The sequence below is a fragment of the Neoarius graeffei genome, chromosome 22 (genome assembly GCF_027579695.1).
Source record: "Neoarius graeffei isolate fNeoGra1 chromosome 22, fNeoGra1.pri, whole genome shotgun sequence".
NCBI lineage: Eukaryota > Metazoa > Chordata > Actinopteri > Siluriformes > Ariidae > Neoarius > Neoarius graeffei.
Window position 1 is genome coordinate 24,397,755 of NC_083590.1, and position 111,427 is coordinate 24,509,181.

A 111,427-nucleotide genomic window follows, 5' to 3' on the forward strand; every position below is an offset into this window, starting at 1 on the left:
GTACACCCTGGACACAGACAACCATTCACACTCACATTCACACCTACGGTCAATTTAGAGTCACCAGTTAACCTAACCTGCATGTCTTTGGACTGTGGGGGAAACCGGAGCACCCGGAGGAAACCCACGTGGACACGGGGAGAACATGCAAACTCCGCACAGAAAGGCCCTCGCCGGCCACGGGGCTCGAACCCAGGACCTTCTTGCTGTGAGGCGACAGCGCTAACCACTACACCACCGTGTTCTTCTTCATCCACCTTAATTATTAATTGAATATGCAAACAATCATAATGAAACCACGAATATGCAAATTAGCCCGTGACGTCATATTTAGATTTTTTTTTTTTTTGAGCATGCTTTAGGTACTTTCATCTGAAAAAAAAATCCTATTGTCCTGTCGCTTTTCACCTCTAAGATAAAAAAAAAATAACTTTTAAATGAATATCTATCAATAGTTTCAGAATGAATTTGATCTGGTTGCTATGTAAATGATCGAACAGGGTGTGTTGTTGCCAAGAGGAAGCGGAAGTGCGGGGACTAAAGTAGGTACAAATCTCAAATACCCTAGTGCTCCCTATACAGGCGCACTATGTAGGGTGTATAAATAATAACCAACACGCCTTGCTGAGTGCACTTCGTGTGGAATAGAGAGTCTGTTGAGAGTGTAGCTGTATATTTATTCTCTGATCAGATTAAGGCTGGTTTTGCGTTTTATATGTTGTTTTTTTTTAACCTGGTTTAAGGAAAAACAAGTTGTTAGAAGAGTTTAGTGTGTTAGGAGATCTCAAGTCGAAGCCAGAGGGAATCTGATGGTGCAGTGGTTTGTTGCTTTAGTGCTGTGGCCTGTGTGTGAGTGAAACAATGAAGGACAGAAGGCTGCTTTATTAGGGACACATGAGTGCAGATCAGGATTTACACACAGTTTATTCATCTGGGATGCTGTTCAGTCCCAGGATCATCCCTGTGTAGGGTGTAGTGGCTGCTGTCTATCTGCTCTAGCTCTCCATCCGGTTGCACTGGAACCTCTCTCCTTCTGTATTTATTCATCTTGATATTGTGATGGATTTCCCCTTCGATCTGAACTCCCTGTTCCTGGAGAGGATCTCAGTCCTGGATTACAATCTTTGTGCTGCTCGGAAACGTCATGGAAGGTATCAATACTTTATTATTATTATTTCTTCCTGCAAATACTAAACATCCATCAGTCTTTACAAGGTGTGGCTAAAGAGCTGTTTTTTTCATGCACTCAAAGTGAACCCTATTGTTGTTTTCCACAATGGAGTCTTTTGATTTTAATCCACTATTAAACCCCATTTCCCTTCCTCTAATTATTCATCTCATCTCATCTCATCTCATTATCTCTAGCCGCTTTATCCTGTTCTACAGGGTCGCAGGCAAGCTGGAGCCGAGGCGGGGTACACCCTGGACAAGTCGCCAGGTCATCACAGGGCTGACACATAGACACAGACACCCATTCACACTCACACTCACACCTACGGTCAATTTAGAGTCACCAGTTAACCTAACCTGCATGTCTTTGGACTGTGGGGGAAACCGGAGCACCCGGAGGAAACCCACGGGGAGAACATGCAAACTCTGCACAGAAAGGCCCTCGCCGGCCACGGGGCTCGAACCCGGACCTTCTTGCGAAGCGCTACACCACCGTGCCGCCCTATAATAATAATAATGTATTTTGACATACACAAGGAATTGTTGGTGTCTCTCTAGTGATACGGAAAAGGAGGGGAGAGAGAGAAGAATGAATATAGTATATATGTAGGGTGTAGTGGTTAGCGCTGTCGCCTCACAGCAAGAAGGTCCTGGGTTCAAGCTCAGTGGCCGGCGAGGGCCTTTCTGTGTGGCGTTTGCATGTTCTCTCGGTGGGTTTCCTCCGGGTGCTCCAGTTTCCCCCACAGTCCAAAGACATGCAGGTTAGGTTAACTGGTGACTCTAAATTGAGCGTAGGTGTGAATGTGAGTGTGAATGGTTGTCTGTGTCTATGTGCAGCCCTGCGATGACCTGGCGACTTGTCCAGGGTGTACCCCGCCTTTCACCCGTAGTCAGCTGGGATAGGCTCCAGCTTGCCTGTGACCCTGTAGAACAGGATAAAGCGGCTAGAGGTAATGGATGTTTAATGTATATGTAATGGACAATATGGACATGACACAATTTTAATAAATATGCAATCTACAATAACTATTATATACAATACCTATATTGTATACGATATGTCTAAAATATGTGTATTATACAATATCTAGCTATAATTAATATATAATAAACATCAATAATATACAATATACTACTAGTATGACTACTACTACTACTACTACTAATAATAATGTATATTGACACACACAAGAAATTTAGTTCCAGTAGTTGGTGTCTCTCTAGTGATACAGAAAAGGAGGAGAGAGAGAGAAGAATTAATATGTTTATATGTGAGTTATGGATATGTAATATAAGAAAAATGTATATGTGTATATGTAATGTACAATATGGACATGGCACAATATAAATAAATATGCAATCTACAATAACTATTATATACAATATTCATAATATACCTATATTATATACAATGTCTAAAATATGTGTATTATACAATATCTAGCTATAATTTGTGTGTGTATTGATATATAAACATCAATAATATACAATATACTACTAGTACTACTACTATTAATAATAAAAATATAAATAAATAATGTTTATTTTCAGTAAACACTTTATTCTGGTCAGGGCTGTCATGGATCTAAAGCCTATTCCAGGAACACTGGGTGTGGAGCCAAGGCACATCCTGGATGCTTCACCAGTCCATTAGAGGGCAACACACACACACACACACTCTCTCTCTCTCTCTCTCTCTCTCTCTCTCTCTCTCTCTCGAGCACTCACGCAATCACTCACTCACTGGGGTCAGTTTAGCATCCTCAATTCAGTATGATTCTGGGAGCTGGGATGAATCTGGAGAACCCAAAGGAAACCTTTTCAGTGTGACTGTGTTTATGAATGGACACTCACTGGCCAATTTAATAGGAACTTGTTGTTCATTCTGATTCCTGTTCTTGGCTGCAGGAGTGGAATCCAATGTGGTCTTCTGCTGTTGCATGCTGAGATGCTTTTCTGCTCACCACAGTTGTAAAGAGTTGCTATATCGTTCCTGGCCAAAAAGCTCGAACCAATCTGCCCATTTTCCTCCGACCTCTCTTATCAACAAGGCGTTTGTTTCCACCCGTAGAACTGTCACTTAATGTTTTTTGTTTTTCACACCATTCTGTTGTGTATGAAAGCCCCAGGAGATCAGCAGTTTCTGAAATACTCAAACCAGTCCATCTGGCTCAAACCAACACCCATGCCACAGTGAAAGAAAGTCACACTGTGAGATCACAATTTTTCCCCATTCTGATGTTTGAACATTGTGAACATTAATGAACTGAAGTTCTTGATTTGTATCTGCATGATCTGATGCACTGTGCTGCTGTCAAAGGATCGGCTGATTAGAGAACCGCATCAACCAGCAGGTGGATGGGGGTTCTTAGTAAAGTGGCCGGTGAATGTATGTGTACAAGAAGCTGACGTTTTTTTCCATGTGATGAAGATTCCAGTGGGATGAGTCATTGTGCTATTCGTTGTGTGACTGGGACGGGACAGGGAAAAAAAGTCAATGGGAGCAGGTGGGAAGGAATATGCAGTTTGAAAATGGATAAACACTATTTTGTTTATTGATATTAAATAAGAAACAAAACAGGAACGGAGTGGGACAGGAGTCATGTTTTCTATCCCGTCCACGGTTCATCTAAGTGCAGCTCTCTTCAGCTTACACCCATGAAGCCTGTTGATTATAGTTCCTCTTGTATGACAAAAACAGAAAATTATATGCATGGAATAAATGTTTAACGCAAGTAAAAGATCATATTTACATCTTCTAGTCCAAGGTTCCTCGATAATTTGGCCCTTGTGGAAAACTAATGTCATGCACGTCAATCCGTCCAGTTTTAAACACTTGCACACCCACCAAAACTGAAAAATAAACATCTTGGCATGCACACACCTTTTTACAGCGGATATAAAAAGTGAACACACGCTGTTAAAATGAAAGTTTTTTTTCTGATGTAAAAAAAAATGAGACCACGATAAATAATTTCAAAACTTTTCCCACCTTTATGTGACCTATAACCTGTACAATTCAATTGAAAAACAAACAAATCTGTTCGGGGGAAAAACATAAAAAATAAAAAATGTACTGTACAATAAGCTGGTTGCATAAGTGTGCGCACCCTTAAACTAATACTTTGTTGAAGCAGCTTTTGATTTAATTACAGCATTCAGTCTTTTTGGGTCGGAGTCTATCAGCCTGCCACGTCTAGATTTGGCAATATTTGCCCACTCTTCCTTGCAAAAGCGCTCCAAATCTGTCAGATTGCGAGGGCGTCTCTTGTGCACAGCCCTCTTCAGGTCACCCCACAGATTTTCAATTGGGTTTAGGTCTGGGCTCTGGCTGGGACGTTCCAAAACTTTTTTGGGGTCATTGTTGTGCTGAAAGATGAAATTCCTCTTCATCTTCAGCTTTCTAGCAGACACCTGAAGGTTTTGGGCCAAAATTGACTGGTATTTAGAACTGTTCATAATTCCCTCCACCTTGACTAAAGCCCCTGTTCCAGCTGAAGAAAAACAACCCCAAAACATGATGCTGCCGCCACCATGCTTCACCGTGGGTTTGGGGTTCTTTTGGTGATGCGCAGTGTTGTTTTTGTGCCAAACATACCTTTTGGAATTGTGGCCAAAAAGTTCAACCTTGGTTTCATCAGACCAGAACACATTTTCCCACATGCTTTTGGGAGAGTTGATGATGTATTTTTTATTTTTATTTTTCAAAATTTAGCCGGGCCTGGATGTTTTTCTTTGACCCTACCTCATAGTCCAGACATATGGCGAATACGGGAGATTGTTGTTCCATGTAGTACACAACCAGTACTTGGCAGAAATCACTGCAGCTCCTTCAGTGTTGCTGTAGGCCTCTTGGCAGCCTCCCTGACCAGTTTGCGTCTTGTCTTTTCATCAATTTTGGAGGGACGTCCAGTTCTCGGTAACATCACTGTTGTCCCATATTCTCTCCACTTCTTGATGCCGGTCTTCACTGTGCTCCATGGTGTATCTAATGCCGTGGAAATGTTTGTGTACCCTTCTCCTGACTGATACCTTTCAACAATGAGATCCCGTTGATGCTTTGTAAGCTCTCTGTGAACCCTGGCGTTTGCTGGAGGATGCAACGGAGTAAATGTCTGAACTTTATTTGGGGTTAATCAGAGTCGTTTTAATTGATGGCAGGTGTGAACCCAAAAAGACTGAATGCTGTAATTAAATCAAAAGGTGCTTCAGCAAAGTATTAGTTTAAGGGTGTGCACACTTATGCAACCAGCTTCTTGTACCTTTTTTATTTTTTATGTTTTTCCCCCGAACAGATTTGTTTGTTTTTCAATTGAATTGTACAGGTTATCGGTCACATTAAAGGTGGGAAAAGTTTTGAAATTATTTATCGTGGTCTTAGGTTTTTCTGATGGGAAAAAAAAATCATTTTAACGGGGTGTGTACACTTTTTATATCCACTGTATATCTGATTCAAACGGAAACATTTTTATTAACTGTGCCTCTACTTGCAAAACAAACAAACAAACAAACAAACAATGACGAACAGCACTACAGAGGAAAAGGACCAAGTATTCTGAGGAAAAGAGAGCTGTGTCAGTTTTTCCCCAACGGCGTGACACATGTCTGAATACCAAGAGTAGCAGTAGTGCTGATTGTTAAACAGTGCAAACATCTGCAAAACTTCTGAACAGCTTTCCAGATAAACAACCATCAGCAGGTTCGATGAACCTGTAGAACAGGATAAAGCGGCTAGAGGTGACGAGATGAGTTTCAGTTACTACAATTATTATTGGTTAATTAATCAAAAGGAAGAGCCACCTCTCCCTTTGATCTTATCGTCTGATGACGTGGCTTGTTACCTGAGATGGAATTTTTTTAGCACGATCAGCAATTTGATAAAAACCCGGACGTTATCATCGCAGGTAAGCATGGTGGAAAGATCACGGACATGTTTTTACTGATCAAATTCACCGATATTTCATGATCTCCTCGTCAAAACCTACTTTGTTTCTTACTCTTTCATTTGACAGCCGCCATTTTGTATCTAAACGCGCGTTTGAGAAGTCACGTGCATGAGGTGTCGATAATAGTGATCACTTTCACTGGTGTCCACCGTTATCGACACCCTGTGGGATTAAGGGACACTTACAACTGTTATGGATCGATCTTTGTGTAACATTGTTGAAGTAGATGAAGTGCTTTAAAAATGCTGTGATTTATAATAATAATAATAAATTTTGTTCTGATTAGAATTAGAGCGGAATTACATTCCGAGCATCTAAACAATTACATGCTTGAAATATTCAGATTTTTTGATTCCATTCAGAAAATATATTTTATTGCAGTTTGTTGTAAATATCGACCACATATTACAATATCAGGAGACATTTTATATTTTGGTTCGAGGAATGACCTGCGACCTTTGACCCTGTTGACATTTATTGGTAAACTACAAAACTAGAAATTAATACAAACAACAACAACAAATGATTAACAAAATGTGATCTACGAAAATACTTAGAAAGTGGAACAAAAAGATTTTCTAACGCAGGTTAAACATTTTCAGTTCATTTGTTTACAAACATTAGAATTACTTCCTCATTTACGTAAACACCGACATCGATATATTTATATAAAAGATATTTTGTACTAAAAAAAGTCTATGTAAAACAAATTTTAAATACAAGCTATGTTTTGTTAATACTGCATACTGATTATTTATTTTTTTAATAAATAATCATCTGGGTGTCGATAACTGTGGACAAAGGTGTCAATAATTGTGGAACGGTGTCACATGATCTGATACGCTAAGTAATCGGGAATCAATTGCAGTGTTTCCCACAGACCAGGTAGCAATTTGTGGTGCTCCACTGTGCCGATGAGGGAATCGTGCGCAGTGGTGTCGTGGCGGTCGGTGGTGTCGGTCATTGGGGTGTATGCAAAGTGTTTACAGCGGGCGGTGTTCAAACACACAGTATTTTTCTTCAGAGTCGCCTGCTGGGACTATTTTAAAGCTACAAGAAGCATTTGAGATTATTCAGTTCAATCTAAATTCTTTTAAGTTCTTTAAGAGAAGACAGCTAAAACAATTTTTCCCAGAACCCTGCCTGGTTTCATTCCTTGACCCAACTTTACATTACAGGGCAGGCCATTAATTTGCTGGGCTTGATGTTGGTGGAAAACCTGTCTTTTAAATTTATGCAAATTACTCACCAAAATTGAAGTTAAAGTTTAGTTTTTACTAGAGATGCACCGATTGCAATTTTTTGGGCCGATTCCGATTTTCCATGGAGTGTGACCTGCCGATACCGATTTTGGCTGATTCCGATTTCATTTTTTCAAACCACTTCACAGCACACACAAAGACTATTTTCTTTTTATCTTTTCTTTAATAGAACATTCTGCCAGATTTTCAGTAATAAATTCAGTATATAATTCAGTAATAAAAACACCTCAAAGGTTGAAAACAAACAAAAAGACATTGTTCTTTGTAAAATCTTTCTTCATGTTTGGTATTAACATACCTAATTCCTGAAATAGGAAATTCACACAAACATTTTTTCTTTTCCCATCCAATATCTGGCACAAAAACAACTTCCCCCTCATATATTATTTGCCTACTGCTATGGAACACACTTTCATAAGCCTATTTAGATCTGAAAACTTATGCCTTATAGAACAACCCATTTCTTCATTCAGTATCAAAATACAAAAATAATTTCCAGTCATACTTATACCACAGCCATTCTATCATCTTTGTCAAATGTGTATTTGTAGAGTAATTTCCAATGGAATCAAGTGCAACCAAGGTTGTAAAAAACAAAGACATTTTTCTCTCTGTCTTTGTACAAATCTAACTAGATGTTTGGTAATAGGCTAACGTATTAATTCCTGTAATGGGAAATTCACACAACCATAAACATTTTCTTCTTTTCACATCCAATATCTGGCACACACAAAAAAAATTCACTATATTTGGATATCCAAACATCAATAGCTTTGGATAAGCTGGATATCCAAATATAGTGAATTTTTTTTTGTTAACGGCGTGTGTGCCGGAGCTCGTTAGGCGTGCAGGACTGGCACCGTTCTGCGCAAGCGCAACACAATCGCACTAGAAAGCATGTTCAAGCTGCCAGTGTAGCTGCAGCCTTTTTAGTTGCGAATTACGAGTATTTCCACTTTCATCTCTATGTGATACACAAGTTTTGATCGGCAGAAAATCGGCATATTTTAATTTTGACCGGCCGGTCGCTGGTACTGGCCGATCACGTGAAAATCGGCCGATTCCGATCGGCAGCCGGTCAATCGGTGCATCTCTGGTTTTGACCTTAGTTTTTTGCCTTTTTGGTGGCAATCTTTCAATCATTCTTTAGTTGACATTCAAGGAATAAATTGCAAAAAACAAACTGGAGGTTTTTATTTTAAATATTGAACTCAACACTTACCTCAACCAATACTAAAATGAAATAAATAGTATAATGTAACAAAATAATAATAAAATAAAAAATATCATAATTAGATGTAAGAAACCACTTAAGGTAACACCAAGGCAACTAACAATAATGAAAAAGCATTACCCTAATTGGTGCAAAGCCTGCATGCTCTATCAGAGAATTTAATTCTGCGTGGCTTCCTGAAAAAAAAAAACTCCAGTGCCCTATCGTAAGGGAAGTGATTGCTGAAGCGGGATAAACGGGATAATGCAATAAGGCCGGTTCCTCGCGTCAAGCTGCTACTGTATGCATCAAAACTGGTTTATAGCCTGACTCAGGGATGTCTGTTTCCTGTAAGCCAAGAAGGCTATGATAAAGCTCATCACGAGCACGACGTAGGCTACCTTTTAAAATAAGCGGTCGGAAGGCTAATCGGGAAGGCTGCGTTATTTTTAATTAGCGCAACGGATTTTTTTTTTCCCAAAATCGCGAGTCTGATTGTGTGGCGCTAGGAATCCATTGTGTGGCGCTGCACCACACAATGGTCTATGTATGGGAAACCCTGAATTGATTTTTTTTTTTTCCCAGTGGAAGTTTGAGTAATTATTCATGCACAATTTATGTATTGAAAGTCTTTTCTACTTTTGCAACGGCCAAAAGATCGTTAAGGTGTCGATAATTGTAGCCGCCGCTCTACTACTCATCTCATCTCATTATCTGTAGCCGCTTTATCCTGTTCTACAGGGTTGCAGGCAAGCTGGAGCCTATCCCAGCTGACTACGGGCGAAAGGCGGGGTACACCCTGGACAAGTCGCCAGGTCATCACAGGGCTGACACATAGACACAGACAACCATTCACACTCACATTCACACCTACGCTCAATTTAGAGTCACCAGTTAACCTAACCTGCATGTCTTTGGACTGTGGGGGAAACCGGAGCACCCGGAGGAAACCCACACGGACACGGGGAGAACATGCAAACTCCACACAGAAAGGCCCTCGCCGGCCACGGGGCTCGAACCCGGACCTTCTTGCTGTGAGGCGACAGTGCTAACCACTACACCACCGTGCCGCCCCGCTCTACTACTACTTCTACTAATAATAATTTTTATACAGTATGTCCTTTAAATTTGACGAGAGATCTTTCTTAACTTTGTGTGCTCATTATTGTATCAATTGAGTTTCTAGGAATCATTTAAGACGGTCATTTTCATGTATTTGACACATCATGGGACCGACAGAGTCACTTTTATACCAGCCTCCTCTCACCCTGATCAAACACCTTCAAAGTCTTAAATGAACATTCTCCCTAAATATAACCGTCAGTTTACTTTCGTCTCCAGAATAAATATTCCATAAGTATACTTGTATACTGTGATCTAGTATTGATTTATTCTGATTTATTCTGCTGATATGTTTTTGTATTTCAGACCTGAAGCCCAGAATCAGACTGTCACTGTTATTGATGAGTTAGGGAAAGCCTCAGCCAAGGTGATTAATATCTTTTAGACACTTTGAGTTTTTCTTTATTCCCCCCCCCCCCCCCCCCCCCCCATGGTTACCTACAGTGGATATAAAATGTTTACACACCCTGTGAAAATGATCGTTTTTTTCTGATGTAAAAAAACGAGACCACGATAAATAATTTCAGAACTTTTCCCACCTTTTATGTGACCTATAACCTGTACAATTCAATTGAAAAACAAACAAATCTGTTAGGTGGAAAAACATAAAAAAATAAAAAATGTACTGTACAATAAGCTGGTTGCATAAGTGTGCACACCCTTAAACTAATACTTTGTTGAAGCACCTTTTGATTTAATTACAGCATTCAGTCTTTTTGGGTCGGAGTCTATCAGCCTGCCACATCGAGACTTGGCAATATTTGCCCACTCTTCCTTGCAAAAGCGATCCAAATCTGTCAGATTGCGAGGGCGTCTCTTGTGCACAGCCCTCTTCAGGTCACCCCACAGATTTTCAATTGGATTTAGGTCTGGGCTCTGGCTGGGACGTTCCAAAACTCGTTTGAGGTCATTGTTGTGCTGAAAGATGAAATTCCTCTTCATCTTCATCTTTCTAGCAGACACCTGAAGGTTTTGGGCCAAAATTGACTGGTATTTAGAACTGTTCATAATTCCCTCCACCTTGACTAAAGCCCCTGCTCCAGCTGAAGAAAAACAACCCCAAAACATGATGCTGCCGCCACCATGCTTCACCGTGGGTTTGGGGTTCTTTTGGTGATGCGCAGTGTTGCTTTTGCACCAAACATACCTTATGGAATTGTGGCCAAAAAGTTCAACCTTGGTTTCATCAGACCAGAACACATTTTCCCACATGCTTTTGGGAGAGTTGATGTATTTTTTTTTTTTCAAAATTTACCTGGGCCTGGATGTTTTTCTTTGACCCTACCTCATAGTCCAGACATATGGAGAATACGGGAGATTGTTGTCACATGTAGTACACAACCAGTACTTACCAGAAATCCCTGCAGCTCCTTCAGTGTTGCTGTGGGCCTCTTGGCAGCCTCCCTGACTGGTTTTCGTCTTGTCTTTTCATCAATTTTGGAGGGACGTCCAATTCTCAGTAATGTCACTGTTGTCCCATATTTTCTCCACTTCTTGATGACGGTCTTCACTGTGCTCCATGGTATATCTAATGCCGTGGAAATATTTTTGTCCCCTTCTCCTGACTGATACCTTTCAACAATGAGATCCCGTTGATGCTTTGTAAGCTCTCTGTGAACCCTGGCGTTTGCTGGAGGATGCACCTGAGTAAATGTCTGAACTTTATTTGGGGTTAATCAGAGTCGTTTTAATTGATGGCAGGTGTGAACCCAAAAAGACTGAATGCTGTAATTAAATCAAAAGGTGCTTCAGCAAAGTATTAGTTTAAGGGTGTGCACACTTGTGCAACCAGCTTCTTGTACCTTTTTTATGTTTTTCCCCGAACAGATTTTGTTTTTCAATTGAATTGTACAGGTTATAGGTCACATTAAAGGTGGGAAAAGTTTTGAAATTATTTATCGTGGTCTCATTTTTTTTTTGCATCAGAAAAACCTATCATTTTAACAGGGTGTGTAGACTTTTTATATCCACTGTATAAAGTGCTCTCGTCTGTAAACCTTATAATATTTTCTCCTTTAGGCTCAGAAGCTGCCTGCGCCAATAACAAGTGCAGCAAAGCTTCAGGTCAACAGACATTACCTCTACCTACTGAAGGACGGAGAGCGGAACGGGTAACCTGCGTGTTTTACCTTTTTCTTTCCCATGTCCACATATACTGCAGTTCAGAAGACACGAGGTTTAAAATAAATTGAAAAAAAAGTCCAAATTGAACATGCTGAATTAAATTGAATGTATTTGTAAATGCAATAAGAAGTCTTTAGACGTTTTTTCTTTTCGGTGTTCACTTCTTGGCTGTCAGTAACACCTGTCTCTGTCTCACTTTGTGTCTCTGTCTGTCTTAAACAGAGGTCGTGGAGTTGCAGTAGGATACCTGAAGGTCGGATACAAGAAGCTCTTTCTGCTTGTAGGTGTTTTCCTTTTTCTGTGTTTGAATACATATATTTATAGATACTGTGCAAAGTTCTAGACATTTTTAATAGAGATTGTCTTACATGTCTTACTATTTTATGTTTAATGCATTCGCCTGTCAGTAGAAAATAAGAAATGTTAAAGAGAAATGCTTGTATTTTGTTAAATGATGGAGCATATTTCAGTTATTCCACGAAACCTAGTCGTACATGAGCTGATAGCTGACGAGGCGCGTAGCACCGAGTCGGCTATAAGCCATGTACGACAAGATTGAGTGGAATAATGGTTTTATTCTATCCACATTCACTGGATTTTGAGAAACGGAGCATTTTTTATTTTTATTTTTTGCAAATTCGATAAATAGAAACTTTATACAAAACGCCTGACAAAATAATTTCTGCTTAGAATGTAAACAAACCGGCGAAATGACAGGAACAATTTGTGAAAAATGCTATAATAATAATAATTTCTTGAAAAATAAAAAAGATACGTTATTACCATCAAATACTTTTATTCCATATTTTGTTGCTTTTTTTTAAATTTATTTTTTTGGGGTTTCTTCTTCTTCAGGGCTTTTTTAGCCTACTTAAAGGTGCATTACTGCAACCAACAGGGCTGGAGTGTGGAACAGGTGATATTGGTGGGGGATGCTATATATTATTTTAGCTATTTATGTTTTTTTTTTAAATACTTGAAAGCAATTTTTATGGTTTTGTTTTTGAGTAGAGTTTTTATTTCATCCTCGGTTGGTTCAGCAACATGCACCGCCATTTTGTTTTTCTCTACTCGTGGTATATGAGCTGATATCCTAGTAGTAGAGTAGCCAATCAGAGCGCGCGATTGCTCATATCCAGTGAATGTGGATAGAATAATAAGGAAGATATCGTGTCTCTACACTGAGTGCAGAATTATTAGGCAAGTGAGTATTTTGACCACAACATCCTTTTAATGCATGTTGTCCCACTCCAAGCTGTTTAGGCTTGAAAGCCTACTACCAATTAAGTATATCAGGTGCTGTGCATCTGTGTAATGAGAGGGGGTGTGGTCTAATGACATCAACACCCTATATCAGGTGTGCATAATTATTAGGCAACCTCTTTTCCTCTGGCAAAATGGGTCAGAAGAGAGATCTGACAGACTTTGAAAAGTATAAAATTGTGAGATGTCTTGCAGACGGATGCAGCACTCTTGAAATTGCGAAGATGTTGAAACGTGATCACCGAACAATCAAGCGTTTCATTGCAAATAGTCAACAGGGTCGAAAGAAGCGTGTGGGGAAAAAAAAGGCGCAAAATAACTGCACATGATCTGCGGAAAATCAAGCGTGAAGCTAACAAGCAGCCATTAGCATCCAGTTCTGCCATATTCCAGAGTTGCAACATTCCTGGAGTGTCAAAGAGTACAAGGTGTGCAATACTGAGGGACATGGCCAAGGTAAGGAAGGCTGAAAAACGACCACCACTGAGTAAGGCACACAAGATAAAACGTCAAGACTGGGCCAAGAAATATCTTAAGACTGATTTTTCTAAGGTGCTGTGGTCTGATGAGATGAGAGTGACTCTTGATGGACCAGATGGATGGGCCTGTGGCTGGATCAGTAATGGGCACAGAGCTCCACTCCGACTCGGACGCCAGCAAGGTGGAGGTGGAGTACTGCTATGGGCTGGGGTCATCAAAGACGAGCTTGTTGGACCTTTTTGAGTTGAGGATGGACTCAAACTCAACTCCCAGACCTACTGCCAGTTCCTGGAAGAAACCTTCAAGCAGTGGTATAGGAAAAAGTCAGCATCTTTCAAGAAGAACATGATTTTCATGCAGGATAACGCTCCATCTCATGCGTCCAAATACTCCACTGCGTGGCTAGCCAGTAAAGGTCTGAAAGGTGAAAAAAATAATGACATGGCCCCCTTGTTCACCTGACCTAAACCCCATAGAGAACCTGTGGTCCATTATAAAACATGAGGTCTACAAAGAGGGAAAACAGTACACCTCTCTGAACAGCGTCTGGGAGGCCGTGGTTGCTGCTGCACACAATGTTGGCCGTGAACAGATAAAGAAATTGACAGAATCTATGGATGGAAGGCTTTTGAGTGTCCTCATGAAGAAGGGTGGCTATATTGGTCACTGATTTGTTTTTGTTTTGTGTTTGAATGTCAGATATGTTTATTTGCAAATCTGGAGTTGTCATATCAGTGTACCTGGTGAAAATAAATAAGTGAAATGGCTACACATTTGGTTTTTATTAAGTTGCCTAATAATTCTGCACAGTGAAAGTTACCTGAACACATACATATTCTCCTAAAATGGCCAAAACTAAAAACACCCCACTCTAACTTCCATACATATTCAGCTTTGATATTTATGAGTCTTTTTGTTTGATTGAGAACATAGTTGTTGTTCAATAATAAAACTAATCCTCAAAAATACAACTTACCTAATAATTCTGCACTCCGTGTATAAAACATCAATAAAGGCTGTCTGGGATTTTACCTGCAGAGCCAGAACAACATCTCAAAGATGGATATCAGCAATTTCCTTAAAAACTGCATAATTGTACTTAAGTATGAAATTTGTGGCATTTTAAACACCGAAGCAAATTATGATCCGATTTAAATTCATTGTTAATTTCACTGCTCTTTATACATCTTTTTTTTTTTACATCCTTAACTAATGCACTAAATAATTTCAGTTATCTTAAACGATCTATGAAGCTCAGTCTTTATACACCATCAGTAAGGTTTAAGTAACGTTCACTTGTTTTAATTAAACAAATATCTTCAGTTAAGGCGGCACGGTGGTGTAGTCATAGATTTAGCGCTCTCGCCTTACAGCAAGAAGGTCCGGGTTCGAGCCCCGTGGCCGGCGAGGGCCTTTCTGTGCGGAGTTTGCATGTTCTCCCCGTGTCCACGTGGGTTTCCTCCGGGTGCTCCGGTTTCCCCCACAGTCCAAAGACATGCAGGTTAGGTTAACTGGTGACTCTAAATTGAGCGTAGGTGTGAATGTGAGTGTGAATGGTTGTCTGTGTCTATGTGTCAGCCCTGTGATGACCTGGTGACTTGTCCAGGGTGTACCCCGCCTTTCACCCGTAGTCAGCTGGGATAGGCTCCAGCTTGCCTGCGACCCTGTAGAACAGGATAAAGCGGCTACAGATAATGAGATGAGATGAAACTGGCAAAATTCAGAACTGAGGCAATTTCCAGTTCGTCCACCTGGAGACCAAAGTTCAATAAATTATCAACATCAGTTGTGTAATTTAAGTCTAACTTAACTTTTGCTCATTTCTATGATCTAATTTTAGTTTTGGACAAAATAAATATTCATCATTGAAGATGTAGTTTATCGTTTAACCATATGTTAATTAATACATGTGTTAATTTACTACTTAACATGTTTTTTAAACATGTTTGTCAAGGAAACCTTAATGGAAAGTATTACCTTTTTTAAATCATTATAAGTGCTTGAAGTATTTCTTTCGGATGTGCCTAAGACTTTTGCACAGTATGTGTATGAGATGGGATACAAATCTGAAACGCACGTCCACATTTCACTCAGGACATTACTGTACATTTTACATGAAATGTTTTACAGTGTACCGTGACATACAGGACAATTCTTACGTTATTATGTACGCTTATTATACATGCTGTATGTGTATCGTATATCGGTGAAAGGATGTGACCTTCATCCTCTTTTGCACTCCTGTATTATCTTTTAGGACCAGCGGGGGACACATGTGGAGACCGAGCCCCTGTGTGTGCTGGATTTTTATGTGACTGAGAACTTGCAGAGACACGGATACGGGCTGGAGCTGTTCCAATTCATGCTGGAAGTCAGTCCTGTGTATTACAAATACACAAAATATAGTAATGACTATCTGGTAACGCAGTAGTGTGGTATTACCTAGTTATACGGTTGTATCACAGGGATTCTCTGATGTTTTCCAGCCATGGAGCCCTGTTTTAAATTCCTAAATATTATATCGATAGAAACCAATAGCTCCAGGTTTGGACCGACATGTTTTTGTAACTGAGGCTTGGATAAAATGCATTTAATTTGAATGACCAATCAAAAAGCCATGATCAAATGCTTAGAGAAGCAGTTTTGGGGACCAAAAGGTTGCTAGTTTGAGTCCCTGGACCAGCAGGAATGGCTGAAGTGCCCTTGAGCATGGTACCTAACTTCCAACTGCTCTGGCAAGAGTGGCGGCGTACCTTGTGTCTGATTAGCCAAAGAAAAGCTGATGTGACCATCAGTTCGGGTGGTGCCCGACTGAAACGAAACACCCCACCCGAACCAATCAAAAAGGCAAATAACTGCACTCACCGGCCACTTTAACAGGAACTTGTTCTTGATTCTAAGATTCCTGTTCTTGGCTGCAGGACTGGAACTCAATGTGTTGTTCTGCTGCTGTAGCTGAGATGCTTTTCTGCTCACCACGGTTGTAAAGAGTTGCTACGAGTTACTATATCCTTCCTGGCAGCTCGAACCAATCTGGGCCAAGTTTCTCAAAAGCATCATAGCACAAAGATCATCGTTAAATGGTAGTGCGAGCAGTACAATGAACTCTCTCTCTCCTAGTTCCACCCACAGAACTGTCGCTCACTCACTCAGTGTTTTTTGTTTCTCGCACCATTCTGTGTAAACTCTAGAGATTGTTGTGTGTGAAAACCCCAGGAGATCAGCAGTTTCTGAAATACTCAAACCAGCAGTCCATCTGGCTCAAACCAACACGCAGTGAAAGAAAGTCACACTTTGAGATCACAATTTTTCCCCATTCTGATGGTTGAACATTGTGAACATTAATTGAAGCTCTTGATTTGTCGCTGCACGATTTGATGCACTGTGCTGCTGTTAAGGGATCGGCTGATTAGAGAGCGGCATCAAACAGCGGGTCGGTGTATGGGTGTTCCTAATAAAGTGGCCGGTGAATGTGTAAGCCCTTAATAGTAAGCATAATAACTTCGATAACAATGAGTTGTGGTTTTCCACCACTGTAACATAATTTAAAAAACAAAAAACAAAACCCGATCCTCTGACTAAGCTTCATGGACCCTACTTTGAGAACAATGTCTATATTCAAAAGTCAAAGAGTCCCAGATACGTTTTTGTACGCACGTTGGGGAGTGCCTGTTAGAGAGCACACTCTGTCTAGGCTGTCGGTAGGGTGGCCAGTTCCTTTCCTCGCCGCCTTTAACTTCCCCAGTGTTTCCACCAGGTCCCCATTCACTGCTGGGTGGACATGAGGCGAGCCCCAGATCACCGTCCGAGGCGAGGCTCGAACCGGGGACCGTTCGCTTGGCGGTCAAGCGCTCTAACCACTTGGCTACCTCGATGAACAATATACCATCGCTGTCCAATTTATTAGGAACACCAGAGGCGTAAAAACATGCAGAGTTAGGTCAAGAGCTACAGTTCACATCATACTGCAGAATGTGACCTGAGTGAATTTATTGGTGCGAGACGGTTTGAGTATTTCAGAAACTGATGATCTCCTGGGTTTTTCCTCTCACAGCAGTGTCTCTGGTTTATACAGGATGGTGCAAAAAAAAAAAATCCATTGAGTGGCAGTTCTGTCGGCAAAAACACCTCGTTCAACGTGCGGACTGGTTTGACTTAACTCAAATAGGCACTCTTTACAAACGGGGTGAGCAGAAAAGCATCTCAGAACACACAACCTACTGAACCTTGTAATGGACGGTCTTCTACAACTGCACAAGACCATGTCAGGTTCGTCCTGTCATTCAAGAACTCGATTCTGGAGCTACAGGATCAATAAAAGTGGACAGATGAAGACTGGGAAAAAGACCAAGCAACGTTTTTCTAGTTTGCAGCTGTCCAGTTTCTTCTGCTACCTGATTGGCTGATTAGATAATTGCATGAGCGAGCAGATGTTTCTAATAAAGTGGACGGTCAGTGTATATGAAGATGGACGTTGAACATGCTCCTGATGGCTTGGCACTTTTTTTTTCTAGTTGCTGATGATACAAGTTAAACCCAGCACATAATGTTTTCTATTGGACATCATTGTAATATTGTCTCATGCATCATTTTTGATCAAAGCAGCAGGTTTTCAAAATGGGTTTAGAAATGAACCTACATGGAAAAAAGTAATTCATAGAGCAAAATATTTCAGTTAAGTGCAGAATATTCAGGGGCGTAGCTAGGATTTTTCAAAGGTGGAGGTCACACACTGACTGGCAGCCTGAGTACATACGGTACAGTGGCATGCAAAAGTTTGGGCACCCTTACTGAAAATGTCTGTTACTGTGAATAGTTCAGTGAGCAGAAGATGAACTGATCACCAAAAGGCATAAAGGTAAAGACGAGACATTTCTTTTCAGCGTTTTCTGCAAGATTTGTGTATTATTTTTGTTTTGTACAACTGGAGAGTGAAAAAAGAAAAGGAACACCATGCGAAAGTTTGAGCACCCCAATACATTTGAGTTCTCAGGTAACTTTTACCAAGGTTCCAGACCTTAATTAGCTTATTGAGCTGTGGCTTGTTCAAATTCTTCGTTAGGAAAGGTCAGATGATGCAGATTTCAAAGCTGTATAAATTCTCTGACTCCTCAAACTTGTCCCGAAAATCAACAGCCATGGGCTCCTCTAAGCAACTCCCTCGCATTCTGAATAATAAAATAATTGATGCTCACAAAGCAGGAGAAGGCTACAAGAACGTAGCAAAGTGTTTTCAGGTAGCTGTTTCCTCAGATTGTAATGTTATTAAGAAATGGCAGTTAACAGAAACAGTGGAGATCAAGGTGAGGTCTGGAAGATGAAGAAAACTTTCTGAAAGAACTGCTCGTTGGATTGCTAGAAAGGCAAATAAAAACCCTGTTTGACTGCAAAAGACCTTCAGAAAGATTTAGCAGACCCTGGAGTGGTGGTGCACTGTTCTACTATGCAGCGACACCTGAACAAATATGACCTTCATGGGAGAGTCATCAGAAGAAAACCGTTCCTGCGTCCTAGCCACAAAATTCAGCGTCTGAAGTTTGCAAATGAACATCTAAATAAGCCTGACGCATTTTGGAAACAAGTCCTGTGGACTGATGAAATCAGAATAGAACTTTTTGGCCACAATGTGCAAAGGTATGTTTGGAGAAAAAAGGGTGCCAAATTCCAGGAAAAGAACACGTCTCCAACTCTGAAGCATGGGTGTGGATCGATCATGCTTTGGGGTTGTGTTGCAGCCAGTGGCACAGGGCACATTTCATTGGTCGAGGGAAGCATGGATTCGAATAAATACCAGCAAATTCTGGAAGCAAACATCGTGTGTAAAAAAAAAAAAAGTTGAAGTTAAAAAGAGGATAGGTCCTACAATAAGACGATGATCCAAAACACACCTCAAAATCTACAACGGAATACCTCCAGAGGCCCAAGCTGAAGGTTTTGCCCTGGCCCTCACAGTCCCCTGACCTAAACATTATTGAAAATCTGTGCGTAGATCTCAAAAGAGCAGTGCATGCAAGACAGCCCAAGAAACTTGTAGAACTGGAAGCCTTTTGCAAGGACGAATGTGTGAAAATCCCCCAGGTAAGAACTGAAAGATTATTAGCTGCCTACAAAAAGTGTTTACAAGCTGTGATACTTGCCAAAGGGGGTGTTACTAAGTACTAACCATGCAGGGTGCCCAAACTTTTGCTTTGGACCCTTTTCCTTTTTTATCATTTTAGAAAATGTAAAAGATGAAAATAAAAAATTGTTTTTGCTTAAAATATAAAGGGAATGAGTCGTCTTTAACTTTATGCCTTTTGGAGATCATTTCATCTTCAACTTGCTTAACTGTTCACAGTAACAGCAATTTTGACCAGGGGTGCCCAAACTTTTGCATACCACTATACCCGCAGGTTTGTAAATGGAAAAAATACATTGGAGAAAATAATGCAGTCTTTGCATCATTCTTTCATCTCATGTTGCGAGCTGTCGAGATGTCGGACAATGATTAGGCCAAATCAGCTTTATCCGGCAGTGTATGGATAGCAGCTCGACATCTTACCCTCGTCAGCCGATTCAGATCTCTCTATTCTTGTTGTCTTACTGCTCATCGGCCAAAATGTTTCTAAGTAAAAGGCGTCGTGGATGACGAATGGCAAAGATGTCAATGATGTTGTCAATGTCGATCGCTCTGCCATAGTGTTTATTCATCATCGCCAGTCCTGACTATGAAAAATATGTAACAAAAAATAATTACCATTGCTAGTTTTAGGCAGCTTAGAAACCGGCTTTCATTATTGCTGTTTCTTCCACGTTTTCTTGATGTTCTAGAAACAGCAGAGGTGGACAGTAATGAAGTACATTTACTTGAGTTCTGTACTTAAGTACACTTTGAGTATCTGTACTTTACTTGAGTATTATTTTTGGAAACTTATGACTTTAACTTCACTACATTTGAAAGGCAAATATCGTACTTTTCACTCCACTACATTTCTATCAAGGTTCTCGTTACTCGTTACTATGAAGCAGCTTTGAAAGTGGATGTTTTTTTTCTTTTTTCTAAAACGTGATGGTTTTTTCGCAGGTGATACTGAGACAGCCGGTCAGTAATCACTAGGGTCACGTCACGCCCATAGACTGGATAAAATCAAGTTCAATTATTTCTCAGCAGCGTTATTTAACACGATCAGTTGATGGAAGGAGGCGGTTCTTCTGGGGAATGCACGCACTCATGGCTTTACCTTGAACCCATGTTTCAGTTTTCTGAAAAGAATAAAGATTCGTTTCGTTTTAAATGTTTGCTTTGTTTGCCTAAAACGAACCACATCACGGCCTACAAAAACTCGCCGTCCAACCTGCGGAAGCATATTGATCTATATAAACATTTTATTCCAAGAGAAAGCTTGTAATGAAGTTGTCTGTGCTTTTAGAGCTAGCGATAACATTGCAATAGCTATGCAGTCTGGTTCGTCAAATGACTTTCTATGGATTTGTCCACCAAGTTGCCATCGTCTTGTCCACGGCTAACGTTAGCACATCGCTAGTTAACTTGGACACAGTTAGCATGTAAAAACAGAGTTACGCTAACATGAATAACGTTAACTTATCTGAAGTCCTTTCAGAAATATGTTTTAGCATAATCTTGCCAAATAAACAGAATGTAGAAATCTTTCTTTTCTAGTAGCGTTAGCTACCCAATATGATTTTGAGTTTGAAAAGAGTTTGTTAGCATGTCAGGTGGAGTTTCACTGACTAGCGAGCTTAACGTTAAACCACCATGATGGCACAGCATGCGTTCATTTTGTGAATTCACATTTCTGTCTTTGGTAACGGCATTAGGTTTTGTAAGCGTTGTGGCAATAATACAACGATGCGTTGACAGAAAATGTACTTTTAATACTTAAGTATTTTTAAACGCTAGTAATTCAGTACTTTAACTTAAGTAAAAATTTGACTGGACAACTTTCACTTGTATCGGAGTAACATTTGACCAGCGGGATCTGTACTTTGACTTAAGTAATAAAGTTGGGTGCTTTGTCCACCTCTGAGAAACGGCACACTAAAACTTCGTTCCGAATCCACAAACTACAGCTTTGATGGAAAAAAAAACATATACAGTGGTGCTTGAAAGTTTGTGAACCCTTTAGAATTTTCTATATTTCTGCATAAATATGACCTAAAACATCATCAGATTTTCACACAAGTCCTAAAAGTAGATAAAGAGAACCCAGTTAAACAAATGAGATAAAAATATTATACTTGGTCATTTATTTAGTGAGGAAAATGATCCAATATTACATATCTATGAGTGGCAAAAGTATGTGAACCTTTGCTTTCAGTATCTGGCGTGACCCCCTTGTGCAGCAATAATTGCAACTAAATGTTTCCAGTAACTGTTGATCAGTCCTGCACACCGGCTTGGAGGAATTTTAGCCCGTTCCTCCGTACAGAACAGCTTCAACTCTGGGATGTTGGTGGGTTTCCTCACATAAACTGCTCGCTTCAGGTCCTTCCACAACATTTTGATTGGATTAAGGTCAGGACTTTGACTTGGCCATTCCAGAACATTAACTTTTATTCTTCTTTAACCATTCTTTTGTAGAATGACTTGTGTCCTTAGCGTCATTGTCTTGGTGTATGACCCACCTTCTCTTGAGATTCAGTTCATGGACAGATGTCCTGACATTTTCCTTTAGAACTCGCTGGTATAATTCAGAATTCATTGTTCCATCAATGATGGCAAGCCGTCCTGGCCCAGATGCAGCAAAACAGGCCCAAACCATGATACTACCACCACCATGTTTCACAGGTGGGATAAGGTTCTTATGTTGGAATGCAGTGGTTTCCTTTCTCCAAACAAAACGCTTCTCATTTAAACCAAAATTCTGTTTTGGTCTCATCCATCCACAGAACAGTTTTCCAATAGCCTTCTGGCTTGTCCACATGATCTTTAGCAAACTGCAGACGAGCAGCAATGTTCTTTTTGGAGAGCAGTGGCTTTCTCCTTGCAAGCCTGCCATGCACACCATTGTTGTTCAGCGTTCTCCTGATGGTGGACTCATGAACATTAACATTAGCCAATGTGAGAGAGGCCTTCGGTTGCTTAGAAGTTACCCTCCTTTGTGACCTCGCCGACTATTACACGCCTTACTCTTGGAGTGATCGTTGTTGGTTGACCACTCCTGGGGAGGGTAACAATGGTCTTGAATTTCCTCCATTTGTACACAGTCTGTCTGACTATGGATTGGTGGAGTCCAAACTCTTTAGAGATGGTTTTGTAACCTTTTCCAGCCTGATGAGCATCAACAACGCTTTTTCTGAGGTCCTCAGAAATCTCCTTTGTTCGTGCCATGATACACTTCCACAAACGTGTTGTGAAGATCAGACTTTGATAGATCCCTGTTCTTTAAATAAAACAGGGTGCCCACTCACACCTGATTGTCATCCCATTGATTGAAAACACCTGACTCGAATTTCACCTTCAAATTAACTGCTAATCCTAGACGTTCACATACTTTTGCCACTCACAGATATGTAATATTGGATCATTTTCCTCAATAAATAAATGACCAAGTATAATATTTTTGTTTCATTTGTTTAACTGGGTTCTCTTTATCTATTTTTAGGACTTGTGTGAAAATCTGATGATGTTTTAGGTCATATTTATGCAGAAATATAGAAAATTCTAAAGGGTTCACAAACTTTCAAGCACCACTGTATAATAAATTGCTGCACGTCAAAAGGAGGAGGAAAAATTCGCTTGTTTTGACATGGCGAATTATTAACACAAGAGGAAATACTTGTAATTCGCAACTTAAAAGTCTGCAGCTACACAATCAGCTTGACCATGCTTTCTAGTGCGATCGTGTTGCGCTTGCGCAGAACTGGGTTTTCGCGCCCAAACCACAGGAAGTCCATATAAGGTTATAGAAACCTTAATGAGGCTGAGGTGACAATCTAGTTTAAAAAAAAAAGTTAGAAAAATTACAGTGGGCGCTTTGCTAATATTCTTATGCGGCTATTGAAAAAATGTATGGTCCGACAAAGGGGGGGTCACGGGCACCCCAGGACCCCCCAGCTACGCCCCTGATGTTAAGCTTGCTAATGTATTTCTACTTAACAAGCGTATTGTTGTAACACGGACATGATATCAATACATCAGTACGTAAAAGCTCTAAAAGGCCATAATCCTTTTTTAGAGTGTATAATATGTAAAGCTCTGTTTGTTTATTTATTTATCACTCTCGTTTTCACTGGTTTCTTGCTTTTTTTTTTTTTTTTGTCTACCAGCACAAGAAGGTGGAGCCTGAACAGATGGCTTATGACAGACCTTCCTCAAAATTCCTGGCCTTTCTAGAGAAACACTTTGAACTTAAACACAGTGTACCTCAGGTATGATCTGACCTGTATTATCTTACCACCACAACACCTGTTATTTGAGATTTGTGGCCTTTACAAATGATCACCAAACAAACTCATTGCCCTCTTCTGAATCCTTCAAACCCTGTGACAGAGCTGGGGGAAAACAAAAACAGGAAGTGAATAAATAGAAAAAGAAAGCAAGTAAAAATATTAGCGAGACAAGCTGGCCTCCTCCCACTCCCATAAACAAAGGCATATCCATCTATCCATGTTGGGTTTGGTTCGAAGCTGAAAAGGCTGTCATGCTACTTAAATTTAAGACTTGTGCCTGGAGTTTGTGATAAGACGAGTCGAACCTGAGGTGGCAGTCAGGAGGACGGGAAAGTACGATCACTTTTTGCTGTTTATCCCCTCTTCAGGCTGATTTTCTAATGTTCTCAGTATATATTCATAAATTTATTAGAGGAGCATTTATACATGTACAATATTCATGATTATTATACATACAAGACACTTCGTCGATGGAATAAAAACGTGTGTTCTATTCCCTTCTAGCGGGTTTCATTCATTTGGTTTGATAGCATGCAATATTGTTAGCATATCGCTTATCCTACGTGTATTACGTCACTCTACCCAATGGAGAATGAGCGTTGAATATGGTTTACGATATTGCATGGTTGTCAAGACAACATGACGTCACATGTCTGAGACGTAAAACTTCCACGCTAGCGAGCGAATGGGACAATTTGTAAACAAACATGGCCGCCAGGTTTGCTTTGTTAAGTACAGAAGATTTTGAGAGAGTTTTGAAAGAGAAAGACGCGTTAAAGACCCGAAAGGAATGTGTATGTATAATAATAATAATGGCGGCACGGTGGTGTAGTGGTTAGCGCTGTCGCCTCACAGCAAGAAGGTCCAGGTTCGAGCCCCGTGGCCGGCAAGGGCCTTTCTGTGTGGGGTTTGGATGTTCTCCGCGTGGGTTTCCTCCGGGTGCTCCGGTTTCCCCCACAGTCCAAAGACATGCAGGTTAGGTTAACTGGTGACTCTAAATTGACCGTAGGTGTGAATGTGAGTGTGAATGGTTGTCTATGTCTACAACCCCGATTCCAAAAAAGTTGGGACAAAGTACAAATTGTAAATAAAAACGGAATGCAATGATGTGGAAGTTTCAAAATTCCATATTTTATTCAGAATAGAACATAGATGACATATCAGATGTTTAAACTGAGAAAATGTATCATTTAAAGAGAAAAATTAGGTGATTTTTAAATTTCATGACAACACCACATCTCAAAAAAGTTGGGACGAGGCCATGTTTACCACTGTGAGACATCCCCATTTCTCTTTACAACAGTCTGTAAATGTCTGGGGACTGAGGAGACAAGTTGCTCAAGTTTAGGGATAGGAATGTTAACCCATTCTTGTCTAATGTAGGATTCTAGTTGCTCAACTGTCTTAGGTCTTTTTTGTCGTATCTTCCGTTTTATGATGCGCCAAATGTTTTCTATGGGTGAAAGATCTGGACTGCAGGCTGGCCAGTTCAGTACCCGGACCCTTCTTCTACGCAGCCATGATGCTGTAATTGATGCAGTATGTGGTTTGGCATTGTCATGTTGGAAAATGCAAGGTCTTCCCTGAAAGAGACGTCGTCTGGATGGGAGCATATGTTGCTCTAGAACCTGGATATACCTTTCAGCATTGATGGTGTCTTTCCAGATGTGTAAGCTGCCCATGCCACACGCACTAATGCAACCCCATACCATCAGAGATGCAGGCTTCTGAACTGAGCGCTGATAACAACTTGGGTCATCCTTCTCCTCTTTAGTCCGAATGACACGGCGTCCCTGATTTCCATAAAGAACTTCAAATTTTGATTCGTCTGACCACAGAACAGTTTTCCACTTTGCCACAGTCCATTTTAAATGAGCCTTGGCCCAGAGAAGACGTCTGCGCTTCTGGATCATGTTTAGATACGGCTTCTTCTTTGAACTATAGAGTTTTAGCTGGCAACGGCGGATGGCACGGTGAATTGTGTTCACAGATAATGTTCTCTGGAAATATTCCTGAGCCCATTTTGTGATTTCCAATACAGAAGCATGCCTGTATGTGATGCAGTGCCGTCTAAGGGCCCGAAGATCACGGGCACCCAGTATGGTTTTCCGGCCTTGACCCTTACGCACAGAGATTCTTCCAGATTCTCTGAATCTTTTGATGATATTATGCACTGTAGATGATGATATGTTCAAACTCTTTGCAATTTTACACTGTCGAACTCCTTTCTGATATTGCTCCACTATTTGTCGGCGCAGAATTGGGGGGATTGGTGATCCTCTTCCCATCTTTACTTCTGAGAGCCGCTGCCACTCCAAGATGCTCTTTTTATACCCAGTCATGTTAATGACCTATTGCCAATTGACCTAATGAGTTGCAATTTGGTCCTCCAGCTGTTCCTTTTTTGTACCTTTAACTTTTCCAGCCTCTTATTGCCCCTGTCCCAACTTTTTTGAGATGTGTTGCTGTCATGAAATTTCAAATGAGCCAATATTTGGCATGAAATTTCAAAATGTCTCACTTTCAACATTTGATATGTTGTCTATGTTCTATTAGTTTTTGAGATTTTGTAAATTATTGCATTCTGTTTTTATTTACAATTTGTACTTTTGTCCCAACTTTTTTGGAATCGGGGTTGTATGTGTCAGCCCTGTGATGACCTAGTGACTTGTCCAGGGTGTACCCCGCCTTTCGTCCGTAGTCAGCTGGGATAGGCTCCAGCTTGCCTGCGACCCTGTAGAACAGGATAAAGCGGCTAGAGATCATGAGATGAGATAATAATAATAATAATAATAATAATAATGTTGGCTGGCTTTTTTCGTGGTATATCAGATATATTCCATTCAGCTACTCGTCTTTGACTCTTTCGATATCATGCTAGCTGAATGGAATATATCTGATATACCACTCAACGCCAGACAATATTATTTAAATATACAGTTAGTTTGGAAAAATGTTCCTATCCTATGAAAGCTTAAAAATGTACTTAAAAGGAGACTAACTAATGTGAATTGGTGATGCGGTTTGATATACAGATTATGCTGTGAGCTTTAAATTGGTTCACACACATTACGTGAAAAGGTTTATTTTTAAAAAAATAAGACGAAAGAAATGTCAGTTCTGGTGGTGTACAAGTACAAATGCTGTGCAACACTTCAGAGTCTCATCTCTCAAGCTACAATGTACTGTATAGACACTATACAACCAAAAGTATATGGACACCTGATTGACCATCACATCCGTATGTCCTTATTGAACAGCTCGTTTCAGATTCTGTCCCTTTTCACTGTTATAATAACTGCCACTTTTCTGGATTTTGGAGTGTGGTTGTAGGGATTTGTGATCATTCAGCATTAGTGAGATCAGGCACTGATGTTGGGTGAGGAGTAATGTCTGGGGTGTAGTCCAGTTCATCCCAATGGTGTTAAATGGGATTGAGTTCAGTCAGGGCTCTGTGCAGGACACTCGCGTTCTTCCACTCCAACCTTAACACACCATGTCTTCATGGAGCGCGCTTTGTGCACAGGAGCATTGTCATGCTGGAGCAGCATGTTTAGTTCTAGGGAAGGAAAATTTCAAAGTTCGAGCGTAAAAAGAAATTCTAGACAAGTTTGTGCTTCAACTTTGTGACAACAGTTTGCGGAAGAACCACACATGGGTGAGATGGTCAGGTGTCCACATACTTTTGGGCTTATAGCGTATATAGTGTTGCTGCTTGTCGTAATCGGCTTATTTTAGATTTTCTTACAGTACACGGCTTACACAAATATTTACACACAACCTGACTAAAATCTTGAGAGATGATGATGATGATGATACATGTCTGTTCTTTTGTCTCATTTTGTTCCTGCATCAGGTGAACAACTTTGTGGTGTTTGAGGGCTTCTTCAGGAACAGATCAGGTAAGATCTCCGTCATGTGAATGTCTGGGGTGATGTGAGGTTGGGAATGTGTGTCGAATATGTATCCCTTTCGATTTCTATTTATTCATTTGACATTTAAATTTATCCAAAGTTTTCATTCTGGCTATGAGATGATATTTTACCTTTCAGTCGTTCAGTGACTGGACAGAGAAATTGGTTTAGTGGTTATGTGCAAGCTGACAGATAGTTAAATGTCTTTTTTAATTTGCGCTAGCAGCATTGGTGCAAATTGTTACTCTCACTCAGGATCTTTCTACTTTATTCTTTTTCTTCTTATTATTAAGATATATTTCAGATATATTCCATTCAGCTACTCGTCTTCGACTCGTTCGATATCGTGCTAGCTGAATGGGATATATCTGATATACCACTGAACACCAGACAATATTATTTAAACATACAGTTAGTTTGGAAAAATGTTCGTACAGTATCCTATGAAAGCTTCGAAATTTACTTAAAAGGAGACTAACTAATGTGAATTGGTTCTCCTAACATTTTTAGGACGCTATTTCTCCCCCAGTTTTCAGCCAATCATCACCAAATTTCACATGAAGAATACCTCTGGGCTGAATTATATTGCTATGACTTTTGGTGCTGATCTGGATCACTGATCCAGAATGATCCATTAAAAACAGCCTTTTTTCCTCACGAAGAGTCATTCTCCATCTCTTACCATTCCGGATCTATAGGGTACGGTGACCAGACGTCCCAGTCTGTAAGAGCTAGCGCAAATTACTGTGACTTTAGTCACAGTCTCTATCTAGTTGTTGTTGTTACTATTATCATCGTAATGTTTTTTAGGACGCTATTTCTCCCTCAGTTTTCAACCAATCATCACCAAATTTCACATGAAGAATACCTCTGGACTGAAGTACGTTGTTATGACTTTTGGTGCTGATCTGGATCACTGATCCAGAGTGATCTGTGAAAAACAGGATTTTTTCAATCACTTAATTCTATCAATTTTCATGATTTTTTTTCAATCGGTTTTTTAAATTCTGTTCAGGGTGGCAGGGCACAACTTTTCCTCACTAAGGCCACACCAATTTAATTAGTTGGTTCTCAGATTTTTTAAGGAAAAATATGAAGCGAGCGCGCGAAATAAAAAAAAAAAAAAAAATGCTCTCATGGTAAAATTAGTGGTGGAAATAGATGGCTTTCCTAATAGAGAAACAAAACAAAGACAATACATTATTGTTACACATTTTCATATGGCTCTTTTAATAGCTTATCTTATTTCCACCCATATGCATTAAGGGCTAGCTCTGGCTGCACGTCTTTTATCAGGCAAACCAGTAAACAGATAGGCTAAATAAACGATTGAATTACAGTCAATTGAGCATCTACAATGCACAGAAAAAAAGACTTGACCAGGAGTCGGCTACTTCTGATGGCTAAATGCTTTGAATGATTTTTTTTGTTTGCCCCTCACATCAATCACTGAAATATATAAATAAAACCCACCTCCACGGAGTTGTAGTCCAAGTTGGCACATCGCAGGGTAACAAGCTCACGGCATCTTGAGTACAACTGTGCAAAGTTTTCCCCCTCTTGAATTTCGACACACCTGTCAAAGATTTTACGCTTCTGTTCGCTGAATATCCTAACAATCACAAACGCAGGCTTTGCAGGATTCCCCTCCACAGGCATGTTTCTTCCACAAGCCTTTATCTAAAGTGAAAGGGGCGATTTGATTGGTTTTTGACGTCACGTGACCTCAACCTGCAGTCGATCTTAATTTTATTTTATTTTTTCATTTTGCATTTTCTTCAAGCGGCGATTCCAAGAACCAACTAATCGAATTGGTGTGGCCTAAGCGTCATTCTCTATCTCTTACCATTCTAGATCTATAGGGTACAGTGACCAGACGTCCCGGTCTGTAAGAGAGAGCGCAAATCACTGTGACTTTAGTCACAGTCTCTATCTAGTTATTATTATCGTAATGTTTTTTTAGGATGCTATTTCTCCCCCAGTTTTCAACTGATCATCAAATTTCACATGAAGAATACCTCTGGGCTGAATTATATTGCTATGACTTTTGGTGTTGATTTGGATCACTGATCCAGAATGATCCATTAAAAACAGCCTTTTTTCCTCATGAAGCATCATTCTCTATCTCTTACCATTCCAGATCTATAGGTTACAGTGACCAGACGTCCCGGTCTGTAAGAGCTAGCGCAAATTACTGTGACTTTAGTCACAGTCTTTATCTAGTTATCATTTATTATTATTATCGTAAAAAAAATTTTAGGACACTATTGCCCCTTTTCCACCAAAGCAGTTCCAGGGCTGGTTTGGGGCCAGTGCTTAGTTTGGAACCGGGTTTTCTGTTTCCACTGACAAAGAACTGGCTCTGGGGCCAGAAAAAACGGTTCCAGGCTAGCACCAACTCTCTGCTGGGCCAGAGGAAAGAACCGCTTACGTCAGCGGGGGGGCGGAGTTGTTAAGACCAACAACAATAACAAGACTGTGAAAGATCGCCATTTTTAAGCGACGAGAAGCAGCAACTGTACAAACGCGAAGTCATCCATTATTATTGTTGTTGCTGCTGCTGCTTCTTCCTCGTTTTTGCTTTGATATTCGCGCCAAGGTTTATGCAAACGTAGCGACGTAACTGACGTATACAGCGACGTAATGACGTGGTTTCCCTTAGCACCGCGAGCTATGGAAAAGCAAACTGGTTCTCAGCTAGCTCGCAAGTTGAATGAGTTGTGAACCAGCACCAGCACTGGCCCCGAACCAGCCCTGGAACTGATTTGGTGGAAAAGGGGTATATTTCTCCCTCAGTTTTCAACCAATCATCACCAAATTTCACCTGAAAAATACCTCTTGACTTAATTAAGTTGCTATGACTTTTGGTGCTGATCTGGATCACTGATCCAGAATGATCCATTAAAAACAGCCTTTTTTCCTCACTAAGCGTCATTCTCTATCTCTTACCATTCCGGATCTTTTGGGTACGGTGACCAGACGTCCCGGTCTGTAAGAGCTAGCGCAAATTACTGTGATTTTAGTCACAGTCTCTATCTAGTTGTTGTTGTTATTATTATTATTATTATTATTATTATCGTAACTTTTTTAGGACGCTATTTCTCCCTCAGATTTCAACCAATCATCACCAAATTTCACATGAAGAATACCTCTGGGCTGAATTATGTTGCTATGACTTTTGGTGCAGGGCGGCACGGTGGTGTAGTGGTTAGCGCTGTCGCCTCACAGCAAGAAGGTCCGGGTTCGAGCCCCGCGGCCGGCGAGGGCCTTTCTGTGCGGAGTTTGCATGTTCTCCCCGTGTCCGTGTGGGTTTCCTCCGGGTGCTCCGGTTTCCCCCACAGTCCAAAGACATGCAGGTTAGGTTAACTGGTGACTCTAAATTGAGCGTAGGTGTGAATGTGAGTGTGAATGGTTGTCTGTGTCTATGTGTTAGCCCTGTGATGACCTGGCGACTTGTCCAGGGTGTACCCCGCCTTTCGCCCGTAGTCAGCTGGGATAGGCTCCGGCTTGCCTGCGACCCTGTAGAACAGGATAAAGCGGCTACAGATAATGAGATGAGATGAGATTTTTGGTGCTGATCTGGATCACTGATCCACAGTGACCCATGAAAAATAGGATTTTTTTTCCAATCACTTATAACTCTGTCAATTTTCATGATTTTTTTTCAATCAGTTTTTTAAATTCTGTTCTGGGCGGCAGGACGCAACTTTTCCTCACTAAGCGCCATTCTGTATCTCTTACCGTTTTGGATCTATAGGGTACGATGACCAGACATCCCGGTTTGTAATAGCTAGCACAAATTACTGTGACTTTAGTCACAGTCTCTATCTAGTTTTTAAAATTATTTTGAATGTGTAGCTTCTCGAAAGAAGCTCGCTTAGCATTAGTGGTGCTTTAAAACGCTGGAGTTTAGCTCAGGTGTATCTTGCTGATCTCCTGGAACACTATAACCCAGACATGTGGACTCGAGTCATGTGACTTGGACTCGAGTCAGACTTGAGTCACCACTTTGATGACTTGAAACTTGAAATCCCGAGATGAGGAATGACTTGCAACTCGACTCGGACTTGCACGCTGTTGACTCGAGACTTGACTTGGACTTGACAGTTTTAGCTTGCAATGACTTGGCGTATCAGGTATAAATATTCCCCCCCCCCTCGATTTTGAATCCAAGTACACTCGTTATTATTTGAATGCGGTGTAGCTCCTTGTCCTAGGCTACGGCAGCTCAATCCACTAACACTAGGTGTCACTCAAGCACTTCAACTGGTTCAAATGAAAAACCAAACGGTGATGGGCAACGAGGACGCTGAATGATGGACGGATAAAACATGATTCCCCGCGTAATTTCCTTTGGATTTAAAGAATACTCCAATACAGATGGCAAACGCATTGCTACGTGCAGAACATGTGGAGCCACAATTTCGGACAGCCAGTCAACCACATCAAACTTCACTCGTCACCTGAGGCTGCATAAGGAAAAGTAAGTAACAAAGCTAGGCTACAGCTAGCAAGAATCTGTACAGGCTAGTTGGTGGCTAGAAGTGGAATGTGTTAATGTATTAACGCTGTCAAGGATTTGTTTTGCTGAATATAAAATAGTGAAGTAGATTTTTTTATTGGATTGCTTTTGTGTTCAGTCTAGTGTTAGATTATGTGGACTAGGCTACCAGTTAACACACATTGGGAAGGCATAGCCAGAAGGTGGTGATTTGGTCAGAGCAGAGAACGTTTACAAGATTGTTATAAAGGCTCTGGTCAGAACGACACAGACTTATGATAAGAACCGGACAGCAAAGGATAAAACGTGAATCAAATAAACAGTTACCCAGGCTGCAAACTAAGTATGTAAAACAGAAGTTCGCTCTTTGCAATGGGAAAGTCAGTGCTTGTCATGAAAGGCATTTAAACCACTGAGACGAGATGACTAGCAATGCAAGTTAAACCAGGCGTTTAACTGTTTGCTACGTACTGCACCAAGTCGTGGACGCTGTGCGATGTGTTATTAGTGCTGGGATTACGTGTCATCAGAGACGTTCAATTCTATTCTCTTCCTCTCTCTGGTGTCATGAAGGCAATGTGAATAATGGGCCATTTGGGCTATGTAAAATGTAAGCTCAGCTGACGTTTTATAGCGCAGTACATCCCGACAAATTGGAGTGTAGCCTACTCCGACGCGAAGCATTATCCCACAGTCTTACCCAAACGACAGGGCACACAATGCCTCTACATAGCGTGGCTTTACCAGTGCATTTATTAGTCTCTGGCGAGAAACCAAATTCGCCAAAAGCACGCAACTTGGATCTGGAGGATTCCGCTGAACATTCTGAAATTCACAACAACTGTTTATTCTACTTTATTATACGGCTCTCTAGAATGTTGCCAGGGCTTCATTCTCACATTCTGGCCAGAGGCCTAGAGGACTCTGATTCTGGCTACATCATCACAACGTTCTGTGTTTACTGAGGCTACCGGTATTTTAGTGAGTGTTTAGTGAATGCATTGTGGTCTAGCTAAACTGCTTAAGGGAACATCCTGGCTGGCTTGTATTAAACATTATACTGTGTATAAACAAATATGTTCAGATTAAATGAACTCAGACTTTGATATTGAAAATGATAAAAACATGTTAATGTCTACATGATTAAAAACAGAAAACAAGTAGGCCTACTAATTTTACATTATTTTTTCTTGTTTAGATTTGCAGAATATCTGAAGAACAAAATCATCCCAAGTGAGACAGAGCAGCCGTCCATTTCTGGATTCCTTACTGCAAAAGATACACAGTACAATGCTACCCACCCACAACAAAAAGCCATCACAAATTCAGTACTAACAGATTTGGTCATTGGATGCAACATCCCTCTCTCAGTAGTGGAGAACAGATATTTCCGGAATTTTTTGTCAGTTAGTTGGTCTCTCTCACACACACAAACGTACTCAAGTCACGTTGTATTGTGTTAAAGGCATGTCATGTTGTATGTTGGGACAGTGCCTAACTTCAGAAGGAAAACCATTCTTTGATTCTAAAAGTACACAGATCATCTGTTAGCTTGGACTTTGAGTTTCATGTCTTAAAATGCACATGAAAAGCATTTTTATGTGAAAAATGACATGAATGAAATGAAAAGAAAATGATTTTTGTTACACAGTACCAGTACTAGTTTTGTTTAGAATTTTGTTTTAATTTCTCACTAATTTTCCAATAAAAAATTTAAGGAAATGGTCATACTTTCACTCATTCTCACACCCTTAGCCTCAGATGTACACTGACTCACTCAAACTAAACTCACTGAAAATTTAGGATGCTTTACTAACGTTAACTAACTAATCATTGTCTCCTCTGAGATTCTTTGATTGTCTTGGGGCACAAGCTCTAAAACATTTTAAAATGGGAAAGAATGGGTGTACTGTAGTTACTTGTGCTGACTCTATGAATCATTGACATTACATTTAGCAGACATTTTTATCCAAGGTGACTGGAAAAGGAGGACATACACTGCAGTGTGGAGAGGTAATACATTTGTGATCAAAAATGTGTTGATTGCTTGTAGAATAAATGGTGACTTGTTAGGGACTTGGAAAAAAATGAGACTTGGACTTGGACTCGACTTGGCTTGGGTAGGACTTGGACTTGGACTTGACTTGGTCAAAAGTGCCTTGACTTGTGACTTGACTCGGACTTGAGTGGTAGGACTTGAGACTTACTTGTGACTTGCACATTAGTGACTTTGTCCCACCTCTGCTATAACCCCTCACAAGCACTTCACTTAGCTGCACATGTGCATCCTGAGGAGGAATCGCAGCTTAGCCAATGGCAAATATTTTTCTTGCAGCACCTCTAAATTTTGGAATAGTGTTCCAGGGAAAAGTTGGAGTGCTGTAAGGCTCTATTGGTGTTTTTGAATCTGATTCAAACATACTGTACTTTTTTATATCCAAAGTTTGTTTGTATGTGGGAATCATATTAAGTCAATAAAAACCTTTACGTGAAAGATGTGGCTGAAAGAATCCAACACATATGAAGTCAGCATTTCATCAGATCCAATATTAAGCCAGTCCAAATGCTGAAGCAGATCTTATCAAAACCAGAAGGCTGAATTTCAAAAGAGAAAAACGCAGGCATCGTGTACCGGATTCCTTGTAAAGATTGTAATGCTAAGTATATTGGTGAGACTGGACGTTCACTTGATACAAGAATAAAAGAACATAAGGCAAATGTTAGTTTGGCTAAATGTGAGACCTCCGCTTTAGCTGACCACGGCAACAGCCTGGGCCATGATGTCATGTGGGTTACAGCAGTGTACTCATTTCTGAAGACCATTGGTTAAAGAGAAAAATTGCTAATGCATGGATGATCACTTGTGATAGCAATGCACTAACCAACAGAGACTGTGGCAGAAAAATACCTGAAAGTTTTCTGCCTTTAATTAAAAAGATATATAATTTACAGCATGTGAGCTTTATGTAAGGTTTTTAGTTTATCTCGTAGCATTTTTTTAATTTATGTCCTTTTTTCTTCTCAAGTCAAGTCAACTTTATTGTCAAATATGCTATACATGCTTGGCATACAGCACAGATGAAATTTCAGTCCTCTCTGACCCACGGTGCAAACAGGCAATGCAATAAATAAAAATAGAATAATTGAAAAAACAAACAGGGCGGCACGGTGGTGTAGTGGTTAGCGCTGTCGCCTCACAGCAAGAAGGTCCTGGGTTCGAGCCCTGGGGCCGGTGAGGGCCTTTCTGTGCGGAGTTTGCATGTTCTCCCTGTGTCCGCGTGGGTTTCCTCCGGGTGCTCCGGTTTCCCCCACAGTCCAAAGACATGCAGGTTAGGTTAACTGGTGACTCTAAATTGAGCGTAGGTGTGAATGTGAGTGTGAATGGTTGTCTGTGTCTGTGTCAGCCCTGTGATGACCTGGCGACTTGTCCAGGGTGTACCCCGCCTTTCGCCCGTAGTCAGCTGGGATAGGCTCCAGCTTGCCTGCGACCCTGTAGAACAGGATAAAGCGGCTACAGATAATGAGATGAGAAAAAACAAACAATATAAAGAGTATAAATACTTTAGAGAGGAACTAGACATAGACTAAACACTCAAACAATATAACAGTATAAACACTAGATAAGAACTAGACATAGACTAAACACTCAGACAATATAAACAGTATAAACACTCTAGATAAGAACTAGACAAAGACTAAACACTCAAACAGACAATATAAACAGTATAAACACTCTTGTTTCAATGTTTCTTGTAAATTATTTTATCTTACATGCACATGACCCATCATAACGCACATGACAGTTTAGTAGTTGTTGTTGTTGTTGTTGTTATTTTCAATTAAACTAGTTTGTTGACATTTGGAAATCAGAGGTGGACAAAGTACCCAACTTCATTACTTGAGTCAAAGTACAGATCCCACTGGTCAAATGTTACTCCGATACAAGTGAAAGTTCTCCAGTCAAATTTTTTACTTATGTTAAGCCTCGGTCACAACCGGCTGTACGTGCTCCTACGGCTGGTCTACGTGCAAGAAACGCACGGAGGGCGCGCGTGAAACGCACGGAGGGCATGCGTGATGTGCTGATTTTTGAGCCGTAGACTGGCCGCAGACCGGCCGCAGAGGTTCTTTGTCATGTCAAACAAACTCTACGGGCGCTTACATTTTTTTTCAGGTTGCAAGACAAACTTACAGCCAACGTACGTCTTTCTCCATGAACAAAAAAAAACGCAGCGATTTGGGAAACGCCAAAAATCGCACGGCCAAAAATTGTACGTCCGGTTGTGACCTAGGCTTTAAAGTACTGAAGTACTTGCTTTTAAAAATACTTAAGTAGTAAAAGTACATTTTCTATCAACGTATCGTTGTATTATTGCCACAACGCTTACAAAACCTAACGCCGTTACCAAAGACAGAAATGTGAATTCACAAAATGAACGCATGCTGTGCCATCATGGTGGTTTAACGTTAAGGTAGCTAGTCAGTGAAGCTCCACCTGACATCCTCGCAAACTCTTTTCAAACTCGAACTCGTATTAGGTAGCTAACGCTACTAGAAAAGAAAGATTTCTACATTCTGTTTATTTGGCAAGATTATGCTAAAACATATTTCTGAAAGGACTTCAGATAAGTTAACGTTATTCATATTAGCATAACTCCGTTTTTACATGCTAACTAACAGTGTCCAAGTTAACTAGCTATGTGTTAACGTTAGCCGTGGACAAGGCGATGGCAACTTGGCGGGCAAATCCATAGAAAGTCATTTGACTAACCAGACTGCATAGCTATTGCAACGTTATCGCTAGCTCTAAAAGCACAGACAACTTCATTACAAGCTTTCTCTTGGAATAAAACGTTTATATACCTCAATATACTTCCGCAGGTTGGACGGCGAGTTTTTGTAGGCCGTGATGTGGTTCGTTTTCGACAAACAAAGCAAACATTTAAAACAAAATGAATCTTTAATCCTTTTAGAAAACTGAAACATGGGTTCATGGGTCATGAGTGCGTGCATTCTCCAGAAGAACGGCCTCCTTCCGTCCTGCTATCAACTGATCGTGTTAAATAACGCTGCTGAGAAATAACTGAACTTGATTTTATCCAGTCTATGGACGTGACGTGACCCTAGTGATTACTGATCAGCTGTCTCAGTGTCACCTGCGAAAAAACCATCACGTTTTAGAAAAAAGAAAAAACATCCGCTTTCAAAGCTGCTTCATAGTAACGAGGAGCTTGATAGAAATGTAGTGGAGTGAAAAGTACGATATTTGCCTTTCAAATGTAGTGAAGTTAAAGTCATAAGTTTCCAAAAAAAATACTCAAGTAAAGTACAGATACTCAAAAAGTGTACTTAAGTACAGAACTCAAGTAAATGTACTTCATTACTGTCCACCTCTGTTGTAAATACACTTTGCATTCTGTCCCTGATGATAGACCGTAGGTCCGAAAGCTCGGAATAAAACTTCATAAATTTATATGGAAGATCTGTTTTTATTGACTTAACATACTGTACTTGTTTAACAAGGCATATTCATTCATATTCTTTTTTTTATGTTTTTTATTTGATTTCTTGTGATTTTCATTAAATCAGACATATTGTAGATTCCTATTCTTAATCATTAATACTTGGAGATCTTTTTTTTAAATAGAAAAAGTCCAAGAAAAATTATTATGAGGAGGGGGATTATTATATTTCCCATTCAGTTTATTAATAGTTACGCTAACTGTTTGGTTTTTTTTTTCTTTTATGGACCATCACGTCACATTTGTGACATTTAAAAGTAATCCTTCTCACTACCTGTTTCTGCCTTTTTTTTATTTTCTGTAAACGCTCGTGTTATCGTAGCGCCTCCTCAGATCCAGACCAGCAGGTTCATGATGCTGTAACTGACAGTTATTTTTAGTAATGGAAATATGCGTAACAGTTGGAGATTAGTCACCAGTTGGACCACTAATGCTGACATCATTGCTGTGCCAAGGCACCTTCCTATTCCAGAGTCAGAAAACTCGCTCAACTTGTGGTCTGACATTTACAGGTCACTTGTGGGTGGCTGTACGTACTTGAGTGGGGCTGGGAATGGGAAGAATGACTCAGGCATGTGGTATTCAGATTGAATTTCGGATTGGCAGAACCTGCGTTTGATTTTTTTATTTATTTATTTTTCCACACAAAGGAAACATTGCCCCTGAACAAGCCTGTACATGCGACAGCTTGTTATGTGACACGCAAAGTAGGATACAACCGTGTCCTATTGAGTGTACTTCGACAACTAATATCTTCGAAAGTGACAATATTTTAAATAAATGTGTTTATTTAATTGATCTAATGTCATGAGGTTATCAAGGGGAACTGTTCTCATGTTCTCATGATGGCTCCCGTTTTGTTTCGTCAAACTTCTAGGCGCTCCTTCCTCCCCTGTGACGGATCAGGGGATGTACGGCTTTTTGTAAGAACGCTCACTTTCTACTCTCCCCCATTCCCTTTCACCCAGCAGCAGCAGCAGCCTTTTCCCTGTTCGATCATTGCAAAACCTGATCACACCTGAGGCGTCTCGGTGTGAAAGCTGTCCCACTTCACCCATGCTTCTGTGCCTTGTTTTTTTTTTTTTTTTATTGCACTATATTGCATTGCATTGCAAAGAGTTAGACTCTTAGTGTGATATCAGGCTTGCTCAGTGTTTTCTCTACCTTTTGAAACAGCTTCTACACCTCTGCTTGTGCTAATGCAGTCCGTCCCTGAGGAAACATCCTCAACCCATAGCCAAAACACCTCCAGCTTCCCAACAATGGCATAAAAAATATGCTTATTGTGTGCATATATACATATATTCAATGGCTTGCGTAACTTATATAAGCACACATGAATATAGAGTATGTACAAGTATGTAAATATTAACGAAGAGTGTTGTGTAGCTTTCGTGTTCTAGATATAGGCACAGCTGTCATGCCATTTGTAACAGGATTGTTGTTTTTGTAGCCCCCCAGTTGAGAAAAGCTCCTCCAAAAAAGCCAGAGGGAGAGATCAAACCATATTCGCTAATGGAGAGAGAGGGTGAGTACAATATAAAACATGCTGATGTGGTGAAGTCTGACTCATTTATTGCAATCATTCATTCATATTCAATATGTGCGCTGTCTTGCTGAAGGTCATTAATTTGCTTATATTACATATAAATTTCTATTTTATGACTTCTATGTTATTGAGTCGGTACAAAAACATTTTAGAGTCCGTTTCATTTTCCAGCACAAAATTAAATGTTACAGAAAAAAAAGCCCCTCCTAGAACTGCCACCTTATTGTGGTGGAGGGGTTTATGTGCTTGAATGATCCTAGGAGCTATGTTGTCGGGGGCATGACACCCCTGTTAGGGTCTCCCAAGGCAGACAGGTCCTAGGTGACAGGCCAGACTAAGAACAGTTCATCAAAACCCCTTATGGATAACAATCGATCAAGGACTGTGACGTCGCCCGGTATGGCGCAGTCGGGGCCCCACCCTGGAGCTAGGCCCGGGGTTGGGGCTCGTATGCGAGCGCTTGGTGGCTGGGTCTTTGCCCACGGGACCCAGCCGGGCTCAGCCCGAAGCGGTGACGTGAGCCCGACCTCCTGTGGATTTACCACCCACAGAGGTAGCCGTAGGGGACTGGTGCAGCGTGGATTGGGCGGCAGTCGAAGGCAGGGGCCTCGACGACCTGATCCCTGATCACAGCAGCTAGCTGTTGGGACATGGAATGTCACTTCGCTGGGGGGGAAAGAGCCTGAGCTTGTGCGGGAGGTTGAGAGGTACCGGCTAGAGATAGTTGGGCTCACCTCCACGCACAGCTTGGGCTCCGGAACCCAGCTCCTCGAGAGGGGCTGGACTCTCCATTTCTCTGGAGTCGCCCATGGTGAACGGTGGCGGGCTGGTGTGGGCTTACTTATAGCTCCCCAGTTCAGCTGCCATGTGTTGGAGTTTACCCCAGTGAATGAGAGGGTCGCCTCTCTGCGCCTTCGGATCGGGGAGAGGGCTCTTGCTGTTGTTTGTGCCTATGGGCCGAATAGCAGTATAGAGTATCCGGCCTTCTTGGAGTCCCTGGGGGGGTACTGAGAGGTGCTCAGACTGGACCAGGCACCAGGACACCTTAGGTCGGAGGTCGATGATCGACTTTGTTGTCGTTTCACTGGATCTCTGGCCCTATGTCTTGGACACTCTGGTGAAGAGAGGGGCTGAGCTGTCAACTGATCACCACCGGGTGGTGAGTTGGATCCGCTGGCAGAGGAGGAAGCCGGACAGACCTAGCAGGCCCAAACATATGGTGAGGGTCTGCTGGGAACATCTGGCCGAGCACTCTGTCGGGGAGGTCTTTAACTCCCACCTCCGGGAGAGCTTCTCCCAGCTTCCGAGGGAGGCGGGGGACATTGAGTCTGAGTGGACCATGTTCTCTGCCTCCATTGTCGACATGGCTGTTCGGAGCTGTGGCCGCAAGGTCTCCGGTGCCTGTCATGGCGGCAATCCCCGAACCCGGTGGTGGACACCGGAAGTAAGGGATGCTGTCAAGCTGAAGAAGGAGTCCTATTGGGCCATGTTGGCCTCCGGGACTCCTGAGGCAGCTGACGGGTATCGGCAGGCCAGGTGTGCCGCAGCTCGGGCAGTTGCGGAGGCAAAAACTTGGAACTGGGAGGAGTTTGGTGAGGCCATGGAGGAGGACTATCAGTTGGCCTCGAAGAAATTCTGGCAAACCGTCTGGCGCCTCAGGAGGGGGAAGCAGTACTCTGCCAACACTGTTTACAGTGTGGGTGGGGAGCTGTTGACCTCGACTGGGAACATTGCCGGGCGGTGGAAGGAATACTTCGAGGATCTCCTCAATCCCACCATCATGTCTTCCATTGAGGAAGTGGAGGCTGATGACTCAGAGGTGGACTCGTCCATTACCCAAGCCGAAGTCACTGAGGTGGTTAGCAAGCTCCTCGGTGGCAAGGCACTGGGGGTGGATGAGATCCACCCCGAGTATCTCAAGTCTCTGGATGTTGTGGGGCTGTCTTGGCTGACACGCCTCTGCAACATCGCGTGGCGGTTGGGGACAGTGCCTCTGGAGTGGCAGACTGGGGTGGTGGTCCCCCTTTTTATGAAAGGGGACCGGAGAATGTGCTCCAATTATAGGGGAATCACACTTTCACACTTCTCAGCCTCCCAGGGAAGGTTTACTCCAGGGTACTGGAGAGGAGAATTCGGCCAATAGTCGAACCTCAGATCCAGGAGGAACAATGCGGTTTTCGTCCTGGTCGTGGAACACTGGACTAGAGGTCTGCGCGGGACAGAATTTTCAGTCCCGCTCCCGCCCGCTCCCGCAAAGAATTGATTTTCAGTCCCGCTCCCGCCCACGCCTGCCATATTTTGTCCCGCTCCCGCCCGCAAATCCCGCATGATGCAGACGTTTGCGTTACTTCTCACGAAAGTTCTTGTCATTGGCTTGGGGAATTAAACATGCTGAGCTTACCTGAGCTCTCCACTGACCGATCCTTCACCTAGCGCACGTAGCGAGGGTGCGCGTTGCCAGGCGACATGCGCAGCTGAGGCTTTACAGAGATACCCAACACACCTACCAAAATCTACAGTGGATATTAAGAATATTGTACATTGCACATAGCTTATGTCACTCCTCACATTTACATTCTAGGAAATACAAGTAGGCCTATAAGAAATTAATATAATTTAAAGACACAGTGTGATGGTGCCCTGCCCCCTACTTTGAGTGGATTTGAGCATAAATATCTACAGCTCACATTCAGGGGTGCGTTTCAAGCAATGTACCTCTTTTTAAAGCAGCACTTACTTCTGAAGCACTGTGAGCTTCACTAGAGGAGCTCTGCTCTTCTGCCATGATCAGAGATCTCAAACACGGAAGAGCAGAAAGGAATCGGAAACGTACGCGAGATTAGACCACATCCGCAAATTTAGGCATCTTAAAATGTTTTTATTAATGCCAAATAAAATATCCAGCACAAATTATATATGATAGACATAATAATTTATAAATTTTATTTTAAACACGTTTTTAGTTAGCGGGACTGCAGCTTATCACCTCTCCCGCCCGCTCCCGCATCGTGCACTCCCCCTCCCGCCCGCGCCCACAATGAGCTTTCAAAATTTGTCCCGCGCTGCACTGCTTTGCGTCGGGTCCCACAGGACTCCCGCGGGAGTGCAGGGCTCTACACTGGACCAGCTCTATACCCTTCATAGGGTGCTCGAGGGTTCATGGGAGTTTGCCCAACCAGTCAACATGTGCTTTGTGGATCCAGAGAAGGCATTCGACCGTGTCTCTTGTGGTATTCTGTGGGAGGTGCTTTGGGAGTATGGGGTTTGGGGCCCTTTGCTAAGGGCTGTCCGGTCCCTGTACGAACGGAGCAGGAGTCTGGTTCGCATTGCCGGCAGTAAGTCAGACCTGTTCCCAGTGCATGTTGGACTCCGGCAGGGCTGCCCTTTGTCGCCGGTTCTGTTCATAATCTTTATGGACAAAATTTCTAGGTGCAGCCAGGGGCCGGAAGGAATCCTGTTTGGGAACCACAGGATTTCATCTCTGCTTTTTGTAGATGTCCTGTTGTCCTGTTGGCTTCTTCAAACCAGGACCTTCAGCATGCACTGGGGCAGTTTGCAGTCGAGTGTGAAGCAGCTGGGATGAGAATCAGCAGCTCCAAGTCCAGGGCCATGGTTCTTGACCGGAAAAGGGTGGCTTGCCCTCTCCAGGTTGGTGGAGAAGTCCTGCCTCAAGTGGAGGAGTTTAAGTATCTCGGGATCTTGTTCACGAGTGAGGGAAGAATAGAGCATGAGATCGACAGGCGGATCGGTGCGGCCTCCGCAGTGATGCGGTCACTTTACCGGTCCGTCATGGTGAAGAAGGAGCTGAGCCAAAAGGCGAAGCTCTCGATTTACCGGTCAATCTACGTTCCGACTCTCACCTATGGTCATGAGCTTTGGGTAATGACCGAAAGAACAAGATCGCGGATACAAGCGGCCGAAATGAGTTTCCTTCGCAGGGTGGCTGGGGGCTCCCTTAGAGTTGGGGTGAGAAGCACAGTCACTCGGGAGGAGCTCGGAGTAGAGCCGCTGCTCCTCCACATCGAGAGGAATCAGCTGAGGTGGCTCGGGCATCTCTTTCGGATGCCTCCTGGACGTCTCCTTGGGGAGGTGTTCCAGGCATGTCCCCCCGGGAGGAGGCCCCGGGGAAGACCCAGAACACGCTGGAGGGACTATGTCTCTCGGCTGGCCTGGGAACACCTCAGTGTTCTTCCCAAGGAGCTGGCCGAGGTGTCTGGGGAAAGGGAAGTTTGGGCTTCCATGCTCAGACTGCTGCCTCCGCGACCCGGCCCCGGATAAGCGGAAGAAGACGAGACGAGAAAAAAAAAGTTTGTATCTGAGCAGCGCATTATCTAAGAGAGCACTTTTCAAATTAAAAATGAAAACATAATGAAGGCTGCTGGGTTTTGGTGCAAAATGAAGACGCGAGTGTGAAGAACTGTGGCTGGTTCTGGAAGATGCTCAGTAAAACCTACAGCTCATTTCATAATAAACCTGCACTCATTGGACCTGACACTACTATTTTTTTTTTCCAAGCAAAGGGTCGTCTAACACCAAATATTGACTTTGTTTCATTTATTATGGCTTACTGCTTACTGTTTATAGTGTTTTTTTTAAAAATGTTGAAACATTTCATTTCATTATATTTTAAGCCATTTTTGGTCTACACATGTGTCTAAGGGGTCGCAGGCGAGCTGGAGCCTATCCCAGCTGACTACAGGCGAAAGGCGGGGTACACCCTGGACAAGTCGCCAGATCATCGCAGGGCTGACACATAGACACAGACAACCATTCACACTCACATTCACACCTACGGTCAATTTAGAGTCACCAGTTAACCTAACCTGCATGTCTTTGGACTGTGGGGGAAACCGGAGCACCCGGAGGAAACCCACGCGGACTCGGGGAGAACATGCAAACTCCACACAGAAAGGCCCTCGCCGGCCACGGGGCTCGAACCCGGACCTTCTTGCTGTGAGGCAACGGTGCGAACCACTACACCACCTTCAGTAAACTTCAATTAAAAGAAAAAATACTTTAATACAAGTCATGTGACGAATTTCAGATTGGACAAGATGTTATTTATCTATTCTAAATATGGATAGTATTTTTATAAAAAAACAAAAAACCTTTTACCCAAATACATGTACAACCTGTGGGTCATTCCAGATTTCAGAGAACACTTCACGCCTCTGAGATAAACCTTTTTGTTATTTTCCACAAAAGAAATCTTTACTGAATCACTTTTGAACAGTAATGCAAATTATGACAAACTTTCACCAACAGCAATGTTTGATGTACATTTTAGACCCAATTTATCCATAAAACATTCACTAAACCATTCCCACCCCTCCCCCCACATTACTGGCTGCCTTCAACTCCTGATTCATCCATTCAACTTGAATAAACAGGAAGTGATTCAGTCTAACAATCTGGTTTTTTTGGAGCTGATTCTATTAACTGTGATAAAATCAATTGCATAAAAAGTCGATTTTCTGTATTATGTGAAATTTCAGTCATAAAAAAAGAAAAAAATATATATATACAGTGGTGCTTGAAAGTTTGTGAACCCTTTAGAATTTTCTATATTTCTGCATAAATATGACCTAAAACATCATCAGATTTTCACACAAGTCCTAAAAGTAGATAAAGAGAACCCAGTTAAACAAATGAGACAAAAATGTTATACTTGGTCATTTATTTATTAAAGAAAATGATCCAATATTATATATCTGAGTGGCAAAAGTATGTGAACCTCTAGGATTAGCAGTTAATTTTGAGGTGAAATTAGAGTCAGGTGTTTTCAATCAATGGGATGACAATCAGGTGTGAGTGGGCACCCTGTTTTATTTAAAGAACAGGGATCTATCAAAGTCTGATCTTCACAACACATGTTTGTGGAAATGTATCATGGCACGAACAAAGGAGATTTCCGAGGACCTCAGAAAAAGCATTGTTGATGCTCATCAGGCTGGAAAAGGTTACAAAACCATCTCTAAAGAGTTTGGACTCCCCCAATCCACAGTCAGACAGATTGTGTACAAATGGAGGAAATTCAAGACCATTGTTACCCTCCCCAGGAGTGGTCGACCAACAAAGATCACTCCAAGAGCAAGGCGTGTAATAGTTGGCGAGGTCACAAAGGACCCCAGGGTAACTTCTAAGCAACTGAAGGCCTCTCTCACATTGGCTAATGTTAATGTTCATGAGTCCACCATCAGGAGAACACTGAACAACAATGGTGTGCATGGCAGGGTTGCAAGGAGAAAGCCACCGCTCTCCAAAAAGAACATTGCTGCTCATCTGCAGTTTGCTAAAGATCACATGGACAAGCCAGAAGGCTATTGGAAAAATGTTTTGTGGACGGATGAGACCAACATAGAACTTCTTGGTTTAAATGAGAAGCGTTATGTTTGGAGAAAGGGGCGGCACGGTGGTGGAGTGGTTAGTGCTGTTGCCTCACAGCAAGAAGGTCCGGGTTCGAGCCCCGTGGCCGGCGAGGGCCTTTCTGTGCGGAGTTTTCATGTTCTCCCCGTGTCCACGTGGGTTTCCTCCGGGTGCTCCGGTTTCCCCCACAGTCCAAAGATATGCAGGTTAGGTTAACTGACTGTAGGTGTGAATGTGAGTGTGAATGGTTGTCTGTGTCTATGTGTCAGCCCTGTGATGACCTGGCGACTTGTCCAGGGTGTACCCCGCCTTTCGCCCTGGGACAGGCTCCAGCTTGCCTGCGACCCTGTAGAACAGGATAAAGCGGCTAGAGATAATGAGATGAGATGTTTGGACAAAAGGAAAACAGTGCATTCCAGCATAAGAACCTTTATCCTATCTGTGAAACATGGTGGTGGTAGTATCATGGTTTGGGCCTGTTTTGCTGCATCTGGGCTAGGATGGCTTGCCATCATTGATGGAACAATTAATTCTGAATTATACCAGCGAATTCTAAAGGAAAATGTCAATCTGTGGTTGGTTGAAGAGAGCAACTGGACTTGCTTAATGATTCTTGAAAACGTTTCGCCTCTCCTCCGAAAGGCATCCTCAGTTCTGTCTGACTACTAGGGAGTATCCAGTATTTATTCTCTCATGGATCATCATAGAATCTGAATCAGAATGCTGATGGCTGCATTGTGGGTGGCTGATAAGATGTCATAGACACCCACCTCTGTTCAATGATGGTCGTTCCAGGTTGACAAAAATGAACGATCCACTCTGGCTAAGATGTCTGCCAGTTTTCTGAAAGTCCTCTCATACTCCCGCACCAGTCGAAGGGATCTCATCCCAAAGTGCGTAGAAACATATCTGTGAAGAAACTCAGTCGTCTAGGTACATAGTAATCTGTGGTTGGTTGAAGAGAGCAACTGGACTTGCTTGACGATTCTTGAAAATGTTTCACCTCTCCTCCGAAAGGCATCCTCAGTATGAGAGGAGTATGAGAGGACTTCCAGAAAACTGGCAGATATCTTAGCCAGAGTGGATCATTCATTTTTGTCAACCTGGAACGACCATCATTGAACAGAGGTGAGTGTCTATGACATTTTATCAGCCGCCCACAATGCAGCCATCAGCATTCTGATTCGGATTCTATGATGATCCATGAGAGAATAAATACTGGATACTCCCTAGTAGTCAGACAGAACTGAGGATGCCTTTAGGATGAGAGGCGAAACGTTTTCAAGAATCGTCAAGCAAGTCCAGTTGCTCTCTTCAACCAACCACAGATTACTATGTACCTGGACGACTGAGTTTCTTCACAGAAAAGGAAAATGTCAGGTCATCTGTCCATGAACTGAATCTCAAGAGAAGGTGGGTCATGTAGCAAGACAACGACCCTAAGCACACAAGTTGTTCTACCAAAGAATGGTTAAAGAAGAATAAAGTTAATGTTTTGGAATGGCCAAGTCAAAGTCCTGACCTTAATCCAATCGAAATGTTGTGGAAGGACCTGAAGCGAACAGTTCATGTGAGGAAACCCACCAACATCCCAGAGTTGAAGCTGTTCTGTACGGAGGAATGGGCTAAAATTCCTCCAAGCCGGTGTGCAGGACTGATCAACAGTTACCGCAAACGTTTAGTTGCAGTTATTGCTGCACAAGGGGGTCACACCAGATACTGAAAGCAAAGGTTCACATACTTTTGCCTCTCACAGATATGTAATATTGGATCATTTTCCTCAATAAATAAATGACCAAGTACAACCCCAATTCCAAAAAAGTTGGGACAAAGTACAAATTGTAAATAAAAACGGAATGCAATGATGAAGTTTCAAAATTCCATATTTTATTCAGAATAGAACATAGATGACATATCAAATGTTTAAACTGAGAAAATGCGTCATTTGAAGAGAAAAATTAGGTGATTTTTAAATTTCATGACAACACCACATCTCAAAGTTGGGACAAGGCCATGTTTACCACTGTGAGACATCCCCTTTTCTCTTTACAACAGTCTGTAAACGTCTGGGGACTGAGGAGACAAGTTGCTCAAGTTTAGGGATAGGAATGTTAACCCATTCTTGTCTAATGTAGGATTCTAGTTGCTCAACTGTCTTAGGTCTTTTTTGTCGTATCTTCCGTTTTATGATGCGCCAAATGTTTTCTATGGGTGAAAGATCTGGACTGCAGGCTGGCCAGTTCAGTACCCGGACCCTCCTTCTACGCAGCCATGATGCTGTAATTGATGCAGTATGTGGTTTGGCATTGTCATGTTGGAAAATGCAAGGTCTTCCCTGTAAGAGACGTCGTCTGGATGGGCTTCTGGATCATGTTTAGATACGGCTTCTTTGAACTATAGAGTTTTAGCTGGCAACGGCAGATGGCACGGTGAATTGTGTTCACAGATAATGTTCTCTGGAAATATTCCTGAGCCCATTTTGTGATTTCCAATACAGAAGCATGCCTGTATGTGATGCAGTGCCGTCTAAGGGCCCGAAGATCACGGGCAACCAGTATGGTTTTCTGGCCTTGACCCTTACGCACAGAGATTCTTCCAGATTCTCTGAATCTTTTGATGATATTATGCACTGTAGATGATGATAAGTTCAAACTCTTTGCAATTTTACACTGTCGAACTCCTTTCTGATATTGCTCCGCTATTTGTCGGTGCAGAATTAGGGGGATTGGTGATCCTCTTCCCATCTTTACTTCTGAGAGCCGCTGCCACTCCAAGATGCTCTTTTTATACCTAGTCATGTTAATGACCTATTGCCAATTGACCTAATGAGTTGCAATTTGGTCCTCCAGCTGTTCCTTTTTTGTACCTTTAACTTTTCCAGCCTCTTATTGCCCCTGTCCCAACTTTTTTGAGATGTGTTGCTGTCATGAAATTTCAAATGAGCCAATATTTGGCATGAAATTTCAAAATGTCTCACTTTCGACATTTGATATGTTGTCTATGTTCTATTGTGAATACAATATCAGTTTTTGAGATTTGTAAATTATTGCGTTCCGTTTTTATTTACAATTTGTACTTTGTCCCAACTTTTTTGGAATCGGGGTTGTATAATACTTTTGTCTCATTTGTTTAACTGGGTTCTCTTTATCTACTTTTAGGACTTGTGTGAAAATCTGATGTTTTAGGTCATATTTATACAGAAATATAGAAAATTCTAAAGGGTTCACAAACTTTCAAGCACCACTGTATATATTTTATCCGTCCCAATGTTCTTGTTAACTCTTTTTTTTTTAATAAAACCATATAAAATCCACAAAGCCTTTTTATAATACGCATGACACCTGTACTGATTATCACTTCCTCTGGTGGGAAACTTCAGAAAGGCAATGAGGCGTGTTGCGTTTCTTCTCTCATTAATTTGAACAAAATGTTGAGGATTTTGCACCAACAGGAGATTAATTATTCGTCAAATCTGTTATTGTGATATCGGAGTGAATCTCTGAGTCATTTAAAAAACAAAATGATAATATGATTGAAATCCATAAAATTCTGTTTTGATACATGCCATGTGCTTGCTAGTTTGAGGTTCGCATGAGGAGTTAAGACACAAAATGGGAGGAAATGTCAACTCTGTTGTCGTCGGTTCTGTCGATGGATTGCCCAGTTTAACGATAACGGAGTTGACGCCAACGCTTGAAATGTACCTGCAATTACAGAACGGGCCCTGTACGGACTTGTTCTCCCTCCTACGTGTCCTACGGCTGTGAGAAGAATGTCATCTATAGAGATATTAATGTGGTGCCTGAAATGATTTGATCTTTTTCTCTCTCCTTTCCCAAAGCTGTGAGAGAGGAGCAGAAGGCCCTCCCATGGCCGTTCATCCGCTCCACGGCCGTTCCTCAATCTCCTCCTCTGGCGGCATCCTCCCCGTTCTCTCGCTCCCTGAGCGTGGGCTCGTCCCCCAGCCACACTCCTCGTCCTCAACTTCACATTCCTCCACACCTGGCCGACAACTACAGGACAAAACGCACCAGGTACGCGCTGCTCCTGTTCACCTTTGACCAGTCATAGCAGTCTTCGGATTGATTACTGTATTTGGTGACATGTAGAGTACCTGAACACTAGTTATGAGTTTACATACAGGCATTTAGCTGAGTGAAAACAAATCTATGGGACAGTTTGAGCCTGTGTGGTGGACAGTAAGGACATTTAGTAATCAGAATCGGTTGTTAAAAAGTTTCCCTTCATTACAAAACCACTGTATCACCAAGATGGCCACTTACGTACAGCACACGAGTATGAAATAGAGACCGGATATGCAGTATTTGTTTGAACTCCCCATTTGCAGCAAGAGGTTATTTTCTTTTGAACTATATTCACGATCATTTTGTTAACTGAATACCTAGCTAGCATACTGACTAGCTGCCTTGCCGCTTAGCTCGACGAATAAAGCATTGAAGTTACATCAGTCCAATTCAGGACGATGATCAAGATTAAAACACACGTCCATTCATTTATACTTACTACTACTATGAGATATGCATACATAATGAATACGTAAAACACTTCAGGATGTGATGTTTCAGGAAAATAATCAGTGACCGGGTGTTGCGATTATGATGAAATGGATTACTAATTACTGTTACCACCCTGGTATTGATTATTTCCGATTAACAGCATATCCTCATCTCATCTCATTATCTGTAGCCGCTTTATCCTGTTCTACAGGGTCGCAGGCAAGCTGGAGCCTATCCCAGCTGACTACGGGTGAAAGGCGGGGTACACCCTGGACAAGTCGCCAGGTCATCACAGGGCTGATACATAGACACAGACAACCATTCACACTCACATTCACACCTACGCTCAATTTAGAGTCACCAGTTAACCTAACCTGCACGTCTTTGGACTGTGGGTTTCCTCCGGGTGCTCCGGTTTCCCCCACAGCACATCCTGAAGTGTTTAATTTCTCTTATACCACAGCAACATGGCAACGATTTTTAATTTATTAACGAATGACGTTCTACGTTCAATAAGTCAATAAAACAAGTGATTTCCTGTTCTCAGTTGCATCATAATAGCGATAAACAGTCTGTCCATCACCAGCCTCTCTTTTTACTTGCTTGAAATGAATAAGGCAAAAATACAGCTTGCCTTTTTACCAAGAAAAGGGAAAGAGCAAAATTCTGAAGACTTTACTGTGGCGGAAAACATAATGACCGTTATCAAATGCTGACACTGGAGACTCCTTCCAGAAATAATAAAAAATAAACATCTCCTTATTTTGTTTATTATTAGCCTTAGATTACTGAGATTATAATTAAAACAATAACAAGTGTATTAAAGGTAGACTGCCTTTCAGATTTTTCAAGTGTTGGTCATAAAAAGAATTTTCCCTGACACCCAGTTATTTTTGTTTAGTGGCCCGAAGGCGACTGAATTCGAACCACAGACTTCCAATTTTGTTAGTTTATTAAAAATGGAACAATTAATGAATTTAGGGCCACATGGCCCTAAATTCTCCGCTATTTTTTCCTACTTCACCATGACCCAATTCAAGATACTTGCGTCATGCATCACAAAGTGGGCTTTCCCCGTTCGCGCTAGGCATTTTGGAATATAAATTTGAAACAGGAGAGAAAAATGGAGGACGCGAATGAAACGTGAAAGACCAACTACAGTAATGGAAAGCGAGAAGAAAAGCTGTTATGTTATATATGAAGGAAAGGAAACGCAGGACCAAACTAATAAATATCGGCGGTCAGCAAGCACCTCGGTGTGATCAGCTGTTCGTTTAGCGACAGAATGATGGAACTGTCAGTGCACGCTCAAAGGTAAACCTGTAGATGGCAGTAATGCAACACTGTGGATGCCAGCTGCTGTAAAACCCAAAAGAAAGAAGAAGAAAGTAAACCCGTGCACACGGACTTCCTCTGTCTGCTTGACTGCACGAAGCGAGCAATTTCATGCACATTATTTGCTCAGGAATCCCCTCAAATTAAATAACTTCCCAGCCACAGAATGACCCGGGTTTTTTCGATATTGCAGGAATAAACGCATCACAATGACCACATTTTAGAGGGAACTAAATTTCACAGATTTTATGAAATCGAAAGTCCATATAGCTTTAATATAAACATGTAACTTGCCAGGCAGCGTGGTGGTGTAGTGGTTAGCACTGTTGCCTCACAGCAAGAAGGTTCTGGGTTCAAGCCCAGTGGCTGATGGGGTTTGCATGTTCTCCCCATGTCTGCGTAGGTTTCCCCCACAGTCCAAAGACATGCAGGTTAGGTTAACTGGTGACTCTAAATTGACCGTAGGTGTGAATGTGAGTGTGAATGGTTGTCTGTGTCTATGTGTCAGCCCTGTGATGACCTGGCGACTTGTCCAGGGTGTACCCCGCCTTTCGCCCGTAGTCAGCTGGGATAGGCTCCAGCTTGCCTGCGACCCTGCACAGGATAAATGGTTACGGATAATGGATGGATGTAACTTGCCTTGTACTTGAACCTACCCTTAGAACTGCTGTTATAAAAAATAAATCACCAGTCAGATTTGAGACTCGAGCAGTCATCTTCAACTTTCGGCTGCTCCCGTTAGGGGTCGCTCCAGCAGATCTGTTCCGCATATTTGATTTGGCAGAGATTTTTACACCAGATGCTCTTCCTGACGCAACCCTCCCCAATCTGTTTGGGCTTGGTACTAGCACTAAGCATGCACTGGCTTATACAACCCCAGTGGCTGGGTATTTTACCTGATCTGCATGTCTTTGAACTGTGGGAGGAAACCCATGCAGACTCCACACAGGAAGGCCCCTGTGGGCCGTGAGGTTCAAACCCGGAACCTTCTTGCTGTGAGGTGACCGTGCTAACCACTACACCACCGTATCACCCATACGTGAACCAATTTTAAACCCCTTTAAAACTCTTTTTTTTTTTTTGCATATGGAGAGTTAGTGTTTGCCAGTTTGAGTGAAACTACCCTTTTAGTATTTGTTTCAGGGAAACAATCAGCTGAAACCTCTCCTATTTTTCTCACGTCTTGAGCAGTGCTGTGGTATAAATATAGACGGAGTAGTTATTTACATAAAACTAAACTGGAACGTAGCAATTGGAAATGAAACGGAAATGACTTGAGAGTGCAAAGTCCCTGCTCCTGAAATTTACAGTCTTGTTGACTCATCGTTCATTTAAAGGTCACTTAACAACCTTCCACGGAGCTGTTAAAGTATTAGCATCGCCCTCAAGACAGCAAGTGTTGCAGTAAAATCAGTGTTGGAACGCAGCCCATGACTGATTTCACTCAAGAGCAGATGGAATTTCTTCTCATTAGTGTTTCATTGCTTACAGAACTTCTTGGTTCTTCCAGCGAATCATTTTCTACTTACTTGCTAAACAGCTTCTGTTCCCTTCTCTCTCTCTCTCTCTCTTTTTCATCCCTGCTTTACTCGTGACATTCTCATTTTGTGCATGATTCCCTCCTCCAACCTCGCCCTGTCCCTGTTGCACACAACCGAATCTTTTCTTCTCCAATGCAATCGATTTCCATCTTACACAATGCTACATCTCTACATTTTTGCCACATCTCTCCAGTTCTCTAAATAGATCTCAGCTCGGCTTCCATTGACCTTGAAACTTTTACGAGCTTGAACATGGCTACGTTTTATCCTTTTAGCGATTCGTTGTTTGGCTGTAGGATTTGCTTCATTTGAGGATGTGGAATTTGCTGAAATTGGTCTTTTAGGGATGTGAAAGAGCGAACACTGGGTTTTTTTTTTTCATAATATGGCAACGAACGAGAAAAGGAAGTTACTTGTAACTTGGAATAGATAGGTTTTTGAAATGTCCCTCTATTTGCTTCATCAAGAAGCAAACCTGTTAGTCATAACAGAAGTGTAAAATCCCCCTGAAACTGAGGTTTGTGTCGAGTAAATCTGTCCTGATACTGTGGCTACTTCACTTTGACCTGAAATAAACAGTTCAACAAAAATGTCAGGTTTTTTTAATTATTTTTATTAATTGTATCCGCGAACTGAGTTATCGAGCCCGTGATGACAAAAAAAAAAAAAAAACGACTGGAAGAAGTGAAAAGTACTTTAGGCGGGGTTAAGTTAAGTTGAACATTACACAGTCATTGCATTCCTTATTATTTTGTTCACGGAGTGTGTATATAAGTTTGCGTTTTCTAATTATGTTCCTTTTTTTTCCCCCTCATTTTGTCCTGTCATTTTTTTTTACGGCATGCCCCCATTCCTCCATCCCCTCCTCCCTTCTCCTTCGTGTGTATCCACTTTCCCATCACCTGTAGTACTCAGGGTTTGGTTGCCAGAAACAACCTCTACAGCCGCCATGTGAACAGCAGAGGTCTCGGGCTCTTAATAGCAGAACAGATGAAGCTGCCAGGTAATGCGACTTTTGAAATACCAGTGAACTGGCACCATGCTGCGTGTGTGTGTGGGAAGAGTTAGTCTGGTCAACAAAGCACTCCATTTCCTAAGTGTTTACATATTCAGAGTTGTGTGTGTGTGTGTGTGTGTGTGTGCTTCCACAGGGTTGAAGGCAGTGCTCAGTGAGAGAGTGTGTGACGCAGGGGACCAGGCTGACACACTGGGACACACAAACACGGCAGAAAGGTTGGCGTGAGAGTTTTAGACTTCAGTGACTGATTAGAGAAGTAGTGAGATCTCACAGATCCCTTTGTTCATGTCTTTTCCCTCATAACCTGTCTCAGCTACTTCATCTGCATTCCATGGATCTCTCTCTCTCTCTAGCGCACATCTCCAGACCATCCTCAGACAGCGGGCCTCCGCCCAGACAGCTTTAAACGACACGAATCACACGCTGGATACCTGGACGGCGAGGAAGCCAAGGCATGAGGAACGAGCAACGGAGTTTGATAAAGAAGTCGGAACGTCCTGGACGGTCGGCGAAAAGCAATGCACGGCCCAGTGGGTTAGACAGAAGCATGAATTTCGCAGCACGCGTCCATGGTGACGTGAGCATGAACAGGAAGGCTGGATGGAGATCAGAAGGGAACTCAAGGACATGAGGGTGGGAGTAAAGTAAAACAAAACAGGGATAAGAAAAGCTTGAGATGAAGAGCTTCCTGTAGAACGCTAGGACGTGACCTTTTAAACAAAATTAAGCCATAAAGTAAGTCCACAAGATTGAGCAGCTCGTATTGAGCAGCTCGAGGTTTACACGTTTGTAGCCATGCATTAAATTTTGTAACTATTTAAAAACAGTGTTATGTAACATCAGGGAATTCTATTTCAAAATAAACTAAAAGCAACTTTATTACCACGACACCTTACTTATGTAAATTTACACAGTCATAGCCGTGTGCGTCTGTGAAGGTTCTCAGTCATCCATGTCAGCGTAAAACCGTAGTTGCTAAAGGCGGCGACTGGATTTGCTTGAAATCCTTGATGACGTTTCAGCTCTCATCCGAAAGGCTTCTTCAGTTCTGTCTGACGAGTTCCAGGTAATTATTCTCTAGTGGACCAAAAGCAACCCTACCAAGAGATGTTGAGGTCACATGGGTCATTGACCCTCTCAGTCATCCTGTAGTGACCCACCAGTGACCCCAGCAACCTACAGGATGACAGAGGGTCAACGACCCATGTGACCTCAACATCTCTTGGTAGGGTTGCTTTTGGTCCACTAGAGGATAATTACCTGGAACTCGTCAGACAGAACTGAAGAAGCCTTTCGGATGAGAGCTGAAACGTCATCAAGGATTTCAAGCAAGTCCAACTGCCTTCTTTAGCACCTACGCTGCAATGTTTTGTAGGCGAGACATATCAAAATGTCCTTGGTTTTCCATTGAAACATGAAACTTCTCATCTCATTATCTCTAGCGGCTTTATCCTGTCCTACAGGGTCGCAGGCAAGCTGGAGCCTATCCCAGCTGACTACGGGTGAAAGGCGGGGTACACCCTGGACAAGTCGCCAGGTCATCACAGGGCTGACACATAGACACAGACAACCATTCACACTCACATTCACACCTACGGTCAATTTAGAGTCACCAGTTAACCTAACCTGCATGTCTTTGGACTGTGGGGGAAACCGGAGCACCCGGAGGAAACCCACGCGGACACGGGGAGAACATGCAAACTCCACACAGAAAGGCCCTCGCCGGCCCCAGGGCTCGAACCCAGGACCTTCTTGCTGTGAGGTGACAGCGCTGACCACTACACCACCGTGCCGCCCACATGAAACTTTTGATACTGTCCAAAAAAAAAAAAATCTTGCAGCTTATTAAACAGCTGTTCAGCGCAGGACTCAACATTTAATCCAGCGGAGTGAACGCAGGGAACATGAGAATGTTTCCAGTTCATTTTGTATACACCTGGGAAATCCTTGAAAGCCAATCTCGCTCTCGAGCATTCACTTGTAGCTCCATCCTGCAGCCATGTTTTGTCCTCTACAAGACACACTAATGGAGAGGGAGGAGGGGAAAGAAAAAACAAAACAAAAAACCCACAGTGCTCGTTACCTTTGACAAAGCTCGTAAAGTTTTGTTCAGAAGCAAAGCATGCTGCGAGATCTGTTTAGGAGATCAGACATCATTTATTTCTAAATATGTTACACTGATCGAGATGTAAACACAGGGATTCTATACACAAGCCTGGCACCTTGGTTCACTTTACAACCACTGCCACTGGTCTCCTGCCAAACAGGCTTGTTGAATCAGGTAGGAAGGAATTCCGGGGAAAATGTCATGTTTGTTTTTTTACTGCCAGCGCTGCGATCCTTTCAGAGGAGGTCAGTCTTGCCTGACGAGTTGTCGCTTTCTGCAAACAAGCCGTTATGCTCACGCTCACCGAAGCATGACGGGAGCTAAACTCGGCTAACTTTTAGGCAATGATTACAAGTTTGTGTGGATTTCAGCTAGCTGGCCGAGTTGGATAATGATGTACTGTGGTATAAAGAATACATCAACCCTTTCCTTTGCCCCCCATCCATTCGTTCAAACCACTACACTATTATTCCCAACAGTAGATCAACTTCAAGCAGGAAAGATGTTTTGCTTATTCGATCATTATCAATTCTTTATTATTTTCAAGCAACAGGTCAATCAGCACCACCCGCGCCTGCCTTTTCAGGTATTCCTTGGTCCATCAGTCTTCAGTCTATTCGATGCCCTCTGGATGTCTCCTTAATGCACATGTTCTTAGTGAGCATCCTGTAGGAGTCTGAGGTAGATGTTCGACTGCAGGAAGCGAGGGTAACAGTCATATTCCAGTAGGGCACGAATTCGTTTCTGAGCATGGCACAGGGAGGTGTGAGAGGGAGCCTTGAGCAGCTGCAGCGTCAAGTCTCGAGTCTTACAGTCCAGATTTACCTGAAAGAAAGGAATCATGAGGACAGTGTTAGGAAAACAGACACACACACACTGGCATGATATATACATGGGGCAGTGGGTACTGCATCACAACACACAATGTTGATCAAAGGTTAATTAAATCCCTGATATTTAGTTTTTATTCTATTCACATTAACTGGATATGAACAATTGCGCACTCTGATTGGCTACTCTACTACTAGGATATCAACTCATATGTATACCATGAGTAGAGGGGGGAAAAAAAAAATGGCAGAGCACATCAAGTCAGATAGATCACTTTGGTATCAAATATTGAAAAGAAACCAGAATAGCCAAAAGACTATCATTCAATCCCCCAAATATTTCGTGTTTCACACTCCAGTCCAGTTGGTGGCGGTAATGCACCTTTAAGTTGGTTTACCAACCACCAAAAAACGGCAGAGCGTGTTACTGAACCAACCGAGGACGAAATAAAAACTACTCGAAAATAACCCCCCCCCAAAAATGCAAAAAGTATTTGATGGAAAGAATTTTTTTCCCCAAGAATAATAATAATAATAATAATAATAATTATTATTATTATTATTATAGCATTTTTCACAAATTGCTCCTGTCATTTCGCCGGTTTGTTTACATTTTAAGCGTAATGATTTTGTCCGATGTTTTTTATAAAAGTTTTTATTTATCGAATTTGCAAAAAATAAAAATGCTCCGTTTCTCAAAATCCAGTGAACGTGGATAGAATAAAACAGTTATTCCACTCAATCTAGTCGTCCATGGTTTATCGGCTCATGTACGACTCGATTTTGTGGAATAACGTAATTATTGTACCTTTAGGGGTACAATGGCTCGTCACTCATGCAGTACCCTCTCAGGTACTTCTGTATATGGCTTGGGAACATATATGTACTGTTTTGGCCCTAAAAAAGGTACACATCGCTACCTTGAGGTCTAATAATGAGCCATAAAGGGTATAGACTAGGGATGTTAACCGATGACCGTTTGACCGGTGGTTGACCGAATCAAAGTCAACCGGTTAATTTTTTTTTGGTTGTCGGTTTAAAAAAAAATCGTTTTGAAGCGGCCGATTTTGGAGCGGAGGACTTGGAATTCTGTGTTGTAAACGCTTGGGGCGTGCCATGCGGTGTAAGGACGACAGCTGACGAATCAGAAACACCCATTCAGTCATGTCCCGCCCTCCCGCCCCAGTTAAAGACAGCTGACAAATCAGAAACACCCATTCAGTCATGTCCCGCCCTCCCGCCCCAGTTGAAGACAGCTGACAAATCAGAAACACCCATTCAGTCATGTCCCGCCCTCCCGCCCCAGTTGAAGACAGCTGCCACTCGGCGAAAGAAAAGTGTAGACACAGGCTTTTTAGCTTACAAATTACTATTCTGTTTTTTTTAATTATTATTAGAAGGCACATGGAGTTTAGTCCTGCCTTGGCCAGTGCATTCTGAAAGTATGTTTCGGTCTGTAGCCAACAACGCATGTTATTGCAGATCATATCTCTCCACACAAACTAAAGGCGCAGATGCCGACTTTTTCACGGCTGAATCGTGCAGATCCGATTGCTTTCCTTTGAGCATACAGAATTTACTCTGATGAAATTATTCAGACACTCCAACGCCCCCCCTAAAAAAAAAAAATCGGATCTTTGCACGATTCAGCCGTGAAAAAGGCGGCATCCGCTAAAAGGCGCGCCGTAAAAGGCGTAACCTATGAGTTTAAATTAAACTCGTAGGTTAACCGACTTTAACCGGCTAATGAGGCTTGGTGGTCGGTCAAGATTTTTTTTTAGTTTTCGCCATCCCTAGTATAGACTCCTACTGTACCCCTATTTCTCATCGTACATGGCTCATAGCCAACTCGGTGCTATGCGCCTCGTCGGCTATCAGCACATGTACGACTCGATTTTGTGGAATATCTTTTTTTTTTTGCGGTCCGGTTTCCATTAAATCCTGCGCTCTGATCGGCTGGTGAGAGAGTTCATATCCTACGATACGGACCCCGGTTACGGACCTCTGGCGACTCGCTCGTTCACAGCAACGACAAACATAGTAGCAATTTTTTTTCAACATTTATTTTCGCATTTCTCAGGAGAACAGCATTAATTTTACAGCATGGATAGCGATAACGACAGCGTTCACAGCGAAAGTGAGTTTTACTACCCTGAGGAAGAAGAAATAAAAGAAAACATTTCAGGAGAAAGCTAAAAACCTGTAACTGCTGCTAACGCCGAGCAAAAACATGGCTGAATCCTGAATGACTCAATTTTGTATAAATAGGGGACTACATAGGCGGCAAAATGTAGTTTTTTTCCTGCCATGGAAGTGCACTTGTATACTGAGGAGGAAGCCGTTTGCATTACAGCCGTGAATGAGGATTCAAAATGGCGGCTCGGCTCGGTTTTCCCTTTCGGCGCTCTCGTTTTCTGTTAGAATTTGGTAAAGAAAAAAGTATTATTTACCAGCTTAAGGTCGGTCCGTATGGTGAAATACCGTGACTGCGGCCTTGAATACAGTACTTTCAAGACCTCAGTCACGGTATTTCACGATACGGACCTCCCAGCTGGTAAATAATATATTATATATTCTTCATTGTCTTGAGGATCTTCTGATCTGGCGGTTTATGCTTGAAATTTGTGTCTGTCACTTTTATACCTCTTAGTCTATTTGCAGAAATAAAATCTGAGAGAAAATTGACACTAGTGATTCGTTTGCAACAGCAGAGTCATGCCTGACCGGGAGTCCCACCTCTCTAGGTGCGAAGGATGGCACTACTTTCTCTCCCGTGTCAATCACAGCGACACTAACGAATCACAGCTCTCTATAAGCTCATGTATGCAGAAGGGGGCAGACAGCAATTTCCTCTGAGTGTGTAACTCTGCCCTGGGCCCTGTCGTGCATGAGCAACAGTTTGAAAAGATACATCTGGCTGGCTTCATGCGTCTTCAAGGAGGCACTGTTAACCTTCACCCTCCCCAGTGGGTGGGAACTGGCAGGTGAACAAATTCGGGGGTGACTGACGGGTGTGTACGGCTGAAACACTCAAAACTTTTTCATTCGTTCATTGGACAGGAATACAGCAATAGGAAAAAGGTTAACAAGTCTACCAGGCACCTTAAGACAAATATAACAGGGTGTGTACACATATCGTCACGGTCCCCGTGATACTTCTTCAATGCCATTTCCCCAAAAAAAAAAAAAACCCACACAGGTATTTGCCTTTCTTCAGCCATTTTTAAGTGACCTTACAACTTGTTAAATCGTGTCTTATGCCAAGTTGGCAGTGCGTCGCAAACGCATCCCCTCCTTCATATGAAGGACCCTGCGTTATCTGTCGTGCATGATGAAAGACACAATGTAAAACAGACTCGACTGCAAAAAATGAAGCAAAAACCCACCAGATTAAGAATAAAACCAATGTAAGCCAGTGAAAAGCTGAATTAAAAAAAAAAAAAAAAAGTCCAATGCAATTTTAGCCAAATTACATAAAGTTGGTTCGGTATAAATAATGTATGTAATTAGTTTTTAAATAATTCACTATGCCAAAAATAAGAATAAAATTAATTAAAAAAAAATATCATTAAAAGAGATATCCCCATAAATACAGTCCAATTTTTAACATCTATTACAACATGTATATTGAATGCTCGTTTCTGATCGGTCAGAATGTTTTGATCAATTTCCTATAAAAGCTCTCGTTGTAACAAGTTAGCGTTGCTATAGTAATGCAGGCGCATGTATGACGGACAAGCCACGTAGGTGGAGATGTAAAGGAGATGTCTATGGAGTGTTTTTGGAAGGAGTTTCCAGTGTCAGTGCTTTGTAGCTTTTCCTGTTCATTATTTTCCTTTGGGAGCATACACTGCTGTGTTTCTTTCCTTACATTAAAGCTATCCTGCCTTTCAGATTTTCCAAGCATAGGTCATAAAAAGAATTTTCCCCGACACCCAGTTATTTTGGTTTAGTGGACCGAAAGCTACTGAACTCGACTCACAGACTTACAATTTTATTGGTTTTTTAAAACAGAACAATTAATGAATTTAGAGCCACGTGGCCCTAAATTCTCCACTATTTTTTCCTGCTTCACCATGACCCAATTCAAGATACTACGCCATGCATCATGTGGTGAGCTTGCCCCGTTTGCGCAAGGCATTGTGGGATATAAATTTGAAACAGGAGAGAAAATGGCAGACGTGTGTGTGTGTGAATGAAACGTGAAAGACTGACTACAGTAACGGAAAGCGAGAAGACGTTATGTTATATACGAAGGAAAGGAAACAAGACCAAACTAATAAATATCGGCGGTCAGCGAGCACCTCGGTGTGATCGGCTGTTCGTTTAGCGACACAATGATGGAAGTCAGTGCACGCTCAAAGGTAAACCTGCGCATGCGCATACATACAGACTTCCTCTGTCTGCTTGACTGTGCAAAGCGAGCAATTTCATGCACATTGTTTGCTCGGGAATCCCCTCAAATTAAATAATTTCCCAACCACAGAATGGCCTGGGGTTTTGTGAGATATTACAGAAATAAACAATTTTTTTGCGGTCCGGTTTCCATCAAATCCTGCGCTCTGATTGGCTGGCGAGCGGGTCTGTATCCTACGGTACGGACCCCAGTTACGGACCTCTGGCGACTCGCTCGTTCACAACAAACATAGTAGCAATTTTTGTCAACATTTATTTTCGCATTTCTCAGGAGAATAGCATTAATTTTACAGCATGGATAGTGATAACGACAGTGTTCACAGCGAAAGCGAGTTTTACTACCCTAAGGAAGAAGAAATAAAAGAAAACATTTCAGGTTTTTAAGCTTTCTCCTGAAACTGTTGCTAACGCCGAGCAAAAACATGGCTGACTCCTGAATGACTCCTATTTGTATAAATAGGGGACTACATAGGCGGCAAAATGTAGTTTTTTTCCTGCCATGGAAGTGCACTTGTATACCGAGGAGGAAGTAATTTGCATTACAACCGTGAATGAGGATTCAAAATGGCGGCTCGGTTTTCCCTTTCGGGTGCTCTCGTTTTCTGTTAGAATTTCTCATCTCATCTCATTATCTCTAGCCGCTTTATCCTGTTCTACAGGGTCGCAGGCAAGCTGGAGCCTATCCCAGCTGACTACGGGCGAAAGGCGGGGTACACCCTGGACAAGTCGCCAGGTCATCACAGGGCTGACACATAGACACAGACAACCATTCACACTCACATTCACACCTACGGTCAATTTAGAGTCACCAGTTAACCTAACCTGCATGTCTTTGGACTGTGGGGGAAACCGGAGCACCCGGAGGAAACCCACACGGACACGGGGAGAACATGCAAACTCCGCACAGAAAGGCCCTCGCCGGCCCCGGGGCTCGAACCCAGGACCTTCTTGCTGTGAGGCGACAGCGCTAACCACTACACCACCGTGCCGCCCTGTTAGAATCTGGTAAAGAAAAAAGTATTATTTACCAGCTTAAGGTCGGTCCGTATGGTGAAACACCGTGACCGCGGCCTTGAATACAGTACTTTCAAGACCTCAGTCACGGTATTTCATGATACGGACCTCCCAGCTGGTAAATAATATATATTCTTCATTGTCTTGAGGATCTTCTGATCTGGCGGTTTATGCTTGAAATTTGTGTCCGTCACTTTTATACCTCTTAGTCTATTTGCAGAAATAAAATCTGAGAGAAAATTGACACTTGTGATTCGTTTGCAACAGCAGAGTCATGCCTGACCGGGAGTCCCACCTCTCTAGGTGCGAAGGATGGCACTACTTTCTCTCCCGTGTCAATCACAGCGACACTAACGAATCACAGCTCTCTATAAGCTCATGTATGCAGAAGGGGGCAGATAGCAATTTCCTCCGAGTGTGTAACTCTGCCCTGGGCCCTGTCGTGCATGATTGTTTTCTGTTAGAATTTGGTAAAGAAAAAATTAAATACATTATTTACCAGCTTAAGGTCGGTCCGTATGGTGAAATACAGTGACCTCGGCCTTGAATACTGACCTCAGCCCAGAGGGCCTCGTTCACGGTATTTCACCATACAGACCTCCCAGCTGGTAAATAACATACATCACAATGACCAATTATCAGAGGGAACTAAATTTCACCGATTTTATGAAATCGAAAGGCCGTCTACCTTTTTAAAAAAAACAAAAAAAAAAAAAAAAAAAAACAACACACACTGTCTGAGAAGCCACATCAGTTTTCACGTCCCCCCCCCCCTTTTTTTTTAATTTATATCCAGCATCGCATTTGAGACACCTTTCAATATGTCATAGCTTCTAATTTTAACACTAACTAACCAGAAGGTTAGTCAGCGATAACCTGCTATAGAAAACAGCACTAGTCGTGATTTGACATTTCCACAAGAAGCATATTGTGTGCTGAACGTTACAGTGCATCTTATAACGGATTATCATCATGCAGACCGACCTCACGAGGTGAGCCAGGCTGAATGTAAGTGGCACTGATCTCCTTGGCGCGTCGGCTCAGGCTGAAGGTGGTGGACGAATTTCTGTACTGCTCACAGGCCAAGTAGAACTGCAGGTTCTCCTCACTGAACTCTGAGCGGAGGAATGCGCCAAACACAGATATGGCCACTGACAGAGAAAGAAAGGGAGAAGGGGTTAATGAAAGTCTGCAGTGACGACAAAACAGTCTCCAAGGACTGAGAGGAGGTGGGGGAGGGTGCAGAGAGGAGACACAGATGGGATGTTCACACAGTGTACAAACATACGAGAAAAAAAAAAAAAGGCAGTAAACCAAACATTCGACGCTTTAACTTTGTCTGATTCTTTCCCTTTGCATTTACAATCAATCAACACACACACTGCTGGTCCTTGCACTGCCGATTGCGATATTTTGTCAAGGACGAAAAACCACGGGTGGAGAAAGGAAGGGCAGGAGGATATTGCCAATGCAGATGTTACAACACAGAAGCTTTTCACGTATGACCCAGGATCCACCACAACGCATAAAAAAGTATACTATACACTGACTGGTCATTTGAACTGAAGGATGTTTAAGAATCTAAACCTCAACTCAAAAACTAGTAGGTCTATCATGTAATCCATGTCAGCTTGGATTTAACGTCTTCTGTTGGTGGAAGATCCAGAAACAGAAACCTCTGTGGCTCTATTAAGTAGACAAAATATTGTTGTACACTCTGAAAAAATGTTTATCAAAGAAATCTGTACAGAGGAGGAACAAGGAACAAATATTTTGTATTTAAAAGGGCTCCTGAGATACACAGTGTTCGAGCCCATGCATTAAATGTTCTACTGAAAGATAAATCCAAAGTGAAACTGCAGACAGCTGTTCTTCCACAGAGATAAATTCTTGACTATCCTGCTTATTGTTAAACCAAGAACGGACGTACGACATGAACTCTAAAACCTGACAGGAGAGAACTTGTCATTAAAAAAAAAAAACCCACACACAACGCCTGGAAACATGACTTAATCTGGCTTGGTGACAAGAACGTATGCCACTTCATTAGAAACAACTGTACGCCTGCGCGTTCAAATAATTGTCCAATCGGCCAATCATGTAGCAGCAGAGCATGTAACCGCATAAAATCATGTAAATACAAACTTCAGTTTGCATGAAAACATCTGAATGATCACACTGGATCAAGCTGACAGGGAGGCTACAGTAACTCATAACCACTCTTTACAACCGTGTTACACAGAAAAGCATCTCAGAAATGCACAATGTGTCAGATCTTGAGGTGGATGGGCTACAACAACAGAAGACCATATCAGGTTCCTCTCCTGTCATTCAAGAACAGGACGCTACAATGGGCACCAACTCGCCCAAACTGGACAGCTGAAGAATGAAAATCATAGCTCTGCCCTGAATCAATTTCTTTTAGGATCAAAATTTGGCATCAACAGGATGAATCCATCAGGGTTCTCCAGAAAATCTGAAGTAGCTGGCTTTAAAAAAAAAAAAAAAAAAAAAAAAAGTGTAGTAGTAGGTGGGTCTGGAATTTGCGGTGGCTAAGTTGTGGCGGCGTGCTAATCCTAGAGGGGTCTGGGGGCATGCCCTCCCAGAAAATTTTGAAATTTACATGCCTTCCGGTGCATGCTCAGCTAATAAATTACTATTTCCCTGCAAAATATGTATGAAATTTCCTTCCAGATGTGTGCGCTTGGCTTTCTCAGTTACCCTCTGTAGTACGCTGCCTGGCTCTGTAACCTAACTACATATGCTACAGTGCGTTTACATGATCTGACTCAGCCAATCAGAGTGCAAGAATCGATCAACAAATATGACGTTGCTCCCGGTCTTTGTAGACCTGAATTGAAGACAATTTTGTGGTGAAATAATTGGATTTGCAGCAAATTATAGGCAGCGGAGATTATATTTATATTTAAAAAAAAAAAAAAGCTTGACCATTAAAAGGCAAGTTTTTTTCCCTCTTCCTCCTCTGGGATCGAGTAGACGGCACAGACCATCTGTGTGGGTGGAGAAAACCGCCGGTCACCGGTGCTCATTGACATCTCTGATCCAACCTGCCTTGTGTTGACAGTTCAGGCTGGTGGTGGTGGTGTGATGGCGTGGGGAATGTTTTCCAGGCACACATTAGGTCTCTTAATACCACTCGAGCATTGATTGAGTATTGTTGCTGTCCATTACGGCATAACAATATGCCATGTGACAAAGCACAAGTATTCTCAAAAGTGGTTCCATAGATATGACAATGAGTTTCATGTACTTTCATGGCCTCCCCAATAACCAGCTCTGAATCCATTTGGTACCGTTTGATATATTACAGAACTGACAGCTAACAAATCTGCAGCAGTTTTGTGATGCAATCATGTCAACATGAACCAAAGGAATGTTTCCATCATCTTGCAGAATCCATGCCATGGTGAACTGAAGCTATTCTGAGAACAAAGTGATTGTTATCCTACGTTCACACCAAACGTAGCAAGAGCGTCAAGACAACCGGAGGTCATTCAGTTCCTATGCGAGCCAGCGTCTCTCGGCGGCGAGATCGTTGGTATCATGTCTTGTGTGATGGCGCGTTAGAATAAAGCTGAAGTCCAGGCAACTTTATGGTAATGAACGAGGACGGGATTTGGGTGGCGACCAATAGGAATTTAAAAAAGTGCTCTGCTCTAAAGAATCCTACGGAACACAGTCATGTAAATTTTGTTTCCATTCAAACTGTTCACAAGTCGTCTACCATAGAGGAGAAATTGATAATTGGTGGGTTTCACTATTATTTATGATGCGTCCCCGTTTGCGTACAGAGAGATAAATAATAAAAAAACAACAACAAACAACGAAGCATGGACCAAGGCGTCGGAAACTACAGGTGTTGGTGAAGTGAATCATATATTTTGTAAAAATAGGATGGAACCTATTGTACCATGAGCTGGCCTGGTGGTTAGCATGTCCGCCTCTCGATCGGGAGGTTGCGAGTTCTACTCGCGGTCGGGTCATACCAAAGACCATCGTAAAAATGGTACCTACTGCTGTCTGGCAAGACATGCTGCAATACAGATGTGAGTAGGGAGTCAAACTCTCGTGGTTACCAGAGGACCCGCCCCCACTGTAACCCTAGCTGTATAGGTGAGAGGCTGAGGGCTACAGAAACAGAGATCGGCGCCACCCAATGTGCCTCAATGGTCAAGTCAAGTTTATTTGTATAACGCCTGTGGCAACGGTGGCAAGGAAAAACTCCCTCAGACGACTTGAAGAAACCTCGAGAGGAACCAGACTCAAAAGGGAACCCGACTCAAAAGGGAACTCATCCTCATTTGGGCAACAACAGACAACATGACTATAACATTAACAGGTTTTAACATAAAGTCAGCTTCGTTGATGCTATAAAACCCCACCGACGGAAACCCGAGCGCAAAAATCGTCCACGACAACCGCAGTCCCCAGCCACAAAAGCACCACTGAAAGAGTCCAGAGCGTCCTCCAGGCGCGACCCCCCAACTGTCCACATGGGGCCGCCCTCCACAGGAGCGATGATCTGGTTAGTACTGGGACAGAAGACCAGGTCCTGACACAGGAAGGACTTTAGACTAACTAGTGCCACAGCATGCAAAAAGAGTCTTGGCTCTTTATTTACATGTGACTTGAATGACACTGTCGAATAGGACATTGTTGCATGTCAGACACGTTAAAATTGAAAGCCATGGTATTGTAAACCAATTTTTAAAAATAAATTTTATTAGTTATTTAAATGATTGCATTTTAAAATGATTTTTATTAAGATACCGGTTGATGTGCGTTTGCTTTGCTGCCCTTTTAAATAAAATTTGCAAGATGACGCGTTCTGAATGGCCTCGTAGCTGCCTATGTCACACATCCATAAACTTACCAGCCAAAGCAAATGTTTACGTTCTCGCTGTGTTTGGTATGAACATATGGTTGCAGATTAAGTTTTAAAATGATAATTGTTGCTAAATCTAAGTCACGAGAAAACAACCACCTCTTGATGAAGCCATGCAGGCTTTCAAAAGCAGTTGTACTCTGTTTCTGAGCAGAAAGGGTAAGCCCATCTCTGATGTCATCACCAGATCACTGCAGAACACAAAAGCTTCACTAATCCTCTGCAATCTACACAGGATTTCAGGAGGATAATTAGCTGGAAATAAACTTAATGATAGAAATACTGTTGCTTGTTCACCTCTGCTGTTGAGAACGACGTCGAGAGACTCAGCCCACTTCTCCAGCTCCACCCTGCTGAGCCGGGTCTTCGCATGACCCACCTCACTCCACTGCTTTGTGAAGCGGGATCGACGCGTTTTGGCGCTAGATGAGAAACAGGGTAATGAGGAACTATTTGGCAACATACAGTGAGGCAAAAAAGTATTTAGTCAGTCACCAATTGTGCAAGTTCTCCCATTTAAAAAGATGAGAGAGGTCTGTAATTTTCATCATAGGTACACTTCAACTATGAGAGACAGAATGAGAAAAAAAAAATCCAGATCATCACATTGTCTGATTTTTAAAGAATTTATTTGCAAATCATGGTGGAAAATAAGTATTTGGTCAATAACAAAAGTTCATCTCAATACTTTGTTATATACCCTTTGTTGGCGATGGCAGAGGTCAAACGTTTTCTGTAAGTCTTCACAAGGTTTTCACACACTGTTGCTGGTATTTTGGCCCATTCCTCCATGCAGATCTCCTCTAGAGCAGTGATGTTTTGGGGCTGTCGCTGGGCAACACGGACTTTCAACTCCCTCCAAAGATTTTCTATGGGGTTGAGATCTGGAGACTGGCTAGGCCACTCCAGGACCTTGAAATGCTTCTTACGAAGCCACTCCTTCGTTGCCCGGGCGGTGTGTTTGGGATCACTGTCATGCTGAAAGACCCAGCCACGTTTCATCTTCAATGCCCTTGCTGATGGAAGGAGGTTTTCACTCAAAATCTCACGATACATGGCCCCATTCATTCTTTCCTTTACACGGATCAGTCGTCCTGGTCCCTTTGCAGAAAAACAGCCCCAAAGCATGATGTTTCCACCCCCATGCTTCACAGTAGGTATGGTGTTCTTTGGATGCAACTCAGCATTCTTTCTCCTCCAAACACAACAAGTTGAGTTTTTACCAAAAAGTTCTATTTTGGTTTCATCTGACCATATGACATTCTCCCAATCCTCTTCTGGATCATCCAAATGCTCTCTAGCAAACTTCAGATGGGCCTGGACATGTACTGGCTTAAGCAGGGGGACACGTCTGGCACTGCAGGATTTGAGTCCCTGGCGGCGTAGTGTGTTACTGATGGTAGCCTTTGTTACTTTGGTCCCAGCTCTCTGCAGGTCATTCACTAGGTCCCCCCGTGTGGTTCTGGGATTTTTGCTCACCGTTCTTGTGATCATTTTGACCCCATGGGGTGAGATCTTGCGTGGAGCCCCAGATCGAGGGAGATTATCAGTGGTCTTGTATGTCTTCCATTTTCTAATAATTGCTTCCACAGTTGATTTCTTCACACCAAGCTGCTTACCTATTGCAGATTCAGTCTTGCCAGCCTGGTGCAGGTCTACAATTTTGTTTCTGGTGTCCTTTGACAGCTCTTTGGTCTTGGCCATAGTGGAGTTTGGAGTGTGACTGTTTGAGGTTGTGGACAGGTGTCTTTTATACTGATAACGAGTTCAAACAGGTGGCATTAATACAGGTAACGAGTGGAGGACAGAGGAGCCTCTTAAAGAAGAAGTTACAGGTCTGTGAGAGCCAGAAATCTTGCTTGTTTGTAGGTGACCAAATACTTATTTTACCGAGGAATTTACCAATTAATTCATTAAAAATCCTACAATGTGATTTCCTGGATTCTTTCCCCCCATTCTGTCTCTCATAGTTGACGTGTACCTATGATGAAAATTACAGGCCTCTCTCATCTTTTTAAGTGGGAGAACTTGCACAATTGGTGGCTGACTAAATACTTTTTTGCCCCACTGTAGGAGCAAGATTATAAGAATCAAATAAAGGTGGGAGGGTGAAGCTTTAAAAAGAAAGGGATCAAAAGGACAAAACAGAGTAAGACATGAACACAACAACAAAAATGCAGAGCTGTGAGTCGCAGTTGCAATGGATCAAAGCCCACATCCACACCCACAATTTCTCCTCTGAAGAATATTACATTGCACTCAAAGAAAAAAAAAAAACCAACATGACGAAACCTAATCTCAAACTGATCCTACCTGCTTTCCAGGTCGCTGGGCTCCAGTACCGCGAGATTAGGATTGGAAATGCTTGGACTCTACAGAGAAAGAGAAAAGAGGAAGTGATTTTTCAAAGAAAAGCAAATCAGGTCAAACTTCTTCAGTTCTCATTTTTTTTCCACAAGGGACTTCAAGTAGTGATTACGCAACACTTGAGCTTCATTAACGTCATGGAGAAAGTAGGACACGAGGACAGGAAAAGCATTAAAGTGCATTAAAGTGAAATGAACGCTCCTCAGAATGGCCTTTGAATCATTTGCTCTCTGGTCCTTCGCTAAACCGATCATGATGTCAAGGGTTATTTAGTAGCGTCTGCTGTCAGCACTACTGTGTCAACAGAATGAATGAGATAAAAACAACACATACTGTACTACCAACTTGGAAGAATGTCAAAGCAAAAAAAAAAAATGCCAGAAGAGAAAGGCTGACTAGGTGACGCAAATGCAATCCGACTGAGAGGTGCACAAATACCTGAGCCAAACTGATTATATCTGCATTTGTTTCATAGCTTTTCAAATTACTGACCAAGCAACATCCTTAATACCTGAATCAACACATGATGTTCAGAGAGAAAATGGAGAAGCCATGGCCTAATGGATAGAGAAGCAGCTTTGGGACCAAAAGGGCGCTGGTTTGATTCCCTGAACCAGCAGGAAAAACTGAAGTGCCCTTGAGCAAGGCACCGAACCCCAACTGCTCACCCAGGCTGCTCTGGGTATGTTGGACATATGGGGAAGCCATGACCTAATAGAGAAGCAGCTTTGGGACCAAAAGGGCGCTGGTTTGATTCCCTGAACCAGCAGGAAAAACTGAAGGGCCCGAGAGCAAGGCACCGAACCCCAACTGCTCACCCAGGCTGCTCTGGGTACGTTGTACGTTGCTCTGGATAAGAGTGTCTGCTAAATGCCAATAATGTAAAGTATTCTAAATGGATCCCTGAAAATTTTTCAGTTCTCGCCTTTCCTTCACTGAATAATCCCAGTACCGAAGAAGCTGCTGTCCTGTAAACATCCCATGACTCATTTACAAATTTATTTATCCTGAACATCTGTTCAACACACTCAGTACTGTTTATCTTTACTCAGTGCCACCCTGTGCGTCCGCTCAAGCATTCTTCTTCATGTTGTCTCAAGGATTTCTTTTTCTTTCTACCATCACTTCTCATTAAACACCTCTATTGGTAATTTAACTGAAAATACACTCACATGCACAAATCTACTATATGTTGATTGAGACTTCTCCACTTACCTGCCCAAACAGACTCTTCAGGTGTAATTTAGCAGACGAGAGCTTGGCCCGGACATGGTGCCGATTTTGGTTTGTCCCCGAGGCCGAGTTAAAGCAGAAGGGGTTGAGTGTGGCCATGCATGTTGGATTTGGAGATGGAATGTCATCCTGCTTTACACTCTCGTTGCTGCTGCTGCTGCTGCTGGCCTGTGGCACCAGTTGACTGTCACTGTACGCTTTGAAGCTTTCGTTGAGATTGGTGATCTTGAGCAAGCCGGGTGCGATGTTCAGTTCTGTAAAATCCTCTGCACTATGGCTCAGCTCCTGGGCGAGCTCCTTTGATGGACTGCTCTCGGGGTCCACGGACGTGGCAGGCATAGAGGCCGCGCCGTGATCCACTTCCTTCAGCTGGCTTGGCAGGGTCCTATAGGTACCCACCCTATCTACTTCAACAGAGCAGGCATTCCTCGGAGACACACTCTTCCAGGGAAAGATGTCCAAGCCCAGGAGAGATCCTTCTGAACTGAAGCGACGCATGACTACTTCTTCTGGGAGAGAGATTGGCAAAGATGATGATGATTTTAAGGAAATACCACATGTCTAGCCAAACTTAGGTCAGGAGTGATAATGAATTGAGCACAAGGCTTGAGTGATTTTACTGAAGAATATCAGCAGCAGCTACAACCTGTTTTTCCCTCCCTCTTTTGTTTTGGCAGAACAGTTTACTTAATAGACTGGTGAAGACATTTACAATGCAGTTTAACTTCAGTGACATTACACAACATCACAGTGAGCTGTGCCAAGGAGAAACAAAATGTCTGAAACATTCAGAGGTGGCAGCTGACATTTACAGTGTGGTGTTGCCACTGTGAATCGTGGAGCTGCTGTTTCCGCCAGCACTGAGGCTCTGTCACAGTTCACATCCAACTCAGCTCGGATTGCTTTTAAACACAGAACAAAGGCTGGGAAAACTTTTATACAAGAAAAGATATTAGAGAGAAATATTTGTTCCTGAACAATACCTTATGGTGACTCCAGGCTTCTGCTCCACATGGTAAGAGCCCTCCTTAAGAACCGGACAATTTATTATTATTTATTTTTTTTTATTCTCTCTCTCTCTCAACTTCCTCAATCAGTTAGAGAAGCCAGTACAGTAGTAAATGTGCACTGTAAGCCGGAGCCGTGCAGCAGGGAGCGCTCCGCACGCTGCGTTTATTTGCTGTTTCTTGTGAATAAAAACAGCAACACCCTCGTCACTTTAAGCCACGCCCACTGCAAAGTCGCGTTCAAACTTGTCCCTGTTCCAGGTGCGCGAGCCACTGACGGGGTGTGAGAGAGAGAGAGCGCGCGCGCTGTGTGTGAGAACAACATACTAACACCAAACACACCAACACTAAACACACTCACCACATACTAACACACCAACACTAAACACACTCACCACATACTAACACACCAACACTAAACACACTCACCACATACTAACACACCAACACTAAACACACTCACCACATACTAACACACCAACACTAAACACACTCACCACATACTAACACACCAACACTAAACACACTCACCACATACTAACACACCAACACTAAACACACTCACCACATACTAACACACCAACACTAAACACACTCACCACATACTAACACACCAACACTAAACACACTCACCACATACTAACACACCAACACTAAACACACTCACCACATACTAACACACCAACACTAAACACACTCACCACATACTAACACACCAACACTAAACACACTCACCACATACTAACACACCAACACTAAACACACTCACCACATACTAACACACCAACACTAAACACACTCACCACATACTAACACACCAACACTAAACACACTCACCACATACTAACACACCAACACTAAACACACTCACCACATACTAACACACCAACACTAAACACACTCACCACATACTAACACACCAACACTAAACACACTCACCACATACTAACACACCAACACTAAACACACTCACCACATACTAACACACCAACACTAAACACACTCACCACATACTAACACACCAACACTAAACACACTCACCACATACTAACACACCAACACTAAACACACTCACCACATACTAACACACCAACACTAAACACACTCACCACATACTAACACACCAACACTAAACACACTCACCACATACTAACACACCAACACTAAACACACTCACCACATACTAACACACCAACACTAAACACACTCACCACATACTAACACACCAACACTAAACACACTCACCACATACTAACACACCAACACTAAACACACTCACCACATACTAACACACCAACACTAAACACACTCACCACATACTAACACACCAACACTAAACACACTCACCACATACTAACACACCAACACTAAACACACTCACCACATACTAACACACCAACACTAAACACACTCACCACATACTAACACACCAACACTAAACACACTCACCACATACTAACACACCAACACTAAACACACTCACCACATACTAACACACCAACACTAAACACACTCACCACATACTAACACACCAAATGCACACTAACACTAAACACACTCACCACATACTCACCACATACTAACACACCAAATACATACTAACACACCAAGCACACTCACCACATACTAACACACCAAACACATACTAACACACCAAGCACACTCACCACATACTAACACACCAAACACATACTAACACACTCACCACATACTAACCCACCAAACACACTCACCACATACTAACCCACCAAACACACTCACCACATACTAACCCACCAAACACACTCACCACATACTAACCCACCAAACACACTCACCACATACTAACCCACCAAACACACTCACCACATACTAACACACCAAATACATACTAACACACCAAGCACACTCACCACATACTAACCCACCAAACACACTCACCACATACTAACACCAAACACACTCACCACATACTAACACCAAACACACTCACCACATACTAACACACCAAACACACTCACCACATACTAACACAACAAACACACTCACCACATACTAACACAACAAACACACTCACCACATACTAACACAACAAACACACTCACCACATACTAACACACCAAACACACTCACCACATACTAACACACCAAACACACTCACCACATACTAACACACCAAACACACTCACCACATACTAACACAACAAACACACTCACCACATACTAACACAACAAACACCAAGCACACTCACCACATACTAACTCACCACATACTAATCCACCAAACACACTCACCACATACTAACTCACCACATACTAACCCACCAAACACACTCACCACATACTAACCCACCAAACACACTCACCACATACTAACCCACCAAACACACACTCACCACATACTAACCCACCAAACACACACTCACCACATACTAACACACCAAACACACACTCACCACATACTAACACACCAAACACACACTCACCACATACTAACACACCAAACACACACTCACCACATACTAACACACCAAACACACACTCACCACATACTAACACACCAAACACACACTCACCACATACTAACACACCAAACACACACTCACCACATACTAACACACCAAACACACACTCACCACATACTAACCCACCAAACACACACTCACCACATACTAACCCACCAAACACACTCACCACATACTAACCCACCAAACACACTCACCACATACTAACCCACCAAACACACTCACCACATACTAACCCACCAAACACACTCACCACATACTAACCCACCAAACACACTCACCACATACTAACCCACCAAACACACTCACCACATACTAACACACCAAATACATACTAACACACCAAGCACACTCACCACATACTAACCCACCAAACACACTCACCACATACTAACACCAAACACACTCACCACATACTAACACACCAAACACACTCACCACATACTAACACACCAAACACACTCACCACATACTAACACAACAAACACACTCACCACATACTAACACACCAAACACACTCACCACATACTAACACACCAAACACACTCACCACATACTAACACACCAAACACACTCACCACATACTAACACACCAAACACACTCACCACATACTAACACACCAAACACACTCACCACATACTAACACAACAAACACACTCACCACATACTAACACAACAAACACCAAGCACACTCACCACATACTAACTCACCACATACTAACTCACCACATACTAATCCACCAAACACACTCACCACATACTAACTCACCACATACTAACCCACCAAACACACTCACCACATACTAACCCACCAAACACACTCACCACATACTAACCCACCAAACACACACTCACCACATACTAACCCACCAAACACACACTCACCACATACTAACCCACCAAACACACACTCACCACATACTAACCCACCAAACACACACTCACCACATACTAACACACCAAACACACACTCACCACATACTAACACACCAAACACACACTCACCACATACTAACACACCAAACACACACTCACCACATACTAACACACCAAACACACACTCACCACATACTAACACACCAAACACACACTCACCACATACTAACACACCAAACACACACTCACCACATACTAACACACCAAACACACACTCACCACATACTAACACACCAAACACACACTCACCACATACTAACACACCAAACACACACTCACCACATACTAACACACCAAACACACACTCACCACATACTAACACACCAAACACACACTAACCCACCAAACACACCACATACAAACCCACCAAACACACTCACCACATACTAACACCAAACACTCACCACATACTAACACACCAAACACACTCACCACATACTAACACCAAACACTCACCACATACTAACACACCAAACACACTCACCACATACTAACACCAAACACTCACCACATACTAACACCAAACACACTCACCACATACTAACACCAAGCACACTCACCACATACTAACACCAAACACACTCACCACATACTAACACACCAAACACACTCACCACATACTAACACCAAACACTCACCACATACTAACACACTCACCACATACTAACACACCAAACACACTCACCACATACTAACACACTCACCACATACTAACACAACAAACACACTCACCACATACTAACCCACCAAACACACCACATACAAACCCACCAAACACACCACATACAAACCCACCAAACACACTCACCACATACTAACACCAAACACTCACCACATACTAACACACCAAACACACTCACCACATACTAACACCAAACACACTCACCACATACTAACACCAAACACACTCACCACATACTAACACCAAACACACTCACCACATACTAACACCAAACACTCACCACATACTAACACACTCACCACATACTAACACCAAACACTCACCACATACTAATACCAAACACACTCACCACATACTAACACCAAACACTCACCACATACTAACACCAAACACTCACCACATACTAACACACTCACCACATACTAACACCAAACACACTCACCACATACTAACACCAAACACACTCACCACATACTAACACCAAACACTCACCACATACTAACACACTCACCACATACTAACACCAAACACTCACCACATACTAATACCAAACACACTCACCACATACTAACACCAAACACTCACCACATACTAACACCAAACACTCACCACATACTAACACACTCACCACATACTAACACCAAACACTCACCACATACTAATACCAAACACACTCACCACATACTAACACCAAACACTCACCACATACTAACACCAAACACTCACCACATACTAACACCAAACACTCACCACATACTAACACACTCACCACATACTAACACCAAACACACTCACCACATACTAACACCAAACACACTCACCACATACTAACACCAAACACTCACCACATACTAACACACTCACCACATACTAACACCAAACACTCACCACATACTAATACCAAACACACTCACCACATACTAACACCAAACACTCACCACATACTAACACACTCACCACATACTAACACCAAACACACTCACCACATACTAACACACCAAACACACACTCACCACATACTAACACACCAAACACACACTCACCACATACTAACACACCAAACACACACTCACCACATACTAACACACCAAACACACACTCACCACATACTAACACACCAAACACACACTCACCACATACTAACACACCAAACACACACTCACCACATACTAACACACCAAACACACACTAACCCACCAAACACACCACATACAAACCCACCAAACACACTCACCACATACTAACACCAAACACTCACCACATACTAACACACCAAACACACTCACCACATACTAACACCAAACACACTCACCACATACTAACACCAAACACACTCACCACATACTAACACCAAACACTCACCACATACTAACACACCACATACTAACACAACAAACACACTCACCACATACTAACGCACCAAACACATACTAACACTAAACACACTCACCACATACTAACACACCAAACACACTCACCACATACTAACACACCACATACTAACACACCAAACACACTCACCACATACTAACACACCAAACACATACTAACACCAAACACACTCACCACATACTAACACACCACATACTAACACACACTAACACTAAACACACTCACCACATACTAACACACCAAACACATACTAACACCAAACACATACTAACACTAAACACACTCACCACATACTAACACACCAAACACATACTAACACACTAACCACATACTAACACCAAACACACTCACCACATACTAACACACCACATACTAACACACACTAACACTAAACACACTCACCACATACTAACACAACACACACTAACACTAAACACACTCACCACATACTAACACACCACATACTAACACAACAAACACACTCACCACATACTAACACACCAAACACATACTAACACTAAACACACTCACCACATACTAACACACCAAACACATACTAACACACTAACCACATACTAACACCAAACACACTCACCACATACTAACACACCACATACTAACACACACTAACACTAAACACACTCACCACATACTAACACAACACACACTAACACTAAACACACTCACCACATACTAACACACCACATACTAACACACCAAACACACTCACCACATACTAACACACCAAACACATACTAACACCAAACACACTCACCACATACTAACACACCACATACTAACACACACTAACACTAAACACACTCACCACATACTAACACACCAAACACATACTAACACACTAACCACATACTAACACAACAAACACACTCACCACATACTAACACACCAAACACATACTAACACTAAACACACTCACCACATACTAACACACCAAACACACTCACCACATACTAACACACCAAACACATACTAACACTAAACACACTCACCACATACTAACACACCAAACACACTCACCACATACTAACACACCAAACACATACTAACACTAAACACACTCACCACATACTAACACACCAAACACACTCACCACATACTAACACACCAAACACATACTAACACTAAACACACTCCCCACATACTAACACACCACATACTAACACACACTAACACTAAACACACTCACCACATACTAACACACCAAACACACTCACCACATACTAACACACCAAACACATACTAACACTAAACACACTCACCACATACTAACACACCAAACACACTCACCACATACTAACACACCAAACACATACTAACACTAAACACACTCACCACATACTAACACACCAAACACACTCACCACATACTAACACACCAAACACATACTAACACTAAACACACTCACCACATACTAACACACTAAACACACTCACCACATACTAACACACCAAACACATACTAACACTAAACACACTCACCACATACTAACACCAAACACATACTAACACTAAACACACTCACCACATACTAACACACCACATACTAACACATACTAACACTAAACACACTCGCCACATACTAACACACCAAACACATACTAACACACTAACCACATACTAACACCAAACACATACTAACACTAAACACACTCACCACATACTAACACACCACATACTAACACAACAAACACTAAACACACTCACCACATACTAACACACCAAACACACTCACCAAATACTAACACACCAAACACACTCACCAAATACTAACACACCAAACACACTCACCACATACTAACCCACCAAATACACTCACCACATACTATCACACCAAACACACTGACCACATACTAACACCAAACACACTCACCACATACTAACACACCAAACACACTCACCACATACTAACACACCAAACACACTCACCACATACTAACACACCAAACACACTCACCACATACTAACACACCAAACACACTCACCACATACTAACACACCAAACACACTCACCGCATACTAACACCAAACACTCACCGCATACTAACACACCAAACACACTCACCGCATACTAACACACTAAACACACTCACCACATACTAACACCAAACACTCACCACATACTAACACACCAAACACTCACCACATACTAACACACCAAACACTCACCACATACTAACACACCAAACACACTCACCACATACTAACACCAAACACTCACTACATACTAACACCAAACACACTCACCACATACTAACACCAAACACTCACTACATACTAACACCAAACACACTCACCACATACTAACACACCAAACACACTCACCACATACTAACACACCACATACTAACACACCAAACACATACTAACACTAAACACACTCATCACATACTAACACACCAAACACATACTAACACCAAACACATACTAACACTAAACACACTCACCACATACTAACACACCAAACACACTCACCACATACTAACACACCAAACACATACTAACACTAAACACACTCATCACATACTAACACACCAAACACATACTAACACCAAACACATACTAACACTAAACACACTCACCACATACTAACACACCAAACACATACTAACACCAAACACATACTAACACTAAACACACTCACCACATACTAACACACCAAACACATACTAACACCAAACACATACTAACACTAAACACACTCACCACATACTAACACACCAAACACATACTAACACACTAACCACATACTAACACCAAGCACTCACCACATACTAACACACCAAACACTCACCACATACTAACACACCAAACACACTCACCACATACTAACACACCAAACACACTCACCACATACTAACACACCACATACTAACACAACAAACACACTCACCACATACTAACACACCACATACTAACACAACAAACACACTCACCACATACTAACACACCAAACACATACTAACACTAAACACACTCACCACATACTAACACACTAACCACATACTAACACCAAACACATACTAACACTAAACACACTCACCACATACTAACACACTAAACGTATCAACACACTAAACATACCAACACACTAAGACACTAAACACACTAGCACTCTAAACATACCAACACACTAAGACACTAAACACACTAGCACTCTAAACACACTAGCACTCTAAACATACCAACACACTAAACATACCAACGCTCTAACCAACACACTAAACACACTAGCACTCTAAACATACCAACACTCTAACCAACACACTAGCACTCTAAACATACCAACACACTAAACATACCAACACTCTAACCAACACACTAAACACACTAGCACTCTAAACATACCAACACACTAAACATACCAACACTCTAACCAACACACTAAACACACTAGCACTCTAAACATACCAACACACTAAACATACCAACACTCTAACCAACACACTAAACATACCAACACACTAACACACTAAACGTAGCTACACACTAAACGTAGCTACACACCAACACACTAAATGTACCAACACACTAAACGTACCAACACACTAAACATAGTAACACACTAAACACAACACACTAATGCACTAAACATACAACCCCCATTCCAAAATAGTTGGGATGCTGTGTAAACTGTAAATAAAAACAGAATATGAAGATTTGCAAATCATGGAAACCCTAAACTTCATTGAAAATCATACAAAGACAACATATCAAATGGTGAAACTGAGAAATTTAATTTTATTTAAAAAAAAATATATGCTCATTTTGAATTTGATGTCAGCAACACGTTTCAAAAAAGTTGGGATGGGGCATGTTTACCACTGTGTTACATCACCTCTACTTTTAACAACACTACACTCTACATACTAACACACTAAACACACGATCACCATGATTGTGACATGTTACTGAGCAGGTAGGCTAAGCATTATTATTATTTTTATTATTATTATTTTCAAATCTTACTCTGATTTAATTTAAGCTTTAATTAATTAGTGCTCCAAACAGAAAACGAAACTGAAGTTATGTTTAGTTATAAAAAAGTGAGACAGAAAAGAAAAACCCTGTAGGCTAATCAACTCCATTCCCCCTTTGATTGACAACTACGTCACTGATGCACCCATTGTTTTATTACACAACAAGCACATTTTAGACATACTTTGTGTGTGTGCGCGCGCGCGTGCATAACTACACGCAGCAGTGACTTTAATAGGAACTTCTGGATTCTAAGATTCCTGTTCTTGGCTGCAGGACTGGAAACTGCTGTTGCATGCTGAGATGCTTTTCTGCTCACCACGGTTGTAAAGAGTTACTATGAGTTGCTATATCCTTCCTGGCAAAAAAGCTCAAACCAATCTGTCCATTTTCGCCTCTCTTATCAACAAGGTGTTTGTTTCCACCCACAGAACTGTTGCTCACTCAATGTTTTTTGTTTTTTCCACCATTCTGTGTAAACTCTTGAGACTGTTGTGTGTGAAAACCCCAGGAGATCGGCAGGTTCTGAAATACTCAAACCAGTCCATCTGGCTCAAACCAACATCCATGCCACAGTGAAAGAAAGTCACACTTTGAGATCACAATTTTTCCCCATTCTGATGTTTGAAGTGAACATTAACTGAAGCTCTTGATTTGTATCTGCATGATTTGATGCTGCTGTCAAGGGATCGGCTGATTAGAGAACTGCATCAAACAGCAGGTGGATGGGTGTATAAAAAAGTGGTTGGTGACTACCTATAATTTACTTCTATCCATTATCTGTAGCTGCTTATCCTGTTCTACAGGGTCGCAGGCAAGCTGGAGCCTATCCCAGCTGACTACAGGCGAAAGGCGGGGTACACCCTGGACAAGTCACCAGATCGTCACAGGGCTGACACATAGACACAAACAACCATTCACACTCGCATTCACACCTACGCTCAATTTAGAGCCACCAATTAGCCTAACCTGCATGTCTTTGGACTGTGGGGGAAACCGGAGCACCCGGAGGAAACCCACGCGGACACGGGGAGAACATGCAAACTCCCCACAGAAAGGCCCTCGCCGGCCACGGGGCTCGAACCCAGGACCTTCTTGCTGTGAGGCGACAGTGCTAACCACTATGCCCCCCCATTTAAAAAAAAAAAAAAAAAAAAATTATATATATATGAGAGAGTACTTTATTAATCACTGTGGGAAAATATTTTGTTGCAGCAGTACAATACAAATTAATAAGAAAATGAATAAATAAAAGAAATACAGTGCAGATATTATTATTATTAGGGCGGCATGGTGGTGTAGTGGTTAGCGCTGTCGCCTCACAGCAAGAAGGTCCGGGTTTGAGTCCCGTGGCTGGCGAAGGCCTTTCTGTGTGGAGTTTGCATGTTCTCCCCGTGTCCGCGTGGGTTTCCTCCGGGTGCTCCGGTTTCCCCCACAGTCCAAAGACATGCAGGTTAGGTTAACTGGTGACTCTAAATTGACCGTAGGTGTGAATGTGAGTGTGAATGGTTGTCTGTGTCTATGTGTCAGCCCTGTGATGACCTGGCGACTTGTCCAGGGTGTACCCCGCCTTTCGCCCGTAGTCAGCTGGGATAGGCTCCAGCTTGCCTGCGACCCTGTAGAAGAGGATAAAGCGGCTAGAGATAATGAGATGGGATGATATTATTATTATTATTATTATTAACTTCAAACGGAAGTACTTAGATATCATTAATACCAACACAAATAAGGAATGGCTTTTTATTTACTTTGTCGCTCCACAGTCTGACCAGCAGAGGGCACTACAGACCAGTTATACACTATTCTTTTTTTTTTTAATTCCTTTATTTTTATTCAAATTATATTGTGCAATTTTTCTTCTCATCTCATCTCCTCTAGCCACTTTATCCTGTTCTACAGGGTCACAGGCAAGCTGGAGCCTATCCCAGCTGAAAGGCGGGGTACACCCTGGACAAGTCGCCAGGTCATCACAGGGCTGACACATAGACACAGACAACCATTCACACTCACATTCACACCTACGGTCAATTTAGAGTCACCAGTTAACCTAACCTGCATGTCTTTGGACTGTGGGGGAAACCGGAGCACCCGGAGGAAACCCACGCGGACACGGGGAGAACATGCAAACTCCACACAGAAAGGCCCTCGCCGGCCACGGGGCTCGAACCCGGACCTTCTTGCTGTGAGGCGACAGCGCTAACCACTACACCACCGTGCTGCCCGCAATTTTTCTTAAAAACTGAAAAAAAAAAACTGCAGATGAGATTAAGAAACAGAACAAACATGATATTAAACTCGATTGTAGAGTTTTATTACCTTTTTTAAAGGATTATCGGTAGTCAATGTTTATTTTATTCAACAGATGATATTTTATTTACTTTTGTCTCATCCGCTTTATTATAATTGAACAAATGGTGGTAAGAGAAATCTACTCATTATATCTTACCACCAGTGTTTAGTGTTTGTGTTGTAACTGCATTATATTCCACAGAGAGAAAGCCAGCAAATGTATGTGGGAGAAAAGGGCAAAAGGAAAGAACTGTGAGATGTATGAATGTGTATCCTTCTCCAATATTCGAGAATATATTCTACACCCTGAGGTAAATGATATTTCAGTGATTCTGCCCATCAGCTGCTCACATTCCCTTTACAGTTCCAGCTGAATGAGCTGTGTGCTTTCCCTGATTGGACTTTTTTTCCCCAATGCCTTCAATCTGTATGCAAATGCAGGTAGCAGCTGACTTTATAACAAGCTCAATCAGGTCTCCAGGAAGACTCCTGAAGTTTCATTTAATACCTAACAGAGAATACATTTGTGGAACCTGTATAGACCTGAAAAGAGAGAGACGGAGGCTTTAATGCAGGTTATTGTGCTGCATTTGCAGACTGAGAATATAATTGGGTAATTCGGCTAAGGTGAGTCTGCAGTACGAACATATTGTTTTCATTTTCAGCCAAAGAGAATGCATAATTACATTTCATTCAAGGCATTTTACAAGGCAACATTCGATTTAGCAGTTGAGGGGGAAGGGCTCATTTCATTAGCAGCTCGCAGATGACACAGCCATAGTGGGGTGTATCAGGGACGACAGAGAGGAGGAGTATAGGAGCCTGGTGAGGGACTTTGCCGTTTGGTGCAACAGGAACCATCTGCAGCTCAACACCTTGAAGACAATTGACATTGGGAGGTCCAGACCAAGGTCACGACCAGTTCTGATTGAGGGAGTCGAGGTGGAGGCTGTGGATTCCTACAAGTACCTCGGGCTGTGGCTGGACAGCAAGCTGGACTGGACTTGCAACACCAACCACCTGTACAGGAAGGGACAGAGCAGGCTGTACTTCCTGAGGAGGCTGCGGTCCTTTAACATCTGCAGGAAACTCCTGTGGATGTTCTATCAGTCTGTGGTTGCCAGTGTCCTGTTTTACACCATGGTGTGCTGGGGGGGCAGCACATCCAAGAAGGACACATCCAGGCTGGACAAACTGATCAGGTGGGCCGGCTCTGTGGTCGGCATGAAGCTGGACTCTCTGGTGACGGTGGCAGAGAAGAGGTCTATGGACAAACTATTGAACATCATGGACGATGCCAGTCACCCTCTGCACACCGTCATCAGCAACCAGAGGAGCCTGTTCAGTGACAGAATGCTCCTTCCCAAGTGCAGGACTAACAGACTCAAAAACTCCTTTGTCCCTCACGCCATCAGACTGTACAACTCCTCTCTGGGGGGGAGGAGGGGTAACAGGAGGACAGAGGACGGGAAGGAGCAGTAGCCTAGCCTGACAATAAACAATACTGGACAATGTGCAATATAATGTGCAATACCTCTTCCGTTAGCCCCTCCCCCCTTCCCCATATCTTATTCTTATTCTTTTTTTATATTTGTATATGCAAATACCTAATTTAATTTAATTTATCTAGAAGTTTTTCTCCATTTCTATTCTCTGTTTATCCTGTAATGACGCTACTGGAATTTTAATTTCCCTGAGGGAACCTGCCCAAAGGGATCAATAAAGTTCAATCTAATCTAATCTAATCATTACACTGGGAACACTGGGCGTGACATAGGAGTACACACTGGATGGAACGACGGCATGACGTTACACGGCATTCTCATCAAAAACCTGAGAACCCTGAAGAAACCTTGAGCTGTGAGTTGGTAATACTAACCGCTGCGCCACCATGCTGCTGATTCAGAACCAATCATTTTCTATCCTGCTTATCGACTACAAGTCGTGAGTGAGCTGGAGCCAATCCCAGCTGACGTTGGGGGAGAGGCAGGATACAGCCTACAATCTATTGCAGGGCTAACACAGACAGCTGTTCACGCTCACATTGCATCAGCAATGGTTTAAATATAACATACTTCTTCTGGCTGTTCTCATTCAGGGTTGCCACAGCGGATCATCATGACCCTCCCCAATCTAGGAACCCGCACTAAGTATGGGCTTGTGCAACCTCAGCGGCTGGGTATTTTTACCTAATCTGCATATCGAGGAAACCCACGCAGACACAAGGAGAACATGCAAACTCCACACAGAAAAGCCGCCGTTGGCCATGAGGTCCGAACCTAGAACCTTCTTGCTGTGAGGCAACATTACTAAGCACTGCACCACCATGCCACCACATACAGTGTACATTTGTAGAAATAACACTCTCTAGTCCTTCTACCACAGTTCACTAATTTTGCAGACTGTGGTAGAAAGACTAGAGAAAGTTATTTCACAGTGGCACTTTCATTAACATTTTACTTTATTTTTCCATTTTACACTTTTATCCAGAGCTAAGGGCTAGATTAGAGGGTGCACCAGGGGCTCTCTGCCAGTCCCAGGATTTAATTCACAAGTTTTTGAATCAGTAGCACTTAAAGATGGAGTCTGTGATTCTGGAGAAAGATTTTTGAGATTTAGTCTCAACAGCCAAACAAATACGCACCTCCCATCAGTGCTCCTTCAGAAGCTCCGCCCCCAGAAGTTATGGATTCGGATTGCCAAGACAACAACACTAAAAACTGGCCAAAAGAGAAATATGGCGTAATCCAACAGTGTATGCAGACTGGGAGGTTAAAGCTAGACGGCCTTTCGATTTCATGAAATCGGTGAAATTTAGTCCCCTCTGAAATTTGGTAATTATGATATACGTTTTTCTGTAATATCTCACACAAAAAAAAAATCAGACCATTCTGTGGTTGGGAAGTTATTTAATTTGATGGGATTAAAGCAAATAATGTGCATGAAATCGCTCGCTTTGTGCAGTCAGGCAGACAGAGGAAGTCCATGTGGGCATGCGCAGGCTTACCTGCTTCTTCTTCTTTTGGGTTTTCCGGCAGCTGGCGTCAACATTGTTGCATTACTGCCATCTCCAGGTTTACCTTTAAGTGTGCACTGACAGTTCCATCATTCTGTTGCTAAATGAACAGCTGATCACACCGAGGTGCTCGCTGAGCGCCAATATGTATTAGTTTGGTCCTGCGTTTCCTTTCCTTCGTATATAACATAACGTCTTCTCGCTTTCCTTTACTGTAGTCGGTCTTTCACGTTTCATTCGCGCACTCACGTCCTCCATTTTTCTCTCCTGTTTCAAATTTGTATCCCGCAATGCCTTTCGTGAACGGGGAAAGCCCACCATGTCATGCATGACATAGTATCTTGAATTGGGTCATGGTGAAGCAGGGAAAAATAGCGGAGAATTTAGGGCCACATGGATCTCATCTCATCTCATTATCTCTAGCTGCTTTATCCTGTTCTACAGGGTCGCAGGCAAGCTGGAGCCTATCCCAGCTGACTACAGGTGAAAGGCGGGGTACACCCTGGACAAGTCGCCAGGTCATCACAGGGCTGACACATAGACACAGACAACCATTCACACCTACGGTCAATTTAGAGTCACCAGTTAACCTAACCTGCATGTCTTTGGACTGTGGGGGAAACCGGAGCACCCGGAGGAAACCCACGCGGACACGGGGAGAACATGCAAACTCTATACAGAAAGGCCCTTGTTGGCCACGGGGCTCGAACCCAGACCTTCTTGCTGTGAGGCAACAGCGCTAACCACTACACCACCATGCCGCCGCCACATGGATCTAAATTCATTAATTGTTTTATTAGGAAAAAAAAAACAGAATAAAATTGAAAGTCTGTGGTTCGAATTCAGTAGATTTCGGTGCACTAAACAAAAATAACTGGGTGTCAGACGAAATTCTTTTTATGACCTACACTTGAAAAATCTGAAAGGAAGTCTACCTTTAAAGCAATCACAAAAAGAGGAAGAGCCATCTTTGAACTGTATCTTTCAATTGTCCATGTGGGGCCGTCCTCTGCAGGAGCGATGTGATGAAACTGCAGCCAGAAGTAGGGCATGAGGATGGATCAGGCAGGTCCAAAGAGCAGGAGAGGTCAGCATCACTGGTGGTGTCTCAGGATTGATGTGTAACTTGAGAGAGAGAGAGAACCCCCACCCCACCCCCATGACTGGAATAGATGTTGTGTGGCCCAATCCGAGTCACTTTCTTTGTTTCCCATTTACAGAACCAAGACTGTGTATGAACACCTTTTTTTCAGCACACACAGCTAGCGGACCACGAGGCGATATCCGCCGAATTTGATAAGCGTATTGCATTATAATCGCTGACCGCGGGGGCGTCGTGGCTCAGGTGGTTAAGGCGCCATACCATGAATGCGGGCGACCCGGGTTCGATTCCGGCCTGAGGTCATTTCCCGATCCCTTCCCGTCTCTCTCCCGCTCGTTTCCTGTCTCTACACTGTCCTATCCAATAAAGGTGCAAAAAGCCCAAAAAAATATCTTTAAAAAAAAAAATAATCGCTGACCGCACCTTTAACTTTGCACTTAAACTCTGAGCTTAATGCAGAGTATACAATACAATATCCAATACTTTTGCTTGAACTCCTTCTTACCTGAAGATTGCATAATGGAGCGACCAGCCAAGAAATTTGCTTATTCAGCTCAGTGGTCAGGGTTACAAAGTCATAAATCAAGTTTGGAGCTGCAGGATGACAAAACGGTCCATTTAAGTCATCCTTCAAGAGAGAAAGCAAATTTTCTTTTCATATGAAATAAATCTGAAGCTGCTGTCGTGTTTAATGTTTAATGTGAATTAGTGTTTAGTGTGTGTATGTTCTACGGTATAAAATTATTTACATCACAGCGCTGTCGAATTCTCAAGTCTGATTTGTCACAATATGTCGATCCATTTTTTATAACCGCAGCTCTGACAACAAAACAAATCACAATATTTTAATGCACTCACTCTCGCATATTATTTACACAGGATGTGTATGATGGCTGTGCCACACAAACAGAAAACGCAAAAAACGTGCGCAACTTGTGTGCAAATATGGTGACGTGACGAGATGTTTATGTCGCACTTTTGGAAGAAGTCCCAGTGTCAGTATGTTGTAACAGTCAGAGTAACTTTAAGTTATCTGAAAGATAAAAAAGTCTTCAGGAGAGAGAAAGAGAGTCTGGCGAGGATGTAAGTGCTTATAGCTGCTATAGTGTAAGTGATAACATGTCAGGAACGAAGCTTGTTTCACAGATGTTCCACAACAGAGAGATCTACTGTATATCAACAGAACTACAAATAGATAAGGTGTTTACTAAATACAACTCTCTTAGTACTGACAAACTGCTGTGGTATAAGAGAAATCAATCACTTTGGATTGCATTGGAAAATACTCAGCTTTGGGGTGGTGATGGATCACATCACCTTGTCAATGATTACTTTTTACTAAAATAGCACATCCTGTTGTGTTTTATTTCTTACAGCATTTGTGAGAAGAAAAACATTGCAATTAATGGGGATGATGCTCACACACACACACCTTGTACACTCAGTGGTGCTTGAGTGCCTAAAGTTCATTAACCCTTTATAATTTTCACACAAGTCTTAAAAGTAGATAAAGAAAGCATAAATAAACAAAAGAGGCAAAACCACTACACTTGGCCATTTATTTATTGAGGAAAATGATCCAGTATAACATTGGCAGAAGTATGTGAACCTCTAGGATTAGCAGTTAATTTGTCGCGTTTTCAATCAATGGGGTGATGATCAGGTGTGAGCGTTTGCTCTGTTTTATATAAAGAGCAGGGATCTATCAAAGTCTGATCTTCACAACACGTTTGTGGAAGTGTATCATTTCATGAACAAAGGAGATTTCCGAGCTGAGAAAATGAGTTGTTGAGGCTCATCATAATAGGACAAAATCGTACAAAATCAACATATCAAATGTTGAAACTGAGAAATTTTATTGTTTTTTGAAAAAAAAAAGCTCATTTTGAATTTGATGCCAGCAACATGTTTCAAAAAAGTTGGGACAGGGGCATGGTCACCACTGTGTTGTCTACTTTTAACAACACTCTGTAAATGTTTAGGAACTGAGGAGACCAATTGCTGTAGTTTTGAAAGAGAAATGTTGTCCCGTTCTTGCCTGATATACAATTTCAGTTGTTCAACAGTTCGGGGTCTCCTTTGTCATATTTTTACTTCATAATGCGCCAAATGTTTTAAATGGGAGACAGGTCTGGACTGCAGGCAGGCCATTTTAGCACCTGTACTCTTTTACTACAGAGCCATGCAGTTTTAATATGTGCAGAAAGCAGTTTGGTGTTATCTTGCTGAAAGAAGGAAGGCCTTCTTTGAAAAAGATTTTGTCTGGATGGCAGCATATTGCTCTAAAACGTGTAGATATCATTTGGCACTAATGATGCTTTCCCAGATGTACAAGCTACCCATGTCATGCTGGCTTTTGGACTGGGCACTGATAACAAGCCGGATGGTCCCTCTCTTCTTTAGCCTGGAGGATTTTTTCTCTAGATTCTCTGAATCTTTAATGATATTATGTACCATAGATCAGTGTTTCTCAACCACTGGAGCCATTAGTGGATCACGAAATTTTTTCAAGTTTGAAGTCTCATCTCATCTCATTATCTGTAGCCGCTTTATCCTTCTACAGGGTCGCAGGCAAGCTGGAGCCTATCCCAGCTGACTACGGGCGAAAGGCAGGGTACACCCTGGACAAGTCGCCAGGTCATCACAGGGCTGACACATAGACACAGACAACCATTCACACTCACATTCACACCTACGGTCAATTTAGAGTCACCAGTTAACCTAACCTGCATGTCTTTGGACTGTGGGGGAAACCGGAGCACCCGGAGGAAACCCACGCGGACACGGGGAGAACATGTAAACTCCACACAGAAAGGCCCTCGCCGGCCACGGGGCTCGAACCCGGACCTTCTTGCTGTGAGGCGACAGCGCTAACCACTACACCACCGTGCCGCCCTAAGTTTGAAGTCAAATACTAAATAGTTCAGGATGTTGTAGTGTCCCAAATCCAGTAGCTGGTTTGCCGAAAAAATTTCAAGTGGAATAAATACATTTATGGGTAAATTAAGAACAACAAACACACACACACACACACACACACAGTGCAGCAGGCTGAATAAATAAATACATTTGTGGGTAAATTAAGAAGAACAAGTGCACACGCACACAGAGAGAGGAGAGAGAGAGAGAGAGCAGCAGGCTGAATAAATAAATACATTTGTGGGTAAATTATATGGATCTGTGATGCCTGCTGAAAGATAAGAGCAGGGAGGATTGAGAATCGAACGGCTGTGGTGTGTTTACACCCGATACTCAAACTTGTAGTGTCCTAGCAACCTTCTCAAAGATGCAGACAAAAAGCCCAGAAACTCCTATTTACCTGGACAAAAATGATACAGGATTTATCTTGTAGTGTCCTGATCCCCAGATCTTTAGCCCAGCCACATATATAAAGTTGTTCTCCTCCATGCTCTTCCAGGTTTTCATCTGTGTGTCCGTGTAGAACGATGTCTGCAGGACCAGGTAGTCTGAGATGTTGGGGAACTCAACGGATGAATAATTTTCCAACTCATAATGAATGAATGAAAGAATAACTTTATTTAAACACGATAAGTTGATCAGCAGAGCTGGTGGGGTTGTGTACAGGTACAAATAATTACAAATACAAAAGACTAAAAATATACAGAATCTTAAAAAAAAAACCTTAAATCTGTTGATTATCTTTTAATTATCTTCACATTAAGTTAATTAATAGTATGCATAACTATTGTCTTTGTATTTAGTTACAGCTACAATATGATCAAAATTTATTCCACTACTGTCAAATGTAGCAAGTAAATTTTTCTTTCATAGGAAAAATTCTTCTTTGTTAACATGTAAGGATCTAATCCCATTGGGCCATTATTAAAAAATGTTCTGTTTCCAGTCCACCGGCCGGGTGAGTGCCGTTTGTGCGGTTGAAATTTTTTTTTTTAACGCCGTTTTTTCGACATTTTTTTAAAAAGATATTTTTTGGGCTTTTTTCATCTTTATTGGATAGGACAGTGTAGAGACAGGAAATGAGCAGGAGAGAGAGACAGGGCGGGATCGGGAAATGACCTCAGGTCAGAATCAAACCCAGGTCCCCGGATTTATGGCGTGGTGCCTTATCCACCTGAGCCACAATGCCTCCAGGTTTTTCAACATTTTTTTCGGGTTCGTAAATCTAAAATCGAACTTGACATTTCCGCATTCCCAGGGCTTTCCACTAAGGCTCATACTAGCCAGCCATGACAAATAAGTAGCCAGCCGGGGGGGGGGGGGGGGGGGGGGGGGGAGTAAACTCAAAATAAACTCCTGTGCACGCAGTTCCCAGGATTAAATGTATTTTCCACAGACCATTTATTTATTCACTTTACTCAAATACAAAATAAAATGGCAGTAAATCTTCTTTCTTTTCTTGCGTATTGCATCATGAGGCGTTCCTGGCTTGTAAATCTCTTATTTTCGGTGCATGACACATTCATGCAGCTGAGCATGCTATGAATTAACAACGACAACAGTCTGCAGTGGGGCTACACAATTAAAACACTCAGCGAATATTTCTCCATTTGTGTATGAAAATACACTCCAACCACTCAGTTTGGTTTCATTTACAACCAACGGTGTCTTTTGATGCCAGCACGTAATTGAACGAGAGAAGACTGGTTTACCGGAGACAAAATAAGCGTCATCTCTGCTTCTGTTCCCTCCCCGACACACTACTGCCTCCGCCAAGTGCGCGCGCACACACACACCGCATGTCGGGGCCATGGATGAGTTACTCTCCCTTGATCAACGAAGTTGGCGGGGAATTTGTGGTTATTATCGGTACAAACAGTGCGAATCACAACTTAAATGAGTCTGTGAAGATTCTCAATCATCCAGGTCATAGTAAACTGTGGGTGGTAGAAATGGGCAACTGGACTTGCTTGAAGATTCGTGAAAACGTTTCACCTCTCATCCAAAAGGCTTCCTCAGTTCTGTCTGACTAATAGGAAGTATCAGATATTTATCCTCTCCTGGATCAGAATCAGAATTCTGATGACCAGCTCATCTAAGGTGTCATTGAGGCATCATGTTGGTGTGGGTCACTGGAGGCCGGGTATGAACGGCGAGTCATTAGGGTGATCAAAGGATTGTCCGTTAAGGTGATCAACTTAAATGAGTGCGGTTCAGTTTGACATTATTGTCAGTCCGTTAGATAAACATTTAATTTTATTAAAATCGAAAATTAATATTTAGAGCCAGTGGGCTACAAAAATAATAGTCATTAAAGTAGCCGGCTGGACTTAATTGTGTAGTCGGCTGTATGGCCGGCAGCTGGCGCTTGTGGAAAGCCCTGCATTCCGTGCAGAATATAGAATTGAATCAGCTCTGCGCATGCGCCGTGTGGCACAAAAAAATAGCAGCCACCATGAAGGAAGGAGATCTGGAGTTTTCCAGCATTTGCTTAAGTGTGAAATCGCAAAATGGTATTCTAGCGAACAACAAAATAGTAAAGATTCAGAAAAACAAATCATTCAGTGATCATTTCATCCGAACTAGGCCTAACGATCGATTTAGAACCACAAAAAGTCCGTGTGTCGGACATTTTAAGCACCTTTGTAAAAGTTTTGCAAATGTTGCAGTCAGCATTTAAAATGCAAACAAAGTTTTTGTACAAGTTTCAGTTGATTAAACCGTCATATTTTATTAAATGTGTCTGCTTTTGTAATAAAAAAAAAGTACTGAAAGAAAAAGCAAACACAGCATTGCGATTTCTTATCCATCCATATATATATATATATATATATATATATATATATATATATATATATATATATATATAAAAATCCCTCCCGACTGAATTTTTTTGCTCACCCGGTGGACAGGAAACGGATTTTTTTTAAGGATGGCCTTGAGTGGTTTCTATATCCACTTCTTTTGAGTGAACTTCTTGGTTTTAATAACTTGCTTGTTTGCTGTACACAAACATGGCAATAAGTTCTTGTGTTAATGGACCACACTCCACTTTTGGATCATTAATCCCTTTTGACTTAGAATATGTTGGCTTCTGGCACATCCATACAGTTTTAAATACAATATCTACATTTAAAAACAGTTTGTTTTTATTGCATTTATTTAATTCCTGGACTCCCGTCTGTAACAGGGAGTGATGCTGCATCCCATTAATATGTGTTACAATAGGTTATTAGATTCTAATAGAATAGATGAGCCAAAATAATTGGGGATCTTTTTTCAATGGGCCCCGACTCGTTACAAGTATGAATAGATGGGCCTTAAAATAGAAAACGTTGAGAACCCCTGCTATAGATGATGTAATCCCCAAATTCTTTGCAATTTTACATTGAGGAACGTTATTCTTAAATTGTTGCACTGTTTGCCCACGCAGTCTTTCACAGAGCAGTGAACCCATCCCCATCTTTACTTCTGAGAGACTCCGCCTCTCTGGGATGCTCTTTTTATACCCAGTCATGTTAATGACCTGTTGCTAGTTAACCTAATGATTATTATTATTATTATTATTTTTTTTTTTTAATATTACACAACTTTTTTGAAACATGTTGCTGGCACTAAATTTAAAATGAGCATATATTTGAAAAAAAAAATCAATGTCAGTTTCAACATTTGATATGTTGCCTTTGTACCATTTTCAATAAAATATAGAGTTTCCATGATTTGCAAAACGTCAAATTCTTTTTTTCCTCCACCACCTGTGTTGGAGGAGGTTATGTTTTTGCCTCTGTTTGTTTGTCTGTTCCCAATGTAACTCAAAAAGTAGTGAACGGATTTTGGTGAAATGTTGAAGAAAGACGAGCCATGGGCCAAAGAACAATTGGTTAGATTTTGATGCAAATCTGGATATGTATGTAGATCAAGGATTTGTTTGTCTTTTCCCTATGTAACTCAAAAAGTAGTGAAAGGATTTGGATGAAATTTGGTGGACAGCTTTAGTATTGTGCTAGGATCAAGTGATGTGATTTTAATGTTGATAATCCATGGCTTGGTGGAGATATGCACTCTACTGAGTTCCCTTCCAGTTCATTTTCACAGTGTCCCGACTTTTTTGGATTTGGGGTTGTGTATATATAGTGTCTACTGTAATAAATGGGCTGCAACATGTGAGAGCTTTTGTGTGATTTATCTATTGTACTTTATTATTTACTACTGTTAGTAATCCCATTGTATTATTTTTTTTGTTCTGACCTGTTATATAAGCACTGAATCTGAGTAATGAGAGTGTACTTGGCAAACCCATTTTCTACTTTCCTCATCCCACCAAGCCCCTGCTCTCTCTCTCTCTCTCTCTCTCTCTCTCTCTCTCACACACACACACACACACTCTCTCTCTCGCTCTTTCACACACACACAAGGTTCTGAAATAATGTTATGAAGTGGCTAACCTAGATTTTAAGTGTCACTGGGAAGTAAGTACTCCATAAGCACTTTCTGAGAGCACTTCTCGAAAATGTCATAACCAACAACAACAACAGAGTAGGTTGTGTCTTTGTCTCTTCAAACTGGTTCATTAAGTGATGCTCAGTTATTGTATTTTTTTTTTTAAAAAAAGCTATTTTTAAAGTTCTTGACTCCTCTTGTGATGAACTGGACTGAATAGGGGACAGAAAATAAACCACTTCCAACTGATGGTACAGGCCTCATGAAAAGTGAAAAATTTATCTCAGGGGGATTTTAAGTATGGTGGTGTAGTGGTTAGCGCTGTCGCCTCACAGCAAGAAGGTTCTGGGTTCGAACCCAGTGGCTGATGAGGGCCTTTCTGTGAGGAGTTTGCATGTTCTCCCTGTGTCTGCGTCGGTTTCCTCCCACAGTCCAAAGGATATACTGGTTAGGTTAATTGGTGGCTCTAAATTGAGTGTGACTGGTTGTTTGTGTCTCTATGTGCGTGTCAGGCCTGTGATGAGCTGGCGACTTGTCCAGGGTGTACCTTGCCTCTGCCCATGGTCAGCTGGGATAGGCATCAGCTTGACCCTGCATGGGATAAGTGGTTACAAACAAAACAACAACTAGAAAGTAAGTACTCCGTAAACACTTTGAGAGCACTCCTTGAAAATGTCAAAACCAACAACAGAGTAGGTTGTCTCTTTGAACTGGTTCATTAAGTGATGCTCAGTTATTGTATTTTCTTTAAAAGCTATTTTTAAAGTTCTTGACTCCTCTTGTGATGAACTGGACTGAATAGGGGACAGAAAATAAACACCTTCCAACTGATGGTACAGGCCTCATGAAAAGTGAAAAATTTATCTAAGAGGGATTTTAATTACAATGGTGTAGTGGTTAGCACTGTTGCCCAGAGGTGGACAAAGTAGCCAACTTCATTACTTAAGTCAAAGTACAGATCCCATTGGTCAAATGTTACTCCGATACAAGTGAAAGTTCTCCAGTCAAATTTTTTACTTAAGTACTGAAGTACTTGCTTTTAAGAATACTTAATTATTAAAAGCACATTTTTTGTCAATGCATCATTGTTTTATTGCCACAACGTTTACAAAACCTAATGCCGTTACCAAAGACAGAAATGTGAATTCACAAAATGAACGCATGCTGTACCATCATGGTGGTTTAACGTTAAGCTAGCTAGTCAGTGAAGCTCCACCTGACATGCTAACAAACTCTTTTCAAACTCAAAATCATATTGGGTAGCTAACGCTACTAGAAAAGAAAAATTTCTACATTCTGTTGATTTGGCAAGATTATGCTAAAACATATTTCTGAAAGGACTTCAGATAAGTTAACATTATTCATCTTAGCGTAACTCCGTTTTTACATGCTAACTAACAGTGTCCAAGTTAACTAGCTATGTGTAAAGGTTAGCTGTGGACAAGGCGACGGCAACTTGGCAGTCAAATCCATAGAAAGTCATTTGACGAACCAGACTGCATAGCTATTGCAATGTTATCGCTAGGTCTAAAAGCACAGACAACTTTGTTGCAAGTTTTCTCTTGGAATAAAATGTTTATACAGTATACCTCAATATGCTTCCGCAGGTTGGATGGCGAGTTTTTAGCAAATAAAGCAAATATTTAAAACGAAACGAATCTTAATCCTTTTAGAAAACTGAAACATGGGTTCATGGGCCATGGGTGCGTGCATTCGCCAGAAGAACCGCCTCCTTCCATTCTGCAATCAACTGATCGTGTTAAATAATGCTGCTGAGAAATCACTGAACTTGATTTTATCCAGTCTATGGACGTGACGTGACCCTAGTGATTACTGATCGGCTGTCTCAGTGTCACCTGCGAAAAAACCATCACATTTTAGAAAAGAAAAACACACTTTCACTTTCAAAGCCGCTTCATAGTAACGAGTAACGAGGACCATGATAGAAATGTAGTGGAGTGAAAAGTACAATATTTGCCTTTCAAATGTAGTGAAGTTAAAGTCATAAGTTTAAAAAAAATAATACTCAAGTAAAGTACAGATACTGAAAAGTACAGTACTCAAGTAAATGTACTTTGTTACCGTCACCTCACAGTAAGAAGGTTCTTGGTTCAAGCCCAGTAACTGACGGGGGCCTTTCTTTGTGTGTGGATGGATTTTAATGACACTTTTGGGCCTTTGGTAACTTTAAAGTTCTTCTATTTTTTGTTTTAAAACCTAAACCATACGTGTAGCAAATCCCAAAATTAACTCACTCCATAACAGCAGAGGCTCCAACTCTCGCGCCGTGGGCGGGAGATCTCCCGCTTTAGGGAACATTTAGAAAATCCTCCCGACCTCCCGCTGACAACATAAAAATCTCTCGCCTGCCCTTACTACACATGATTAGTTAAAAATATATATAACTTGATACGTTTATCTCATCTCATCTCATTATCTCTAGCCGCTTTATCCTTCTACAGGGTCGCAGGCAAGCTGGAGCCTATCCCAGCTGACTACGGGCGAAAGGCGGGGTACACCCTGGACAAGTCGCCAGGTCATCACAGGACTGACACATAGACACAGACAACCATTCACACTCACATTCACACCTACGCTCAATTTAGAGTCACCAGTTAACCTAACCTGCATGTCTTTGGACTGTGGGGGAAACCGGAGCACCCGGAGGAAACCCACGCGGACACGGGGAGAACATGCAAACTCCGCACAGAAAGGCCCTCGCCGGCCCCGGGGCTCGAACCCAGGACCTTCTTGCTGTGAGGCGACAGCGCTAACCAGGGGTTAAATTGAGCCGGGGCTGTCTGGGGCTGAGCCCCGGCACATAAGCTCGGAGCGGATGGCATATGATCACGCACACATCAAAAGCAACAAACCCTTTTCACGATTTTCAGTTCTGAATAATTAAATATCGTTTTATTAATCAATAAACCCATGACTTTTATGAGATAGATCATAGTTTTCCTGATAACAAGACGACCTGTCAAAGCTATTTAGAACAGAACTTGCGATCAGAGATTCTGGTTTCTGGAACACTGCGTGGGTTGCCAATTCTGCTTTTTATAAGCGACTTTGGGGTTTCTTTTTTTGTGAGCTCGCTTTAAAAAAAAATCAGAAGTCGTGGTTTGCGGGTTTTTGGGCTTGTGTTTCAGCGTTGTGACTTGTTTATAATTTTCTCCGTACACCGTCTCCCCTTTTACCTGCATACGATCCTAATCCATCGGGATTTAATGAAGTAGCTAGCCTAGCTTGTTTACTATGCATAAATTCTGCTTTCGTTGCTTATCAGAATTTTTTCTGGAAGTGATAGTGCGCTACAAAATAGTCACATACTTCTACTGCTGTTACAACTACTACTAATAATATTAACAATACAGTGAACATAATCATTATCATATTTTTTATTATTAAAAACAAAATATCAAATAATACTGAAGAGGGGAAAAAATAATACTGATCTAAATATGTTGTGTTTTTATTTTTAGACAGTATGTGTTAAAACACATACTGTCTAAAAATAAAAACACAACATATTTAGATCAGTATTATTTTTTCCCCTCTTCAGTGTTATTTGATATTTTGTTTTTAATAATAAAAAATATGATAATGATTATGTTCACTGTATTGTTAATATTATTAGTGTTTTATTATTTATTGTTAATATTTAATTTAATGTTAATTTATTATTATTTATTGTTAATATTATTAGTGTATTATTAGTGTAATTATTATTGTTATTATCATGTATTCAATTATTTATTTGGCATGTGGTGCTTTTTGTATTGTCTAGAACATACATAAGATGAGCATATTATAGCAGCAAAATAGAAGCACAATCATTTGAATGCAGCAAAACTTTTGCTGCATTCAAATGATTGTGCTTCTATTTTGCTGCTATAATATGCTCATCTTATGTATGTTCTAGACAATACAAAAAGCACCACATGCCAAATAAATAATTGAATACATAATAATAACAATAATAATAAATGCTTCCAATGTTATAGTGTTGTTTGTATTTGGTTGCATTCACTGCATGAATATATTTGATTGACAATTTGACTGACAGTGTTTTGGCATATTTAACATTTATCCTCCAAAATAAATCAAGTGTTTTGGTTTAAGATTGTGCAAGCCTTCAAATTTTCTCACTGAACATTTCTCCTTCACATTTTTCACCTGTAGGCATGTGACAAGATTTAACATGATATTGCTCAACCTACCTCTGTAAAGTCAGCTAACAACTTATTAAAATGCACCAGAATTCAGCAAATAACATGTATGATAATAAAAAACTTCTGGGGGAGGACCCCCAGACCCCCCACTAATCATTTCCTTCAAACCAATGGACAACAACCTGTACAATCTGTTACATTGGCCAAGCAATCTACATTCAAACTGCCATAATGTGTAGGGGGGCACTACAAGACACACATAGGCCTACAACACACAGATAAGGTGTATATCTCTGTGCAATATGATATGGTTATCAAATTAGAGGGTTATTTTCCAAAAAGTATATTGGGGCAGGGCGGCGTGGGCAGGGGCGGGTACGAGGCAGAGCCCCCCCACATAACCAATCCCAATTTAACCCCTGGCGCTAACCACTACACCACCGTGCCGCCCTGATACGTTTATGTTGACGAAAATTAATAGTCGACTTTCCACTTTTCGTGTGTCTGACATTGTATGGGTGGACTCAAGTGTGTACCCCACGGTATATACCGATTCCCCGGTTGGTACACCGATTGACGTAATGGGGGGATTGGAGTGAATGCTGGAGGCATGCACGCGCAGATCAAGTGCGCACATGAATCGAGCAGAATTCGGTACACCGCAGGGGTACACACTTGAGCCCACCCAATGTCTTAGCAGTTACCGATAAAGCATACAGATGGTGCTATTAATGATACGAGCAAGAGAACAAGAAAACCCGCGACACTCAACCATTTTGTTTGTTTTTTTGCGACTGCATTTATCGCCTGCTCGGCTTTAACTTTATGTTCTCTTGAATGAGATAATGAAATGAAGTTCTGTTGGTGGAAATGGCGAAAGCCAAACTACGAAGAAAAAATATCAGAAAATCACCAAGATAAAGTTCGGATCGCCCGCCACGATGGTCGCCAGGGACGAATGGCGGACTATTTTGGATGGCAGCAAGACGACCCTATATCTGACAAGGTTAGATCACCAGACCAGACGTTAGATTCTAACGAACTTGTCTGACTTTTACTAACTTAGAAATAGAATATTATTAGAAGAACATTATCATCAGAGAGTCTACCATTGGCAATTTATAATAGTCATTATTGACATTAACATTGGCTTTAGGCATATTAAAGTTTGGTCTACAGTCACTGGATTTATCTAGATCTGTTACTATTAATAAGATTTAATTGACACGAAATGTGGTGAATCGTTCATATTGGGCGGCATGGTGTTGTAGTGGTTAGCACAGTCGCCTCACAGCAAGAAGGTTCTGGGTTCGAACCCAGCAGCCAGCGAGGGCCTTTCGTGCGGAGTTTGCATGTTCTCCCCGTGTCTGCGTGGGTTTCCTCCACAGTCCAAAGACATGCGGTTAGGTTAGGTTAATATGGGACGGCCTTGGGCTGAGGTGCCCTTGAGCGAGGCACCTAACTCCTAACTGCTCCCCGGGCGCTGTTAGCATGGCTGCCCACTGCTCTGGGTATGTGTGTGTGCTCATTGCGCATGTGTGTGTTCACTGCTTCAGATGGCTGTCACCTCACAGCGAGAAGATCCGGGTTCGAGCCCCGTGGCCGGCGAGGGCCTTTCTGTGCGGAGTTTGCATGTTGTCTGCGTGGGTTTCCTCCACAGTCCAAAGACATGCGGTTAGGTTAATATGGGACGGCCTTGGGCTGAGGTGCCCTTGAGCGAGGCACCTAACTCCCAACTGCTCCCCGGGTGCTGTTAGCATGGCTGCCCACTGCTCTGGGTATGTGTGTGTGCTCATTGCGCATGTGTGTGTTCACTGCTTCAGATGGCTGTCACCTCACAGCGAGAAGATCCGGGTTCGAGCCCCGGGGCCGGCGAGGGCCTTTCTGTGCGGAGTTTGCATGTTGTCTGCGTGGGTTTCCTCCACAGTCCAAAGACATGCGGTTAGGTTAATATGGGACGGCCTTGGGCTGAGGTGCCCTTGAGCGAGGCACCTAACTCCTAACTGCTCCCCGGGCGCTGTTAGCATGGCTGCCCACTGCTCTGGGTATGTGTGTGTGCTCATTGCGCATGTGTGTGTTCACTGCTTCAGATGGCTGTCGCCTCACAGCGAGAAGATCCGGGTTCGAGCCCCGTGGCCGGCGAGGGCCTTTCTGTGTGGAGTTTGCATGTTCTCCCCGTGTCCGCGTGGGTTTCCTCCGGGTGCTCCGGTTTCCCCCACAGTCCAAAGACATGCAGGTTAGGTTAACTGGTGACTCTAAATTGACCGTAGGTGTGAATGTGAGTGTGAATGGTTGTCTATGTGTCAGCCCTGTGATGACCTGGCGACTTGTCCAATTTAGTGCATTACATCACATGTCCATGAGAGGGCGCAGCCTCTACAGCGCATGCGCAATCCAAATGCTGGTCTCCAAGCAACCACAAGCGGTGATATTCCAGTGATTATATAGCAAGTCTTTATTGCATCATAAGAGAGAGAAATGGACGAATTAATTAAATCAGAGTCAAAACCAGTTTGTGCACTGTCTGTGTACAGCTTTATTCCTCCAAGACGAACTGAACCGAAAGAGATCAGGTTTTTCAACTCGTGTTCTCAGGTAGTAAACACTAGAACCGGTGGAACATGCTGTAGCTGTGTGTAGTTTTTCACTGTGATGTTGTTTTTCCCTGTGAAATGAAGGCACCAGACCGGTCTGTGTATGACTGTATATACCGGAGAGCTGAGGGATATGATATGAAGCTACACCGTGATGACCGAGAACACGACAAGGGCAGAGGGCTGGAGATCTACCAGGAGGTGAGATCACATCACCTTCTCTCCCTCTTTCTCTCAGCTTCAAGGTCATGGGCAAGGGTCAGAGGTGAAGCGTCAACTTTATTGTCTAGAAGAACGACCCAGAAAGCGAATTCAATCTTCCTGGTGTCTGATTTGCACCCTAAAATCGAATCTTCTTCTTCTTCTTCTTCTGGCTGCTCCCGATTAGGGGTCGCCACAGCAGATCTTTCGTCTCCATTGCTCCCTCTCACCACATCCATGTACAGTATCTCCTCTTTGGCCTTCCTCGTTTTCGTTTGCCTGGCAGCTCCATCCTCTTATCTCTCTTAGCTTCATTCCCAAGCTGTCCGTCTGATGCGTTCGTTCCTTATCCTGTCCAACCTCCCATCGCAAACCTTAACATCCTCAACTCCGCCACCTCCAACTTTGCCTCCTGTCTCTTCGTTAAGGCTACGGTCTCCAATCCGTACATCACAGCTGCTCTCACTACTGTCTTATACATCTTACCTTTCACTTTTGCTGGAACTTTCCGATCACAAATGACTCCCGAAATCCTTCTCCACCCTGCCTGCACTCTCTTTCTCACCTCACTATCGCTTACAGAAGGAAAACACATTTGATGCAATCCAATAATACTTTCATTCACTGTGACGACTTCTTCTTCTTCTTCTTCTTTTGGCTGCTCCCGATTAAGGGTCGCCACAGCGGATCTTTCGTCTCCATTGCTCCCTGTCTTCAGCATCCTGCCACTTTCATGTCCTCTCTCACCACATCCATGTATCTCCTCTTTGGCCTTCCTTGCTTTCGTTTGCCTGGCAGCTCCATCCTCAACATTCTCCTTCCAACATGCTCTGCATCTCTTCTCAGGATGTGCCCGTACCATCTCAGTCTCATCTCTCTTAGCTTCATTCCCAAGCTCTCCACATGCGCTGTCCGTCTGATGTGCTCGTTCCTTATCCTGTCCAACCTCCCATCGCAAACCTTAACATCCTCAACTCCGCCACCTCCAACTTTGCCTCCTGTCTCTTCGTTAAGGCTACGGTCTCCAATCCGTACATCACAGCTGCTCTCACTACTGTCTTATACATCTTACCTTTCACTTTTGCTGGAACTTTCCGATCACAAATGACTCCCGAAATCCTTCTCCACCCTGCCTGCACTCTCTTTCTCACCTCACTATCGCTTACAGAAGGAAAACACATTTGATGCAATCCAATAATACTTTCATTCACTGTGACGACTTCTTCTTCTTCTTCTTCTTTTGGCTGCTCCCGATTAAGGGTCGCCACAGCGGATCTTTCGTCTCCATTGCTCCCTGTCTTCCGCATCCTGACACTTTCATGTCCTCTCTCACCACATCCATGTATCTCCTCTTTGGCCTTCCTCGCTTTCGTTTGCCTGGCAGCTCCATCCTTAACATTCTCCTTCCAACATGCTCTGCATCTCTTCTCAGGATGTGCCCGTACCATCTCAGTCTCATCTCTCTTAGCTTAATTCCCAATCTCTCCACATGCGCTGTCCGTCTGATGTGCTCGTTCCTTATCCTGTCCAACCTCCCATCGCAAACCTTAACATCCTCAACTCCACCAACTCCAACTTTGCCTCCTGTCTCTTCGTTAAGGCTACGGTCTCCAATCCATACATCACAGCTGGTCTCACTACTGTCTTAAACATCTTCCCTTTCACTTTTGCACCCAAAAATTGAATAAAACGGTTAAAATATACTGTTTTGCCATACTTGCAAACTTATCAAAATTCTCATGGGGGAGAAAAGTGCGTGAACGACATTTTCAGTTGGATGAGGGTATGATGTGGAGTTGAAATGATAAAAACAGTGGATCCCAATTAATTGCAAATCATTTGAAATTTATACAATTAAAGAGTTTTTGAATTGTTGATATCAGTTACTCTAGGCTATGGGATTCATGTATCAGGCATGAGAGAGCTCAGAGTGAAAAATCTGAAATAATACTCTTGTCTTGAATTTTAATATAATAAGAAAGAAAGAAGAAAGCACGGCTTTATTCATCACACACTTGTGAAATTTCCTCTCTCTCTAACCCATCTGAAGCAGTGAACACACATGCGCGCACACGTGAGCAATGAGCACACACACATACCCAGAGCAGTGGGCAGCCATGCTAACAGCGCCCGGGGAGCAGTTGGGAGTTTGGTGCCTCGCTCAAGGGCGCCTCAGCCCAAGGCCGTCCCATATTAACCTAACCGCATGTCTTCGGACTGTGGGGGAAACCGGAGCACCCGGAGGAAACCCACGCAGACACGGGGAGAACATGCAAACTCCGCACAGAAAGGCCCTCGCTGGCTGCTGGGTTTGAACCCAGAACCTTCTTGCTGTGAGGCAACCATGCTAACCACTACACCACCGTACCGCCCAACAATGAAAGGGAAGTGTGAAGTGTGTGAAAGCGAAGTCTTAAATCAGATTTTTAGCTGAAAAATCTCATGCCTGAATATTGTATACATACAGAGACCCACAGAAAATAACATAAGTGATGCTTTAGAAGAATGTTTATAATTTCTTAAAATAGTCATAGTGACTGAAAGTGAGTTATGGTATTGTATGAGAAAGAGTGGAGTGAATGAGAAGTATATCAGAGTGGTGCAAGACATGTATGAGAACAGTGAAACAGCAGTGAGGTGTGCAGTTGGAACGACTGAACGGTTCAAGGTGAAGGTGGGACTCCATCAAGGATCTGCTTTGAGTCCTTTTTTGTTTGCCATAGTGATGGATAGCTTGACGGACGAAGTGAGGCAAGAGTCACCATGGAACATGATGTTTGAGGATGATATTGTGATATGTGGTGAAAGTAGAAAGTTGGGTTTGGAGAGCTGGAGGTACGCATTGGAACGAAGAGGAATGAAGGTGAGCAGGAGCAAAACAGAATACATGTGCATCAATGAGAATGGGGATGAGAGTGTAGTGAAGATGCAAGGAGTAGACGTCAAGAAAGTTGGTGAATTCAAGTACCTGGGGTCAACTGTGCAGGAAAATGGGGGCTGCGATAGTGAGGTGAGGAAGAGAGTGCAGGCAGGGTGGAGCAGTTGGAGAAGGATTTTGGGAGTCATTTGTGATAGGAAAGTCCCAGCAAAAGTGAAAGGGAAGATGTATAAGACAGTAGTGAGACTAGCTGTGATGTACGGATTGGAGACCGTATCCTTAACGAAGAGACAGGAGGCAAAGTTGGAGGTGGCGGAGTTGAGGATGTTAAGGTTTGCGATGGGAGGTTGGACAGGATAAGGAACGAGCACATCAGACGGACAGCGCATGTGGAGAGCTTGGGAATGAAGCTAAGAGAGATGAGACTGAGATGGTACGGGCACATCCTGAGAAGAGATGCAGAGCATGTTGGAAGGAGAATGTTGAGGATGGAGCTGCCAGGCAAACGAAAACGAGGAAGGCCAAAGAGGAGATACATGGATGTGGTGAGAGAGGACATGAAAGTGGCAGGATGTGGAAGACAGGGAGCAATGGAGACGAAAGATCCGCTGTGGCGACCCTTAATCGGGAGCAGCCAGAAGAAGAAGAAGAAGAAGAAGAAGTAGTCACAGTGAATGAAAGTATTATTGGATTGCATCAAATGTGTTTTCCTTCTGTAAGCTCATGTAAAAATGCAGAGAACTATAATATCTTATATAAATTAAATAAAATTTTAATAAGATTTAACCAAAACAGTAACAACTCAGTTAAATAAATATTGCACTTTCTTAGTACGACTAAAATGCATCTCTCTCACTAAACACTTTCCAACAGAATTTTTAAAAAGCACTAGAAATCCTATCCAAATCCTATCGGAATGCATCAAAGAATTTGCTCATTTGCAAACTTTGACTGAAAGTTTTCAAACAAAATTTAAAAATGGTGCTATAAATACTACCATACTATCAAAATATACTCCACAAAGAAATTCACTCGAATGCAAAATTTTAGTCCGACCAAAATACACTCACTAGTAATCTTTCACTTAAAACCTCAAAACTCGATCAGAATCAATCACTTTCCAGATAATTCACTTGTAAACTTTCACTTAAAACTTTCAAGCATAAATTCAAAATAGCACTTATGCCGCTTTTCCACTACCAACGCGGCTGAGTTGGGCTGAGCCGTGCCGTGCCGAGTCGGGCTGAGTCGAGCTGAGTGGGGCTGTTGGAGTTGCATTTCGACTACAACCGCGCTGAACCGTGCTGGCTGGAAGTGGGTGGACACATTGGGTGGAGTTAGCGAAAGTGGGTGGACGTCAGGTGATGTCGTTAGGCGGCGCAAACAGTGACATCAGTGACCTTTTAAGCGGTAGTCTCACGACCCGGAGAGTAAACAATAAACATGGAGGACATGGAGTCGTTAGTGTTGCTGGTCTTGGTGCTGTGGCTTGTTGTCGCCGACAACGCCAACAGATACTGGCAAGAGCGTATAGATGAGGCGAGGCGCATAAGGCTTCATAATTCTCGTAATTCTCCTTCTTCTGGGTTTACGGTGTTTACAGATCCCAGCGTGCTCGCGGGGCGTGTGTGGGCAAGTGAGGACACTCCTCCTCACCAATCAGTGCACAGGGGAGTGTCTGCTCACGCCCCTAGCCTCACTCAGCTCGGTTTGGCTCGCTTCAGCCCCACTCCAAAACCGTGCGAGTTTTGGGGGCTAAGCAGGGCTGAAGCGAGCTGAGTCGTGCTGCTCTTAGATAGTCGAAACGCGAGCCGTGTCGGGCTGAAGCGAGCTGAAGTGAGCTGAAAAAGGGTAGTGGAAAAGGGCCATAAGACACGACCGCACTATTCAAATACACTCACCAAACAAATTCTCTGTCATGCAAAATTTCACTAAACACTTTAGAAGTTGTACAGTTTGTTTCTGAAACGGTACGGAAGACCAGTTTAATTTCACACTCAAATGTCCATTATATTCTGATTTAAAGTATCTTTACCTTAAAATGTGTAACTGGCTGGTTGAACATTTGCTTATCCATGGAAATTCATTCTCCCATGCAACCTGGTATTTGCATTCATGTTTTTGCCGTTTGGTATTGGGTTTAGTGGCCATGATGAATGACTGCTTGTAAAAAATGTGGGACAGCCTGGGTGAATCCTACATTACGGAAGTGACTGTCGTTCTGTTTGTTGATTGGTTAAAAATCAGTTGACGTCAGCAGTGTTTCTCATACGATTCTGATTGGACATAATCGGGAGTATTTTTAACTTGGCAGTAGGGATTTCCCAAAACCGGGAGATTATCCAGTTTTTAACAAATACGATCGGGAGGCGGGAGACGGAGGCTAAAATTGGGAGCCTCCCGCTGAAATCAGGAGGGTTGGCAAGTATGTTTTGCCCAATTTCCGAAGGTTTGTTTACATCTCACTTATGCGCACTTTCACCGCCAGGGGACCGTCGTTGTGACGTCATTCAAGCCAAACAAACTGGGAGCAGCTCTGTGTTTACCTGCGAACCGAGCACACATGTACGGACTTTGGTCGTGAGAGGCTGTGTAAAACGTCTGAAAGCGATACGATTTTGAAGTAGGAACTCTCCAAATTGAATATCGAGAGATGAAACCGTATATGTATGAACCTATGGCCGTTGTGAAGCAATTGGTGAATGTGGCTCACTGGTTTGACCGTGCGGCCTCGGAATCGGACAGCGACTCGGCCGACTCTGATCGCGGTGACCCCGGACCTCAACAAGGCTCGTGCCCAAACGATTTATCCTGGTAGTTATGATAAATTCCTACTTTCGTCGTAATACTAAATTAGAGCCCTTTTGAAGAATAATTAAACCGCCCTCCCTAGTGGATATAGGTAACGATTACTTGACAGTGCGCCGGTAGGCCACATTAGCCTGCCATCCACGGCATTATACTATTTATAGCCTACTGCAAGTGAGAAAATATCCCTTTGTCTCATTTCCACAATGATTGTACAGGATCCCTCAGGATTCTTGACTTGTCAATTGCGAGCAAAAGTAAAAATGTTTACCTCCAATCTTCTCCTTTTTGCTTGAGCGTTACTGCTCCGTTTCTTCTTTGACTGCTTGATTTTGTTTCATGCACACAATCCACTCTCTCTGCCTCATCTCTTCTTCTGCAAAAAAACAACCCTCTGGCTTCACGCCCACAATCGACTCTCTCCGCCTCGTCTCCTCTTCCAGAAAAAAACAACCCTCTGGCTTCACACGCACCATCCACTCTCTCTGCCTCATCTCCTCTTCCGCAAAAAAACAACCCTCTGGCTTCACGCACACAATCCACTCTCTCTGCCTCATCTCCTCTTTCGTAAAAAGCCAACCCTCTCGGTCCGCCTCTTCTCCTTTTTCGGAAAAAGCCAACCCTCTAGCTCCGTCTCTTCTCCTTTTTCAGAAAAAGCCAACCCTCTCGCTCCGCCTCTTCTCCTTTTTCGGAAAAAGCCAACCCTCTCGCGCCACCTCTTCTTTTTCGGAAAAAGCCAACCCACTCACTCCGCCTCTTCTCCTTTTTTGGAAAAGGCCAACCCACTGACTCCGCCTCTTCTCCTCTTCCGGAAAAAGCCAATCCACTCTCTCTGCCTCTTCTCCTCTCGTGGAAAAAGGTAAAAACTTCTTCCTGAACCGGTCCCGTTGTTACAGTTCACTACACAATAATAAGGCATGGGTTTTCTTTGGAAATTCCTGAACGCACGTCTGCACTCAAGCCGAATGGCAATGTAAGGAAACGGAAATGGACTCAACTCTAGCGGTTTGTTTGGCTTAAATGACGTCACGTGCTGAGTGGTCACGCAAATCGCCAAACAGAAATTCGCCGCGATCCGTGCTAACTTATTTTAATTATTACTTATTAACAATACTTCTTGGGACCAGAAGAAAATTACAGAAGGTTTTTTAACATATAAAGTTTCAAATGTGCATAAAATTAAAACTGTTGCCTATGAGCTTTAACGCTATCCTGCCTTTCGGATTTTTCAAGTGTAGGTCATAAAAAGAATTTTCCTGGCACCCAATTATTTTTGTTTAGTGGACCGAAAGCTACTGAATTTGAATCACAGACTTCTAATTTTATTAGTTTTTTTTTTTTTTTACTAATTAATGAATTTAGTGCAATGTGGCCCTAAATTTAATGCTATTTTTTCCAAAGATTATTAAAACCCAGGCTGGGACGTCACATATTATCGCTCACGGACATTGAACTCTTGTTACGTCCCGTCCTGGGGGATCTTACTTTATCTGTCCTGTCATATATCACGGTATGTATAGGTAATCGTATGGGCTGAGTAAAATTAAGGATTAATTTCACCAGTGATTTCGAAGTTTTGAAAATTGCGACTTGGGCAATTTCAGAACTTTGAAATCACGAGTGAAATTGATCCTTAATTTTACGAGGAACCATACGATTACTTGTTTATAATATATAGGGCCAAATTCATACTTCGGAAGCCGTTCAAGTTCACAACATTTGTCATTCATGTTTTCTGAACCAATCAGGGCGCAAGACTATCTTGCACGTTTGAATCAGTTTCTAAAGCGTCTTTCATCATGACACGGCGACATGACACGAGGATTTTGAAAGTGGTTTACAAAATTTTATTGGAACTTCTTTACAAAAGCTGACTGCTAAATGCAAGAAAACTCTGTGCTTGATCTAAAAGGAGAATTTGCTGATTTTTGTAACTGTAACCAAGCAACGAATTAGCCAATAGCATTTCAGAAATATGGCCCCGTGTTAAGGAAAAAAGCCCTCTTTGATTGACCAATCAGAATTGAGTAATTTTGCCCTATGTATTATAAAGTTTGGATAACATACGGTGGTGCTGAAAAGTTTGTGAACCCTTTTGAATTTTCTATATCCTCCTGGGAACCAAGAAAAAAATGTCTCTCAATTTCTCTTTTGTTGTGATTTCCTTACTAGGAACTTCCCAGCAGCCCTCCTAGTCACATGATATATCATTGGAAAGCCCAGGATGTACTCTTTACAAGACACCAGGATTCAAGTGAATAGCTTGAAAGAGTAAGAGGGTGTGAACGTAAAACAAATGTCAACTACAGAGGACACAAGTCTATGGGTTGGTTCTCAGGAGGATATTTCTGCATAAACATGATCTAAAACATTTATCAGATTTTCACAAAGTAGATAAAGAGAACCCAGTTAAACATCCATCCATCCATTATCTGTAAAAGAAAGAAAGAACAACTTTATTTAACACACACTTGTGAAATTCCTCTCTGCATTTAACCCATCTGAAGCAGTGAACACACACGTGAGCAATGAGCACACACATACCCTGAGCAGTGGGCAGCCATGCTAACAGCGCTCGGGGAGCAGTTGGGAGTTCGGTCCTTCGCTCAAGGGCACCTCAGCCCAAGGCTGTCCCATATTAACCGCATGTCTTTGGACCGTGGGGGAAACTGGAGCACCTGGAGGAAACCCACGCAGACACGGGGAGAACATGCAAACTTGACACAGAAGGGCCCTTGCCGGCCGCTGGGCTTGAACCCAGAACCTTCTTGCTGTGAGGTGACAGCACTAACCACTACACCACCGTGCCGCCCACCAGTTAAACAAATGAGACAAAAATATTATACTTGGTCATTTATTTATTGAGGAAAATGATCCAATATTACATATCTGTGAGTGGCAAAAGTATGTGAACCTTTGCTTTCAGTATCTGGTGTGACCCCCTTGTGCAGCAATAACTGCAACTAAATGTTTTCGGTAACTGTTGATCAGTCCTGCACACCGGCTTGGAGGAATTTTAGCCCATTCCTCCGTACAGAACAGCTTCAACTCTGGGATGTTGGTGGGTTTCCTCACATGAACTGCTCGCTTCAGGTCCTTCCACAACATTTCCATTGGATTAAGGTCAGGACTTTGACTTGGCCATTCCAAAACATTAACTTTATTCTTCTTTAACCATTCTTTGGTAGAGCGACTTGTGTGCTTTGGGTCGTTGTCTTGCTGCATGACCCACCTTCTCTTGAGATTCAGTTCGCTGGTATGATTCAGAATTCATTGTTCCATCAACGATGTCAAGCTGTCCTGGCCCAGATGCAGCAAAACAGGCCCAAACCATGATACTACCACCACCATGTTTCACAAATGGGATAAGGTTCTTATGCTGG

General features: G+C 42.3%; 3 protein-coding genes across 4 annotated transcripts in view; 2 read left to right on the top strand and 1 right to left on the bottom strand.

Moving 5' to 3' along the window:
* Nucleotides 1-652: 652 nt before the first annotated feature.
* On the top strand, nucleotides 653-55,114 carry atat1 (alpha tubulin acetyltransferase 1). The gene is made up of 12 exons (XM_060904677.1): nucleotides 653-1,151; nucleotides 10,020-10,080; nucleotides 11,733-11,824; nucleotides 12,060-12,117; nucleotides 15,838-15,951; nucleotides 23,850-23,951; nucleotides 27,829-27,874; nucleotides 39,363-39,437; nucleotides 49,666-49,858; nucleotides 54,126-54,220; nucleotides 54,369-54,450; nucleotides 54,589-55,114. The coding sequence occupies exons 1-12, from the start codon at nucleotides 1,060-1,062 to the stop codon at nucleotides 54,809-54,811; spliced, it is 1,233 nt and encodes a 410-aa protein (XP_060760660.1). The 5' UTR covers nucleotides 653-1,059; the 3' UTR covers nucleotides 54,812-55,114.
* Nucleotides 55,115-56,372: 1,258 nt separating this feature from the next.
* On the bottom strand, nucleotides 56,373-72,292 carry si:ch211-152p11.4 (regulator of G-protein signaling rgs-7). Of its 2 annotated transcripts, none has more exons than XM_060904679.1 (6): nucleotides 72,092-72,292; nucleotides 71,091-71,614; nucleotides 69,822-69,880; nucleotides 67,806-67,930; nucleotides 63,587-63,753; nucleotides 56,373-57,167 (listed from the first exon to the last, which is right to left on the bottom strand). In XM_060904679.1, the coding sequence occupies exons 2-6, from the start codon at nucleotides 71,604-71,606 to the stop codon at nucleotides 56,997-56,999; spliced, it is 1,038 nt and encodes a 345-aa protein (XP_060760662.1). In that variant the 5' UTR covers nucleotides 71,607-71,614; nucleotides 72,092-72,292; the 3' UTR covers nucleotides 56,373-56,996. The 2 variants fall into 2 exon arrangements, with proteins under 2 accessions (XP_060760662.1, XP_060760661.1); XM_060904678.1 differs by having other exon boundaries at nucleotides 71,091-71,617.
* A 29,749-nt stretch (nucleotides 72,293-102,041) lies between these two features.
* Nucleotides 102,042-111,427, top strand: part of cfap90 (cilia and flagella associated protein 90) — a 24,670-nt gene continuing 15,284 nt past the window's right edge. The window contains exons 1-2 of the mRNA XM_060904682.1: nucleotides 102,042-102,158; nucleotides 102,242-102,358. Of these exons, the coding sequence (XP_060760665.1) occupies nucleotides 102,042-102,158; nucleotides 102,242-102,358 (234 nt within the window). The remainder of the gene's footprint in view (nucleotides 102,159-102,241; nucleotides 102,359-111,427) is intronic.

What these genes read in the sequence shown, in the direction of transcription:
- atat1 (XM_060904677.1), top strand. Translation starts at nt 1,060, where the DNA reads ATGGATTTCCCCTTCGATCTGAACTCCCTGTTCCTGGAGAGGATCTCA. An exon ending in TAGGGAAAGCCTCAGCCAAG is followed by an intron (nt 10,081 to 11,732) that starts GTGATTAATATC and finishes TTTCTCCTTTAG; the next exon opens with GCTCAGAAGCTGCCTGCGCC. An exon ending in AGAACAGATGAAGCTGCCAG is followed by an intron (nt 54,221 to 54,368) that starts GTAATGCGACTT and finishes GTGCTTCCACAG; the next exon opens with GGTTGAAGGCAGTGCTCAGT.
- si:ch211-152p11.4 (XM_060904679.1), bottom strand. Translation starts at nt 71,606, where the DNA reads ATGCGTCGCTTCAGTTCAGAAGGATCTCTCCTGGGCTTGGACATCTTT. An exon ending in CCCAGCGACCTGGAAAGCAG is followed by an intron (nt 67,931 to 69,821) that starts GTAGGATCAGTT and finishes TTTCTCATCTAG; the next exon opens with CGCCAAAACGCGTCGATCCC. An exon ending in AGCCTGGCTCACCTCGTGAG is followed by an intron (nt 57,168 to 63,586) that starts GTCGGTCTGCAT and finishes CCTTTCTTTCAG; the next exon opens with GTAAATCTGGACTGTAAGAC.